This window comes from Episyrphus balteatus, chromosome 1 (assembly GCF_945859705.1).
Source record: "Episyrphus balteatus chromosome 1, idEpiBalt1.1, whole genome shotgun sequence".
NCBI classification, from domain to species: domain Eukaryota; kingdom Metazoa; phylum Arthropoda; class Insecta; order Diptera; family Syrphidae; genus Episyrphus; species Episyrphus balteatus.
Window position 1 is genome coordinate 129,518,710 of NC_079134.1, and position 144,179 is coordinate 129,662,888.

At 31.3% G+C, this 144,179-nt stretch overlaps 5 protein-coding genes and 16 non-coding genes across 25 annotated transcripts in view; 2 read left to right on the plus strand and 19 right to left on the minus strand.

Moving 5' to 3' along the window:
* Nucleotides 1-18,475: 18,475 nt before the first annotated feature.
* On the minus strand, nucleotides 18,476-30,178 carry LOC129907246 (protein PTHB1). Its single transcript, XM_055983359.1, has 10 exons — nucleotides 29,348-30,178; nucleotides 28,811-29,176; nucleotides 28,219-28,326; nucleotides 26,298-26,431; nucleotides 23,160-23,806; nucleotides 22,820-23,088; nucleotides 22,483-22,747; nucleotides 22,221-22,387; nucleotides 19,011-19,140; nucleotides 18,476-18,946 (listed from the first exon to the last, which is right to left on the minus strand). The coding sequence occupies exons 1-10, from the start codon at nucleotides 29,626-29,628 to the stop codon at nucleotides 18,488-18,490; spliced, it is 2,826 nt and encodes a 941-aa protein (XP_055839334.1). The 5' UTR covers nucleotides 29,629-30,178; the 3' UTR covers nucleotides 18,476-18,487.
* A 5,926-nt stretch (nucleotides 30,179-36,104) lies between these two features.
* LOC129907241 (helicase domino) lies at nucleotides 36,105-90,461 on the minus strand. Of its 5 annotated transcripts, none has more exons than XM_055983350.1 (19): nucleotides 90,347-90,461; nucleotides 73,116-73,971; nucleotides 72,898-73,051; nucleotides 70,817-71,045; nucleotides 66,825-67,712; nucleotides 66,272-66,615; nucleotides 66,100-66,202; nucleotides 65,915-66,036; nucleotides 56,085-56,222; nucleotides 55,571-56,010; nucleotides 55,320-55,506; nucleotides 52,142-52,278; nucleotides 51,861-52,047; nucleotides 49,583-51,799; nucleotides 47,748-47,966; nucleotides 42,940-42,975; nucleotides 40,111-42,822; nucleotides 39,572-40,045; nucleotides 36,105-36,453 (listed from the first exon to the last, which is right to left on the minus strand). In XM_055983350.1, the coding sequence occupies exons 2-19, from the start codon at nucleotides 73,958-73,960 to the stop codon at nucleotides 36,430-36,432; spliced, it is 9,456 nt and encodes a 3,151-aa protein (XP_055839325.1). In that variant the 5' UTR covers nucleotides 73,961-73,971; nucleotides 90,347-90,461; the 3' UTR covers nucleotides 36,105-36,429. The 5 variants fall into 5 exon arrangements, with proteins under 5 accessions (XP_055839325.1, XP_055839323.1, XP_055839326.1 ...); XM_055983348.1 differs by lacking the exon at nucleotides 36,105-36,453 and adding an exon at nucleotides 36,460-36,744; XM_055983351.1 differs by lacking the exon at nucleotides 36,105-36,453 and adding an exon at nucleotides 36,460-37,024.
* Nucleotides 52,867-52,972, minus strand: LOC129907920 (small nucleolar RNA Me28S-Am2589). The gene has a single exon (XR_008771206.1). It is a non-coding gene; the product is annotated as a small nucleolar RNA Me28S-Am2589 (small nucleolar RNA).
* LOC129907923 (small nucleolar RNA Me28S-Am2589) lies at nucleotides 53,772-53,877 on the minus strand. Its single transcript, XR_008771209.1, has one exon. It is a non-coding gene; the product is annotated as a small nucleolar RNA Me28S-Am2589 (small nucleolar RNA).
* Nucleotides 55,160-55,265, minus strand: LOC129907918 (small nucleolar RNA Me28S-Am2589). The gene has a single exon (XR_008771204.1). It is a non-coding gene; the product is annotated as a small nucleolar RNA Me28S-Am2589 (small nucleolar RNA).
* Nucleotides 63,116-63,221, minus strand: LOC129907919 (small nucleolar RNA Me28S-Am2589). Its single transcript, XR_008771205.1, has one exon. It is a non-coding gene; the product is annotated as a small nucleolar RNA Me28S-Am2589 (small nucleolar RNA).
* On the minus strand, nucleotides 64,179-64,284 carry LOC129907922 (small nucleolar RNA Me28S-Am2589). The gene has a single exon (XR_008771208.1). It is a non-coding gene; the product is annotated as a small nucleolar RNA Me28S-Am2589 (small nucleolar RNA).
* LOC129907924 (small nucleolar RNA Me28S-Am2589) lies at nucleotides 65,666-65,771 on the minus strand. Its single transcript, XR_008771210.1, has one exon. It is a non-coding gene; the product is annotated as a small nucleolar RNA Me28S-Am2589 (small nucleolar RNA).
* Nucleotides 66,680-66,786, minus strand: LOC129907921 (small nucleolar RNA Me28S-Am2589). Its single transcript, XR_008771207.1, has one exon. It is a non-coding gene; the product is annotated as a small nucleolar RNA Me28S-Am2589 (small nucleolar RNA).
* Nucleotides 68,166-68,272, minus strand: LOC129907927 (small nucleolar RNA Me28S-Am2589). Its single transcript, XR_008771213.1, has one exon. It is a non-coding gene; the product is annotated as a small nucleolar RNA Me28S-Am2589 (small nucleolar RNA).
* Nucleotides 72,726-72,832, minus strand: LOC129907926 (small nucleolar RNA Me28S-Am2589). The gene has a single exon (XR_008771212.1). It is a non-coding gene; the product is annotated as a small nucleolar RNA Me28S-Am2589 (small nucleolar RNA).
* On the minus strand, nucleotides 74,073-74,180 carry LOC129907928 (small nucleolar RNA Me28S-Am2589). The gene has a single exon (XR_008771214.1). It is a non-coding gene; the product is annotated as a small nucleolar RNA Me28S-Am2589 (small nucleolar RNA).
* Nucleotides 79,495-79,626, minus strand: LOC129907935 (small nucleolar RNA psi18S-841/snoR66). Its single transcript, XR_008771220.1, has one exon. It is a non-coding gene; the product is annotated as a small nucleolar RNA psi18S-841/snoR66 (small nucleolar RNA).
* On the minus strand, nucleotides 79,921-80,054 carry LOC129907932 (small nucleolar RNA psi18S-841/snoR66). Its single transcript, XR_008771217.1, has one exon. It is a non-coding gene; the product is annotated as a small nucleolar RNA psi18S-841/snoR66 (small nucleolar RNA).
* On the minus strand, nucleotides 80,370-80,500 carry LOC129907934 (small nucleolar RNA psi18S-841/snoR66). The gene has a single exon (XR_008771219.1). It is a non-coding gene; the product is annotated as a small nucleolar RNA psi18S-841/snoR66 (small nucleolar RNA).
* On the minus strand, nucleotides 80,586-80,718 carry LOC129907933 (small nucleolar RNA psi18S-841/snoR66). Its single transcript, XR_008771218.1, has one exon. It is a non-coding gene; the product is annotated as a small nucleolar RNA psi18S-841/snoR66 (small nucleolar RNA).
* LOC129907930 (small nucleolar RNA psi18S-841/snoR66) lies at nucleotides 81,104-81,236 on the minus strand. Its single transcript, XR_008771216.1, has one exon. It is a non-coding gene; the product is annotated as a small nucleolar RNA psi18S-841/snoR66 (small nucleolar RNA).
* Nucleotides 81,732-81,874, minus strand: LOC129907936 (small nucleolar RNA psi18S-841/snoR66). Its single transcript, XR_008771221.1, has one exon. It is a non-coding gene; the product is annotated as a small nucleolar RNA psi18S-841/snoR66 (small nucleolar RNA).
* A 218-nt stretch (nucleotides 90,462-90,679) lies between the features above and the next one.
* On the plus strand, nucleotides 90,680-94,053 carry LOC129907253 (uncharacterized). The gene is made up of 6 exons (XM_055983369.1): nucleotides 90,680-90,791; nucleotides 91,004-91,286; nucleotides 92,728-93,122; nucleotides 93,181-93,303; nucleotides 93,414-93,736; nucleotides 93,796-94,053. Exons 2-5 carry the CDS (start codon nucleotides 91,030-91,032, stop codon nucleotides 93,734-93,736), a joined length of 1,098 nt encoding a protein of 365 aa, XP_055839344.1. The 5' UTR covers nucleotides 90,680-90,791; nucleotides 91,004-91,029; the 3' UTR covers nucleotides 93,796-94,053.
* Nucleotides 93,318-96,900, minus strand: LOC129907255 (uncharacterized). Its single transcript, XM_055983372.1, has 3 exons — nucleotides 96,701-96,900; nucleotides 96,302-96,626; nucleotides 93,318-93,963 (listed from the first exon to the last, which is right to left on the minus strand). Exons 1-3 carry the CDS (start codon nucleotides 96,772-96,774, stop codon nucleotides 93,733-93,735), a joined length of 630 nt encoding a protein of 209 aa, XP_055839347.1. The 5' UTR covers nucleotides 96,775-96,900; the 3' UTR covers nucleotides 93,318-93,732.
* Nucleotides 96,901-143,445: 46,545 nt separating this feature from the next.
* Nucleotides 143,446-144,179, plus strand: part of LOC129910764 (piggyBac transposable element-derived protein 4-like) — a 2,087-nt gene continuing 1,353 nt past the window's right edge. The window contains exon 1 of the mRNA XM_055988304.1: nucleotides 143,446-144,179. This exon is cut by the window's right edge and continues 108 nt beyond it. Coding sequence (XP_055844279.1) covers nucleotides 143,446-144,179 — 734 coding nt within the window.

Here is a 144,179-nt window from a genome sequence, read left to right on the forward strand (position 1 = left end):
TTAATTTTTTTGCAATTTTTGATGTGAAAAAAAAAATAATTCCGTTATAATCTTAGGGCTAAGAGTGGACTAGCAAAAAAAATCTTGGGCTATCCTGGCAGGTTGGAAAAAAAAATTAGCATTTGGGGGTGCCAACTTCACGTAGCCCCTTTCTACCCTTTTCTTCCTCTTTGCCCACCGGTTTTGGACTGGAATCCTTTATAAGCTGATTCCTCGCAATTTTTTTGAATAAAGTTAAGACGTGCATTCAGCAATAAAAGTAAGATTCATAATTCTTCGCGATGGAAAGCTCAAAGCCGACACAAATGTCCTCATACTGTTCAATACTCAAAAACTGACGCATTTTGTAACAAAAAAAAAAAAATAAAATAAAGAATGGTAACCTTTGTGCACAGGCACCATATCACACGCAAAAGGCGGCTTAGTGCGACTTTTTGTTCAATGATCTTGATTGTCTTCATTGTGGAAAAACCCACTCCTATTATTTAAATTTGAAGAAAAACTTGTTGCAAATTTCTTTCGGTAGTTAAAAATTTTATTTTACACCAACTTTTTCCTTATTACCTTTTTATACAATTGAAATCTAGTAATATTTAATGAGTTTCCATATAAACCATAAGTTTGAATGTATAAAAGAACTTTTAAGACAAAATGTTTATGCTTACACAATTCCCGATTAAATGTAGTTTTGTCTTTTAACAGTTTCTAAAAACCCGGATGCTTTTTTATTATGTTGTTAACTTTTAAAATGTTTAAAATATTCACCTCTATTACGTAAGTCGTTTATAGGTACTAAAACGACATGAAAACGACTTACTCTATTGAAACTTGCAATGAACGTGTCATTAAGTACTAAATTTGCCTTATCCTTAACATAATTTTCATTAAGAGATCTAGTTAACTTAAGATTATGACATTAATGTCAAAATGTAGAAACCTTTCTTTGTCAAGAAGGCATCTTAGAACATGTGTAGTACGGTCACCGGAAAATGTATCGAAAACAATTAATCGAAAAAACAATTCATCGAACATCAATTCCTCGATTATTTATTCGATGAATAACAATTTATCGAAAAACATGCATCGAATGACAATTCATCGAATGGCAATTTTTCGAATGATAATTTGTCGAATAGCATTTTGTCGAAAACAATTAATCGAAAAACAATTCATCGAATAACAATTCTCCGAATGGCAATTCGTCGAAAACAATATGTCGAAAACAATTCTACGAATAGAAATTCTTCGAATGATAACTTTTTGCCCTCTAAAGGGATTAAAAATGTCTCGAGTCAAAAAAATCGAATTTTTTGGGTTTTTGATTGATTAAAAACTTCTTTAATTTGGTATCAAAAACATCAATTTCATGCACTCCGTGTATTAAATGGCAAGGAGATTTTTAGTTAAACGAATTGTTTTTCAAAGAATTATTGTTCATTTCATATTTTTAAATGAATTTCGATGTATTTTCCGCAAATTCTTCGAATGAAAATTCTTCGAATAACAATTTTTCGAATGACAATTCGTCGAAAACAATTTATCGAATGACAATGAATTGTGAATAAATTATTAAAAATCAACTGTTGCCATCACAGAGACGTGCCATTCATTTTTGTGAAGCTAGTAACCTTTTCTTTTAGTCTGCATTTAAATAAAAATCTTTTAGAAAATTAAAAAAAATTTCAACATTTGAAAATTTTTCTAAATGTGAAAAATTTTTCTAAGTATTGAAATATGAAAAAAAATTTCTAAGTCCCGAAATGTCAAAAAAATTTCTTAATCCAAAAATATGAAAAAAAATTTCTATTTCATATTTGACGACTAAGAAAATTTTTTTCACATATTAGGACTTAAATTTTTTTATACACTCCTGCTCAAAATTAACGCACACTTTTTTCTTCTTTAGTCATACCCCTACATCTTATTTAAAATGACTTTTAAATTATTTGTTGTATTTTTTTGTGTTTAGTTATTATTAAGCAAGTCAGAAAAATGCTAAACTGCAACAGTATTATCAACCAAAAAAAAAGATGAACCAAATTTAGCAATTTAAGGTATGAAAACTGATATTAAAATAATTTTTTTAAATGGAAGCACGTGACAGTTCTTTCCAATAATTTTATTCAATACTTGGCATTGTCTCCTCTAGCGCTTATGACAACTTGGAGTCATCTATTCATCCCACGAATTAACATTTGAAGGTTTTATTGTAACTTTTCTTTCACTCCAATTTTCTGTGGATCAAGAATGCTTGGAGGTGGATTTCGGCCGCAAATGCACTTTTTTCAACATTTCCTAGACATGTTCTATTGAATTCAAATCCGAATATCTGTGTGGTCAATTCAAGGGTGGCATATTTTAATCTTGAAGATATTTTCAAACCACTCTAGCATGCATTATCGTGCATCAGACTGAACTGTGGACCAAATCTAGGGGTGATTGGAACCGCATGGTGTTCGAGGATATCAGTCAAGTATTTTTGGGTATTTAAAGTAGGTCTAGGAGAGCTCACTAACTCCGTAGGTGTTGTAAAGCAGAGTTTACTTCATGAAAATTTATGACTCATCTCTAAAAGGTTAGCGGGTTGACAGATAGACTTCAGCATATCTCTCCAAATCTTCCCCACAAACATTTTACTCCATACCTTCAATTTAAGATCACTCCTGTCTTATTTGAGAAAATAACCACGATACTGTGAGACAAAGTAATAGTAGGAATTTTCTGTAAAATAAATATGATGTGCGTTAAATTTGAGCAGGAGTGTATTTTTGGACTTAAAATAATTTTTTATATAAATATTTTCTGAAATTTGAAAAAATTTTTTCAAGTCCTCAAATTCTTGGGAAATATTTCACATTATTAGGATGTCCTATGCAAATTACCCTGTATAAATACCTTTGTCCCGTATAAAAAAAATTGCAATTTTTTTGAAGTTTTTTGCCTACAGATTGAAAACGGTGTGTCAAATCGAAAAACCGTTAGTGTAGTAATAAAAAGATCAACAACTTTTACTACGAACTATTTGAAAAAAAAAGCTCAAATAAAAAAGATATGACAAAAATAAGAAAATCGCCCTTTGACGTGTTTCAAAAAACATAATAACTCTTTGGAAACCGGAGGGATAATCGTAAAAAGTTATTTAACATAAAATTGTAGGAAATTGATTTATCTTTAAGTTTGCCATACATTTTTTTTCTGTAGACTCAAAAATACGTGAGTTATGTGAAAAAGTCAAATTTTTATTAAAAAAACTAAATGGCGGCCAAATGACTCTAGGTCCGATTCTGCAAAATCAAAATGTGATTCTCGGCTCGTGTCTTGATACTCTTTCGAGTTTTGAAGTCAAATTACATTTTAGAATTTTTTCCCAGCAAAATTCTAACTTTCCCGTACTAGAATAATCCCGACTTAGAATAATTTCATTCATATTCTTGGACTTAGTAAAAAATTTTTACATTTAAGAAATTTTTTTTTAAATTCCCTGAAACATTTTTATATAAATGCAAACTAAAAGTGAAAGTTACTAGCTTTACAAAAAGGTATGGCACGTCATTGTGGTGGCAACCTATTACGCGTTTTGAACGCGTTTTGGGCACGTTTCGGACGCGTTTTGGACGCGTTTTGGAGGCGTTTTGGAGGCGTTTTGGGCGCGTTTCGGACGCGTTTTGGACGCGTTTTGGACGCGTTTCGGACGCGTTTCGGACGCGTTTTGGCCGCGTTTCGGACGCGTTTTGGACGCGTTTTGGACGAGTTTTGGATGCGTTTTGGACGCGTTCTGGGCGCGTTTTGGACGCGTTTTGGGCGCGTTTTGGAGGCGTTTTTGGGACGCGTTTTGGACGCGTTTTGGACGCGTTTTGGAGGCGTTTTGGGCGCGTTTCGGATGCGTTTTGGACGCGTTTTGGACGCGTTTCGGACGCGTTTTGGGCGCCTTTTGGATGCGTTTTTGAAGCGTTTCGGACGCGTTTTGGACGCGTTTCGGATGCGTTTCGGACGCGTTTCGGACGCGTTTCGGACGCGTTTTGGAGGCATTTTGGACGCGATCTGGAAGCGTTTTGGACGCGTTTTGGACGCGTTTTGGACGCGATCTGGAAGCGTTTTGGACGCGTTTTGAACGCGTTTTGGACGCGATCTGGAAGCGTTTTGGACGCGTTTGGGACGCGTTTTGGACGCGTTTTGGACGCGTTTTGGACGCGTTTTGGACGCGTTTTGGACGCGTTTTGGACGCATTTTGGACGCGTTTTGGAGGCGTTTTGGACGCGTTTTGGACGCGTTTTGGGCGCGTTTTGGAGGCGTTTTGGGCGCGTTTCGGACGCGTTTTGGGCGCGTTTCGGACGCGTTTTGGGCGCGTTTCGGACGCGTTTTGGAAGCGTTTTGGACGCGTTTTTGAGGCGTTTTGGACGCGTTTTGGACGCGTTTTGGACGAGTTTTGGACGCGTTTTGGAGGCGTTTTGGAAGCGTTTCGGACGCGTTTTGGACGCGTTTTGGACGCGTTTCGGATGCGTTTCGGACGCGTTTTGGAGGCGTTTTGGACGCGTTTTGGACGCGTTTTGGAGGCGTTTTGGAGGCATTTTGGAGGCGTTTTGGACGCGTTTTGGACGCGTTTTGGAGGCGTTTTGGAAGCGTTTCGGACGCGTTTTGGGCGCGTTTCGGACGCGTTTTGGAAGCGTTTTGGACGCGTTTTTGAGGCGTTTTGGACGCGTTTTGGACGCGTTTTGGACGCGTTTTGGACGCGTTTTGGACGAGTTTTGGACGCGTTTTGGAGGCGTTTTGGAAGCGTTTCGGACGCGTTTTGGACGCGTTTTGGACGCGTTTTGGACGCGTTTCGGATGCGTTTCGGACGCGTTTTGGAGGCGTTTTGGACGCGTTTTGGAGGCGTTTTGGAGGCATTTTGGAGGCGTTTTGGACGCGTTTTGGACGAGTTTTGGAAGCGTTTTGGACGCGTTTTGGACGCGTTTTGGAGGCGTTTTGGACGCGTTTTGGACGCGTTTTGGAGGCGTTTTGGAAGCGTTTCGGACGCGTTTTGGAGGCGTTTTGGAGGCGTTTTGGACACGTTTTGGAGGCGTTTTGGAGGCGTTTTGGACGCGTTTTGGAGGCGTTTTGGACGCGTTTTGGAGGCGTTTTGGAAGCGTTTTGGACGCGTTTTGGAGGCGTTTTGGACGCGTTTTGGACGCGTTTTGGACGCGTTTTGGAGGCGTTTTGGAGGCGTTTCGGACGCGTTTTGGACGCGTTTTGGACGCGTTTTGGACGCGTTTTGGACGCGTTTTGGACGCGTTTCGGATGCGTTTCGGACGCGTTTTGGAGGCGTTTTGGACGCGTTTTGGAGGCGTTTTGGAGGCGTTTTGGACACGTTTTGGAGGCGTTTTGGAGGCGTTCTGGACGCGTGAACAAGCGTATGGAAAAAGTTAAAAAAAAAAAACACAATTTTATTTTTTTTATGTTCGTCAAATAACCAAGGTTAACACCTTGCCGAAAAAAATGCATTTTCAAACATTTTCTCCGAATTCATCGAGCTGAAAACAAAAATTTTATTTGAGGTCTGGTTGCTTAGTTATCTGCATCTGATGCATCCAAACATTTTTTTTTTCTTACATTACAGGATAATTATGTAAAAAATTGCTGTGAATAATATTTTCCCCTCTTTCATTTCTGGTCATCTTTTGTGACCATAACGTAATGTATGATTTTATGATTCTTATCACGAGTTAGATTTTTTTTTCTATTAACGAATCCTTAACTTGTAAATTTCCATATGGCATGTCTAAAAAAGTTTGCATTGAATTATGCAAAATTTACTCTATAACTACAATAAATAAACTATAGCTTCTTCCTTCAGAGAGTTGTTTTCAAAGTCATTGTTTGATATTCAAATGCATTGTGACAATGAATCTTTTGCCAATAAAATAAATCTACAATTTCTTGCCAAATAAAAAATAATATTAAAAAAATACACCTACGTAGAAAATAGTTCATAGATTGCTTCTTTCTTATATCTCCACCATCAACAACTAGCTATCGAAGACTCTATTTGTTCCTTACAAAAGGTCAACCATTAGAAAATGAATAATAAATCACATTTTATTCATAGAAAATGTAAAATATATCTTCTCCATAAGTAGTGTCGACAACCCAAAATATCATACATTTTTCTATGCAACCAAAGCTTATTGCCGAAATACAATAAAAAAAAAAAAAAAAATATGTGTGGGATTGTGGGTTGGACAAGTCCTGTTGCCATTTGACTCATCAGCTTTGTTATGTAGATAGAATCTTATCCTTGTGCCAATAAACTATCACTGATGATGCTTTGGCAGCCATCTCCGGTCCAAATATTGTGTCCCCCAAAATAATATCATGTCACAAGCCATATAGTACAGTCTTATCCTTATCATCCTACGCACAGAAAACATATACATTCAATACCCACGATTGCTGCTGTCATCATAAGAGTGTATCATCATGAAAAGTTTGGTCATAGACAACCCGGGCTTATAGCTTCCACATACACATGACAAAAGAAGGCGAAACTGTCCGTTGTCGTCGTCGTCGATGATGTTGGTTGTCATAGTCATAGTCTGGGTATAAAAGGACCAAGGCGTTGTTGTTTCCTTTGAACATCAGGATAATTATTATCGTAATGTTGTGTTGGCGAACAATCTTCATTGCGAAAAATTATTTAATTTCAATGTCATTGTGAATAACTGTTTATGATGTGGCAAACAGCCCTGATGTGTGGACTGAGCGGAGGCTCTATAAATTTTGCCTTTCAATGGTTGTCCAAAACAACAAAGGATCCAAGACTATAACAGCAGAAGATTATGATCTTTGGAAGTATTCTTGATAATAAATTCTGAGGGCTTATTGAACTTTTGGATATGATGTCAACACAACCGCATTCCATATACCATATACCTTATTAAGTTCTTGGATAAAGCTTTTATTCAAATAAGAATGAAAAGGGTCAATTAAGATGTTTAGGCCTAACACATAAATATGCATTTTAATTCATTGAGTTGTAAGTAACGATAGTTACAATGCAAATAGAAGTTTTGTACTAAATCTATACACAGAAAAGTTGTCAATTGAATTATACTAAGAATAAAAATGAATTTAAGTCATGCACATTTTTTTTAAATCAATATCAGTGTCTAAAAGTCCCCATCCCCAGCAAATTTTGGTTATATAGACCTATAACCAAAATATAAGTCTTGTAATGGAATTTAAAAGTCAAGCTGCTTTAATTCGATGCTGTGTATGTTTTGCGAATTTTTCAATTAATGTGAGTAAGCTAAATTCACCTAAAAATTGCAGCTGTTGCCATTTTGATTTTTTAAATTTAATTGAAGATTTTTTTGAACAAAAACATTTTTTCAAAAATTTTGCTTAAATTTCATAAATTTACTAAAACCAAAAGATTGTCTAGGAGGCAATAAAAGAAAAAATAAATTGCACGACTGGGGTCGCACGTACTTGCTCTTATAGTAAGAGTTACTCTAATGTTAAAGTTTTTCATTGAACAAAATAAGGGAAAATTTAAAATTTGATATTTTCACGGAATTTCGTTAGTGGTGCAAAAAAAATAAAATCAGTTTTTATAAATAACACCGGCACACAAAATAAAAAAAGTGTCATGTACCAGGAACCAGACCTATCTTTTTATATGTTTTTGGGCACGCTGAATCCGAATTTCAAGTCCGTTTGGCCCGGTCACCCTCCAGTTTTGAGCTGTGACTGCATTTTGTTTGGATTTTTATGACTTTTTTGGAGTTTTTTGCATTTTTCTCAAAACTGAAGGGTGTTCGGGCAAAACGGACTTGAAATTCGAATTCAGCGGGTCCAAACACATATAGAAAGATATGTCTGCTTCCTGGTACATGGAACTTTTTTTTTGTGTGCCGGGGATGAAAGCGACATTTCGCGACAGTGCCAGCACACCAAAAAAAAAGTTGTATGTACCAGGAACAAGACCCATCTTTCTATATGTTTTTGGACCCGCTGAATCCGAATTTCAAGTCCGTTTTGCCCGGTCCTCCAGTTTCGAGAAAAATGAAAAAAAGACCCCAAAAAAAGGCAAAAAACTTCCTTTTTTTTAGTTTTTTGCATTTTACTCAAAACTGGAGGGTGACAGGGTCAAACGGACTTGAAATTCGGATTCAGCGTGCCCGAAAACATATAGAAAGATAGGTCTGGTTCCTGGTACATGACACTTTTTTTATTTTGTGTGCCGGTGTAATTAAATGCCGTTTTAAATGATCTTTTACAAAAAACCAAGTATGCCATTTTATTTCTAGTATAAAAAGGAATTTTTAGAAAAAAAAATTCGAAAATCGTTAGAGACATTTTTTAAAAAAATAATTTTTTTATATATAAAAATTTTCTAACATTTTTCACATTTTTTCTAACATTTTTCAAAAAAGTTGATATGCAATTTTGAATAAATAATTAATTTACACATAAAAACAAAATTTCAAAATTTTTCATCAACTCGTTTCCAAAAAATTGATTTTTCAAAAAAAAATTTTGAAATATTTTTTAGAAATCTAAAAATGTGTTTTTTGAAAAATTAAAATTTTTTTTAAATAATGATTGTTTAATCGTTTCTGTATTAAAAATTTGATCGAAATCTGTTTTGTCGTTTTTGAGAAATTCATAAATCTAAAAAACCGTTCTATGGCAGGTACCGTTAATAACGGTACAAAAAATATTTGTTTTATTATAAAAGGAGGCTCTTATCTGTAACAGTTAGCAGAAAAATTTTAATTAAAATCGTTAGAGCCGTTTTTGAAATAAATCAACTTTTCTGTTTCCGTTATATGACAGGTACCGTTAGTTTTGGTTCTAAAAAAAAAACTTCAATTTCTCCTGTAGGGAATCACCCAAAACTGTTAACCAAGTTTGAATAAAATCGCTTCAGTAGTTTAGGCTGTAGCTCGAGGTTCTTACAGACAGACAGACAGACAGACAGAATTGCCGGACCCACTTTTTTGGCATTCTCCACCATCGTAATGTCATGTAAAATTGTTATCTCGAGTTCGATTTTTTTTACGAATCCTAAACTTGCCCTATATGGGAGTGAAGGACAATCTTCCATCGTTTAGGCGATAAATGTAATTTTCTCACAAATTGACACAAAAACAAATATTTGAACACAACGGCAACACCTACAATATTTAAATATACATTTTTAAAAAGTTAGAAGCTTATTCATATTTTAAAATTAAAATTAAGTAAGTAAGTTGGGGGAAGCGTTTTTGAAAAAATGGTAATTAAACTCAGATTTTTGAAAAAAAAAATTGTGGAAAAAATTATTGCTTTTCCTTTTTAAAACTTTTTCGTAATTATAAAATGCATTTATTTTTCAAATCCTTTTGGCCACATTTATTATGATTTGAAATTATAAAAGGAAATGTCAATATGCAGTCAATATTAGAGTTATTGAAAAAAATTAAACAGTATTTCATTTTCGAAGAACATTTTTTAATAGAAAAAAATTGAAAAAAAAGTTAACGTTATTTTTTTTTTTTTAAGTTCAACATTTAAGTATAAAGTTATTTTTTCTTCATTCAATAGCCCTTATTGTTGAAAGTTAAATCGCAAAAGTTTAAAGTTATTATTAGCCAAAGTTTTTATGAAAATCAATTACACGGTGTAACACTCAAAAAATACGCGGGCGGAGACCTATCAGGTTTTGTAGAGCTAGTCGCACTGAATACGAAACGGTATTTGAAAATCCCCTAACACCCCCAAAATCTGGAGTTACGGGCAAAAAACGGTTTTTTGGACCTTCACCCATTGAAAAAATTCTAGCTTCGACAATTTTTTACCCATTTTCGATTTTTTTACAGTTTCTGATAGAAGATAAATATACCTTTTTAACAATGTATAAAACATGTAACTCGGTTAAACCACTTAGAATTTATAAGATGTCAAAGTTCAAAAATTCAATTTTTTTTGTCATTTGCCCAACTTCGGCATCAATTTAAAGTATATGTTTTCAAAACAACATGCTATTTAAAAAATATATTCTAAAACTATATCTATTTCCCAATCGATCGAGGTATTTTTTATGAAAATCACTTCAAAATTAGCTTAGAAAAAAAAATTTTTCGATTTCAACCCAGATACAGAAATTCGAACTTTTAGGTATAGAACAAAAATGTTGTTTCGGCACGTAGTAAGATAAGTTGGGCGCCAGGATTTGATTAAAGGTTTTTGTAGAGGAGCTCAATACAAACATTTTTTTTCTTTGGGAGGGGGGTCTATCTCCCCCCGTTTAGGTGGGAGGGGCATTTTTCTAAAAAAAATTATCAAAATAAAAAAAAATTATTAAAAAACAACGGCAACACTTACAGTAATAAATGATACCATTTCCAAAAGGCAAAATTGTGCATTTGGTTCTAATTTCTAAATCAATATAATATTACCAATAGTGTTTGAAATAATCGATTTCAAAGTTAAAAATAGGCGAAAAAAAATTTGTAAAAACTCATTTTATACTATTTTTGCCCAGACTGTGAATTTTAGTAAATAAATTACTTAAACAGAAAACTGCCTCAATTAATTCCTTATCGAACAGTGAAAACTATATGTTTCTATGTCTTCTAGTTTTTGAGAAAATTGAAAAATAAAAACAAATAAAAACAAAAAATATTTTGAAAAAAGAAAAATCTGATAAAATAATTTTTCAATTTTCTCAAAAACTAGAAGACATAGAAACATATAGTTTTCACTGTTCGATAAGGAATTAATTGAGGCAGTTTTCTGTTTAAGTAATTTATTTACTAAAATTCACAGTCTGGACAAAAATAGTATAAAATGAGTTTTTACAAATTTTTTTTCGCCTATTTTTAACTTTGAAATCGATTATTTCAAAAACTATTGGTAATATTATATTGATTTAGAAATTAGAACCAAATGCACAATTTTGCCTTTTGGAAATGGTATCATTTATTACTGTAAGTGTTGCCGTTGTTTTTTAATAATTTTTTTTTATTTTGATAATTTTTTTTAGAAAAATGCCCCTCCCACCTAAACGGGGGGAGATAGACCCCCCTCCCAAAGAAAAAAAATGTTTGTATTGAGCTCCTCTACAAAAACCTTTAATCAAATCCTGGCGCCCAACTTATCTTACTACGTGCCGAAACAACATTTTTGTTCTATACCTAAAAGTTCGAATTTCTGTATCTGGGTTGAAATCGAAAAATTTTTTTTTCTAAGCTAATTTTGAAGTGATTTTCATAAAAAATACCTCGATCGATTGGGAAATAGATATAGTTTTAGAATATATTTTTTAAATAGCATGTTGTTTTGAAAACATATACTTTAAATTGATGCCGAAGTTGGGCAAATGACAAAAAAAATTGAATTTTTGAACTTTGACATCTTATAAATTCTAAGTGGTTTAACCGAGTTACATGTTTTATACATTGTTAAAAAGGTATATTTATCTTCTATCAGAAACTGTAAAAAAATCGAAAATGGGTAAAAAATTGTCGAAGCTAGAATTTTTTCAATGGGTGAAGGTCCAAAAAACCGTTTTTTTGCCCGTAACTCCAGATTTTGGGGGTGTTAGGGGATTTTCAAATACCGTTTCGTATTCAGTGCGACTAGCTCTACAAAACCTGATAGGTCTCCGCCCGCGTATATTTTAAAACCTCATTTTTGTAACACCGTGTTATTTCATTGCAAAAATTCAGTTTTTATCAAAAAAAAAAAAATACAATGAAATTGAAGTAATTTTTAATTTTTTTTTTTTTCAAAACTGTAATATATACATATTACCTTTTCCTCTTCAGAATTCGACTGATAACACTGGTTAACAAAATTAAACTTTTATTTTGTTGCCAGAACAAAAAAATACTTTTCTGAAGGTTTTCGGTGTGCTGAACTCGAATCCGTAGTCAGAAAAAATTAATCAGCTCCTGTTTTTGAAATATTACCGTTAGAAAATGCAATACTTCGGGCCTTATTCTTTTATATAAGTTAAATTGTTTGAGCATATTTAGTAACGGTTTCTATAATAACTATTTTCCACCTTTTTAAATCTGTTTAAATCTTTCCGATATCTTTTTTACTTCTCGAGATATCCTTAGTTGTTTGCATATTTCATAAATTTTATAACGTTATTATCTCCTTTATGATATATGAAGCCAAAGCCACTTACTTCATTTTAAGATATCTCGGGCAATAACAAAGATATCGGAAAGATTTGAAAAGTTCTTGAAAGACGGAAAATAGTTTTTATAGAAACCGTTACTAAATATCTTCTAACAATTTTTCTTATACTAAAGAATAAGGTCCGAAGTAGTCAAAAAAACAGTTTTTTGCATTTTCTAACGGTAATATTTCAAAAATGGGAGCTGATCAATTTTTTCTGACTTCGGATTCGAATTCAGCACACCGAAAACCTTCAGAAAATTATATTTTTGTTTCGGCAACAGAACCCTTATTAACCAGTGTAATATTTATGGCCAAAAACTTTTATAAAATAAATTCATATTTTACTATGAAATAGTTTTTAAAAAAATGCAATTTAATAACGTTATTTTTCCAAAATTCTGAGTTGAGGACCATTCTTTCAAAAACTCTTGGTGAAATTTAGTAGATTAAAATTTTACAGATAGAAATGAGATTCTGGCTTTTTAAAAACGTATAATATGCAAATATTGTAGGTGCTGCCGTTGTGTTCAAAATATTTTTTTTGTGTTTGAAGTCAGTTTGTGAGAAAATTGCATCTATCGCTTAAACGATGGAAGATTGTCTTTTACTCCCATATATTTTTTTTCTTTTTTTCTTAAATTACTTAGGGAATCTTTCGATACCATTTATTTCATGAAATTTAAGCAAAAAAAAAATTGGTTCTTTTCAAAAAAAATTTAATTTTAATTAAAAAAAAAGAAACAATACGGAAACATCGGTAATTTTTAACATATAGACTTTAAAGTATTTTTAATTACCGACGTTTGAAAAAAAGATCATCAAAAGCAGAGCTGTTCGGCCGGGTTCCCTAATAATTTCCTTTAGTATAGGTACTGACCAAAACGTAAGCTTTGCTGAATAAATTGTGATTACTTACTCTTAACATCATTGCACTTGTAATGATATATAAATCTGTCATTTTCTCTTAGCATAAGGACCTCAATCTTGGCAATGGTGTGGATAGAATAGGAATAAGGTTTTTAAACTCACCATATCGACTCCACATTGGGAAGGTTTTCAATTTAAATAAACAAACACCAAACAAACAAGCAAATTAAACGGAAAGATCTCCAAAACATTGCAACTCAGCCCGTATTCCGTAGAACCGCGGTTAAATTTGTCAGAGTTTTGAATTCAAAAATATGACGCATATACATTAGGGTGGTCTTTAGGGACCAAAAATTGGAGACGCCCCCTAGATTGGTTAAAAATCAGGAAAAAAAATGCCCTAATTTTTTCAAATTTTTATTCCTAACCCTTCCTGACCCTATTTCATTAAGAAGTTTTTGCTTTTTTTTCAATTTTTCGATATTTCATCGTTTGCTTTTAAAGGAAAAAAATGACAGTTAATAGCACTTTCAAAAAAACAGTGGCGCCCTCTTTACTTGTATACCTACTTTCATACGGTATCATACGTATAATGTTACCATGTCTTTTATACGTATGAATGACCAAACATCCGCCATTTACCTAACACTGGTAAATATAATAAAAGTGTATAACGTAAATTCTCAAGAAACTCTAAGAAAAGTCGTTCTGGTATGAAAAATCGGAATTTAGCTTTTTAAAAAATTTTTTCTCATTTTTATTCCATGCGCAAGAATTTTATAGGTATAGTTAAAATGGAAAACATAAATGAAAATTACTAAATTTTGGACCGAGTTTTTATGAAAGCTAAAATGTACCTAAATATGTATTTCGAATAGGCTTTATCTAATAGATATCAAATAGCCCGTATTTTAAGGTACCTATAGGTAATTCCAAAGAACAACTTTCGGAATATTTATAGAAGAAAACTACTGCTCTTTTGTTTGTTTGTGGAAAAACAATTGTTTTTTTTTCATCCTTGCGTCATTCTTGCTTTTTCCTTTATAAATATATGGGAATTTGAATTGTCTTTACTCATTTACTCAAAACTAAAAACTAAACTATGACTTTTGCTCAACAAACTATCCGACTTATTCCCCTAACGCAACCGTTGTTACCAAAAGTTATAAGGATTAATTTTAAATTTATTTTCAAAAATCAATTTCCTGTCCCTCGTCACTCTTTCTGTGAGATTATCAAAACTTTTCTGATTGATTAAATCCAAGAATATAAAATAAACTATTTCAAGTTTTTCAACAACAACATGGGAGCAATCATAATTTAGAATTAATTAGTCCTGAATTAATCACAAACAACCTTCAAGCGTACAAAACTAACTTTCTGTCAAGTGATCTCTTTTTCTATAAGCTTCCTCAAAGTGCTATCAAATTCATTATTCTCTTTTTACAATGAACATCGAACATACATACAACAACAGTTACTAACTATGCCCAATCCTGTAGTTAAACTTTTTGGGCGGTAATAAAATCTTTAGAAACTACTATCTCATCCTTCCGCTCTTTATAGCTTTGCTATACCGCCTTCAAATGGATATGAATAACTTGCACACTGTGTGTCCTGTGTGTGTTTGTCATCGTTGTCTTCGTTACAACATGTAAAATGATAAATTGCTTTATTGCATAGTCCTTGCGTCATTTAAGGTTTCCTCCTTAAAATATTGAAATAGCTTCCTCTTCAATCTATTTGGCCTTTGGACTTAAATCCACCCACACATAAGTTTTCAACTGAGATGAGAGTTACAACTTACAACCCTTACTTATGTGTCCCCTTCCAATTGTGTCCCACACAAAAGACGACAAAGGGGATAGTGGGGTTATATTTTAGTGTTTTTCTGCGAACTAAGAATTTTATCGTTACGTCTTTTTGCATAATTTTCTTGGATTAAAGTCAACGATACCCCAAAGGCCAGGAGGAGTGTATGTAAGTTTGGAATAAAAAAGAGATGTCACTTCCTTGACACAAAGTCCTTGGGGCAGGAGAAAGGATAAAGTGGAAGCAAGCCGCACACAGATAATCGAATGGAATGGGTAAGAGCGTAGTGAGAAAAGTTAAAGCGTAAAAAGTTCTTATTATTGTTATGATATAAAGTTTGTTTTATCATGTCAATGCGCTCAGTGTGCGGAGCGGCTGGGATTCGAATGTCCTTGATGGAGGGGGTAGAACGATGTAATTTAAGAGTAGACGGAAAGAATGAATGAGTCCATTGTAAATTTGAATAAATATGAATGTAAATCTTTTGTACAGAGTTTGGGGAGTTAGATAGACATTCATCTGATAATGTACTCCAAAGAAGGGTTACAAAAAAAAAGAGTAGGTAAATAAAAAGAAGAAATCCATATTTAGCTTTTGGAGTTATGAAGAATGGCGCAAAAATAAGGGCTTTAAATTGTTTTATTTCCATTTCATGAATTACTGCCAAGTTGACAGATTTGACGTGCGGGGAAGATTTTGGTTTGAGGACGTAAAAAATTTACATAGAATTATTAAGTTTGAAAAATTATGTAGTCTGACGAACGAAGCGTATAGTGACGGCAGGGAAATGAAACATTAAACTCTTTCGGCTTGGAGAAACAAATTTGCCAGTTCGTGACGCGGAAAATGATATCTTTTAAAATTGTGTTTGTTGATTTCACGGATTTGCGGCTATAGAAAGGTTTGCAGATACTGAATGAGGTGAATGAGGATTCAGTTCAGAAGCAGTTATTTTTTTATTAGGACTTTCATTCAGTCTAAATCGCTGGCTGTTTGACGGATGAGCCATCTTAATTTATGATAACCTGACAAATTTTAAGAATTCAAAAATGAAAACTTTTTATAAAGAATAAGTAAGTAAAACGTCCATACTGACCAATTGACTGCAGGCACAAGAGCTCATACGAGCCAAGAAATCATTAGTGTACCTAATGGCATAAACCTGAACTGCCGGTCTTGAAGCTTCTGTAAGTCGAGATATTTCTAGGTTGGGCTTAAAAAAAGGAAAGTTAGTGCAATCACGAAAGTATTTAAAAAGAGATGAAGGTTTACTATTTTTGATTTTAGTTTCAGCTGGCTTATATTTTGCAGTTGAAACTGAACCCGAATGTTCCGTCAAACCGTAAAATGGCCGGCATTACAAAAAAAGAACAACACAGATACAATGAGTTGAAGTATATTTCCAAAGATATAAAACCAAATCTATTTTCTACCGGTGACAAAGCTAGAGTAATTGCAATGTTTGAAGGCAAAAAAAAAGTTTTTGTCCCTAAATCCAGATTTTGTTATTTGAAAAACAAAGTATGTCCTACAAAACTTTTAAAGTGCGTTATTATTGTTAAACAGTGTATTGAAATGTAAAAATCCGTAATTTTTCTAATAATTAAAGAAGCCAACAAACTATGTTAAATCAAAAAATTGACAGACACTTGTCAAGCTATTGGGCACGTTCAGGAAATATTAGGGACTAAATGTTTAGGTAACGTCATTTTCTGAACGGAAATTTGAGTAAATTGACTAAATTAGTTTGGATACGCCATTATTGTCAAATTTCGAAATGTACTTGAGAATTTTAGAGATCGCATGCGGCAGACACCAAATAATAATAAATAAATAATATTAATTATAACCGATAATGCACTTTTTACTCGTTTTTCACACAAATAAATTTAATTCTGCAACCGTAATTCTGTAATTAAAAACAATCAGCTCTCATATTGACAAAAAAAAAACTTTCCTAAATATTTAGGGAAGAATTTCTTGCCTAACTTTCCAGTCAGGTTTCCAATAAAATTACCTAAATTGGAAGGATTTTTTTTTTAACAGTTGACCAATCAGAGGCCCAGAAATTACCTAAATATTTAGTCCCTAACGTTTCTGAACCTGCCCATTTCGTTTTTGCCCTCTATTAACATAAACATTATTTCAAATACCTTTCGTGCTGATTTTTGTTGAATTATTTCTCAAACATCGAATTTCACGGTTTTGATTTTTAAAGTTGCAGATTTTTTACATTTTTTGTTTGAATGTGTGACTTTTATCTATTAACAATATCTATCGATTCAAGTATCAATCTTTTCCTACCACTTTTTTGTTAAGGAAATAGCTTATTGGCCTTTTTCTAAATTCACCTCAGTTTACCCTACTAAAATTTTATATTTCTAAAAATCCTGAATTTTAAAATTTAATTTTCCCTGACATATTCTTATTTTAACACCTCTAAGACTTACGATATAAGCAGGGTGGCGTCATGGCGTTGTCAAAAAACTCACAAAAAAAACTTTTGAGCGTGGCAACCCTATGCCTTGACAGGATGTCGCCAGGAAACCCATGTGCAAACTCTTTCTTTAGACATTACCTTTAAGAAAATATAGCTCCCAACTGGTATAACGATGAAAGGTTAGGTTGTCCTACGGCGGGATCTTCTACTATGATTTTCGATACAAATGAAACGTTCAAATTTAAATTAAAATAACATCTAAAAGGAAATAAGGTTTTTATATACATAGGGGAAGTAGGGGTAAGACCGCCTATGAGGGGAAGACGGTTTTTGTACTATGTTGTATGAAAAAAAGTAATATTGGCAACACTTGCAATATAAAATAGGTGCCTTTTGGTGTGATCGATCACGTCTGTAAGTTTTAGCAATTTCAGTTGAGACGCCAAAGAGTTACGGTACATTTTGTGATTTTTCATCAAATTGTTATCGTTCATGTGAAAAGTCAGTTGTATTTTTAACACTGAAAAAAATTAAAATTTTCATCTTTTCCTTTTTTTATAATAGAAAGTGAATATTCAAAAGTATTTTCTGCGAAAGAAGGAGTCATAAAGATAAATTTAAAAAAAAAATAATCCAGAACATCAGATATGATATGAAAAGTGAAAAAAGAAGATCAACGTTAAATATTCCAAAAAGCTAAGCGAAGGCTGCCAAATAATACTGTAAGTGATGATTCTGAGGAAGAGGACTTTGCAGACTGTATTTGTACCTTCTTCCTGCAACTGTTTTCTAGATCCAATCCAAAATATTGTTGGATTAAGTGCAAAATGTGTACCAAATGGTACCAAAAAGCTTGTACTGGAGTGAGAACTAATAAAAATATAGCATAAGTGCATTATTATTGCAAGTAGACTGCATTTAAAACAAAAGAAACGGTTTTCCAACAAAATTTGATAGGGCGGTCTTACCCCCATGTGGGGGCAAGACGGTTTTTTGTTAGATATTTTTGACGTTGTAGGCAAACACCAAATTATAATTATTGGAATTTCTGTATATGACTGAGGATATGTAGGCATTTATGTCAATAATTCCCTTTCTACCTAAATTTTTTTTTGAAATATAGTACAAAAATAACTTCAAAAAAATGAAAGGAGGAAAACGGATAATAAAATTAGAAAATAAAAGTAGGTACTGCAAAAACAATTTTTTTATTTAATTTACTAAAACGTTATTTTTTAACAACATATTGGCTAAAATATCACTACTTTCATTTGATCCGGTATTTAACCAGTCACTTTCAGGTCGTTTATCTAAATCGGTACCATCGTCGTCTTCTTCTTCATCATCTTCAAGTGCTTCTAATCTTTGATGCTTTCTGATTTTCATAGATGTAGCAGGTTCCTTCTGCCGTTCGGTTTCTTCTTCTTCCACAGTGAATTCATTTGACTTTTCAACTTCGATATCTTTTAACTTCTTTGTATCACTGACAGATGCCGCCAAACGACATATTCGTTCAAAAAGTGTTAAGAAATGACGTCGAAAACGATCGTATTCAAATTGTTCATGAGATATATCTGTATTAGATATTTGAGTTCCTGCTGATTTTGATCGATTTAATGGACCATAATGATGAAGCATATCAATACCGGGTGCCATTGATTGTTCCCAACTCTAACAAATTTATGTTTTTTGTATAAATTGTTTAAAAAAAGAAAATTCAAATAAATTATTTTACCAGTTCGGTCCAATCTTCCACAGGTGTTACTAGAATAGATGTTGTGAAATTGGAAATTTTGGTTCCAATCGTTAAACAAGATATCATTATTTTTGCAACAGCAAGTGCGCAAGATAGTTTACATCGGTGACTGAAATGCGAAAAAAAATTGTTGAGAAAGTAGATATGAGCCATTATATTTGACAGTGGTTTAAGTCCATGTTATAAAATCATAAAGTTTAAAATTAACCGCAACCAAACAGAAACAGTATCACTTTTCTAAACAAAGTATTGCAGCCAATGCATTGTATTAGTTACTCAAATTTAATATTTAAACAAAAAAATCCGTTAAATTTTTGTTTTTGATTGATTAACTAGGTATTTTTTTAAAAGAATGCAAAATTTATCTGTTTTTTTTGTATTACCTGAGAAAAAAAATGTAGCAACGTAGATTGCATTACAATTTTAAAACGATTTAAAAAAAGGAAAAACTTTGAGAAAAACTCAATATCTTGTCTTCTCGCAATTTTGTAAATCAGACAAACACCCAAATCAGTGAGGCTCCCTCTTTCAAAATAGGTTACAATCCAAAATTTTTGAACCTCTTGAATATCCCAAAGCTGCAAGAGAAGTAGGTATAACTTTAAAAAAGGCCTGTAAAAAAGCACGTATACGCCACAGTGTACGTATTACAACTTTGTCCTAGATGCTAACACACTGTAATCGAAATTAAATAAACACTTGCATTCATTAATTTAACAAATTGATGACCTTCTTCTCGTCAGTGCTAATAAATAAACAGAAAAACAAAATCCATTCAAATAAGAATCAAAAATTTAAAAATATTTCTTCAGTCTCGTAAATTCTGCTAATTTTTTTAAAATGCGAGCAGTGTCAAAATAAATTAAACTGATAACAAATTTAAGCTTTAAAAGTAAATGATTTAATTTGCCACTTCTTGTGGGCTTTAATTTTCGTAAAAATTTTTCAAAATATACAATATAAAAAAAGAATGTTAAAGTTTGCCGCCTCGTGTCGTGCCAAATTTTTCATTGCCAATAATCTTCTCTCAAAAGCCAAAGGAAAATAAAATGGCTATCGCTTCCGGGATATGCAAAAAGCAGCCAGGCAGGCACAGAACTCATAATTCGAGAGTCCAGTTCAGTTGTGGTTTGCGTTACAAAAAGAATAAAAACAAAAATAAATAAATGCAAACCTAACACAAAGCAAAACCAATACAAATATAATACAAAATATTGTAAAGCAATTATAGCACCACACCTATTTTATAGTGGATTTTTTTTCACTTCTATATAGAAGTACCCAATGCTAGTACTTTACACGCAGAAAAATAATGGACCTACCGAGAAATGGGTTAAAAAAATGTGTTAAAAATAACGTAGTCTCGTTGCTAAAATCAACGTAGTCGCCTGGGTTAAGTTAAATTGTTTAAAAATACCATTTAAGAAGGTTATTTTAACCGATCAATTCATTTATATTGATCAAGAAACTCGGTTAAAATTTGAGATTATAGTAAAATTTAACCGAGAAAGTGGGTAAGATTAAACAATTTTAAATAACCGAGTTGACTCGTGTAATTTTAACCGGGTAAGTTTGCAGGTGCTGTATTAACGATATTCTCTGTTAATTTTACACGAGTTTTACGTTGTTTTTAACCGATCATTTTTCTCCGTGTATAAAATAAAACCTTAAAGATGAGAATCTCATATTGAACATGAAAAAACGAAATCAATATTCCCGAAAGAGCTGTAGATCAAGTACAACTTATTTGAAAATGATGGTCTTATTTTTTTAGAGACAAAGCCGAGTAAAATCTTGATCAGGAGCTCCGGCTGAAATCGGTTTTAAATTCAATTTTCAAACGATTAAGTTCCTATTTTTTGTTTAAAAAAACATTCCCCAAGATGTATAAAACTGGGGGGGGGGGGTGGAATCGGCTAACGCGATAGTCGATACTAAAAACCATAATTTTTCTCCAAAATTCGTCGATTTTGATTATCAATTTTATCGAATATCGCGTTAGCCGATTTCACGCCTAGATTTTATAAGCTCTAGAAATTAATTTTTTTAACAATGTTTTGTTTTCGTTCCTCAATACCAACATAAATTTTTAGGGTAAATCATGCAAACATAAAAATTTAATATTTTAAATTTTTTCTGGCTGAATGCTGAAAAAAAAAACAATTTGCATAAAAAAAAATTATTGGAACTGAAAAAAATTTGCATTAGAAAAAATTTTTACTGCTACACAAAAATCTTAGCATAAGAAAAAATATTTAATAAGGTTATTGCAAAAAATATTTGCATTGAAAATAAAATTAATATTGCAAATAAAAATATTCTTGCATTAAGAAAAAATTTTATTGCAAATAAGAAATTTTCTGCATTGAAAAAGTTGATTCAATTCAAAATGCTTGCATTTAATATTTTCTTTTTAATATTCGTCGAATTTGTTACAGTTTTGGCTATTTGACCATATTATTATCAATATTATAGTTCAAATAAAATTAAAATAAAACATTTAATGCAAACATTTTGCCTTGAATTTTTTTTCTCAATGCAGAAAATTTTTAAGTTGCAATAAAACTTATTTTTAAGGCAAAATATTTTTACTGCAGTAAAAATTTAATTTTCAATGCATATATTATTCAGTTTCATTAACTTTTTTTCTTAATTCAAAACTTTTTTTTTTTGCAATACGTAAATAATTTTCTGTGGTATTAAATTTTTTTTAAGCAATTTTTTTTTTCAGTTGCATTAAAAAAATGATTTTTTCAACAATTATGAAATATGTAAATACATAATTACTTTTCGAATATCGAATAGCAAAAGAACACAAGTAGCAAGAGTCGTATTAATTTTAAATCTTTATCCAATCGTAAAAATTATAATTACTTCATAATCCTGTTACAGATTCTAATAAGGAACCTACACTCAATTTTGCTCCTTGTAATCATCCTTTATTAATTACCAAAATCATAAACCTTATCTGAAAACATTTCCATGTTTTCTTCTCCTACACACTTACTCTTATTCAAAAGGACAAGACTTTCTACTTATATATAATTTCAAAAAAAAAAAAAAAGAAAAACATTAAGAATATATTACCTTCTGATATGACAGGACATTAATGCAGTAACAAGTTTTTGCAATATTAACTTGACAAGGTCTTTCCTTGTACATACATATATAAAACAACCTATAACTTACTCCTTTTCAGCACATCTTAGCTCCACCAACTTATCACCTTCTGTAACCAAATCATCATAATTCTTTTCAATCAGCATTAATAAACCGTCTGTTGGTTCGCCCTCAACCTTCGATTGCAGCGAACGTTGGAATAATTTAAATTGATTCCAAAGTGCATCCATTAGAGCCTGCAAAATCAGTTATCTAGAATTATTGAATCTACACAGACTTGAGGGGTTTTACATTATATTCCTACCCTCACGTCACAGTCATTTATACTCACCATCTGTTTGCGAATGTCCTCCTGAATCGAATGATGAGCATCCATTCGACTTAGAATCTCTTCGAACGGGATATTGGGACCTGCTATAACTGCCTTAGTACTCCCATCATCATCTCCTCCACCACCGCCCCCAGCCAGAAGTGTCTTCTTGGCTTTTCGTCCTTTCCGAGTGATTGCATCCTCCCGTTTTACTTCCACTTCATTGATTCTATTTACAATTCGTTCCAGGACCAATGGCAGTGCCTCCATACTATCCGACTGTATCCTTAATTTACAAATAGATTGAATTTTTTTTGAAAACCCAGACAAAAACCCAAACCTACTCGTCGTAACTCACCGAATCCTTTTGGAATTCTTTGCGGTGACAATTGTCACAATCGCATTGTCATCAGATGACTCCTGCTGCTGCAGCAGACTTAATCCTAAAGCCTGGACATCATTATCGGTACTGCAGAATTCCGGAAAGAAACTAGACAATTTTGGTGCAATCGACTTGGAATTGATGTTTAGTGTGACTTTGAGGGAGGCTGTCTTCTGGGGCGGAGCACTCTTGTACAACATCGCCAATGGCAAATATCCTGTTTTAGTCAACACCCGTGGTATACCCTTTTGAATGAAGAATAAAACAATCTTCAGTGATGCGGTTGAAACCCCATCACGAATCTACATTATTTCACCTGTTTATTTATGAACGATACCAAAAGCTCAACTTTGGATGTTTCAATATGCAAATTTTCAGCCAGATAGAATTGCATTTGCAATTCTTGTTGGGTATTTGCAAGGACTTCATTATACGTCATCGTATCGAGAGAACAACGTATAGCTTCAGGTGTTGAGATAGCAATTTGAATTTCTTCGAGTGCGGCAGTCGATTTGAATTTAAGATATCCTGAGCACATGGGAATGCTGGTGAGCTCTTGGGGTATTTCGAAATTGCATTCGTTTAGTTCGGGACCAATTCGAAATTCGAGAGCTAGATCATTTTCTGCCATTTGATTAATCACATCGATGTCACCCAAATCGATAGCTTGTTTTATTTCGTCCTCGAGTTGAAGGAGTTCTTTGTGGGCACGTTCGAAATTTATCTCTTCGGTATTTAGAGGTGGAACTTGGAAAACGTGCTGTTCGGATCCGAGGTAGGAGACTTTTAGTAAGCCCGTGGGACCGAGGGTTACTATGCCACCGGGTAGATTGTGTAGGTTGGAACGTTGCAGGGCAACAGGGATGTCTTCTAATTGAGCTGCCCATGCTAAATTAGTGTCCTGATAGATGAATAGTTTGGAGTTCTCGGAGACAATTGCAGTTAATAAACGAGTGTCGGGTTCTGTTGACGAACACAAAAATAACAATTTATTTCTTATGAATGACGAGTTTAATTGTGTGAATGGGAATTGTCCTGCTGAGCTGACAAGGCGACATGGCGACAAGGTGACGTGGCGACAAGGCGACCTTGTATGGGAGAGTGGAAAAAACTCCGTAAAATCTAAACTACTGGACCGTTTTTGATGAAATTTTCAGGAATAATAGGAAATAAGAAGATAAATCAACACCAGTATCCAAATCCGCCCACTCCCCCGCCCACTGCCCCACCCGCTAAAGTGAAAAATGGCTATTTAAGTTGAAAAAAGTCGAAAACTAGTACTTTTGTATGAAATTTAACGAAGACAACTTGACTTGCAGTAACCAAAATATACTTTTCTGAAGGTTTTCGATCTTCTGAACTTGAATCCGAAGTCATAAAATTCATTAATCAGCTCCTGTTTTTGAAATATTACCGTTAGAAAATGCAAAAAAAGTTTTTTTTTAAACTATTTCGGACCTAATTCTTTTATAGAAGTAAAATTGTCTAAACATATTTAGTAACGGTTTTTATAATAACTGATTTCCTTCTTTCAAGACCTGTTTAAATCTTTTCGATATCTTTTTTACTGCCTGAGATATCTTGAGTTGTTTGGCATGGTCCATATAAATTATACCGTCATTATCTCCTTTATGATATATGAAGCCGAACCCACTTACTACATTTTAAGATATCTCGGGAAATAAAAAAGACATCGAAAAGATTTAAACAAGTCTTGACAGAAAGAAAATAGTTCTAATAGAAACCGTTATTCACGTTGTATGGGGAACTGGAAAAAAAACTCAGTTAAACCTTAACCACTGAACCGATTTTAATGAAATTTTCAGGCAAGATTATTAAAAGCAAGGGGAACCAACTCCAGAAATTACCGCCCACTGTCACGCCAACAAAAAGAGAAAATAGGTTTGAACCCTAATTATGTTTTTTTTTTTTCATAAATCCAACTTTAAAAATGGTAAACACAATAGTGTTGAAAATTATTCAAATTTGTTTTGAAATTTATTTGTTAATTTGTTGCTTGTTGGAATATCTGAAAATAAAAAAAAATAAAAGGTAGGTATTCTCTTTTTTATTGAATTGAAAACAAAACAGACATTTTTATAAACCAATGTTCACGCTGAATTCAATCGAAACTTTGAATAATCATCACCATTGACTAGAAAGATAACAGTTGTTAATTTGCATCAACTTAAAAAAGCTTGTTAAACAAAGAAAAATCATTCGATCAAAATTCTAACGGTTTGGGTTTGAGATATAATATAGAGATAAGTATATGAAAAATTAGACTGAATTGTACTCAGAAATGAGTATAATTTACTAACCCCTCTCTTTCTCATAAAGTTTCAGAAAATAAGATTTTCTTGCAAGCTTAATTATTGTTTAAGACTTAGGAAGACATTTAAGAAACAATTTGTAGGTTTTAATTTTAGTCATATCTTTATTTTAGTTTTTTTGTGCTCTGAGGGCCATTTGCTGAAACGAAACTTAGGTAAATAATTTAAGTTGAACATAAGCTCCTATTCTCTACTTTTTCCTCTGCGTAAACTGTCACATAACATAAATGCTTAAGTTTCGATCCAGCAAACGGCTGTGAATCTAATATTCGTAAACCCCAGAAAATTTTAAATAAATTGCACAAAACGTTAAAAACCGTCCATTTTGTATGTATTTTTCGATTTTTTTTTAATATGTAGGTATTTTCAAACTAACGTTAGATTTGAATTCATCGGATCAAAATACATATTAAAACATATGATTTTTTAAAAAAATCTTTCCATTTTTTATTATAATCTGCTTTTTTAGAAAATACGTTTTTCACATTTGCTTAGTTTCAAATTGCTCTAAAAAGTTTATTAGGACGAACTAGGATCAGATTTTTGGTGCCAAATGTTGCTGAGATTCAACACAATCATATGATATGAGTCCGCCCACAGAGGCAAACAGAGGAAGTAGTTAAAACAATTTTTGAACTCAAAATTCCGGAAAATTATAAGTATTCTTAAAATGAAAAGTCGAAAAAATTTTTTTCCGCTAAACTTGTAACTGATATTGTTAAACTATTTATTTTTAATGTATTTACAAAAAAAAAATTTTTTTTGAAAAGTCAAAATTTAACTGATTTTATACCATTTAAAAAATACTCGTATTTACATTAGTTTTCATAATTTTTCAACTTTGAATACAAATTTCTAAATCTAGAAATTTTTTTTGAAAGAAATGCTTTCACATGCTGATTCTACAACATAATTACTGTAAGAAAAACTTCCAACATATAAAAAAAACCCGCTTTCACACCAATGAGTTTTTTCAACAACAAGGCCTTTAATTGAATTTTTAAGGATATGGTTATTCTAATATGCAATGTATTTTACCTGAACAATTTGATGAAATTCAATACAACATTTATTCGACAACTACTAACAGTTTTATTAATATAAATATCAATTATACTCACCCCAATAATATCCAACAACAAAAGAACAAAAACACTTTGGAGAAAATTCCAATTTCAAAATGAACTCCACATCCCCATGATCATTAACAGCTATAAGGTTTCTTTCTCCAAGTATCATAATCGATGTGGATGCTCTTCAAAAAAAAGACAAAAGAACAAAAAAAATTCCAAAGGAGATGGCACATTTTTCTATGGAGCTTGGGCCCAGTGTGTTCACTAACGAAATTGGTATCAAATGAAAGGTGACGGTGAGCACATTACGTGGGTAAAATATTTTCAAATTCGTACGTGGGGTTTTGGAGATATTTGAGTTTGAAGTTTCGGATTTCAGAATCAAGATTTCAGCAATTTTTTCGAACAATTAATCGTAGAATGCGTAATTATGGATGCACAGAAATAATATTGTTATCAAATGAAAGGTATTTCTCTTGTCTATAAATCTGTATCAAAAGTTTTTGTTCTTTGTTTAAAAAAATAATACATATTAGATATTTACTTCTCAAAAGGTGATTTTTTTTAAGCGATGCATTTGGCGCATCGAAATATCGAAATATTCAGTGGTGACATGTACTTTTTTTGCAATTTTTGGATAGCTTAATGTGTTACCTTTAATTCAATATACAAAAAAGTTCTATAAATCATACAAAAACCTTATAATAAGCAAAATACACAAAAACGCGCTGAAATATGCATATTAATTAAAAGAATAGAAACTATAGTTCAGTCAATGGGGGAAAAATCCGAAAAAAGTTGTCACTTCAGCTAAGTTTGAATGCAGTATTGAAGAGGGGTTTATCCCAAGTAAAAATCTCAGATTGCGTATTGTTTGGTCTTGTGGGGCGACCGCCATTTTGAAAAACGCATTTGTCTCAATATCTCGAGAACGACTGGTCGGACAAAAAACTAGACAGGACTTTTTAGATTGGAAATTAATTAATCTTTCTTTTTCTAGTACATCATTTTTCTCTAAGAGTTATACTTTCCGAGTAAAGTATCTCATTCTCAGTAATCCCGCACTTAACTCTAAGGGTTGTTTAAAATATTCAAAATATCAAAAAACACACAATTTGCGGTACTGTTACTCTGAAATTATAACTCGTAGAGAAAAATGATGTACTAGAAAAAGAAAGATTAATTAATTTCCAATCTAAAAAGTCCTGTCTAGTTTTTTGTCCGACCAGTCGTTCTCGAGATATTGAGACAAATGCGTTTTTCAAAATGGCGGTCGCCCCACAAGACCAAACAATACGCAATCTGAGATTTTTACTTGGGATAAACCCCTCTTCAATACTGCATTCAAACTTAGCTGACGTGACAACTTTTTTCGGATTTTTCCCCCATTGACTGAACTATAGTTTCTATTCTTTTAATTAATATGCATATTTCAGCGCGTTTTTGTGTATTTTGCTTATTATAAGGTTTTTGTATGATTTATAGAACTTTTTTATATATTGAATTAAAGGTAACACATTAAGCTATCCAAAAATTGCAAAAAAAGTACATGTCACCACTGAATATTTCGATGCGCCAAATGCATCGCTTAAAAAAAATCACCTTTTGAGAAGTAAATACCTAATATGTATTATTTTTTTAAACAAAGAAAAAAAACTTTTGATACAGATTTATAGACAAGAGAAATACCTTTCATTTGATACCAATATTATTTCTGTGCATCCATAATTACGCATTCTACGATTAATTGTTCGAAAAATTGCTGAAATCTTGATTCTGAAATCCGAAACTTCAAACTCAAATATCTCCAAAACCCCACGTACGAATTTGAAAATATTTTACCCACGTAATGTGCTTACCGTCACCTTTCATTTGATACCAATTTCGTTAGTGAACACACTGGGCCCAAAAATGTGCCATCTCCTTTCATAATAATCCAAAAACTTCTTCACCTCATTAAAATACTCACTCCTTAACTTGTACGGGAATTATATCCAAAACCCCTTCGCCCAAACAAAAGGACCAAACTGGAGATATATCCGACTTATTGATGGCCGAGTGTGATAAATCCTGATAACTGAATTAAGAGAGATATAGAGCTTCAAAAACTACATACACATTGTTGAAAAGTATAAAATTGCTAAATATTTCATTTTTACTTTCTCGCTCGCAATAACACAATGACACACTCTTTTCTCTCCAATTTAATAAAAAGAATGGCCAAAATATAAATCTAACAAATTGCCATTCTAATTCCGTTTGCTCTCAGAACTGCTCTATAATAATCAAGTGAATTAATTAAGCAGGATTCCCGCCAAACGACAAAGTAGCACAATTTCCCAATGAATGGTCTTCTTTTGTTGATAAAGAGGGTAACAAGAGAAGAATGCGACAAGAGAGAAAAACTTTTCCGTTTTGGCCATCCTTCCGGTCCGGTAGAGAATAAACAGAGCAAAACGACGACCAACTTCTGGCAAAAAGCCAAAAGTTTTTCATCCTGTTATTTTATTTTCTCCCCAAAAAGAAAAAAAAAGAAGAACGACAAATTAATTAAAATTCACCTAAAACTCTCCAAATGCCAGGACGAGTTGATACGCAGAAATGAGTCGGTCCGTTCCACATAAACTAACGGACTAGGCAATGGCCTTGGTCCTGGCAAATTGCATTCGTATGAGATCCCTTCTTGCTCGTAAAATGTCAGACTTCCGTCCAAATGTCCAATGCATAAAAACTCACGCCCTTTTACTTGACCAAAATGTCCTTTGCACAAAGAGAATGCAGTTCGCGCGAACGTATGCTCAACCACCGTCTGCAGTTGGGAATGGTTTCCATGGTCGGCGACTCCGTCCACAGTTGTCAGGTTGTAAATTGCCAAATTGTTCGGATGCAAAATTGCAAGTTGATTTGTATTCTCACTGGAGAAGGTCCTGTGGTCAAGAGAGAGGGAGAGGATTATGTTCATGTTGGGGTGACATCCCCAAAACGTGGAGTATTTATTAAGTTTAATTTTATTTTATTTTTGGTAAGGAAGAGATAAGGTTACGAAAGATTACTTTTTGGCAATCGGACAAAAGGGAGTCATGAATACTTATGCTTACCCAGAGAAACGTCCGGAAAGAACAGCTAAAATTTGTGCCTTCATCTGACACTCGAGTAATAAATCCGTAGCATGGAATTGCTCAAAGTTGTGGTTTGCATCGAATTGGGGCGGATTAGGATAGAAGATACTTAAAAGACCATTTTGTGATCCGACCACAATGTAGTCCTTTTCGGTGTCTTCAAGGCCGAAACGGGTGCATAAGAGACTTGCAATGTCGTAGTTTTCTTCAATATCGGTGCATTGTGCTGTCCACCAAGTTCTTACTTTGAAAAGTGACATTTTTATTTCAAAGAAATTACTTTACTTCAATAAAAACTTCTTTCTCGAAACAAATTGTGATTTAAAAATATTCAACTAATTGTTTGCCCATTTGGTTGCTAACGGCGAAAATATCGTGCGCATAGTTGAACTGAATGTTTGTTTGATTACTTTGAATGCATGCGGGCAAAAGCAATTTCCTAGGAACATTTTTTTTTTATTAAATAGCGTTTTCTGCTCGTTTCGGTCGTTCCGAAGTATTTTCAATATTAGGTACTAACAACGTTCTTTTGGCGCTATTTGCAAATTGTTAAATTATTTAATTATTTTTTGATTAACTCGATGTTTATCTCAAATAACAAATTAATGTTTTTCTGTTCATCGAGTTGAATTAAGTAAATATTTTACGCAATGGCAACGTTATTCCAAACTTCCGTGTCAAAATTCTGTATACAGGGTGTCCGGTAAAAAATGGATAAACCTAAAATGGCTGATAGCTAAACTTATGACTGTACTAAAACCAAATAGAAAAAATTTCTATCGGAACCAGTTTAGAAAATATTAGCCACGAATGAATGAATTCTTTAAATTTCTTTTTTTTTATAATTTTCTACAATAATTGAATTAAACCATAAGCACTTAAAAATTTTTAAAGCGGTTGCACTTTTTCTTTGAAAAAATATTGAAATTCGTTTTTCGATGCAAAATTAAAAAAAAAAAAAATTTTATGAAAATTTTTAAACACATGTGGTATAAAAAAATCTATAGGAATGTAGGTGGCCAACTTTTTTCAAAATATGCGCGTCCAAAGGGGATTGCAGAATGGTAAGAGTTTTTTTTATCAAATCTAGAGTTACTAGGGAGTTATTGGTACCAAAGTGCAAAAAAAAAAGCCTTTTAATTTAGTAAATTATTTTAACTGTATAATCTTCAGTTTTTTTCACATTGCTGTGACAAATGCATGGATTCCATCAGTTTTTTGATCAGTCACATCACATTTACAAAATTCTTCTAATACATTACCTACAAAAATAAAATGCACGACTGGGGTCGCACGTACTTGCTCTTGCAGTTCAAAGCAATTTTATGTTAGTCTACTTGTAGATTTTAAAAGCTGACACTAAAATAAAACAAAATTAATATTTGGGGAAGAGCCGACATTTGGGGCAAAATTTTGTTGAATAATGAAAAAAAAATGTTTTGTTATTTGACTTTTTTGAGAAAAAATAAAAATGCAGTTTTATTGCCACTGCTTTAAATATTACGTATACAAATTTTAATCAAAATCGTTAGAGCCGTTTTCGAGAAATTCACAATATCGTATTTTTTTGTATGGGTGGTATACGTTCTAAACGAGATAAAAAACAAAAAAAAACCAACTTTCAGAATTCCATAAAAATCATCTGTACCAAATTTGAAGAAAATCCGTCCACCCGTTTAGGCTGTGGAAATGTGTACAGATGGACGCACAGACGTACAAACGCACGGACGGAATTGCGAGACCCACTTTTTCGGAATTCTCCATCATCGTAATATTGGTTTTGATTAAAACCTCAATTTTTTTTTCGACACGAAACCAATACTTGCCCTATAGAGCAAGTAAAAATTTATAACCGTTGAATAGTGGCTAGTGGCTATAAAAAAGTAATTTAGCTTTTTTTTAATGCCCCCAAAATTTATTGATATCGGCAATAAATTTTCCAGATCCTTATAAGCAGGGATAGGATGTTGTGGAATTTGCCTTTTTTTCTTGCTTAATCCTACGACATTATAGATTAAAAACAAACACGTTTCACGTCCCCCTCGTGCCAAATATATGTGTTTTGTTTTGCCTTTTTTTGCCTTTTCTTTCGTTATTGCCTTTTTTTGCCTTTTCTCCTGTTATTGCCTTTTTTTTGCCTTTTCCTATATTTTTTATCTTTTTAGCGTCTTTAAAGTAATGCCTACACACAAAACACTCAAATATACAAACAAAAAGATAATTTACTCAATATATTACTTTCTCAATATAATCAGCCCTATCGAGGTATCCGTTCGGAGAAATTTTCTATCGAGGTATCCGTTCCGATTGACATATTGGAGAATCTTCCGATGAAACTAGGCGCCTATCAACGCATTGCGATGAAGTGTGTTCAACAAAGATTTTTTGACAGTTGTGCTTTGAATTTCATCGGAAATTCTCCGAAATGAAATAGTTGCGGAATATTAAAAAAAAAAGTGGAATTTCACAGAAAGAAATATAAAAATGGAAATAGCAAGAGAGGTTGGTTGAAATTAAGAAGACTTGAGCATCCAAGGATTTTTATTTATTGAATAAATCGCGCTGACACATGTGTCAAATGAATGCGATTGTATACTTTATTTTTTTGTTCAGAAATGGATACCTTGAAAGATATGTAAGTTCCGATCGGAACGGGCCATCGTTTCTCCGAACGGATACCTCGATAGGCCTGAATATCCATATTTAGTATTCACTAATTATCCCACACAAACAAATTCGAGTGAAAAGATCTACCTATGCAAATTGTTTGTCTGCTATTGCTACCATTTATTGCCTTCTACGTTCTATTGCGCGGCCGGCAACCGACACGTTCAAAAGCTAACTACTCAAGCTAACTTACGCCTATTACGCAGCTGAAGCGAAACGAAAAATTTTGAAGTCTCCAAAGTCAATAGCGAACATATTAAAGAAAAAATACCACAAATAAAAAAATTCAAGAAAAAACATCAGAAAATAAGTCTTAAAGCAAAAACAAAACAAATTTAATTTCGTTCAAAATTTGGTGAAAATTTCGTATGGAAAATTTTGTATGGAAAATTTCGTTTCGCTTCAGCTGCGTACTAGGATTTACTCAATTTACAATATTCATGTATGCATATCGTCGCCCTAGTATTTGAGTGCCGTATACGGCATTTTTTGATTTTTAGTTAATATATACATAGTTAAAATTTATCTTTTCTACATACATGTAATTGGACATCTGAAATTCGTTTAGTATTCAAAATATTTAAATTTTTGTCCAAAATGCGTCTGCCGTATACGCCATGAAAATCAGAAGATTCTTTTGTTCATACACGTTTGTACGTAAAAAAATACATCGTCGTTTGTACGTCAAAAAAAACATCGACATATGTATGTCAAAACAATTCTCAAAATTTTCATAAATTGCAATAAAAATTTTGACGTAAATGCTAAAATTTGGTGTTAACGTCAAACAATACGTGAATATCTCAGCAACGAAAAAAGATAGAAAAAAAGAATAACTGATTTGAAAACAGCACCCTCGAAAAAAAAGTGCTTTAATTCGGCTCAACTCGTTTCTACAGATGTAGACAATTCTTTTAGCCCCTTTAAAGTACTCTTAAGGGACAATCACAGGCGCTTGTTACCTGAAATTTTTAAAAAAATCATGATTGTTTAAATTACTTCAATTAATTTTTATATTTTATTTTTTCTCTCAATAAATGCCTTTTTATGCCTTTTTGGGAGTTTTATTTTGCCTTTTTTTAAGTTTTTAGGTCTACAAGATCCTATCCCTGCTTATAAGCTTCAAGCTTTACCATTTTACCTTTCTTTCGTAGAATACCACCAAATTCAATGATGGAAGTATAGGTCGTTTCAAATCAAAAGTCCCATGGTAATACAGTCAAATAAGGAGAAAAAAGGGGTAAATCTCGGAATGAATGTTAGTAGAAATTTTTTTTGCTCAATATCTTCCTTTTGCCATTCTATAACATATCTCAAAAGTCTAGAAAAATCTAATGTCCGCTTGTCGCGATTTCAAGGTCAAATCGCGAAATGGAGATTTTCAAAATTAGCAAAAATAGGCTATGGTATTATATACACATATGATACATGATTTCAAGGTATATTTTAATGCTGATTCCAAAAAATCTAAAATTAAGACAATCTGATGTCTCTGGAAAAAGTTATACCTGTTTTTCATCTGTCAACTCATATTATTATAACAGTTGCAAACTTACTGCCGAAAAACCCTTAAAAGTTATGATAGACGAACCAAATTTTGCATGAAGATTTAAGAATCCATCATTATTAAAAATCAAAAAAATCCCTTACAAAAAATATATACACCTACGAAATAATGGTATTTTTTGATGGAGGGGCAAATTCTAGGATATGCACTAAAGAAGATTCTTGTTCATCTTAGGAATAAGTGCAAATAGGCTAATTTTTTCATTTTAATCTTTTTTTGGATATTCTTTAATTACCCTCAAAAATCTAAAAAAAATCTCATGTCCGCAAGACCTAATTTTCTTGGTTTGAAAATAAGGTGCAGATTTTAAAAAATTAATAAGAAAAGTTTAAATTTTTATATGTATACCAACATAAGCGACATGATTTAAAGGTATTTTTTAACACTAATTCCAACAAAACTCACAAACAAGTCAACCTGACCATCCCTGAAAAGTAATGCACCTTATTCATGTTGATCTGACACAAAAATCTGAAGTGTAGTTTTCCAATTTTTTTAAAATCTGCACCTTACTTTCAAACCAAGAAAATTAGGACTTGCGGACATGAGATTTTTTTAGATTTTTGAGGGTAATTAAAGAATATCCAAAAAAAGATTAAAATGAAAAAATTAGCCTATTTGCACTTATTCCTAAGATGAACAAGAATCTTCTTTAGTGCATATCCTAAATTTTGCCCCTCCATCAAAAAATACCATTATTTCGTAGGCATATACATTTTTTGTAATGGATTGTTTTGATTTTTAATAATGATGGATTCTAAAATCTTTATGCAAAATTTAGTTCATCTACCATAACTTTTAAGGGTTTTTCGGCAGTAAGTTTGCAACTGTTATAATAATATGAGTTGACAGATGAAAAACAGGTATAACTTTTTCCAGAGACGTCAGATTGTCTTGATTTTAGATTTTTTGGAATCAGTATTAAAAAATACCTTGAAATCATGTATCATATGTGTATATAATACCATAGCCTATTATTGCTAATTTTGAAAATCTCCATTTCGCGATTTGACCTTGGAATCGCGACAAGCGGACATGAGATTTTTCTAGACTTTTGAGATATGTTATAGAATGGCAAAAGGAAGATATTGAGCAAAAAAAATTTCTACTAACATTCATTCCGAGGTTAAACCCTTATTTGACTGGATTATGGAAAATTGAGCAAAAATAAAAAGAACTCATTCGCTTACTGGAAGGAAGCATTTATGAGGCAGCTGAACTTTTTCTAAAGTTACTATAAAATAATGAAGAACAGTTTTAATTTTATTAATTGATCCGTCTGTGAGATTCACTGGGTTAGTTTCAGAATGCGGAGGCAAGTCTCCCGGGTTTGCATCACTCCATATTCGCGGGCAATAGAAAAAACATACAATTATTTAATTATTTATCATTTGAAGGCAGTTGGGATAACTTTTCCGAAGATATTTTTATAAGACTAGGTGAAGATGGACCAGAAATTTCCAGTTTATATGATAGCAATTCATAACTTATAATTCTATTCACATCTTTTCATTTGTATAATTGGGCAGTAAATATCTTATTTTTATTCTTCAAATATTTTGGAGTCGTCACCATAGAAATCATTAATAAACAAATTCAGATTTTTCGTTTGTTTATTTTTTTCTCTAGCATTTCTTTCATTCAAACAAGCATGATTTGTTGTTATTTTTAAGTTGATTTGTCGCAATTAGCCAATAAAATTGAGTTTTTTTGTTTATTTGTTCTTAATTTTATTGGAAGGGAGAAAATAAACTCAGAGTCAGGACTTTTGATTTGAAACGACCTATAGTCCATATAATATTTTAAAACATTTTCCAGTGGTGGGAACCATACCCCTAAGTAGAACATCTTTGATTTTTTTATTTTTGTCTGCTTTAATTTGCAAGAGTATACCTACTTTCTAAATGAAGTTTCCTTAACTGAAAAATGTAAAGTACGAGCAGATCAATAAACAAAGAAATTGCAATGTTTTTTTTTCCATTTTTAATCACATTTATTTGTATTTACTATGTTTTTTCTTTAAATATAAGTTTGTTTAATTTTTTTTTTTATTTTAATTATTTAATTATAAGATATATACATACATTTAGTGTACAAAAATTAAATTTAAATTCTTAAAAAGATAAAATTATAAAACAATTTAAAAAAAAAACTTAAAAAAAGTACATATATGTTCTTTTGTTCATTACAATGTTTTCCAACATTTTACATACAAAACAATATTATCATATTAATTTGTTTTCTTCTTAAACAACACTACTTAATTTATTTATGTAATTTACACTTCTCTTGACAAAAAGAAATAGCATCAATTTAAAGAAAACAATTAACAATTTTCCCACTATATTTTTTGTATTTAAAAGAATTCATTTTAGCCATTTATAATATTTTTCATATACATACATATAAAAAAAATAAAAATAAAATTATTTGTTTCTGTATTTTGTATTATTTTGGTAACAAAAAATTTAAATAGCTTACAAAAATTACCCGTTTTGGTTGTTTTATGTACTTATAAATTATTTTCATTTAACCGTGTAGTTGTTTTTATTGAATTTTATATAATATATAAATATTGTTGGATTATTACTTTTTTTTTTTTTTTTGGAATAGTAGAAATAATGAAATAGTTATTTTGTATTTTCTTGTTTTGTGTTTTTTACATATTTAATAATTTTATTTGTTCTAATTTTAACTTTTATATTCTAGTAATACTTACTTTTTCCATTTTTAATAATTTTAAGATCAAATTAAATTTACTTAACACTCTTGCGTTGTTCAAAATTTTTATCGATAAGCCCGTGCTTTTTTTTGTATAAACAATTTTTTAACAAAGTGAATTCTGACTTATCTAAAAAAAATTCCACATTATTTTTGTTTTTAAGTTGTAAGTTTAAATTAAAATTAAAAATCCCTTGTTTTTTTTTATTAAAAGATAGCATATATCATTTGTTAGTAGATTAATCCAGCCCTCATCCATATTAGGCGAGGTTACATTTGTTTGTTAATTTTATTATACATAATATTTATGCTTTTAATTTTTAAAAAATAACACTTTATATATTTATTATTTATATTAAATATTTTATATTATTTTAAATTATTTTTTTAAGTACTTGTTGAATGTCCTGTGTTGGGTGTTCTTTTCATTTGCAAACGCATATAATTAAACAAATTATATAATTATGATTTTTTGTTATTCATATAGTTGACGAAGATTTTTTATATTTAGTTTTAATTCATTTTTTTTTTTTGTTTTCATTTTGTTTTTTATCCATATAGTTAGTGGAGAGAAAGAGTGGGAGGAGAGAGTGTATAATATTTGGGAAGAGATTAAAACTTAGAAGAGATTCGTTTTGTTTTTATATTTATTTTTTTTATTTTGGTTTGCAATTAGTTTTGGCATTTTATTTTTATGTAGGCTGAAAACCAACCAAAAAGAAATTTAAAAGAAAGCATAAGATTTAAATTAGTTTTAATTGAATTTTGTTTTTAAATTTTGTTTAAACTTAAATAAAAATTAATATTTTTTTTTTTGTTTTAATTACAAAACACTTAATGTACACTATTAAGCTTGGATTATGTTTTTGTTTTATTTTTTTTTTACATTTAACATAATAATGGTTCTAGATTTTAGATTTTGTGATGAGTGGTTGGAATTTTTGGTATTATGTTAGTTACACCTATTATTTATTATTTTTTTACCATCATAATGTAAAGGAAATATATTAAAAAAAAATGATATTCAACCGGCTCCGAGCATTTTCAAAATTATGAGAATGATTCTATATGCGGTGCAGATTACATAATTTTTAAGTGCAGAAATACAATAAAGTTTTTTGTTTGTGATTTATGTTCGTTTTTAAATCGTTTTACATAAATGTAATATGAATTTTTACATCATATAACTCATATTTTTTTTTCAAGTTCGTCTGTGGGTGATCTTTAAAGAACGAATAATAAATTTTAAAACAAACTAAATGAACAAATTCGAGCTATATAACATGTTTATGTAGCAAAAATGTCCGTTTTGCTATTTTTCAGGCAAAATTGATCGTTCCAAACTTAATTAAAGAAAAAGTTATAGGTAATTGATGATGCAACTACATAAATCATTTACTTTGTAGAGAATCGCTTTTACGCAATACGTCTTTAACACACCGGTACATAAAAAAAAGTTGCGTGTATAACGAACCAGAACCACTTAGGGCTATGTACTTCGATGCAGATTTGGAGTTAAGTTTAAAAAACTTGATGGATGAACGCAACCAATTTGGTTGGGTACGTTATTGCTGGTCATTGTCAAATTTTGTTAGACGTTACACAGCAAACATTTTCATTTTTCAACTCGCTTTCTCAATAAAATCCAAAAGATATCGTTTATTCGTTTACTTTCAGAAGAAAAAAAAAAGGTTCATACGAAATTTTTTTCTTCTGCTTGAATCTGCTTCGTGGTAGATATTGCAGGAATAAAGAATTAATGTTTCAAATAATTGAAGTCAACTTTATTTAATATAAATGATGAATGAAAAGTGTAGTCGAAGGTAAATTGAACCACTTCCTTCTTTGCAAACTTTGATATAAAAAAAGAGCTTAACGACACGCCAAGTTTTTCTAGATTAAATTTTGATTTAAATTTCGAATTCGAAATAGTTTTAAGCAACTAACTGAATTTTTCTTCAAGTGCAAATGTAAAGGTAAATTGCCGTATTATAGTTGCGTTAAAGTTCATAAGTCAACCAAAAAAATCTTTAAAACACACTGATAACAAGGATACCTATCATTAAAAGTTGAGACAACCACAACCACTTCTTTGAACTACATCCTGCACTAAACGCTTTGATATTTATTTTTACCCTAACCAAATATACAAAGCAGAAATCTTATTAAGAGAAGAGAGTCCTCAAAATATCTAATATCACCTCGAAAGTACCTTTTTTTAATTTATTTGTTTAAAGCGATTTGAATAATAAGTTAAATATGAAAGGATATAAATTTCTCTTTAAGAACAGCGAGTCCAAACTTAACTAAATAAGAGTAAAAAGGCGATTATTAGCTAAATTTATGATTTATAAAGTTTTTTTTTAAGATTAAATTAAAAAAAAAGGCAAAAAACAGTGCAAAGTTATCGAATTCGAGATTTTTATTTCGATTCGGTTTCATTTTCTTTTATTTTACTTGATTGAATTTTTTGAATTCTTTTATGTTCTTTGAATTTTGTTTTTTTTTTTTTTTAAAGACATTCACATTCCTCCGCTTTCTATTTTCTTCACAATTCAACGATAATTATTTTATTTAAACTTCAACTAGACTTATACCATATTTCTCATGTTTCTTATATGTAATTTGTTATTTAATTTGAAATCTTGCCAAAAAAGATCATTAATGATTTTTTTTAATAACTGATACCCCAAAAATGCCTTGAAAATGTCATTTTCGAATTTGCAAAAAAAATCCAACCATCCCACCACTTTATTCATTTCATCATCTCATCTTTCAATTAAATTTCTTAAAAAAAAAAATCAGCCAATTAATTTTCCAAAAGTTTTGTTTTTTTTTTGTTCTTTAAATTTTGTTTAAATTTTGTGAATTTAAAAAATTTCGTTTTCTCTCGACACTAGAACCATTGTTTTTTTTTGTGCGTTATTAATTATATTGATACACAAATTATTGAAACACAGAATAAAAAATGAAATAAAAAAAAAAATTACTTAAAAAAATAAATGTTTACCCTGCATTTGCAACTAAAAAGAAAAATAAAAAAAAAACTAAAATGCGCAACATTTACGAAAAATTAAAGCAACAATTTTTTAAACATGAAACACATGAACAAAGTAAGATAAAAATGAGCCAAACAAAATGGAGAAAAGAATAAAAAAAAATGATTTCAACAAAAAATGATAAAAATGCATTCCTTATTCTTTTTCATTACGAATTTGCATAATTTTCTTTTTGACTAATGTGCGTACCTGTTGTTGTGTTGTTTGTTGTTGTTGCTGGGCTTGTTGCTGCTGCTGTTGTTGTTGTTGTTGCTGAACAGATTGCATGTTCTGGGATTGGGTTTGTTGTTGCTGTGTAGTGATGGTAATAGATCCAACTTCTGTTGTTTGTCCTCCAGATGAGGATGCATTTGTATTGATTCCTTGCACATTGCCACCCATTTGACTCATTGAAGAAACATTTACTTGTTGTTGTTGCATGCCTTGTGATTGTTGCACAGTTACTGCAACAAGATTGCCACCAGAGGTGGTTTGGAGGCGAGCTGGACTGGCATTCTGGCGTTGGCCTTGTTGGTTTTGTATAGCATTGATTAGAGCTTGTTGAGTTTGAGCTTGAGTTGCTCCTTGAGCTACTTTAATGGTTCCTGCGATATTTTGACCTGAGGTTACATGTGCTCGAATATTTCCTGCAGTCAATGCTTGTGCAGAGGACGCCGAGACAACCTAAAACAATAATAACAGCAAACATAAATAAAATGAAATTTAGACTAGGATATTTAAAAACTCACCTGAATAGTTTGCCTTGCATTTGCTTGTGACGCCACCGAAACTGGAATCACTCGCCCAACACTTGTCTTTCCTAGAACCAAGCCAGCAGCTGATAGAGTTCCCTGCTGTCCTTGACGCATTACCTGTTGAATTTGTTGCACAGTCACTGACCCAGGTAAAGTTTTGGTATTCTGAATATGTACCAATTGCGTTTGAACACCAGGTTTCTGACCAACTTGTCCACCTTGTGCAATCTGAGTCATTTTACTCAATTTTCTTGGCTGCGCTATGGCCAGATGTTGTTGCATATGCAATTGTCTCATTTGTGATTGATTGGCCATAGTCACTTTGATTTGACCTCCCGGCTTGACATGTGACAAAGCCATGTTGATGGTACCACCTTGAGCTGTTGTGGTCATTTGGCCAGATGACGTCTTGACCAAAGTTGCAATTTGCTGCTGACCAGATGTACCAGGTTGTTGTTGAATTTGAACATTAGCGGGGGTCAAAATTTGACCTTGTTGCAAGACTTGAGTCTTTGGTTGTGCTATAACCTGCCGCTTGACCAGCAACATTTCATTATCATTCACCTGACGAGCAATTGTTTGTTTGCCTCCAACTTGTTTGATAAATTGCGTGCGACCCTGATTGTGAGCCACTTGAACAGTTGCTACTGAGGTGACAACACCAGGAGCACCTCCAGGGGTCACATTGGCAGCGCTGACAGTAGCTACAGATACCTTTTGACCTTGCACTTGAACTGGACCAGTTTGAACGACACCACCTTGTATGAGTGTTCCAGCTGCATTCACTAAAGTTGTTTGTCCACCAGATGTTTGGACAACCTGCCCACCTTGACCGGGTGTTTGTAAGACCTTAAGCTGTTGTCGCTGACGATAGAGCTGAATCTGAGCAGGCTGATTGGTGATTTTACCAGTTTGCTGCAATGAACTCACCGGAATGCCCTTGGTGACAACTTGCTGTGATCCTGGCATGGAGAGACGCAATTGAGCTCCCTGGAATTGCGCTTGTGTCACAGTCTGCCCAAGACTATTCATAGAAACAATTGTGGGGCTTTGAGAGTTTGGCCGTTGTTGCAGAACTACATCCTGTAAGCATCCAGGAGCAGCGACAATTCTTTGGGCCCTCAGAGCAGATGTATTCAATGTAGTCACTGTTGCATTTGGTTGCATGTTTGCCGATGTGGTAAGTACTGTGCCGACTGTTGCCAATTGCGATACCGATACTACCTGTGGCATGCTCTGTGATGGCAAAGTTTGAACGAGAGTTGCCATTTGTGACTGCGACGACACCAAAGATGCCGAAGAAACTATGTTCTGAGGTTGAATTGAAACAATCTGCGCCGATTGAGTGCCTTGGTGTTGGACATTGGAGATAGTCGAAACAGGAGTTGTAAGAACCACAGACACCGATGATGGGGTGACCATGTTTCCAGATTGCTGAAGCTGAATCTGTTGTGCTCCCGACTGTGTTAGTTGCTGAATTTGCCCATGGAGCAAACCAGATTGGGGAGTCACGATGGCTTTCATAATTTGCGTTGTTTGTTGGTGAACTGCTCTGGTCTGCATTATTTGTCCGCCTTGTTGTTGAATTACATTTGGCATTTGCTGTTGGCTTTGTTGAAGAACAATTGCCGTCTGCTGACCGCTGGTACCCTGCTGAACTTGAATCTGCTGAGGAATTTGTTGTGGTGCTTGTTGCTGCGTTTGCTGTTGTTGTTGTTGTGAAGCATGGCTTACAATCTCTTGATTGGGAGTTGCTACAGGAACTCCTCGACTTTGTGCTGGCAATTGCATGGTTGTCCGTTGTTTTTCCCTCATCTTATTTGCCTTTAACATTGCAATATTACGCGGACTCAATGGATTATCATAGTTGGCAATACCGAATTCTTTCAAAACCTCAGCATGTTTGGGATTCATTGGACTTGGTGCACTAAAGTGCCTCTTCGGGGGAGGTGCTTTCTTTAGGAAAGCTGTTTTGATACTATCAAATTTGGATTTCATTAGCTTGCTAAATGAACTATTATTATCGGCAATAAAGTTTTGCGATGTACGCAGTGACTTGACACCTCCCTTAATACATGCCTTCATTGCTGATTTTATTTTCTTTTGTTTCTTGGGACTTTCAAGGAGTTTACCCTCTTCACGGGGTACAATAACAGCCTCGTAACGCCAACGGCAATGCTTTGGCGAGCGATATGTTTTAGAATACATATTCACAATTTCAGCTACTAAATCCCAGTTGGGAGTGTGTCCGGGCGATAAGAGCATCAAATTAATTGGCAAACCTTGTAAATTTGATAGAACATGCACAATGGCTATATCCTCATAGATACTCCATTCAACCATTCCTTCAGGCTCGACAAGACTTTTAGTTGTTGTTTGTGGCTTCAAACCAGGTATTTGGACATTGGGTTTGAATATACCACGATAACGTTGCAGCTTGAGATCACGACGAATTTTGGCAACAGCACCCGATGGTCGATCGAATAACGAGCGAGGTGCAATGAAATTGTCATCTTTGCGGATTTTCGGTGGCCGGCGGCCATCGAGAAGAAAACCAGCATCGGTACGAGAACGTTTGTATTCTTTTTTAACATAAACTGGTGGCAAATGCGATTCGGTGAGAACTTCTGTATCATACATAAAACCCAATGAATGATCGATGTAGATATCATTGTCATTTTGTGGTGGAGTTGGTGGGCACCACATCTAAAGAGAAGAATTTAATACAAAATGAAATGCATTGCATTTATTATTCAACATATTCAACAAACACAATGGAGTGGTGAATGGTTTTCATGTATAACATTTTTTTTTTTTACTTACCGGCATTTGTTCCATTGTATTGTCAGAAATCCAAATCTAAAAACAAGAAAAATCGTAGGGAAAAAGGAACTCATTAAATATCTCCTCATTGATTAAGTAATTAAAATATCTGTTTTGGTTTTTTTTTTTTCATTACAAATATAGGTAATCTAATTTTAAAGGATGACATTTAGTTTCTAAACATTTTACCAGATACTTTAGTTTATTTCAGAAAGAGACCTCACTTTTTAGATAATCATAAATATGAATTTATATTTTTGTGAGAGTTTATTCCTGCTTTTTTCTAGAAGAGGAAGTTTCTAATTCTTAAGACTTGTTATAAGTATTGCGCCCGATTCGTGTTTACGAGTAAAGACCAATTTATTCACTCTCCATTATATTTAAAGTCGCCATTAAAATATAAAAATCTGTCAAATTACATACAAATTAATGGAGACTTTAAATTAAATGGAGTGTGAATAAATTGGGCCTAAATGCTCATTTGAGCAAATGTTAAACAAATGTTAACCACTTCGCTCTCAATTGCATCATTATCAAAAAATGAGGCGTTCAGAATAATCAGCATTATCACGAATTCCATTCGTATCGGGAATTTTTTACGATTCCCGAAAATTATCCACAAAATCCGATCGTAGAGACGATTTATATGCAAATTTCCGATACGAATGGAATTCGTGATAATGCCAAAATGGAATAAATTGAACGTTCGAAAATTGGTCATCGGTTATGACTCAAAAAATAATGATGCCAATTTGATGCATTTGTGATGTTTTACGGGGCGATTGAGGATCACGCCTAAAAAGATGAGATATTGCAGGAGAACAATTGACAGCCAAATTATGCTATTAAAAAACATATGCATCTTCATGAAGTATAATTTCGAAATATCATGTCTGTTAATTTTATTTTAAAAATCTTTTGAAAATTCAGTGATATAAAAATTCTTAACAAAGCCGATTCGAAATGCAGTTAAATTTTTTCACTCTAGATCGACTGTAAGAACCGTTAAAATTAGAACCTTTAACGGGATTTTTGTTAGCATACTAATTATACTTCTGAATTTAAAATTAAAACATTGGGTAATATGTAAAAAAAATTAACTCTTTCGTACCGATTTTTCATTAAAAAAAAAATTACCGAGTTGATTATTACTACACATACCGCAGGTTAATGTTTAAAATATAAATGTCAGCCTTTTACTTGATAAATAATATGGACTGTCCTTATGAACAGCGAATCGACATATCAATTGTAGTCAAATATTTAAGAAAGTTAAATTTGATATCCATAACATCGAATAGCAGTTGAATTTATAATTTTCTTTTATTCGATTCGCTATACACAATAAGTTCAATAATTTGTGATTTTCATCAAACAAAACTACTTTCCATGCGCCTGTGTTTATTTGAAAAAACTTCAAGTTGTGTTATATAAATTTTACTTTTTTTTTCTCTAAATTATATCATTTTTTTATGAATTGATTTTTTTTTAGTTTTGTTTTTATTATTTTTAAAAAGTCGAAAATCTTGAAAGAACTTAAATTAAAATAATAAAACAAAGACAAAATTATATGTGGCCGTTTGGATAATGGCAAATATTTTTCATTCTATTGATAAATATTTAGATAGAAAAAGAATAAGGCTGTTTTGGTGCCCCAACAATAATATTAAAATTATTAATTATGAATAAAAAAGTGCCCGCCGTTTAAGAAAACCCAAGAAACATTTGCCATTTTTTTTTTTTTTTTAATAGGAACCAAACTTGACAAATTGCTTTTAAAACAAATGACGACTTTTCATTTTTTTTTTTAAATTGTATTTTCAAAATAAATAAATGAAAAAAATAAAAATAAATTCTAAACACAGTAGCTGGAAATGTAGTTTTCTTTTTTCGTTTTTTTTTTTTTCTTTAATAAAATTTTCTTCTTTATAATAGTTGTCATTATTTTTTGTAAAAAAAAAAAAAAATATTTAAAATTTTATATATGAGACACCAAAACAGATATTTTAATACTCAATTCTCTTGCCGAAGGTAAACATTTCTTTGTTATGGAGAAGGAGAATTTGTAACGCGCCAGATATTGTGTCGTATTACTGCAGAGACAATCGACAATTTTAAAAACAAACAAAAAATCAATCAATCGATATAGAGAGAGGAAAAAAAATGTAAAATAAAACAACACAACTTCAATTTTCTCTTTTGTTTGATTTTTTTTTACAGAGGAAATATATTTTTTGTTATATATTTTGTTTTGTATTTTATATTATTTCCATACATATTAACTTATTAAACATCTATTTATGATGTTTTTGTTTAGTTTAAATAACGGCGATTTATTTTGTTTTTTTTATTTTTTAGATTAAGCTTAATACTAATAATTTTTTTGCTTCTTTCATCATTTTCTTACTCAACGGTTTTATGTGGTTATGATATTAATATTTTAATGTTTTTTTTTAATTTAGTCAGTTTAAAAAATAATTTATAATTAAATAACAAATAAAGAACTATAATTAGTTTTCGCGGTTTTTTTTTAATATTGTTTTTTTTTTTTTTGTTTTGTCTAATTTCTAGGTCACAGTTTAGTTTTGTACAGAGATGATCATTCTAAATTTAACTTTTTTTAAAAAATAGGTTTTTGAAGAAGCCATGATGCCTAAATATATATTTCAAACGTCTGTGTGTGGATTTTTTTTTAATGAAATAATAATAGAATTCCTATTGCTAACTACCAACTGAATAAATGTATAAAAAAAAAACTATTTATACTCTAAGAAACTAAAAATCCATAGGAATTAAATCATTATTATTAATTACGAACAACTTATGTGTGTGTATGTGTGGATTTATGTACAAAATTTGCTTAATTGTATTAGTTTGATTTTCAGAGGAGAAGTAGAGAGAGAGTGAGAGAGAAGTTTTATATTACATGTCAGCGGCACTGACAGTCTGGAGACGAGAGATGCAGCAAGCAAGAGAGCACTTTAAACCCAAACATTATCGCGAGCCTTTGCTAATTTTCCATGTCTGTTACAAGACCCAGCGACTTTAGATCAGGACGGACCGTTAGAGCTTTGTCTTGTTTTCGTGGGCGTTGGCTCTGTATCCATATCCATATCGTCTTTTTGCTGATTGCTCACTTTCTTATCGATGTCAATTTGTTTGAGTATTACTTTTGGACTTTTTTTAAGTACCCAATGATCGAGTGTAGATCTGGAATTTAATTTAGTAGATCCAGTTCCACTACCACCACCACCGCCACCTTGGGATGGCCTTTTAAATGCTACTCGAGCTTTAGGTGTATTTGTTTGTTGTTGATCATTGAACAGTTTAAGGGTTTTATTGGATTTTGTTGGAGTTTCGTTGTTCTGCGATGTTGTTGTTGATGATGATGGTGGTAGTGGTGGTGGTGGAGGTGGTGTTGATGGAGGAGGCAGTGAGGAATTATTATCATTTGAATCATTGTTTGTATTCTCTTTGAGACGACTTGTTTTATTTGTTGGTTTTACCCCTGGCAAAATGGGACTGACATCAAGTGTCCAAAGATTAATTTTCACTGAACCTCTGGATCGAGTCCTAGGACTATTAACATCAACATGGTTTTCTTCAAACACAGTGGGCTTTTTCCTAATTGTCGACATAGCATTAGCCTTGTCATCGTCTTGAGAATCTTCATCTGTATCTGATTCATCTGAAACATTATAATAGGTGGAGTTCGTCGTAGTTGTATCTTGATTGATAGCATCGATAGTCCATTCTTCCACATCCATGGAAGTGCTATGATTAGCTTTTTCACTCTCGCTATCAATATCTTCTTCCAAGTCATCATCATTCTCGTCTTCTTCATCCTCGTCAGCCTCTTGACTACTTTCTTTATCATTTTCAGTATTTTCTTCATCAAGATCTTGAGGAACTAATGTGTGTTCAAGTTCGTTTACGGATTCCACATCTGATACATCGGATTTTTCATCTTTGTCACTTGATTCATTTGATTCATCATCTTCATCATCGTCATCATCGACGGCATTGTCAATTGCTTTGCCACTTCGCAAACGTTTTCTGTTTATGTTTATATTTTTTGGACGACCGACAGTTTTTTTGGGTTTTGTTGGTTCGACTTTTCGTCTTTTATTGGCAGGACCATTCATTGATGTGGCCGCTCGAAGTTTTCTTGATCTCAAAGCTTTTGCTCTGAGTAGCACCTTTTGGTTACGGTTATTGGTTTTGATTCTGAGCGGCTTTTTCTTTGTAGGCGTAGCTTTTATTTCTTCAATATCATCTACGTCATCTTTGTCATCATCTTCTTCTTCATTATCATCATCATCGTCTTGGTGTTCTTTTTCTTCATCACTTTTCTGTTCACTCTTCTCCTCTTCGTCTTCTTCGTCTTTATCACTATCCTCTTCACTCTTCTCTTCATCATCACTCTCCTCATCTTCACTCTTCTCTTTTTCATCACTTTCTTCGGCTTGTTTTCGTTTCTTTGCAGATTTAGATCCAGCCTTCGTCGTCGTCGTCTTTTTGTCATTTAAAGACCTACTACTATTCCTAACTGATATTCTTCTTGCACTAATACTATTTTCATCTGCTTTAGCAGCCCTATTATATGCATTTCTATTACGTAAAGTTCTATTTCTATTATTTATTCTATTCTTTTGAAGTTCTCTGCCACGTCGGGCATTATTAATTGTTCTCTTGTTCTTGTTTATTATCGGCTTCTTGTTCTTCTTCTGATTTTTAGTTTGAAGGGATTTCTTATTTTTATTATTTCTACTACTATTTCTATTGTTTTTATTATTACGATTATTAACCTGATTCTTGGCATCCTTCCGACTGTATGTGAGGACTTCATCAGCTTCAGCTTCGGCTTTAAGCATTTCTTCTTCTTTTTGTAAAGCAGCCAATCGATTGGCTTCCCATTCGCGTTTTTGGGCTTCGATTTCAGCTTCGGCAGCACGTAATTGTTCAGCTGTCCATGCTCCGCCAGTTGCTTCGACAAAACGCATAGCATATCGTTCAATTGGACTTAACTGAAAATAGATAAAGAAACGAACAAAAATTAAGTAAGTTAATTTTATATATAAAATTTTGGTTTTAGAAATAAATTTTAAAAATAATTTGTTTGACGATGAGTGATATAATCCAACTATGGAACACATTGAACTATGTCTGAACGTCATAATTTTTTTTCTTGGCCCTAAAATTCTTGGCAATGCTGCAATTGAAAAGCATTACTCAAGAACTTTAAGACCGAATTAACAATTTCATAACGAAAGTGACTAATACTACTTGTTTGTAGGGGAACGTTTATGATGAAGTTGCGAAAAATAAATAAAACAACACTATTTAAAGTGTGAAACTTAAAATTGATGTTGTGATCATTTATTGCCGCTCCAACAAATCCTACCTTAAATGATAATTTTTATTTGTTTGACGATGAGTGATATAATCCAACTAGAGAAACACATTGAACTATGTCTGAACGTCATATTTGATATAGGCCCTAGAACTCTTAGCAATGCTACAATTGAAAAGCACTGCTCAAGAATTTTAGGACCGAACAAGGAATTTGATTAAAATTTTAGGGAAAGGAAATCAATTAGATTTATTTATTTTCATTTGATATATGTATTATTGTTTGACGATGAGTGATATAATCCAATTAGAGAGCACATTGAACTATGTCTGAACGTCATATTTTTATATAGGCCTTAAAACTCTTGGAAAAGCTACAATTGAAAAGCATTACTCAAGAATTTTAAGACCGAATCTACACTTTATTAAAAAATAAGTCGACCGTAACGACTTCGCACGGCGATATTATCTAGAGACAATTAATAAGCAGAAAACTTAAATGAGGGTGTTAAATAGTAGGAACTATGAACTTTCTAAAGATCAGATAAAGAGAAAACTCAATATATAGCAGGATTTAATCAATCTAAAAAATTCTTTAAAAATGTTTCAGTAGTTTTAATAATTAACAATCTTAAAGATTCCAATATAAGCTGTGTTGTGCGAGATAAACATGTCCAATTAAATTCTGAATGAAAATTCCCGGTGGAATGTGTTAGAGAGGTAGGTTTCCAATCGAAAAATTCTTAGAATATCGTTCGCCTTCCGTTTTTATTTTCTTCCCTTTTTGATTGAGAGCCCCAACATCCTCAAAATTTTGAATAAATTGCAAAAATAAACATGAAAATCGCATTTAAATTGCGGATTTTTTCAATTTACTCATAATTTTGAGGGTATTTGGAAGAAACTGACTTCAGATTCGGATTCAGCACCTCAAAACACAAAAACATTGAAAAACGGTTTTTTGACGATAACTTGAAATTTTGAGGGTCTATCAAGAGTTGCAAGTGCCATAATATGATGTACTTATTCATACCTACAACCTCTGATAGTTCAATTCAAAAGTAATTAATATGTTTTTAATTTTGTAACACACTGTTATTATTTATATAAATATTGTCAGGCGATGAGTGATATAATCCAAAAATTAATAAAATTGAACTATGTCTGAACGCCTGATTTTTTTCTTGGAACTGAATACCATCAAAACTAAAATATAAATAGCTTTGTCAAAATTAACCAGTACCGAAATGTTTAAATTAATAACAAAACACAACAAACAACAGAAACTCACCTGCTTAACAAGATTCTGAACTTCCAGATCGGCTTTACTCATCTCTGGTCCCGGCTGCTTATCCGTTTCTTCCAAAGGTATATTTTCATCAAATTCTTCCAGATCTGCATCGGCCTCTGCAGTCGCGATCTTTGTCGCCTCCACATCCAAATCATCTTCAACATTAGCCAAAGCAGTCTCGAATGCGCGCAATGATTGTTTTTCCTTATCGGATTGAATTGGCATCGCAACAACAGCTTGACCATCAGTGACTTGTTTGGATGAGGATGGCTGTGGTTCACTGGTTGAAGTACCCTCCGCCGGATCAAGATCAAACAAATCTTTGATCGTGGTACTTTTAAAGAATGTTGTCGTAAAGTTACCACCTTCGATTGCCATATCACTAAGCATACGCTTTTGATTGGCCTTCTTGAGGATATTCACTTCGATAGTCTTTTCACTGACCAGACGGTAGATATGCACATCTCGTGTTTGTCCAATGCGATGGCAACGATCTTGCGCTTGAGCGTCCATTGTTGGATTCCAGTCCGAATCGTAAAATATCACAGTATCAGCGCCGGTCAAGTTGATGCCAACACCACCGCTACGAGTTGAAAGAATGAACACAAATATTCTCTTATCGCCATTGAAACGCTCCATCAGAATTTGCCGCTGTTCGACACGCGTCGAACCATCCAATCGCAAATAAATGTGTCCATGATGCGTCAAGAAGGCTTCCAAAACATCAAGCATCTTAGTCATTTGTGTGAATATGAGCACACGATGTTGACCAGATTTAAGAGTACGCAGGAGACGGTCCAGAGTTTGTAATTTTCCACAATCGTACTGAATCAGTCGTGGATCAGGGAACTGTGTGTTCATTGCCGAGATAATTGGATGCAGGAGTGACAATTTGGGGGAAATTTCATTCACAATACACTGCTCTCGAATTCGATCGGCATTGATCGATGAAGGATGCATATGATGGACATGCAATTGGGGCAGCGGAGACGACACTGGCGGCACAAATATCACAAAGTTATTGAACGTAGTCAATAGCTCTTGTGTTCTGTCCACATAAGACTTGATAATCTTGGTGAGAGTCCAACTGTCACGTCGACTCATTGCGGTCTGGCAATTTGCAAAGCTACTCGTTTGCCAAGTGCTAAAGTCCATTTTTCTAATGGGTTGCCTTGCACTTGATATCGTCTCTCTGCAATCTTCTCCGTAAATAGGAGTTGCATCACAACGACGGTGATTAATACGAGCCATCAAATTCAAACGACTCTGTCGCCGTTCCTTGAGGATCTGCTTTATTGCTGACATGTCGAATGCTGGATCATTTTCTTCGCCATCGTCTTCATCTACTTCCATTTTTTCAATTCCCGCAGCAGCCGCACTTTTCAACAATGCAGACTGGGCTGTAGATTTGACTTGCTGCGCCAGCGCTTTAACCAGTCCTGAGTCAACTGCCCCGCTCACCGAACTTGAGGTCGCCGTCGTCGTTGTTGTGGACATTTTTGAGACCACACTGGTAGCTGCGATAGCTGATCGCGCCCCCAAATTGTTCGTTGTTACTGCACTTACTGCTGTTGTCAGTGGTTTCCCACATGATATCACATTACCCGTCGTCACCAGGTTGTTTCCTGTCTTACACACTAGCGTAATTCTATGTCCACTGCCACCAACGGCTGGTGTCAACACAAAATGCTGCTTTCCGCCCTTCATTTGAACGATTTTAGCTATTTGCGTTGGTCCTGTCCCAGTTGCCGCAGTTGTAGTGGCACTTCCATTCACCGGACGAAGCAATGGATTGACCAATCTGCCGCCCGTTGATGATGTCACAACTGTTGTTGCCATTGTCTGATTACTTTCGGACGTTAACAATTTTATCGGATTTGTTGGATTAATACTATTGGTTTTCTTTAATTTATTTTCTAAATTACAAACTGGTACCAGTTTGTTTCCTTCAGTCTTCATGGCTGGACTTGTGCCCACTTTAACTGAACCACTACTACTGCTGTGCGTTGTTATACTCTGTTGCACATTAGTATCACGTATTCGAATGTGGAATTTATATTTGCCTGTTGGACAACGCGGTGGTGGTTCGGGTAATTGATCGACTTCTTCGATTAACTTCCTTTGCGGTGCAAGTAGTCGAACTTTATGTGACACATATGCAGTAAGTGTTATCTCCAAATTGATTAACATAAGATTTATGGAATTTAAATCAATTTGCTAGAAAAAATAGAATTTCGTTAGTAATTCTTTTTTTTCAATAAAATTTTTGTAAACTTACAGTAAATGGATCATAGTCCATAATACCATATGCAAGATTTGGCGCTGCATACGATATTCCTTCCATATGAAAGGGTGATATCGTTGGCCTCACTTCAAACAAATTGGGATGATTGCACACTTTTCGCAGTTGCATTAGGACATTGATCACACTAAGGAAATTACCCGTCGATAGGGTTTCACGTGTTCTGAAAATTAGTTAAATTTAAAAAATATTATTATTTATTTTTGGTTGAAATTGCTTTCAATTAAAAAAAATGAATAACAAAATTACAAACTCACTTTGCGCGACTCATAAAGTCTTCATACAAATACCGCTGTCTATTGGATAATCTACACATTACAACATGTTCGTATTTCTTGGGCATTTGCTTTTCGACTTCTTTTTTCAGCCGACGAAGAAGGAATGGACGAATTACCTGGAAGAAAAATTAAAATTTTATTAATTAGAAGTATTTTTTAGTCAGAAATGCTAGAAATCAATAATATGTTCTAGTCAAAAATATGAAGACAAAGTTAAATATATTGGTTAGGATTTTAATTGTTCTCACAGACTTGGTCAGAATTAAGAGATTGCCTAATAATAACTTTGAGCTTTTTCTAGGAATATGACATTAGAACAAAAATTAAGAGTTGTTAGAGTTACTTTGTTTAATCTTTGATTGTATGTGTTATCTCTCAACCCGGTGAAAATTTATCCTGGTGGTTTGTTCTTATATTGGGAATCGGGTCATCAAAAACACCCTGCTATTGGTTTCAATAAAAGGAACGTTATAATGTTGTATCGTATGACATTAAAACCACTATGGTTTTTAGAATAGCGTATGTTAAATTGAGTTAAGTTCGAATAGTAAAGAATATTTTGTATTTTTTTTATTTTTATTGGAATATCCTAACAGAAAATTAAGTGTTTAGCAAAGATTTTTCAAATATCTCGAATAATTAACGAAATAAACAAAACTCTTTAAGGTTTGAAAAAATGATTTCAATTGTTTCTTTTCTTTCCATCATGCATCAGACAAATGCCTCGCAAAAGCGAACATCCTTCTTAGTCGAACCCTCTCAAAAATAGATTGAGTTCAACATTCAGTGACATTTTATCATCATGTGCACAGCAATTCAAATTATTCAGTTTTCCATAAAAAGGACACACAAAATTTGAAAATGCATAGTACGTAGAAACAATTTGACTTTTTTATCATTTTAAAAACTTTAATTAGAATTTGTAATCAACGATCTAGAATGAGTAAGTTTCTTGATTGTAAACACTCATTTGGCATTCATCGAAATTAATTTTTCTAGCACAAATAAATAAGAATCTTCTATGACATGGTTCATCAAAGAAGATTTTGGATAAGTGCATAAATAACGATAGATTTTAATTGTAAAAGTTGATTGTTTATTAACAGCGTTACAAATCCGCGACAAGAAAGCGCACATTCAATAGATTTGCCATTAAGAAATATCTCGAGGACTATTTTTATCAGCACCCAAGCGTAGTAATTATTCTATTGAATGAGAATAACAACTGATTTTAGTGCGTTTTGGGGAAACATATAATCTAATCAGAATGATATTTCTATTATTTTTTGATAAAGATTGATTTGAATGATTTTTCAACCAAAAATCTTGATTATGATTCTTAAGCAACATAGAGTATGATTTTGTTCACTTTTTCCGAACAATAAGCTTGTCGTTCAGGGAATGGCTTAATTTTTGAGCCAAAAAAGAATACGCAACTACAAAAATTAATGGTAACGAAGAAGTTTTATACATACAAAAAATTAATGTTTGGACATAATGTTATCATTCGAAAGACAACGAATAAAAAAAATTTAATGACCTGAGCAAACATTGTGCAACCTTTCTTTTTTGTGTTTCTTCAAAAACTTATGTTTTTTGTTCTTTCTCATCATACATCAGGCAAATGCCTCGCAACAGCGAACATCCTTCTTAGTCGAACTGTCTCAAAAATAGATTAAGTCCAACATTCAGTGACATTTTATCATCATGTGCACTATAATAATTACAACAACAATTAATATTCTTCAGAAAAACAAATTAAAAAAAAAAGAACGAAATTCGAAACTGCCAGAAAAAATTGTGCTCCAGGCCTAGTTTATAGTCAGCGTACAAAAACAAAGTCAAAGCATAAGTTTGTGTTTTATGTGTACTACTTTGTTTGAAGTAACTTATCATAAATAATACGTAATTCATGTTTCTTTTCAATATAAAGTAGAGCAGGGGTTAAAAATGCATCTATTTTTGCATGCAAGTATATGTTTATCATATACATAAAACATAACAATTCAATAGCATTTCAAGTCCGTTTGCTTTATTTGGTTTGAAAATAAGTAATCTTAAGTGTTAGCTCTGATAAAGTCAAAGAATTTCATTACCAGGTGTAATAAAAAAAGAATAGAAATTTTAGAAAATTGTTTTGCAAACTGAACAATAAACTTTGCGTAAATTATAATTGTTTTTCTTAAATATTCTTAAGAATTCGTAAGAATATGGCTTGTAATCAACGATCTAGAATGAGTAGGTTTCTTGATTGTAAACACTCATTTGGCATTCATTGAAATAAATTAATTTAGCACTCTTTAAGAAGAATCTTCCATGAAACGGTTTGTCAGAGAAAATTATGGAAAAGTGCAAGAGTTAAAGATTTACGTTTCTGATTTGATTTGCTAAACTCATATTTGACATAATTTCTCAAATAAAATTCGAATGGAATCCTCAGTCGACAGACCTAACCTAAAACTAAAAAAAAAGTATCTCTGCAAATTTAAAAACCTTCAGCTTTATAGGTCTATGTGACAGAATCGCCTACTGCGGGTATACCAACAACCTTTTTTCATAATTCCTACCTACGAGCATATCGGAAAAGAAATGTTGACTGGCAACTACGCCAATTCAACCATTCTGCGATTTGTCTTTTAACAAATTTATAGAGAAAATACAAGAGGGGTTCTGAAAATAAAGTATAAAATAGCTCAAATGATATACAAATTAGAAATTTCAATCAATTGTTTACCATGTTACTCTAACTCGTTCTTCTACTTTGGATAGCTTGTTTCCTTTAACAAACGTAAACGCTCTTCTTGTTTATTGTCTGGGGTAGACTTAAAGATTCTAGTTAAACGAAAAACACTTCCATCGTGTCTTTTCCACTGATTCAGTATATTAAACCTCACCTGATATGATACCTCAACACCAAATTCAAAACTCCTGGTTTTGTGGAAAACTTTTAACCATGTCGCAGAACAATTATAATTATACATATTTCGTACCTAACTTGTATACATCAGACAAATGCCTCGCAAAAGCGAACATCCTTTAAAGTCGAACTCTTTCAAAAATAGATTGAGTTCAACATTCAGTGACATTTTATCATCATTTGTACAAAAATCCACCTCTTTCAAAATAATAATTTGGAAAACATTCGCATTATTCTTACCTTATGCAAACGACTTATTAAAGTCTCGTTGTATTCACAATTTCCTTCTATCATTCCTGTCATGGGATTAGAAAACCATTCTTTGAATTCTCGATGTGATTGAAAAACATATGGCATTAAAAAATGCATTAATGACCATAATTCCATCAAATCATTCTGTAATGGTGTTCCAGTTAGTAAGAGGCGCCTATAAAGAAATAAATAATTAAATAAACATCATAAACATTATTTAGAAAAAATAAAAAACCTACCGTTCTGTGGAAAAATTCAACAGCAATTGCCATCTTTGTGACTTGAAATTCTTAATATTTTGTGCCTCATCCAAAATTAAATATTTCCACTTTTTCCTACGAAAACTTTGTTGATCTTGCACAACCAACTTATACGATGTGATGCACACATGAAACGCATTTGGTTTTGTCCAACCAACTCGTTTCAATTTGCGTTCTTTCTGTGCACCATAGTAGGTTAAAATTTTGAATCCTGGGCACCATTTTTTGAATTCCATTTCCCAATTTAACATCACAGATGAGGGTACAACAATTAAATGTGGTCCCCAATTACCTTTGACACATGCTAAATGGGCAAGCAAAGCTATGGTTTGTATTGTCTTGCCAAGACCCATTTCATCGGCAAGAATGCCATTCAATTTGCGATCATGCATTGTCACTAACCAATCTAGGCCAATGTGCTATTGTAAGAAAGAAGAAAAAAAAACATAAATATAATTTCCATTCACTCACAAAGTCGAAATTTCAAACTTACTTGATACTCTCGCAGGGAATGCTTTAAAAGGAACGGCACCGGTGTCACAACATTTGTGGAAGACAAAGTATTACCTTTCGGTTGTATACTCTCAGCCAGAGCTGCTGCATCTTTGAAAATGTCATCTTTGTTTTCAGTCTGCAAATTGAAAAAAAAAAAAAAAATATATATATAAATAAATTAATTAATTAACTAATTTAATTTATGAAACAGATATAAACAAATGTGAAATTGAAGGGTCACTGTGAAAATAATAAGAATTCTTTGAATTACGTTTGTCTCTTAACGACGTTACAAATCCGCAAAATGATTTTGCACATTCATTGAATTAGCCATTAAGACAAAAAGTATTTTTATCAGCACCCAAGCGTAGTTATCATTCTATTGAATGAGAATGACAACTGATTTTAGTGCGATTCAAAAGACAGCAAGGAGTTTTCATATTTTTAAGCCGAACAGTAGGATTGTTTGCTTTGAGACTAGGAATGGACTGTAAATGGTGATTCTGAGCAGAGAAATTCGCTTCTCGATTTTAACTGGTTGAACAGAATAAAAATTCGCTTGTAGCAAAGAAAAACGTCGTGGTACAAGATGTCAAATAAATTCGCTCAAAATGTAGAAAAGATGAACAGAATTATGTGGCGTACAAAAATGTCAATTGCCTTGAAAAAAAATAATTTTAACTGAGTAACCACATTAGAAACGTCAAAAGTCATTCAGCTTGTAGCTTGAAGTAAAAGTCGACTCGACTTGTACCACAGCGAATTTCCTTGCCACAGCCACAGCTACGTATTCTGGCACCAATATACTAATTTCATACTTTTTAACTTTGACAGCGACACAAGACACAAGCCACAGCTACATCATTCTGGTCTACCAGTAAGTCGGAATCCACACAAAAGCAACAAAACAAAAAAACAAATTTTATATCAAACTTCAAGTTTTTTTCAAGTGGTAAATGATTTGTATGTCTTTATTCACCAAACGGAAATAAAAATTCAAAGTTAAGTAGAAGCGAGTTGAAATGTTCAAATAAAATAATCAAATAATATAATTTGTAATTGGCACTACGAATTTGGTTTAAAGTTTGAATATTTATGTATTAAAGCTTCTGACAACTTCAAAAATGCACATTATTCATTTTAAACTTGTTGAATTAAGTAATTAATGCCACCTCTGAGCGTACGTTAATTTTTGTTGTTAAAAACAATGCTCATTTTTAACAAAAAAAAAAAAAACTAAACTTGTTATCAATGATCTAGAATGAGTAGGTTTCTTGATTGTAAACACTCATTTGGCATTCACCGAAATAAATTATTCTGGCACATTTTAGGAAGAATCTTTATTGACACGGTTCGCCAAGAAAAATTTTGGAAAGTGCATTGTAAAAGTAAAATATTTATATTTCAGTTATGAATTTGAATGATTATGGTACCTAAAAGATATAAAACATTATCAGCATGAAAGCTAACAAGTGTTAAATAAATGATACTAGCTTACCCGTGCGAGACTTCTCGCATGCTTAAATAAAAAGAAAGTATAGGTAGGTAGGTACAAATGTAAATGCAGAGTGTGTTTTTTAAAAAGTCGAGAATTACTAAAAAACTCCTGTTTATCCCATTTAAAATACATTGGATTAGCCCCAGTTTAAGTTAAACAGCTATGCATCATTCTTCGTTTTCAAATTTTTTTCAAAGCAAATAAGAGATCGAATTTTTTTTTAACAACTATAAATTCTTTGCTTCCGGCTACAAAGAGGTTAAGTCACAAAATTGCACTTTCGGGTTTTGATGAAAAGAGAATAAGCTCTTTTATTTGGTATCAAAAACATACATTTAGAGTAACTCTTTCTTATAAAAATAAGAGGATCAATGCTCAAAAATTCATCGATTTTCAACTTCAATCGGATTTTCTGGTAAACTATCATTTATGTAAGTCCTTTTTACCCAGGGGCAAAGAATTGATAGTTGACAATCGTAATAGGGGTGCAACACTTACGCCCCTATAGCACGCAAAGAGCAAATGAAGGGTCCAGGGAAAAACGGCACATGTCCACTTTTTGTCAAAAATAAACGAATGATGAGGTCTTTGTAGTATTTACTGACCACTATCTGATGGCATCCTTACTTTTATAAAACAAATTTAAGCCTTGCTGAAAAAATAAATAAATTTTGTGCTTTAAGTACTAAGTTGTATGGAGAACAAAATTTAAAAATGCATTTTTCTCGAAATGAGTTGGAATGGACTTGCTGTTTTTCCCCTGGAGCCTTCAAATATTCCGGCCTTTTTCTTATGTACATTATGTATATACTATATATGTACATACATAGGTACACTTCCCAGACTTTTCCTGGCAAATGGAAGATAAATGTTCCTACGGAATATGTTCATACATATATGTACTTACAAAAAATCTTGAAAAAAACCATAGGTGTGTTTTTTCGTTTATCTTTGATTTTTGAAATCCATGCAAATATTTGGCACCACTGTACATAAACTTTGGCAGCTGTCTGTCAGAAAAGTCGCTTTTGTTTTTTTAATAGGTCTGTTTGGGTACTGCCTAAAACAGAAATATTTCTACTTTTTTCAACATTTTTAACCCAATTCCTGTTTGGGTACTCTGAAATTGTGCATTTTTTCACAAAAAAGATGGCCGCGAGAGAGAAAAAAATTTCCCCTTGCGAATTTCTGCCCAGAAAATTTCATCGGACAAAAATCTGAAATCTGTCAAAGGTAGTGCTTTCTCTGTTTTTCTTAATTTTTCTTGTCGCACAACATAAACAAACTACAAACATGGCGGCGTGGCTTTTTTCTTGTTTTTTTTTTTATTTATTTCGTTTTAGTGGTGTAATACTCAAAATAAATTAATATTTTATAACAAAATAATAAAAAAAGTGTTTAAAAAACAATACAAACAATACAAAGTGTTTTTAATATTTGTCATTTCTTGTTTTGTTTTTCAATTTGTGTTTACATTTTTAATAAACAAAACAAAGTAAAAACATGGCGATGTGGCTATGTTTTGTGTTTTATTTTTATTTATTGTGTTTTAATGGTTAAGTGCTAAATTTTATAAATGATTTATAAAAAAATAAATAAAAAATGTGTTTGTTAAACAAAACAAAATGTTTTTATATTTTTCGTTTCTTAATTTTTGTTTTCAATTGGTGTTATTGTTTACATTTTTGTTGTTGTAGAAAAAGTAGCAGAAAATTTTGTGCCAAAAGCGTTTGGGTACTTTTACACAATTTTTCTTTCTCTGAGAGGATTTCATCCCCACTCCTTAAACTTTGACAGGTTTCATATTTTTGTCCAAAAAGAACCCAAACAGACCTAATATTAACTCCGCAGTGGAAGGCCATTACATGATGGATGCAAACAATTTTTTTCACATCCATTTTGGATTCAAAAAATTTCACAAAAAACCAAAAATCCAAACTGACAGTTCTGATTCTGAAAAAAAACAGAATTTCTCTTCTGGTTTTAAAAACAGAATCAGAAGCAGAATCACTCACACATTCATAGATTTAAATGTTAGCAGTACAAAATGTTTGCAGCACAAAAACAAATGAAGTTTGGCGCGATTACACATATATGTGGCACATGTTAAACTTCAGATTCTTCGGAATAAAAAAAACTGTTCAATTGGGATTCTGAATCGAAGAACAATTCCGGATTGCCAATTAAAAACGCCATTAAACGTTTGTTATTGTTTTGTTTCTGGCGGTGTTTTTTTTTCATAAAGGGAAATTCCAAAAACTATCTTTGTCTTTTCCTTTTCTAATTTGACATATCTCGGCAGGGAAAATGTAAACAAAAAACATATTGTCACACACACTTACAACAAACACTGTGTGTTCGAAATCATTTAACCACAAAAACTTTTATATTTCGCGATTGTTTTCAAATTTAAAGTTTTTATTTCCGATTAATTAAAAAAAATAATTAATTTTACATATTTATTTTGGAAAACACGAACTAAATTCACAAAACTCTATCACAATTCTCGCCTCCTTTTGTTTGTTTATGTCTTCACCATCCCAGCTATAGCTGTAAATTTTTTTTTTTCTTTTTTTTCTGTTTTCTTTTGACTATTTTCTTATACTGACAATCGTTGGAAGTTCCCCACTGAACTTATTCCAAAGATCCTGTCAAAAGCGATGAACACTTCCACTTTCCAATCATTTTGGAAACATCTTATGTAGAAGTGTTCAATGATCTGAAAGAATAATTAAAATAAAGGTAGGACCGCACTTGATGTTGAAGGAACTACGCAAAGTACACCAAAGTAAAAAATAAGCAAAATATTTTGTATCTTTCATTGATTATCGGAACTACACTATGTGGAATATACAGTTGTGTTCAAAATAATAGTAGTGCCTGCAACAAAATAACACTTGTTATATTTACGGTGCTTCTATGGTTAAAAATTTAATTTCTTTGATGTCAAAGTTTGTAACGGTCAATTACTAATAAATGTATCGTAATTTTAAAGTGGAAAAGAATAAGTCCGACGTCCACCCAATACGGAATATGTTCCAAAGTATACGACGGAAACAGTTAAACATGGAGGGTCGAAAATTTAAGAATTTAAACATATTTCTTTGTTAACAGCGGAACTTTTCGTGGACTTCAAGCGTACAAATTAGTGTCTAACATTCGCCTCCGAATTTTCACTGCACTGTAATCCAGGCTTAAAGCCTTCTGGATGTGAAACAACGATGCAGAAAGCTCAACTTTGCTCGTCTGGACATTACTCCTGTCATCTACGGCGGTCTTTTTTCTTCTTCTACCGCGCGTTTCGGGTTTTTCGTTGACTTTATTGCATTGGCTACCATTGTAGGGGAGCATCCTAATATAAACTTGAATTTCCAAGTAGGTTTTCCCTTCTTCAAGCAGCTTTCGTATAAGTTTCCGTTATCCGAACTGCAGTGTTTTGCTCTTCGAACTTTAAATAGATTAAAACCGAAACAAATCGTTTTTTGTTGAAAAATTATTCAAATTATATGAGTACTTACTTTTAAACCAAAAATAAATATTCTAAGTTATAAAGCGCTTTTAAATTCTTAAAAAATAACTTTAACTACTATTATTTTGAACAGGTCAAATTCGAAAGAACAACCAAAAATCATTGAAAAATTATTTGGCACCTTCTTTTCCACTTTAAAATTACGATACATTTATTAGTAATTGACCGTTACAAACTTTGACATCAAAGAAATTAAATTTTTAACCATAGAAGCACCGTAAATATAACAAATGTTATTTTGTTGCAGGCACTACTATTATTTTGAACACAGCTGTAATTATTCCCATCAAAATATCGTATTATGTGATAAATGAATAAAATAAATCAATTATTTGTATTTGACGAATTCGACGGAAGAAATAGCCCAACTTTCTACTTTTTCATCTGTCGTATCCTTTGACATTGGTTGTCAACAATAGATCGGTTCGATTTTCTGTTTCGGAGTACACACCGGGGAATTTCAGAACTAAGAACTGTGTTCTTTTCTTTTCTGATTTTATGAATTGTGAACTTTAGTTGTTTATTTGTGAAGAAAATGTAATAAAAGTAACATTTAATGATATATCTAATAAATTATATCAATTAAATACTAAAATTCTGTTGTAGAGTTCAATTTTACTATGCCAAAGTCATATCTACAAATGATAATCTGTTATTAAAAATTGTTTTTAACTGAAGAGCAAGTACATACATAAAGTCTAGTAGCGTATTTTATTTTATTAAAAAAAAAGAACAACGATAATAGTTAACAATTTCTTGCATCAGAACTTCCTTAGTGCACATTCATCAAGAAAATATCGAACACACCTTGGAATTTAAAGTGAGCTGTCAAATAGCAATCCGTCATGCAACGTATTCTTTGGGTCACCCCTTTCTGTCCCATCCTTCAATTTCAACGGATTGATTGACACAACGGGTGGAACGGATTCTATGGGTTGGGGTCTTTAATTTCAAATTAATCTTTCGATCCATTTTACCTCGATGAGGATTAGCAATTTACCATTAACCATTTGACATTCAAAATGAAATAGTTTACGAAAATATCTTTTGGATTTTAGTGAAAACATGATATAAGGCACTTAAATACAAAATAAAACTTTTGAGTGATCTTTTTTTTACGGAGGTTGACTACCCAGAACCTCAAAAGTTGGCATTTTCAATTTGTGTGCCAAAAATGAAATAAAAATGTATAACTAATGTTACATGTAACAGGGCTGTTTAGGTACTGCCTAAAACAGAAATAATTCTCCTTTTTTCAACTTTTTTAACCCAATTCCTGTTTGATTAGACTGAAACTGTGTAGTTTTTTTTTTTTTTACAAAAAAGAGAGCCCCTCTTCTTGCAAATTTCTGCCCAAAAATTTCTTCGGACAAAAGTCTGAAATCTTTCAAAAGCTAGTGCCTTCTTCTTTTCTTTTAATAAATGATAATTTTGTCCTAAAAGAGTTTGCGTACTTTAGCACAATTTTTTCTTTCTCTGAGAGCATTTCATCCCCACTTCTAAAATTTGACAGGTTTCATATTTTTGTCCAAACTTATCTGCAATTTGTTTGTACATAATAATGCTTAAAATGTTAACCATCAGAATTTTTAAGCAAATCGGAGAATTTACTCGCCTAATGAACGCCCCTGATGATACGAACTAATGATATACGAACACCCCTAATGTGAACAGGAACACGCCATGTCAAACATTTCCAGATTCATTGGAAAGTGGTAAAAAGTCATTTTAAAATTCATTTTGGCTGGAATATTATTTTTTAAACAAATTAAGATTTCTTAAAAATTATAAACATTTATATATTTATATTTTGCCAGATTCTGGTGGCAGAAATTCGCCTTTTTTTAAGATATAATTTATTAAAATCTGTTCGGTGTAAGTCCCGGAAAAGGGTGTTCGACAACCGTAATAATATATATGATGAGCAATTATGCTATTTGTATCTACTATAATTTGTTTGATAAGTGTTTAAAAATGATTTAAATTATTTTTTTTGTTCATATCATACATCAGACAAATGCCTCGCAAAAGCGAACATCCTTTAAAGTCGAACTCTTTCAAAAATAGATTAAGTTCAACATTCAGTGACATTTTATCATCATGTGCACCATAGTTACATCAACAACTTAAATTATTCAGAAACACAGATTTTTTTAAATTATATGAAATTGCTGTAAACTTTCTATGAAAATGTCAGAAAAATTGTTATGCGTTTGTGACAATTGGGGTTTTCAACATATTCTTCTGATAATTTTTAATGGCTTGTAATCAACGATCTAGAATGAGTAGGTTTCTTGATTGTAAACACTCATTTGGCATTCATCGAATTAAATTTTTCTAGCACAACTTAAAAAGAATCTTCCATGATATGATTTATCGTGGAACATTTTGGAAAAGTGCATAAATAGCAATTAGCTTTATTCAAGCTGAGAACAATACTGATGGCTTGTTTCTTAACAGCGTTGCAAATCCGCGATAGAAAATCACACATTCAATAAATTTGCTATTAAGATATATTACAAGGAATATTTTTTTCAGCACCCAAGCGTAGTTATTATTCTATTGAATGAGAATAACAACTGATTATAGTGCGTTTTCGAGAAAAACAAAGTTATCAAAATGAACTATTTCCAAATTTATAAAATTTAAATACCATTTGAAAGTGAAGAGTTTATAATGGGAAGATGTAAAACGACATTATCTAAAAAATGTGGTTCAGGACCATGAAGTAATTTTTTTTATGTTTTGAGTTAATAAAGTTCTTGACTCTCTTTACTTAAGTATTTAAAAAGTCATTATTGATTAATTGAGAAAATGGGAGCACAACTAACAAGCCAATGAAAACGAAAAAGTGTTGTACGGTATTGTGTTGTATCCTGAATTTTTCACCGGAAAAAACAATTCAATTAACTACTGATAAGGATAACATAATTGATATATGTATTTTAAAAAGGGAGGTAAAATCTCAGCATCAATAGTATTATTAAAATAAATCAAAAAATTCACACCATTCAAGCATTTTTTTTTTTTTAAATTTATGTTTCTTCTTTTTTGTACTTGCTTATCCATACATCAGACAAATGCCTCGCAAAAGCGACCATCCTTTTTAGTCGAACTCTCTCAAAAATAGATTGGGTCCAACATTCAGTGACATTTTATCATCATATGCACGATAATAATTACAATAATCAAAATTATAAAAAAAGAAAACACATTTAAATAAAATTGAATGAATGGCAGTAAACTTTCTACCAAGTATTTCCGGTCTTTTTGCCAAAATATTAAACAACACGTGAACTACATATTTTTTTACGTATCAAGTAGAGCAAAAGGGTATACTTGCAATTTCATTTTTTTCTTTGCATGCAAATAAATTCTTGCAAGCAAACAATAATTCAATTGCATTTTAAATCTTAGCTTCAATTGATGCTGATGGTAATGAAAATAGTGTTAAGTGTGACGTGATATAATTAAAAAAAAATATAGACAGACATGTCAGAAAATTTAATTTTTTAAACTTCGAACTGTAAAATAGGTTTTAATGGCAATACTTTTCTAACATATTCTTAAGAGTTCTTAAGAATGTGAGAAACTTTAAAAAAAAATTGTAGTCAACGATCTAGAATGAGTAGGTTTCTTGATTGTAAACACTCATTTGGCATTCATCGAAATAAGTTATTTTAGCACAATTTTGTAATATGTAAGTTTCAATGACTTGGATTGTCTTAGAAAATTATGGAAATGTGCATGCGTTATGAATATATTTTTAATCTTTTGATTATTATGATTAAGAAAGCTGTAAAAAGTTACTTGTAATCAACGATCTAGAATGAGTAGGTTTCTTGATTGTAAACACTCATTTGGCATTCATCGAAATAAATTATTTTAGCACAACTTATTAAAGAATTCTCAAAGCCAGAATTCGACAGAGAAAATTTTTGAAAAGTGCAAGTATGCATTGTAGCTAACTATATTAAGAGTAATTAATTGTCTTTTGTAACATACATTACCATGGAAATAAACAGAAAATTTAAACTTTCCTCAGAATTCATGAAAACATTCTTAACAATGCTGTTTCTTTTTAACGAAAAGAATTCTTGGGTCAAGCCAATATTATAATATGTATGAGCTTTTTTTCGCCAATTTAACGTTTGAGTAAAAAAAACTTTAATTTTGGACAACATTTTACAAATAGAAATAAATATTTACTTAATTTTAAAGTACTTGCTTCAAAAAACATACAAATTGAAATCAAAATAAGGCTTAGAACCAAAAGTAATAGAGATTTCCTGTATTCTCTGTTTTCGCTTACGATAGAAAAAAATGGCGGAAAAAGGTCGATATATTAATTGTTGGGGGCAAACCCGTAATTCGTTAATAAGCAAGACTATTGTTGCGATCTTAAAAAAAAATATTCCGGGTGATAAAGTGAATATTTATCATTTCGATAATTAATACAAAATTATTAATAACAACCATCTTTTATATCTATTTTTATACAAAATTTCTTCAAGGTTCAAAAATAACTCCAGTTGTTTTTTATTTGTTTTAATCATACATCAGCCAAATGCCTCGCAAAAGCGAACATCCTTCTTAGTTGAACCTTCTCAAAAATAGATTCAGTTCAACATTCAGTGACATTTTATCATCATTTGCACAATTATTATAACAACCAACAAACAATATGAAATATTGAAAAATCAACTGCTCAACTCTACTAGATTTGGAGTGAAACTTAAACCAGTATGTAATATTATGGTTTCTTACAATGTATACTTTTTGTAATATGATAATTACTTACATCTTCAATTAAGCTTTTCAAGCCGTCCTGTTCGTTATCTTCGGACGCTGAAGATTCTGCTGTTTCATCGACCATAGTTTCGTCTTCCGATTCTTCTGTTTCGACATCATCTGAATCAGCAGCTAAGTAAGGAAAAAAAATTGTCAAAAAATAAGTTATCTCATTTACTCAAAAAATAAACATACTTTGTTCATCGTCATCAGAATCCAATTCCATTTTTGACGTTGAATCCATTTTACCAGATTTGTATTTTTCCAAAAGCTTTTCTACGCTCATTTCGTTGTCAGCCTTTAATATACAAAATCAATCGTAAGTAAGTGCTATTTTATTTTTTTTTTTTTGGTAAAACAAACTTACTTCTAATTCATCCAATTCCTTTTTATGGTCGACGTCTGCCTCGTCAGCCTCCTGCTTACTTATGGTATTCTCATCGTCTTCACTGGGTTCATCTTGAGCTTGGAATTCTTGGTCATCCTCGTCATCTTCACCCTCTTCATCGTCTTTTTTGTTCTCTTCAAGAACAATTTTATCACGATTCTCAAGATAATCCTTGGGTAGACCTTTCAAGAAATCATCCAAATCCATTTGGGATTCTTTCTCCAAAGCTGCCACTTCTTCATTAACATCCGCAGCTTCTTCTTCTGCCTTGGCAATGGTCTCTTCGTCATCCTCAGATCCTTCTTCGCTTGGTCGAAATTCATCTATAAGAAAAAACATTATTGTTATAAAACCATACTAAAAGTTACTTTTATAAGAACAAGCAAATTTTAAGTCAGACAAATGCCTCGCAAAAGCGAACATCCTTATACAGTCAGGTTTTCTCAAAAATAGATCCAACCAACCGATCAGTGACGTTTTATCATCATTCTTATTCAATACAAACAACATATTTATTGAATCTACAACTCACCGTCCGAAGCAGTCTCTCTTTTTGGTGACGATATACGACTGGAATTGATACTGGGTGCCGCGCTGGTTTCCATTACACTTTTGTTCATACCAACTGCCAGCTGCTGTGAGAACTTTTCAGTTTGATCGACAATAAAACTCAAATGCTGATCGAGAGCCTTTTTTCGTTTTTCTTCGAGTTTTGTATGATGCTTGTACTCCACAAGCTTCTCAACATTCGACCAGAACATCTTGACCTCTTTGGATATAAAAGCAGCCACTCGCTTCAGATGTAATTCGTGGGCTTTTTCGGCCTTTTGCGCTGCATTCGCCTTATCTTGGAAGTACTTCTGCACCATTTTGGCACATTTTTTAGCCGCATTCTTTTTCCATTTACGCTCCTGAGCGAAATCAGCGGCCAGCCATACCATTTCTTCCAGCAAGTAATCCCAGTGAGCTTTGGGCCGACTGGGTTCTTGAAGTTTTGGCAAGCGTTTTTCAGTCCATAGTCCCTCTCTCTGTAGTTCAGATATTCGCTGCATCACGTACACCTCTTGCTTAGCTTTGAAGGAGAATTCTTGACCAGCTCCATTGCCCGACGATGCATTGGGTGTTGTTGGCGCGGGTGAGTTTTGTGCATGCGATACTCCTGCCGCACCTGTTGCAGCGGATGTTGTTGCACCATTGTTTGTGGTTGTATAGATCGCAGCAGCAGCTGCTGCTGCTGCGGCGGCAGCAACAACCGATGTTGATGGTGCGGATGGTAGTGTTAAAGTTGCAGATGCGGGTGTTGTTGCGGTTGTTGTTTGCGATGGAGTGGCAGCTGTGACAGGGCCAGCATTTGATATTGATCTACGTTTGTCGGATACACTAGAACTACCAGATACACTAGGTACTAGTGGGGTTCCACCTTTTGATAAATAAAAATAAAAACAAAAAACAATATAAATTAAAAAGTTTGAAAGCGTTTAGAGTTTCTAAAAAAAAAATCAAGGCAGTATTATATTTTATATTTTATCACAACAACGACAATCATGCGATATTTATTTGTTTTTTTTTAGCTAAAATCCTGACAGTTTTTCATTTAAGAAAATAAGTTTATATAAATGAAGAAGCATTCCTTTAATTTTTTTTCAACATAATTTGAACTGAACAAAAAAAAAATAAATCAAAAATAAACTTATCAGGCAAATATAAAAAAATTTGATGATATGATATAATTTCTTATTCAATTTCGACGATGTAGTTTTTTTTTCCTTATTTTATTTTTTTTTTTGGTAATAAAACTATAGTCTGTGGCAATGCTTAAAACCAACAGTTCTACATAACCTCACTTCTTTGTAATTGTTTGAATTATTTTTAATCATTCATCAGACAAATGCCTCGCAAGCAGCGAACATCCTTTTAAGTCGATCCCTCTCAAAAATAGATTGAGTCCAACTTTCAGTGACATTTTATCATCATTTGTTTGATTTATTTAAAATTCAAAAACTTACAAAAAGTTGTAGTTAAGAGCTAAAACCGCTATTTGACTCTGAGATCGAGTCATTATTTTAGGTGATGGGTACATTGCAGTTACAGTTCCTCTCTTTCAATTAAGGAATCAAAAAAAAAATCTGACAAAAAAAACTTAGAAAAGACGATTTAATCAATTAATGGTTTAAGGGTTTCAAAATGATTTTTCTTTAAAATAATTGAACACCCTAGAAGAGGGCCTCCTCTCAACCTTTAATCAAAGTAAATTTGATTGCCAAATAATCGTCATTGTTAGTCTAGCTAAGCAGCTGAAACTTAAACCTATTGATTTTTTAGAAATTGTCCATTGCACAAATGATGTCGAAAATTGCAGTTTTCATGAGGGCCAATAGGATAAAAATGAATGGGAAAAAAGATTTTTGTTATTTTAAGAGTTTGAAAATATTTTAACGGTATTTTTACCAAAATTTTAACGGATTAGAACCAAAATTGAGAGTAACTCATTATTTTTTTTTTAGCCATTCTCCTCGGAAATCATTTGACAGCGAAAGAAAGTGCAATTATTCCAACACATAAGGAACGTGGTTTACCAACCCTTTCAGTTGTAAAGAAATCCAAACCTTCGTTATGCAAAAATAACGAAAATACGCATTCCCAGCAGGCCAGAAATTACATGGTATGGATCAGAAAGTTGAAAGCCATTATCTTTCGTACCAACAAAATATATTCAATCTAGACGGCCTTGATGGTTTTAAATTTTGCTGCAGTGGCAAAATATAAGTAGAGATGAAAAATCACTTCATTTCACACGCCACCTTTTTTGTGTGAATTTTGGTGATTCATTTGTACTGCTATTTCGTCTCTCAAATCACCCCAGGTGACAATGAGATTGCCTCTCAATCCTACTGATCTAGGCTCGTATCCTAGTAGATAAATTTTAAAATTAAAAATGATTTAACAGTCTAGACTTGTAGACTACAGCGATGTTCCTGAACAACGAAATTATTTGAAGAGTCCAGAAAAATCCCTCAAACTTATTCCGGAAAAAAATATACATTCTCTTAAAACCTACACACAAATTTTTTTTATTTATAATAACAAAATGTGCGTAAGTTTTGGAAAAAACAAAATTGATTTTCACAAAGAAATATAGCAAACATCAGATAGTACTCAAGCACATGGTTCGAAAAACCTATTTTTTTTTTTAATAGTCACCCAAGCGTTCACCGGCTATGAATGCACGCAAATACAAGGTATTTCTTAATTTTCCAATGAATTGCATTACTTCATTTTTAATAACACTTTCAGATACACACGTAAAATTTACTTCTCAAGGGTGAATTAATTTTTAATTAATTCAATCAACCTATCATCATTACATTCACATGCATACTCTATAATATTTTGTATGTAAAATCAAACATTCCTAAAAAAAATGGCAACCTCTACAAATAATAAAAAAAAAAGAGAGAAAAAAGCTTCTGCGTACTAAAAAATTGTACGTTTTCCAACTGCAAATTATAATCTCAACTAATAAGTAAATAATTGCAAAATAAAACAAAAATGTTTTTCAGAAATAAAAAAAAACTCATTAAAAATGGAGGACAAAATTAAAACTTTGTTTTTTATTTTTGTTTTGCATATCCAATTAAATAAATTTGTTTTTTGCTTATTTTATCGACTCTAATTAAAAAAAAGATTGAAAACGAATTAACTAAGAAGAAAAATCAAAAACTTAAAGAAAAAATTCAAATGACAAAAAAAAGAGAATGAGCGTTTGATTAGGCACCTGGTACAAGAGGTACGGAAGAGTTTCCTACAGCAGGTGGGATGTGAATTTGACCAAAGACCATCCCGTGACGACCTCCTAAAGGTCTACCGGGTATGTGACCTATGGGAAAAATATGGAATCCAATAACAATTTTGTTTGTAGTTTTGTTTTGTTTTTTGTTTGATGTTGTTGTTGTTGTTCTTGTTTTGTTGTGGTTTATAAAAAAAATTATACGTTGGTCGTAGGATTTGTATATAAAATGATTTTAAAAATAAAAAACATAAAACAAATTCTGGAATTTTTATTCTTCCTATGCTAATTTTGAAACCAATTTTCATTTTTTTTTTTTTTGTGGGAGGGGTATGAAATTAAACTGAATTTATTATTATTATTTTATTTAAATGCACTGAGATTATTATGAGATGGATATAGACTTAGCTATCTTTAACTAGTAGATTATTTAAATATACAAGTACAAAGAAGTTTTTTTGAATTAATATTTACAGCCAAACGAGGATTATATAAAAAAAAAATAAAACCCATAAAAATATTAGAAAATAAAAAACATAAAAACATTTAAAATTCAGTGCAGTTTAGATATAACACATTACATAATATGTATGTTCGTTCATACGTATTTTATTGGTTTCGTTAAGAATAAAAAAAAAAAACGTTGTTTTGTTTAGTTCTTAAAAAAATAATAAATAATAATTATAACAATAAATTAAGAATTACAGATGTAAACGGGGTGAATAAAACAACATTACCTTGCTGTGTCAACTGAACCACCGCTGCTGGTAGTTGGGTTGAAACCGCCACAGGTGTTGCTCCAACAGCTGGAATTTTTATTTCGGCTCCTTGTGGGAAACTACTTGCTACTGTTGATACTACGGATGTTGATTGCGAGGATGCGGTGGATGGTGTTATCAACGATGGAAGTGTAGTTGATGAAGCAGCGCCCTGCTGACCTATGTTCTGAGATTGCGTATTCTGAAGCTAAAAAAAAATAAGAAAAAAGAAAACCCAAATAAATAAATTGTCTAGTATTTTTGGTTAACATTAAAATAGTGAGAAAGATAATAAATAAAGATATTGGTGGCTATAAGTAATCTCCAAGAATTGTTTCCTGAGAATTTATTTTGTTTTCGTACATTTTCCCTAACAAAAATGGAATGCTAGATAAAATCATTTGAAAAATTATCTCCGACAACCGAAAAATACTATAAAAAGCAGTTTCAATCATAGTTTCGTCGGTTTATGATGAGAAGAGGTTTATGATGAGAAGAGGGGATATTTTTTTAAACCATTTTGAAATAAAACGAAACGAGCTTGCAATTATAAAAGTCCCCTCAAAAGTATTGTTAGTGAAATAACTGAAGCTGTTAGGATATCTGAAGGATTTGAAATATCTTGCTCAAGAACAGAAGACATGGTAAGGCTCGCAAAGTGGGTGCCGCATTTGATTAATATTGATACAAAAAACAAACTCGCTTTTTCAAAGGAATGTTTGGAAGGGGACATTGATTTACTCCAATGTTTTTGGTCACCTGGACAGTCATAAAGAGAGGCCTGGTTTCAATAAGAACAAAAATCATTTTCAGCCAGTTCGCAAGTTCTTTGGCTGTGGAAAATCTTCGGAATTAGGAAAACGATGTAGCACCATCAGGCTTTCATCTGTTCCCGAATATAGAAAAAATTATATCTTGGAAGCGATTCTGGTCCAATGAAGAAGTGGAAAGGGCCGTAAGTGAACATTTTGAAAGTTTTCCAGACTCTCACTAAGGCGAAGGAATTCAACCAGTTGGATAAACACTGGAAATAATATCATTATTTAACTGAAAATCACATTCGATCATTGTCAGGCCGAGAACTTTTCATCTTGATGAACATTCTGTTTTCTAGACTTGCTTGATTAAATTTTAGTTCCTCGGTTTACTCTGAAAACTAAGCTTTCTGACACTCACCAAACATAGATTACATGGGCATCTAGTTAGTTTAGGCCCATGAAAGTTGTATTTTTGGTAGCCCCCTTATTTATAAACTTTGTATAACTTTATACAACTGTTTAAATTTGGAAAATGTAATCAAAAACCATGTTCATTGTTGTCTTATAGCTGTCAAACTTATACAAAAGAGTAGATTGTGTTAACCGCGAATAATGTGATTATTATTTTTATTAAATTAATATTTCCAACAATCTGAAAAAAGTTATGTAGTGTATAAGTAGACAAAAATCTAATAAATACGACTGTTCAAGAAAATTTAAATGCTTGAAAAATAGTTCACAGATGTTAAAATCTGCCTAAAACACTATAACATAGCACCTGCAACAATAAGACAACGAAGTCATTATATGCGTATAATGTTCTGTCAATTGCTAATTAGAGCCAAACGTTCTACAGTACATGTTTTTGTTATAGCAAATGAGGTGCGTAGTACACCACCACCATACGTGTGGTTGTTGTTGCAGAGAGACATGCGTAACTAATGCGTATCAAATGCAATGCAACACATTTTGCTAACTCAAAAAAAACCTATAATAATTATTGTTGCCTCCCATTTGATTGCTGTACTTTGTATGACTACTTTTAATCAATCGATGAATTAGTTGATTTAAAAATTGCATTAAAATTAATCCTAATAAATAAAACAAGAGAATTTCAATTTTAGAAATTGTTATCCATCAGACAAATGCCTCGCAAATGCGAACATCCTTTTTAAAGCCGATTGAAACAAAAATAGTTTCAAAAGGCCTTTCAGTGACATTTTATCATCAATTGAATAATTAGTTTCAAAACCAAAAAATAGAAAAAAAATAAATGCATAAATAAAACAAAATAAAACTTACCGATTTAGTCTCCTCACTGACTAATTGATCTAACCGATATGCATTGCTAAAGCTAATAAACTGCGGGCTTGGTGGTTTCTTTCTCCACGTGGGATAGTCCATCATATTACCACCGCTTTGTAGATAAAATAATTCGGCAACATTTTCAGAGTATCTATTTGATTAAAGAAAAATGAATATTCAATTTAAAGCTAAAAATAAGAAATGTCAAAGCATACTTTTCTTTTAAGCTTCTTATACGTGAATATTTGTGTTCCAAAATTCGTTTCTTCAGCGCGTTGAAATCACTTGGAATAGAGGGAACGGCAATGGTAGGCAGGGACGTTGACCCCGCACTACTGCCGTCCGGTAGCTCTAGCTTGATGCGTTTACTTAACGGCGATTGATTTGGTGACTGCGCCGTTGGACTGTTACTATATGCTGCCAATGAAGAGCCAGTCGGTGTTGGTGTCAGATTAACGTTGCTGCTAGCAGGAAATCCTGCTGATCTACCTCCTGGACTGTTACTACTACTCACTGAACTGTTATTATTATTATTGTAGGAACTATTTAACGCCGTTGTTTGTTGTTGTTGTTGTATTTGTTGAATACGTTGATGTTGCTGTTGTTGTTGTTGATTATTATTATTAGAAGTGTTGCTTGATGCAGTTGCAAATCTCAATGTTTGCATATGCTGTTGTTGTTGATGATGTTGTTGTTGTTGTTGTTGTAATTGATGTTGTGACAAATTAGAATTAGTTGATAATGATGACGATACCGCAGATCCACTACTTGTTGCTGCTGCTGCTGATGTTGTTAGATTTTGTATGCCAAGTTGTTGATTAAAGACTTGTTGAAAACTAGATGATATTGCAGTTGTGTTATCAACAATTGTTGAATTTTTTTGAGATGATAAAGAGATCAATGAAGATGATGATGATGATGTGGACAAAGAAGACGAAGAGGGTTGTAAAGATGCTATTGAAACTGTTGTTGTTGGTATAGTTGATCTGCGGTCTGGCACAGCAGGAGGGGCCGGGCTATGCCCTTGCTGCCCCCCTCCTGCTGAATCACCTTCATTCATGTTTGATGCATCTGCAAAAAAAAAAAGAATACACAATTCAAACTTTGGTATTTGTAAATGAGAAGTCTATAGCATCAACTTTATGTTTTCTTCATTCTATAATTAATAACGTCTTTCAATCAGACAAATGCCTCGCAATTGCGAACATCCTTACAACAGGCAATTATTTCAAAAATAGAAATAAAAGCCATAATCAGTGACATTTCATCATCATTTTAAAAGTTTAACTTATTGGGATTAACTTATTTCTGTTGATAAGCTTTCTATAAATGATTTGAATTCATTGATCAAATAGAGCAAGATCCCAGGGCCGCCAGACATTACTTATTTTCTCAAGAAAAAAATGTATGGAATTACGTAGTGCTAGGACATACTATTAGTGAATGGATACTGGCTATCTTGTGCCGACGGCCATTTTACCACTAACAGGTGCTAAAGGTACGAAAAATACGTAGTTAGATTTCTTATTTTCTCAAGGCTGATTTTTATATATGATACTCAGGGAACTAATACATTAATTTTTGTAAGCTGCCAGACCTGTCGGATGGGCCTAACACCTTGCCAGACACGCATTTTAGTATACGGGAAAGTTAGATTTTGTTATATGGAGGTCTGGGAAAAAATTTATAACACATTTTGACTTCAGGACTCGAAAGAGTATCAAGACACGAGTCGAAAACCACATTTTGAACAATCGCATCTAGAGTCATTTGGCCGCCATTTTGTTTTTTTTTTTTTAATTTCAATTTTTCACATAACTCATGTATTTTTGAATCTACAGAAAAAAAATGTATTGCAAACTTGAAGATAATTTAATTTACTACAATATATGTTAAATTACTTTTTTCGATTATACCTTCGGTTTAAGAGTTAGGGTGGTTTTTTTTTGAAGCCATATTTTCGTCATATCTCATTTATTTGAGCTTTTTTGAAAATTAACTTGAAGTAAAAGTTGTAGATCTTTTTATTACCTTCAATTATTACATTAACGGTTTTTCGATTTGACAGTCCGTTTTTGATCTGTAGGAAAAAAACTTCAAAAAGGTTGCAATTTTTATATATAGGAAAAATGTTCTAGTACAGGGTAATTTGCATTAGATATAACAACAACCTAGGCGTGTAGGTTGCACTCAGACAAGAACAAAATCGTATAACTAACACTGCCAGACCCATTCCGACAGCCATTTTTTTTGCCAGACACCTTAAAGCTTTGAAAAAATAGTTTAACTTTACTTATTTTCTCAAGCTTCATTTTTATATATGATACTCAGGGAACTAATTCAATAAATGTTTGTAAGCTGCCAGACCATCGGATGGGCCTGACACCTTGCCAGACACGCACAAATGCTCGCTATGTGTATCAGCGCCAGCGCAGCGTGAGCATGTTTGTAAAGGAGTTTTATAACAAAGCTTCTTTAGATTTGTTATTAATAATCTAATGGGTCTTCCGTAGTATTGAAGTAAAATGTTTATTCTTAATAATACCAATAATTACCACAATATTAAATATATATAATTATAGATAGTTAGATTTCTTAAATATATATAATTTAATATTGTGGTAATTATTGGTATTATTAAGAATAAACATTTTACTTCAATACTACGGAAGACCCATTAGATTATTAATAACAAATCTAACGAAGCTTTGTTATAAAACTCCTTTACAAACATGCTCACGCTGCGCTGGCGCTGATACACATAGCGAGCATTTGTGCGTGTCTGGCAAGGTGTCAGGCCCATCCGATGGTCTGGCAGCTTACAAAAATTTATTGAATTAGTTCCCTGAGTATCATATATAAAAATGAAGCTTGAGAAAATAAGTAAAGTTAAACTATTTTTTCAAAGCTTTAAGGTGTCTGGCAAAAAAAATGGCTGTCGGAATGGGTCTGGCAGTGTTAGTTATACGATTTTGTTCTTGTCTGAGTGCAACCTACACGCCTAGGTTGTTGTTATATCTAATGCAAATTACCCTGTACTAGAACATTTTTCCTATATATAAAAATTGCAACCTTTTTGAAGTTTTTTTCCTACAGATCAAAAACGGACTGTCAAATCGAAAAACCGTTAATGTAATAATTGAAGGTAATAAAAAGATCTACAACTTTTACTTCAAGTTAATTTTCAAAAAAGCTCAAATAAATGAGATATGACGAAAATATGGCTTCAAAAAAAAACCACCCTAACTCTTAAACCGAAGGTATAATCGAAAAAAGTAATTTAACATATATTGTAGTAAATTAAATTATCTTCAAGTTTGCAATACATTTTTTTTCTGTAGATTCAAAAATACATGAGTTATGTGAAAAATTGAAATTAAAAAAAAAAAAACAAAATGGCGGCCAAATGACTCTAGATGCGACTGTTCAAAATGTGGTTTTCGACTCGTGTCTTGATACTCTTTCGAGTCCTGAAGTCAAAACGTGTTATAAATTTTTTCCCAGACCTCCATATAACAAAATCTAACTTTCCCGTATACTAAAATGCGTGTCTGGCAAAGTGTTAGGCCCATCCGACGGGTCTGGCAGCTTACAAAAATTAATGTATTAGTTCCCTGAGTATCATATATAAAAATCAGCCTTGAGAAAATAAGAAATCTAACTACGTATTTTTCGTACCTTTAGCACCTGTTAGTGGTAAAATGGCCGTCGGCACAAGATAGCCAGTATCCATTCACTAATAGTATGTCCTAGCACTACGTAATTCCATACATTTTTTTCTTGAGAAAATAAGTAATGTCTGGCGGCCCTGGGATCTTGGACTAAAAGTGAATTCATCGCTGTTTTATTTTTTTCTAGATTTCAAAAATAATCTAATATAAACTTGCTTAGTTAACGAGTTCAATTAATTTAAGAAAAAAAACAAAAAAAAAATACACTAACAATACATATCTATAAAGATAAGGTTATCTAAGAAATTTCGAGTTAAGTTTGCTTTATGACACATTAATAATAAATAATTTTGTATTTGTTTCCAAATAAATTAAAAAAGTAGGGATGTATATCTGTTGTTGCTATTTTGTTTTATCATACAATTAACGAATGTAATACGTCATTGGTGTCTGGTTTTTTTTAAATTGCTAAAACAAAAACAAAAAATAAGACTGGAAAATCATGTTTCCATTTTTATGAATTAATATAGATGCGAAGTATCTTCTTGAGCTTTTATTTCTTTTTAAGTATGATTTCTGCCACATCAAAAACAAGTAAGTTACAGGGTGAATCACAATAAACTTCTTTGTATGTATTAGTAATCTATTTCAAATTTATTGATAGTTTAATTTTATGTTATCGTAGAATAATGTTTTCCATAGAAAAACATCATAAAACGCTTATGTTTTGCTAATCAATATTATATTTGTTGTTCTTACAGTTTTTTATTAAAAAAAAATATCGTAAAATGAGCAAAAATCGTCGCTACTTACAATAAAAGTTTTTGAAATCAGCCCGTGCAGGGACGAATTAAGAACATACAACCAGTGATCCGACCAAGGGATAAATCACATCTAGATAAATAAAACCAAGGTGACAATAGTGACACCCAACAACATTGCGTACTGTGGTGGTTTTGTATACGGATCAAGAAATTTTTCAAATTAAGACATTCGGAGAAGCCAGAGCCCTTTGATGACAAAGCCATCATAAGAGGAGACGCAAGACCTGACAAGGCACACTATGGCTGGATGAGTTCAAGAAAAATAGTCACAGTTAAGGAGGAAATATCCTTACTGCTCATTTTTCTGATCCGAACAGGTATAACCTGGACATTTATTTGAATTAAAAAAAAAAAAACTTCAACAGTGCACAAAGTTAAAATATTTTGGATTTATGATCAATGGCGAACCATTTAATGTTGACAACATTAACCAACCATCAATAACACGAAGTGATGAAAATATTCAGACATTTTGTGCAATTGAAGGCAGAAAGAAAGATGAGAGAAGACTACAACTCATGTGTTAAATTTGTGGAATAAGAAAGCTAAAAAATCCGAGGCTCACTTCATGTCTGAAAAAAACCGTCTTGAAAACCATGCAACGCCGCCGGACAAGCTGATAATGTATTTTAAAAATAATTCTTATGAAAATTCAGTTCGTAATGCTGTAGCAAACTACGTTGCAATAGAACCAAATGCAACTACATGTATGCACTTTAGTTTTAGACATGCAACAATCAAAAACAGGAAGGTTTGTCAACTTTTTAGGAAATTGGTGTCATGAACCCTTTAGACAGATCAAAACCACAACAAAACAGTCAACGTGTCTTCACAATACCAAGCCATTTCCGCCAATATATCGTTAGCACAAGAAAATCGTGAATTGCAGATAGCATTCGATTGTATGTACATTAGGGCGTTCGTTATTTTTGAATCAAGTTCCTAAGTAAAAAAAAACTGTTTCTAAATAATAAAAACAAAATCCTCTAATTTTTTCAGATTTTTATTTTGACACTAGATGGCGCCCCAAGAGGGTTAAAGTTTTTTATCATTTGAAATAGGTATGTGTTGACTTATAAGGCCATTTTCTTAGATATAGCCTTCAATCAAAATTCTTCATCAGTGGTTAAAACGTCTGGCACTAATTTTTTAATCAATGGGTAGTGGTGATTTTTTAAGAGCTACCACCAGACGGTTATACATCTTGAAAAAAATAACTTTCTGACTTTTGTCAGAAAATCTTGAAAATCGCTGTTTCGCAAATCTTCAAGGACGTCTGGCAAGGGTAATGCCGCGAATAAAACGTCTGGGACCGAACTTTTTGCAATCAAGTTATCGCCCTTTATCGGCTCTATATGAATTTAAGTGGTTATATACCCGACACAAAAATCGGAAAAAATGCACTTTTCAACTCCCCATAAACCATAGAATGCCGTGCAATAAACCTGCCAGACTTTCGAATTCTTCATCAGGACGCTATTACCTACACATACATATGACCCATTTTCGGTTATCCAAAAACTCCCAAAATCTGCTTTGGGCTCTCGGTCTATTATGGTCGCATGTTTCGAAATGATAAGGAAATAGATTTTTAAAAAATCACAATGTAATAATAACATAAATGACGCACAAGTGAGTTACATACTCAATTTTATAAGACAACCTGACCTTTTCGTTCTCTTTTCTAATGAAAATGTTCCCTTTATTATGTATTTGTTAAAACAAACTTGTTTAGAAATATTATACAAGCAATACTTTCATTTGAAAATGTATCGCAATGACTCTATTCTCTATTCAAAGGATTTCTTATTTTGATAGGCTTATGGCAAATTTACGTTTAAAAAATTAATAATAGAGTTTAAAACACTCAGTTGAAATCTCTATACAAAATCAAGACAATCATAAGTCATATTGCACATTATAGAATAGTTAGCTCCTGTTAAATAATGCCACATTTATAATGTTTTTTAATTTCATAAATAAGATGTAAAATTTAAATCAATGTTAAGTTTAAACAAATTTTACAAATGCAAACTCTTAAAATCCTTTTAACTTTTTTATGTGAAAACTCATTTAATAAAGCATACAAATAAAAACTAAATATGTTTCACTAATTTTTGCTTGATTCCTTATGAAACAGGAGACAAATTCAAAGTTTGTGAGTTTCGTCTAGCAAGGTTACAAATTGTTTTACAATATTTTTTTTTCTTGTAACACAGAGTGCCCTTGCGGAAGTCTATAAACATTAAGAAACTTTAACTTCTCCAATAATAAATATGTAAATAAATTCGTGGCACGACACTCCATGAAGGAGTAAAGCCTACCACGGGGTACTACAGTGCTCATACTCCAATTGGTATAGTAAAATCGACGAAGTAAAATCATCTATAGTGTGTCAAAGTCGTAATCGACTTTTATACTTTAGAATGCTTCCTATCACTTCAGCAGTGTACCTTGTTTTTATGTGAGGCTGAATGTTTTTTCTAAAAAATGTTTCTTTTATTATTGTCAACGAACGAAAAATAAAAATGTTTCACTACTCTTCGATTGACTTCTTGAAAAACAGGAGACAAATTCAAATTTTGTGAGTTTCGTCTAGCAAGGTTACAAATTGTGTTACAATATTTTTTTTTTTCTTGTAACACAGAGTGCCCTTGCGGAAGTCTATTTACATTAAGAAACTTCAACTATTCCAATAATAAACATGTAAATAAATTCATTGCACGACGAGTCCTAACGGCTAAACAAAAATGCACTTTTCCATAGAAATGATACCCTTGAAGCTTTCTAGATTCCTCGCAAGACCACTGCGTCAAGGGGCACTATAGTACTGATACTAAGAATGATATATTAAAATCGAAGGAATAAAATCATCTAACGTGTTTCAACTTCATATCACTTCAGCTATCACTTCACTAGTTTTTTGTTCTCATGTGAAGCTGAATGTATTTCTTTTATTCTTCTCAACGAACAAAAAATGTTTCACTACTCTTCGATTGACTTCTTGAGAAACAAGAGACAAATTCAAATTTTGTGAGTTTCGTCTAGCAAGGTTACAAATTGTTTTACAATACTTTTTTTCTTGTAACACAGAGTGCCCTTGCGGAGTGCATATATTGAATGTTATAAGAAATTTTATAAACTTGATAACTACTCTAATTGCAAATAAATAAAAAACAAAAATTAAATTAAAATGTTTCACTACTTTCTGATTGATTCCTTGAGAAACAGAAAACTAATTCAAATTTTGTGATAATTCTTCTAGCAAGGTTACAAATTGTTTTACAATACAATTTTTTCTTGTAACACAGAGTGCCCTTGCAGAAATCTTATTTTAATCTTATTAAAAAACCAAAATTGATCAACTTTGTTACTTTGTTGTTCATTAGTCAATTCGGAAACATAACAGAACAAAAAAAAGAAGTTCAATGGCAAAATATTATGTTCTAAAATTGTATTAACAGAAGATAATCAGCTCTATTCTCAATGAAAACTTTCGGGGAAACGTGTTTGGGAGAAGGGCTCCCAATCGAAAAATTCCCAGTATATTGTTCCTTTTCCTTTTTAATTTGGAGCCCTAATCCGAACATATTTCCCCGGGGGTTTTCATTCAGAATAGGGCTGATTTATTTATTAATTTTTTTTTTTGAGTTAACACTTTTCTTGAGTTCATAAATGTAAATTTTCAAGATGACTTGAGATCAGCAAAGAATGTTTCACTACTTTCTGTTTGACTTCTTAAGAAAATGTAGCCAAATCAAATTTTGTGATATTTCTTCTTGCAAGGTTACAAATTGTTTTACAATATTAATATTTTCTTGTAACACAGAGTGCCCCTGCAGAGAACGTATTTTAAATATTGATAGCATTTCAATTCTAGAAATAAAATAAATTCCCTATTCTGAATAATAACTCTCGCGGAAATGCGTTTGGAAGAAGGCCTCCCAATCAAATAGTAAAGGGAAACTGCGCTTTTTTTACTTTTTCATCAGTATTAACAGCAAAGGAACAAAATTAAAAAAGAAAAGGAATAATATTCTTTGAATTTTTCGATTCCTTTTTCCCCACCACATTTCCCCGGGAGTGTTCATTCGTAAAAGGACTGATGTGTGATGTGATTTGTGATCTTAAAAAAAAAAAACTATTTTTCACCATACCTACTTAAATTGTTTTACATTATTTTTTTTTTTTTCTTAAATTTTTAATCAACTTCTTATCTTTAAGATGCTTCTGCAATTTTCTTAATTTCGAACTCTTTTAGAACTTGAATGTCTTTCACTGTAATTACGATGTCAATTGAAATACAATTTAAATGAATTAATTAAGATATCTGGTAAGAAATCAAATTGATTGTTTCACTACTTTCTGTTTGATTCCTTTAAAAACGGGATACAAATTCAAATTTTGTGATTTTTCTTCTAGCAAGGTTACAAATTGGATTACAATAAAATTTTTCTTGTAACACAGAGTGCCCTTGCAAAAAAATGATTTTGTTAAATATTAATTATATTTAATTTATTAATTTAATAAGTAGGTAATTGAAGTTTAATGTGATGCCTGATTTACAATATTGCGAGATAACAACTCGAGAGCGTTGCGCTAATTTTAAATAACTCCGAAGGCATTACTTAAAAACGCTATTAATTTATTATAAGCTCTTGAAGAATATCAACCGAATTTTTAATTAAAGCTGTGTTTTTTCAGGTAGCACAGTACTTAGTTGAATAAACATTTTATTCTGTAAACCACAACAAACTATTGCTTTTATTTATAAAATTAATCATTTGTAAGTAGTTGTAGTTTGTAAGTAGTAGAAAACCTCGTAACTCCCAAAATCAAAATTTTACAGGAGATACGAAAGAGTAAACAAACAACAGAGTAGTTGGGAAGAAACGCACTGTGCAAAATTTGAATTTAAATCTATTTAGAGTTTTCGGAATGACCCCAAAATGGCATTCAAAAGTCATTTTTGAAAAAAATGGAGTTACGACGTTTTCTTATGAGACCGACGATATACCAATCTAATTGTACTAAAATTTTGAATATTTAAAAATCTACCAGTTTTTGGTGAGGATTATTTTAAGGGACTCACACAACCGATTTTTGAAAATCGAGTTCTTCCGGTCACCTAATTTTCGGTATTTTTTGATACTGGATCTCACGAAACTAAAAAAGGCCCAGACACTACACATGCGTACATATGCAATATAGTTATTGCGCATGCAAACTGAGGGTGTTGAATGGTATTGATTGTGTGGTTGCGCATGCGGAATTAGCAAATTCAAAATATGCTTATATTTTTTCTGATTGTTCATGCAAAAATGTTTGGTGTGTGTTAGAGATTGCACAATCACACGAGACAATTGTATGAATATAGGTGAGTTGTCGTAAGAAAAGGTGAACCTTCCCAACTGAAGAAACCAGTTTAAATGAATTTTGCTCAGTTTGCATGTACAATCAGTGGAAGAAACTGATTTTCAAGATTTTTAGTTGGGCATGCAAGATAGTGTATGGTTTGGGTCCTAAAAGACAATCTGATATTCCAGAAAATAATTTTACATAATTTAGAAAAACACTTTCGAATATGTTATTCTCAAGACTTAGAATCGTCATAGCAAGCTCCGGGTATGCCTTTTTTTTGCTATCTACGGTTGATGTCCTTTCAAACCATATACACAGCAGGCCAAAAGTTTGAGTCCAACATAAACAATTAACTTAATTCATGTCTGGTGGTTGACTTTATGAATTTGAACAATAGGTAGGTATATGGTGATTGAGGAGCAATGTGCCACAGCTGGGATCCATGGAGAATGCCTTAATGGTGTACTTTAGAGCGATGAATCTAACTTCTGTCGAATTGAATCGGGCGCTAAAATACATTTGTGGCGTCCACAAAACAAGAAACATGATCTTAAGTACACTATTAAGGCAGTTAAGCAAGGTGGTGAAAACGCGATGGTGTAGGCTGCCTTTTTTTGTCAGGGTGTTGGTCCAATAGTGAAGATAAACCCCAAAATGGACCAGAATTTGTACAAAGATATTATCCTGTACCATTTCACGTTAGCGTTACATATGCCGAAGAAAATTCGCCGCTTTTATCGCGCTTTATGCAGGAAAATGACCCTGAGGACACTTCAAAATTAGCGAAAAGGGCCTTAGAGGTCAATATAGTAAATGTTTTAAAGTCGACTGCTCAATCACCCGATCTAAACCCAATAAAAAATTTATGGAATGACGTGGAGGAACGCATTGAAAAACAAAAACCGAACATTTTAACAGATTTGAGGCAAGAGATACAGAATGCTTGCTATTCAATACCTGAGCAACACTGTGAGGCCTAAGTCGAGATCTTGCCAAGAAAACTCAATTCGGTTTCAAAGAATAAAGGATTTCCAACAAATTATTTAAAAAAAATATAGTTTTAGTAACGCTAAGTATCATATTAGATCTGTTGTACCCTTACTAAGACACCTTATTTTGGTCGATGTTTACCGACACTATATTATTTTTGTTATTTTTTTCTTCGTTATTATATAAACCTGGCCACGGGCATATATTTTCTAAGTGTCTGAATTTAAACAAATTCCCTTAGAATATTATATTTCACAGTATATTCATGCTGAGTTTTATATAGTGTCAGTAAACATCGACCAAAATAAGGCTAAGTATCATAAACAAGCAATTTTATTGAAATGTGCTAATTGCATGTCCACACAAAAATGGATGTTTTTAGTATTTTTTTTCATATATTTCTTTCAGAAATTAAAATTATAAGATTGTTTTTTTGGGAAAATATACTTACATGTGTAAGTAATGTTATTAATAGAAAAATGAACATATGGAAATAGAAACAAGTTTTCTAAATATAATTGAATTTTTACTTCTATGAGTGTGCTAATTGTCCAACACTGTATGTAAAATTTTGAAAAATATTAGTTTGAATTTTTTTTTTTAATTTTGATTTTGAAAATTAAAGGCTTGGCCACACCGGAGGGTATGCGGTAACGATATTTGTACTAAAAAAATTCCACACCTGAACGTTGATGTGTCAGTTTGGAATTTTTTTCATACAAGTACCCTCACCGCTATACCGCTACCGCATACCCTCCAGTGTGGCCAAGCCTTAAATTTTCACAAAAACTGTGCCATAAAATAGGTAGCTTTTTTTTAATTTTTGTAAAAGACTAGAGTTTTAGCTTTACAAAAAATATAGCACGTTATTGTATAGTGTAGGTAACCGTTGATTTTAAATATTTTTTTTTCCAAATAGGTAGTGAATTTTTTAAAATTGCCCCTCCCCGCTAAACGACCCAACCTACACGCTCTAGCTTTTTGGCGCATGGCTCCTGAATCACCCTGTATACAGATAGTAAAAGTCGGATTTTTGATTAAATTTTTTTTTAAACGCTCAAATGTTCTAGAACGGCTTATATGGTTTTTTCATCATTATACTCATCATAACATAAGAGTAGCAGAGGACCCAAAAAGGGAGTTAAAAACATGAGAATCCGTAATGAGGATAGGATTGAAAAGTTTTTGACATAACCTTAACTTATACCTTGAGCCGAGGATCCGAAAAAGGAGTTTAAATCGTGAAAACTGAGACTCTCGGTAGATTTAGTTTCTAGGGACTTATTTCAATGAAGACGCACAAATGTCTTAACTAACTTTATGTATTAAATCTTTGCCCCCGGATACAAAGGGGTTAAGTCAAAAAATTGCACTTTTCGGGTTTTGATGAAATAATAATAAATAAGTTCTTTTTGCTCTTCAATTTGGTATCAAAAACATAAATTTAGAGCAACTATGCTCAAAAATGCATCGATTTTCATACATTAGCTCAACTTCAATCGCATTTTCTGGCAAACTATCATTTATGACACCTTTGTACCCGGCGGCAAAGAAATATCGATAACCAGCTATGCCAAATTTATCGAAAACAGCAGTAAAAAAAACATGATAAAAAAGTGGTTTTGCAATTTTAGCTTCATGGCTAGACCTAGACCCTGTAAAGAATCGACTGTTCTATGTAGGATTGCCAACTTTTTTAAGAAGGAATAGAGTATATTTGATTTCAGAGACGAAAAAAAAAGAGTACATTTGAAAAAAGAAGAGTACCTACCATTTATTTCAAGTCTTGGAAATGTATTTTTTGGTGCTTCTTGCAGTATATAACAATAATTTTGTTATTTTTAAAATAACGTTCGAATTAAAAATTCATATAAATTAAGAGCTCATTTTTGATCAATTTGATGAAGCCCTATTCCTCTCATCTCACCACTTCATATTCATGACCCAAAATATTCTCTCAGTGAATGCTGAAGTTGCAAGAACAGATAGTGAATAGCTCACAAATTTCGCAGTTACCAATATCATTCATCGAAATAAAAAGAAATAGGTAAGAAGCTTCAATTTTTAGAAGAAAAAAAATTTAATGTTTTGAGGTCTTAAACAAAACAAAGTAAACAAAACAAAGTAAGAGGTATACCATTTTTGAGACTACCATTCATTTAGCTACCCTGAAAACATGAGAATGTTTGTTTAAATACTGAACCTTGAAAATATAAAGAACTACCCCAATATTGGTCATGAAATTTAACTCAACTGCCATTATTTCTGATAGGACCCGGCCTTTTTGGCGAAACCTGACTTTTTTTTGAAATTGTTAGGTATTACAAAAACAGACTTTATGCCGGTATTCTTCTTCTTTGAGACTATACATAAGTAGACCTCGGATTTTGCATATTTCCATATTTTTAAAGGATTAAGATAGGTAAATTCTGATGACACAACAATTCGTTTCATCGAAAATAAAGTTGAAAGCGATATGCATAGGTATTTAAATTTTTTTTTTTTTGCATATTTGCATGAAATGCATATGCATAATATATGCAAAATATGTATATGCCAAATATGCAAAAATGTATGCAAAAATTTCCTATGTTAAACAAATCAAAAAATTATATTTAAGTGATTCAGAAGTTAATAAGCGTTATTATGAATTCCATTCGTATCGCAAATTTGCTACGATTCCCGAAAAAATAATCACGGAATCCGTCCGTAGTCGAAAATTCCATACAAATCGTCACCACAACCGGATTTTGTGATTATTTAATTCGGGAATCGTAGAAATTTTCCGATACGATGGAATACGTGATAAGGCCGAATATACATATATTCAAATTTTATTAATTATTTTCACCAATTAAAGTAGACCAAATGAATACATAATTGTACCAATAGGTGGTCAAAATAATTTGTGTGACAATACACAACCATAATTTTTCCTAAATTATTGATTAAGAGGCGCTGACGCTTCTCCCCAAAAACATCAAGTTAGCACGGCAAAGTGAGCTGAATATAAATTTTATTAGTGCATCGTTTAGCCGTAATTAAGAGCTGATTTAAGGTTAGCAGAGAAATTTCCAGAAAATGCCCAAAACTCAACCTAAAGTTTTCGTTATTTTCGAAAAAATTATTTGAAAATTATGTTGAATTATTAAATCCTTTAATAATTTTAATTTACTACCACAATTCTCTACGAGTTTTCCAATAAAAAGAAGCTCATTTTTCCCAATATTTTGTTTTTTACAAAATCTCAGAAAATGGTTTATTTTATTTAAATTATTCGAGTACTTAATTATTCAAGACAAATACAGAATATTTGTTCTGTAAGGAAATAGGAAAAATCTTTTTTGGTTAGAAAATTCGTCAGAAAACAGGGTACTTAATAAAAATTAATGCAATAATGTAGTATTCAAAATAATTTCCAAAAAATGTTTTTTTTTTTTTTCAAAAATGACAAAAAAAAAAAAGATTTTTTATTTTAATTATTAATTGAAAACTATTATATTAATTATTAATTGAAAACTATTATATTAGAGCAGTTAATTTAACTTTGGGATACTTAACTATCAGTTAATTTGACTAAAAGATGGAATAACAAACTTATTTTCTGCTCACTTTGCTCTGCTTATTTGAGGGACATGCAGAAAAGATTCTTTCAACGTCACAGGAAGTAAAAAATGTGAACTTCTATGTATGTATAGTTTGATATCACTGGTCTGCAAAATTTAACTTTTTTTTTCTCCTTCAAATAATTTTTTGATACTATGAAAGATTAGACTTTCCTGAATCTAAGTCTGGTTTCAGAAAAATTCTATCAGGTACCATTTTTGTAAAATGTGGGTAGTTTCTAAAAAATCACCCTTTTAGATTCATTTGAACTTGTATAAAATTAAAACTATTTGTCGCATTGAGCTCAAATTTAGATGACTTATTCTTCATAGTATGACCTATCGATTGACACCAGTTACATTAATGTTTACTCATTTTTAAAAATACTGATTGACAAAAAAGCAGACATTTCGAAATCCTTCACTTTTTAGTAAATCCAACATGAACAAAAGCACCTTGATTAAGGAAAATGTAAGATATCAATGCCCTTTATGTATATTTAAAAAGTCAAATATGTAAAGAAAACCATAATAAAATACATTAAACAAAATTTGTACGTGTTTTGTAATTTTATATACCATTTTTCTATTTAGAAATATCTTATTTGTAATAAACCATTTGATAAACTGCCTTGTAAAGCTTCAGATTTGTTTCTCCTAGAAACAATAGTACACTTTTCTTATAGTTTTTGATGTGCTGAGTAAGAATCCGAAGTCAAAAAATTCTATCACGTCAGGATTTTAAGATATTCGCATTAAAGTATCACAAAATCAAGTTTTTTTTCTTAGAAAATCTCAAAAAAAAACTACTATATCTCAAAAACCATAGCTGACCGAAATTTTTTGAGTTCGGATTCAAAATCAGCACACTAAAGTCCATTAGAAAAGTATACATTTGTTCTAGGGAGAAAGATATATTAATTTTTAGAGATCAGTTTCTTTATGGTAAGATATGCCAAACCTACTAAACTTACTTAAATTAAGATATCTCGGAGAAGAAAAGAGATATTGAGATAATTGAAACTGAATTTGAAAGAAAAAAATAATTTTTTTCATAAACCGTTACAGTTTTAATTGAAAAAGATTACATTAGGCCAAAATATTTCTTCGAAAACAGCAAAAAAATGGATTTTTGAGATTTCGTAACGGGAATATCTAACTAACGTGACGTGCTAGGTCAATTCTGACTTCGGATTCGGAATCAGCTTACAAAAATCCTTTAGAAAAGTATAGTTTTATTTAAAGGAGGATTTCCTTGCAGACCAGTGTATTTTCATTTGTGACAGGTTCCAGCTCAGACGCAAATCTTCAGCATTGCGATTTAACTTTTTATTATCTCAACAGTGTATTTTCTATAAACAACGTGTTAGCATTTAATTTAAATAAGCACTTATTTTATAAAAATCAATTAAATTTTTTGATGAAATTTTGCATACATTTTGCATATATTTTGCATATTTTTGTGCATATATTTTGCATATTTTCGATATGCATTAAAATTGGTTATATTTGAATCATAAAACGTCTAAATACAAAGTTTGGTATAAATACGATGTAAAATAAGAAAGTATGCAAAATCCGAGGTCTATTCATATGTTGTATTAATAGTGTGTTAAAAACCTACTTTAACAGAGTTCTCAAGTTATGCCGGTTTTCTTTAGCGATAGAAGAATACCGACCTAAGCGACAACTACGGACTATCTTTTTTCTGAATGAGAAGCGAAGGTTCACCAAAACATGAATAATTTCAAAACCTATCCCTATTACTAAGGACAAAAGTTCGCGCCGTTTTTTTTTTTTTTCTAGCAGCGTTACAGATTGTTTTACAATTTCATGATTTTTGTTGTAACAGAAATGTTACATCATTTACTGGCTGAATACAATGGTGTAGCTGTGGCTGTAGCTTGTAGTACTGTCAAAATTTTACTGAGGGAAACATCAACAAAAGTTGACGGCAGCTGAGCAAAAAGTTGAGAATTCTTCAACTTGCAGTGCAAGCTACAGCCACAGCTACACCATTGTATTCAGCCAGTTAAAGCTAAGAAACTAACATTGTTATAAATATTTTAGTTTCGCAAGTTTAAAAATTGTTTCAACAGACAAATTTCTAGTAGTCATAAAGTGACTTTGCTTATTATAATTATAAGGAAACCAAGTTCAACTAAAATTTGGGAATGATCAACAAAATAGGTATATTAACTTTACCAAAAGTTGACAACTTAATTTAAAAACAATGTGCTTGTGATGAACATAGTTAACCTCAAAATTTCATTAAAACCACGTATGTTAGTACAAAGATAAACGGAAACCGGCAAAATGAATAAAAAGTCGCAAAAATACCTACAAGAAAGCGCGAATGTGGTGAGTTTGAGGTGACTTCGACTTGAAAAATACTGGCAGATCGCAGATGAAAGAAAAAAAAAAAAACAGGCACTTTTGCGAAACTACAACTGCTGCCACTGCCGCCGCCGCCCTACACACAAAAACCAAATAGTCATCCAGAATCTACATCCCGTCTTCTGTTCAACTCTAACCAACAAAACAGAAAAAAAAAAGACAATTTTTGTTCCTCCTTTGGAATAAAGAATTACCAATTGGTTGGTTGCCTTCGCAATTAAAAATATAAAAATAAAAAAAAAACATTCAATTTTGAAAAACTCATTTAAATTATCGCATCCTTCGGTCTCATTTCACGGCTTTAAAAATAGAAATTATTTAATTTTTCCAAATTAAATTCAGAACCAAGGCAAAGTGAGTGAGTACAAAAGAAAAAAAAAACTTCACACGGAAAACGATTTTTTTTTTTTCTAAACACACAAATGAACTATCTCTATCCACTGATTTTGATAATATAGTTATCTTCCTCACTCTCACACTATTTCACCACTTTGTTTCATTTTGCGAAATTACCATGAAGGGGTATCATTTTTTTTTTTTTTTTCATTTTTCACCAAGCCGCCATTTGGCCACCATATTGGATTTTCTTGCTACGTACCTCAGACAAGAAAAAATTTTCAATCACAAATTTTCCGCCTCTAAATAAGCCATCGATAATTAAAATAGTGAAAATAATTTAATTTAAGGTTTTAATAATAATTTACGCGTAAAAGTTTTCATTAATATTTACTATAAAACACACAAAATCGTTTTAACATTATTTGGAAAATTCACTCAATCGTGTTTTCTGGTGTTCGGGAGCAAATAAAAAAATAAAAATTTCCGTTGTATTAAATGAAATTTCTCATGTGTGTGAATGCGACGCGCCTTGTTGAAAAACTGTGCACGATTTTCAAGTTGAACCACTACCGACGAGAACAAGGCGGAAACTGAAACTGTGGTGTAAAAATTATTTTCATGTACCGTCGTCGCCGTGGCTGTCGCTGTGGGATCTTCGAAAAAAGTGATACCTATAAGCAGTGCTGCCAAGTGACTTTTTTATGGTAAAATTTTAATTTTTGTTAAAACTTTTTTTAAATTTTTAAAACTATTAAATAGTTTTAAATAAATTTTATTCCTTGTATAAAATAAATAAGCTTGGCTTAAACTTGGACAGTTTTAAATGTGTTTGGGACATCCAATGCAGTTTTTGTTGTTTTCTTTTCAAAATGTATTTTTAATTTTTTTTTAAAGGTTGTTATTTTAAATATTTCAGTTTATTTTTCTACGCAATTTCTCAAAATGTCTCAACTAAAACCAATCGATGGAACTGAACTCAACGAATATGTTATAAATTTGTTGCATAAAAATAATATTAGCACCGGAAGTGATTTTCTTCGACTAGAGGATGTAAAATTGAGCAAAATAACAAATTTGCCAGAAACACAAATTGCAGCAATTAAAATAAAATTGCGTCGTGTTTTTGGTCCCCAAGTTGTCGATGCGTTGTATTACTGCAGTCCAGCGTGGAAAATTAAATATACTACTGGAATTGAAAGGTATTTTTGTATAGAAAGTGTACTTTTTTTTTGCTTTTATTTGCTTGCTTTTTTTTAGTAATTTTCATAGATGTTTCCTTGCATCTTTGAAAGAAAAAGATAATTGCTTGCTAGTTTTGAGAACTACAAAATTGTAAAAAGTTGTTTGCAAAAAAAAAAAAAAAATTGCTTGCAACTTTGAACGATAAAATTGCTTGAATTGCTAAATTTTGATAATTAAAAATTGTTTGCCGCTGTTTAAAAAAGTTGCTTGCTACTTTTACCTGAAATTGTTAATTTACACGACCTTAGCATTTTGTTTACCATTCATAACTGCATTAACATATTGCTGCAAATTGTATTTATTAAAAAAAATTCATGCAACTTTGGATAGCAAACAAATTGCTTGCAACTTTTAATGTCTAACAAATCGCTGGCTAAGAATAATAGGGTTGTATGTCTGCAGTGGTTTCCATTAAACATAAAGCCCTATAATTCTCACCCAGCCAAATTAATTAAAAAATTGACTGACGCTTTGGAAGACAAGAAACTGTTTACTGTTAACAACTTTCAACTTTAACAACTGAAAAATCGGTTACAACTTTGAACGACATTTTGGTTTGCAATTTATCGCTACACTAAAAAATTGCTTCAAAGTTTTAACGGCTAAAAAAATAAAAAATATTTTTAACAAAAAATACCTTCGAAATCGATTCAAACTTAAACCGACTTTTTACGAGTCGAATATAGCCGCACAATATGTCACACTGGGACTGGGATTTGTCACTTTAGTCAGCTGTGGCTTACGTTCACACGAGTCGACTTACGCCGAAAAGCTTCGCAGCACGGCAAAAATCGACTCGTGAAAAGTGGGCTTTACTAACAACTTTTAACCACTAAAAAAATTGCTAATAACTTTGAATGGTAAACAAATTCCTGGAAACTTTTAACGGCTAAAAATTTGCTTCCAACAAAGTTCATTGTGACTTAAAAGCTGCTCGTGACTTTTAACCACCAACAAATGAAAAATTGCTTGCGACTTAAAACGATTTAAAAATTGCTTCCAACTTATGATTCAAAAATTAGTTGCAAATTTTAGTTATTTACAAATTGCTTGGAATTTTTTAGAACTAAAACATTGTTTGGAACTTTTAAAGACTAAAAAAAATTATTTGCAACTTACAGCGAATTAAAATGTTTTTACAATTTTTAATAGATTAGAAATTGCATGCAACTTTTAACGACTCTGAATGTGTTTCAACTTTTAAATATTGCCTGACACTTTCAAGAACTTAAAACTTGCTTGCAACTGTTAACGACATTAAATGCTTTCAAATTTTAATTGCAAACGCAAACAAATTGCTAGCTTTTTTTATCGACATTGCTTGCAATTTTTAGAGCATAAAATTTTTTGTAGAATTTTCAACATCTAAAAAAATTGCTTGCAACTTTCCTTTCACAGTTTGGATTCCCTCATTGGCAATGAATTTCGTCCAGGAAGAATTTACGAAATTTGTGGGTACTCAGCGACTGGTAAAAGTATATTCTGCACAACAATTGCATTAAATTTTGTACAAAATCATTCTGCCGACGTTATCTATTTGGATACAAAAAGAGACTTCTCCGGGACTCGAATGCATCGAATGTTGCAGGCAAGAAAGTTATCAAAAGATGAAATCGGTCGAATAATGCAAAAGATTATTGTCCAACGATGTTATAATCTACGAGAGCTAATTAATGTTTTAGAGAATTTGTTAGAAGGTTTAAAAAATAAGAAACTTACAGCTAAATTGGTTATAGTTGATTCATTGCCTTCCGTTTGGTATCTTTTTCATGGAGAAGATGGATCTAAAAAAGGTATAAAATGAGTACAAAGCATAATTCTGTAGTTTTTTTTTTTGTTTCTTTTGGTCAGGCAAATCCCTTTTAACCCAATGTGCCAATCTCTTAAAACAAATTGCCAAAGAACATCAACTCCTTGTAATCTGTGTCAACGTCATGGTTCGAAATATCTCCGAACAAGAACCCATGACAGCAAGTATTGAAACAATATTTATTCCTTATTTGCTTCTAAAACTAAATTCATCTTTTTTTTATTTTATTGCAATTCTCTTAAACTTGTATCAAAAAATAATGACAATGAACTAGTGGACATGGAAGATAGACTCGACTTGGCCGGAAATCAGCTGCAACAGCATCAAAGGCAACTTGAACAGCCACTGCATTCATTAACGAAGCCATCGCTGGGCAAGTGCTGGGATGCTGTGCCCACAATACGCTTTACTATTGAAGATCCATTCTACGAAGCTATGCTAAATGAGGTGTCTACCACGAATCGAACTGCCGAACAAGCTCGGACATCGGCTGAAGCAATTGACAAGAACCAACGCATCGTCAGGGTGGCAAAGAGTTGTTTCACTTCAACTGGATCCGAGTGTACAGTTCGTGTGGGTGACATTGGGATGCATTAGGTGAGTTTTCTTTGGCTATAATTGACAGAGTTCTGTTTCTGATGAGAATATGCTTTCAGAACTCGCTTGCTTGGCACAACAGTCTCTGAGAGACCAGGACGATTACGTTTCTTGGCGGAAATTGTTGTCGTTGACTCTTCGGGGGGAGTGTTAAAGCTTTCGTTTATGGGTTGAATGCCTCCGTAGAGGCGTTGTGGTATTTTTGTAGCTGCTGGCAAGGTTTTATCCTGAAATCGAGGAGATCTCAATAAATATTAAATATTCCTACTTGCGTAAGCTTTTTTAGTCAAATAAATTCTACCTTTTTGTGGGCTATAGTATAGGTCTTTTCTTATTTTCCTACTTGTATCAGTCGACGTTTCAGGTATGAATATACCTTTCTTTAGGATTCTATAAATAAAATGTCTTAAAAATAACAAATAAATACTAACTATTGACAAATTTTAAAACAAGTTTTATATCAAAACATGTTTTGTGACTGCTTAAATTTGGAATACCTCGACCAACTGGCAATTAAATCGAAATTTTATTTAAGATTTTGTCTTCTAGATGCCAAATCTCTCGATGGTAGTGAAAAGTTTGGGAAAATTCACAACTTCTAACATTCACTAAACATGTTTTGAGATAAAATAAGTTTTGAAATTAGTCAATAATATGGGCGTAAATATCCCCTCCTTTTTATATTGTAAAATATTTTAAAAATCAATAATAGAAGTCTTGAAAAAGACGTTTCGTATCATCGATATTTCAAAATATTGATGTTTAATTCTTTTATTTAATAAGAAATTGAAAAATTTGTTTGAATTAGACCCGATTTTTCAATCGTCAGTTAACTGTCTGACGAATAAAGATATTAGGCTCATAAAAAATCAGATAAAAATATTGATATATATATTCTACGAAATAACAAAACAAAAATGTCAAATTCAAAAATATTAAAAATTAAACCTCATTTTTATTCATAATTGTTTTTGTTTCCTTGTGTTCCGCTGTATTCTTTTCAAAATTTCTTTTAAAACAGCTTTGACTATTGAGATTATTCTTTAGAATTAATTTTATTCGTCTCTGAAAGAAACAGATATGTAGTTTTATTCGGGATCCTGTCAAAATTCTGGCTTCAAAATTCTGCTTTTCAAAATTCTGCTTTTTTAACGAAAATTCTGGGGTCGAATTACCGCACACGATTACGATCATACGTTAACGTTTTGTTTATTGCTCTCTCTATTTAATTTGTAGAAGAAGATAGGGGCACATAGCAACCATACGTTAACGAACGTATGCCGTAGTTCGACCCCAGAATTTTGTAAAGCAGAATTTTGACAAAAGAATTTTGACCCCGGCAGAATTTTGACCCCAACCCGTTTTATTCCTCTATTAAATGTTTTATTCTAGGAATAAGTTATATCTGACTGTTGAAAAATTGATTTTTACTCTTTTTGGGGAATAAGAATTTACTGACTGTTTAACTGACTATTGAAAAATTGGCCCTTACACAAACAAATCTTATCTAAAGTCTATTACTCAGCTGAAGCGAAACGAAAAAAATTTGAAGTCCCCAAAGTCCAACAGCGAACATGTTAACGAAAAAATAACATCGGGTGTTATAGCAAAAAATAATAAAAACACAAACAAGAAATTCAAGAAAAAACATCAAAAAATAAGTTTTAAAGCAAAAACAAAACAAATTTAATTTCGTTCAGGATTTCGTTATCGAATTTTTGTATTAGTACAGGTAAAATAGTACATAAAATCAAAAAAAAAAAAATAAAATTTGTTACACTCATGAAACTTGGCAAAAAGTTTGCTTTTGGGATAAAAACCAAGTACAAAAAAAGTCTATAGAAAAAAGTTGGGTGGAAGGGTGTTTTTTCGTGGACAAGAGGGAGGGGGTGAAGGTCAAAAATATACTGAAAAAAAATTGTTTGTCGAATATCATCATATGACACATGTTTTCAAGGTATTTCTTGATGCTGAATCTAATGACATAAAAATAAAGTCAATACGATTGCTCTAAGAGAAGTTATAGCCGATTGAAAACAAGGGTGCTTGTTTTTTGACTTCAACAGGTAAAATATAACCAAAACCCATGGGAAAAACATGCTACACTGATGAAATTCGGGATGAAGGTTTTAGATAAAGCAGGTACAAGGGATTCACAAAGTTCTTAAAATTATTTTTGGTGAAAGGGTGTGTTTTTGATGTATCGCTTATGCGATACAGAATGTCACCCCAGGCCTATGAATTCAGGTTCAAAAATTACCTACAAATCTATTTTTGGAGGATTTTCGACAAAAATCCAAGGTTAGCTCCTTGCCGAAAAAAATGTTTTTTTTCAAAAATTTTCCTCCAAATCCATTCTTGATTTTTTTATTTAGTTTTAAAATATTTTACCATATAAAAAGAGACAAGCAGATTTAACGATTGTAAAGAAATTTTAAGAGGATTTTTATTGAAACGTCGACTGATACAAGTAGGAAAATAAGAAAAGATCTATAGCCCACAAAAAAAATTAGAATTTATTTTAATAAATATTAAGTTTTTTTATTTTAAACTTATTGACCTTACCTGTTTCCCTCCTGCATCTTTTATAGCCTCTTTGTTATTTTCACCACCCAAAGTTGGACTCTCATTTAAATCAGAGTCATGAGCAAAGGAACAATTACTACCAAACCTGCATCTACCTTTGCGATAATTCCAACAGATTTTCTTGCCATTCTTCATCTTTAAATGCTCGTCTGAGTTGACCATTTTAACATGTCGTTCTAAGAGTGCGATTTTAGCTTGTTCAGCTTGTTTATATGGATTGCTAAAGACTTCTCCAGGTTTACCACCAGCAGAACTTTCAAATAGTAAATTGGCACTTGGAAGTTTTGGTTTTTCTGCAGGTTCTCTGTTAGAAAATTAAATGCGAAGAAAAATTTAATTAGATAATTGGAGGAGGTGAATAGGTGCAAGTATACTCACGTTGATTGTGGAGAAATAGTTTCTTCTGTGCTTTCATCACTATCTGAGCTGTAGTCGGCAACAAGAGACAACATTTAGAATTTTTGGAGGAATGTTAAATAACTTAATTTTATTTGTTAAAAATAAATAAATTTAATAAAGTCACGATAAAATTTTTGTAAACAAATTTTTTATTTTGACGTAAAATTTTTTGGCAAAGTCTGCAAGTGATGCCAGTATACAAGTTAAATGAAAATTCTGTTTTCGAAATTTCGTGGTGAGTTTGTAAGTTTTGTTCGAAATTTTAAGGTTGTAACACAATTTGGATACTTTTATAGCCAAGCGACAATTCAATTTCCTACAAAAAAGTTCTGAAAAATGTTTAATTGCGATATACCTAGGTACTATAGCTGCGTTCCGTTGGAAATATTTATCAACTGCTTAAGGCTAGAAGCAGATCGCGCTAAATAAATTTTATCTCCAAAATTTGTATCACGCGTTCGCTAAAAGCCAAGATAAATTTAGAAAATATGAGGGAAACATAGAAATGCTAACAATAACTGTGTGATGGTAGTTTCATTTACACCTATATTTAATTTTTTAGAACATACAAAAAATGCCCGCATCTCTATGCAAGCGTATGTACCTTCTTACATAAATAATTTTTTTTTTGTTTTTCTTTTCTGAATATTTTTTTTTTCTTGCAACAACAACAATGAGCACAAAAAATGTCAAATTAATCTGTGAAAAAATGCGCTGAGCATTAAAGCAGAAACACAATCACACTTTGCCGTCGATTTTGACAACTGCCAAAAGTTCAACCATACGAAATCTGTGTAACCTCACACAATGACGCTTTTTCTACGTACGCTTTTTTGACAAACGTAAGGAAACGTAAGAAAGCGAGCAAAAGTTCAACCTGACTGAACTTTTGCTAGCTTTCTGACATTTATCGGACATAGTTAGAGTCACCCACATAATTATTGGGCCAAATGTGAATAAAAAAAAATAAATTATTACAAAACTAGGTGTGTTTTTTTGTTTCTCTATATAGATTTTGCACAAAAAAACGACATCGAGATATTTTAAATAAAAACAATTTACGTATTAAAAACAACAGTAATTTAATGATGTTGTAGACTGAGTTTTATTGTTTGTTCTGTTTAAAAAAACAATTTATTTTGATTGGTTTTGTTTTTATAACTATAGGATTAAAGAATAAACAAATTTCTATGCATTTTTTAAACACATTAATATCCTTCTTCATTTTTCCACATTTAAATCAAGATAAAGACTTGGCCCAACAATTTTGTAAGTGACTGTGTTTTTTTTTTATTTGACAGCAGATTTTATGTTTCAATCAGCTGTTCGAAGTCAAAGTGACAGAAGCGCGCTTTGAGGATTTCTCAACGTAACGCGATGACGCGTCTGGCATAGCGTGACAGGGTTGAAAATCGTCTTTGAGCATTGTATCGAAAGTGAAATAAAAAGTGTATCGAATTGTACTTTTTGAATTGAAAAATTTATTTTAAATGAACGAAAAACTTTAAGATAAACCAAAAACTAAATTATTTTTTTTTTTAATTCAGAAAAACATTTGAGGCTATTTTTGATTTTGTTCTTTGTTACTGTGATAAGCAGGGATTGGATCTTGTGGACCTAAAAACGTAAAAAAAGGCAAAATAAAACTCCGATAAAAAGGCATTTATTGAGAGAAAAAATGAAATATAAAATTAATTGTATTAATTTCTAACAACCATGAGTTTTTTTTTTTTAATTTAAGGTAACAAACGCATTCGATTTTCTCTTAAGAGTGCTTTAAAGGAGCTAAAAGATGTCTCTACATCTGTAGACATCTGCAACATTCGCCTGGAGCTCTAGATTTGTGTCCCCATTCATTTTTCAATTTATTTGTTCAACTCTCTCGAGTCCCTTATTTGGCAAAAAAAAACTGATTTGCACTTCTCAACAACATCTTTTGCGACTGCCCCTTTCCCGGCTTCCAAATCTCTCTTGATTTTGTCCAAAATCTGGAGAACTTCTCCAATCGTATTTTCTTGATTAAAAAAAATTTTAAAATGTTGGATCTTTCTCGGTTCATTTGCATTTCCAAATATAATGACTGGACTTTAGGTAGATCTTTTCACTCGAATTTGTTAGTGTCAGTGTGGGGTAATTAGTGAATCCTTTATTGAGTTTGTAATATAGCTATATTGAGTAAGTTTCCTATTTGTTTGTATATTTGAGTGTTTTGTGTGTAGGCATTACTTTAAAGACGCTAAAAAGATAAAAAACATAGGAAAAGGCAAAAAAAGGCAATAACAAGAGAAAAGGCAAAAAAGACAATAACAAAAGAAAAAGCAAAAAGGCACGAGGGGGACGTGGAACGTTTTTGTTTTGAATCTATAATGTCGTACGATTAAGCAAGAAAAAAAAGGCAAATTCCACAACATCCTATCCCTGGCGATAAGGAATAGGTCATTTACAACTGCAAAACATTGATGTTTCATTACAACTTAAAACTTTGGTCTTATCAAATAGAACCTTTCGTGATTAAATATGTAAATTTGCAGAATTATTGCAGGTGTATTAACTTCAAAATATAGGCTTTAATCTATTCGTCAATGGCTATGAAAATTGAAGTAAATTTTCAAAAAAAAAAAAATTAAAAAACCTAACCTGTGCCAATTTTTTTAAAATAAATCTCACATGCAAACAAAAACTTAATGTTCTGAAAACCAAATTTTATTTCTTTGAAGGAAATTAAATAAAGACTTTTAATTCACCCTTGACCATTTAATGTTCTATTCAAATCAAAAGTGTATTTGACTAATATTGCAGTTTTAACAATATCTTAGAAGAATCGAAAAGAAAATATTGATCCAGAATACCTTTAACATTAATATAAGCGGAAGGACAAAATTGTATCGAATTTAGTAAAAGTGTATTTGTGTACTTTAGCCGAACCAAGTGTATCGAAAAAAGTACAATCGTATCGACTTTTGCAACCCAGTAGCGTGATTGTGTTTCTGCTTTGACGCTTTTTCTACGTACGCTTTTTTGACAAACGTAAGGAAACGTAAGAAAGCGAGCAAAAGTTCAACCAGACTGAACTTTTGCTGGCTTTCTGACATTTATCAGACATAGTTATAGTCACCCACATAATTATTGGGCCAAATCTGAATAAAAAAAAAAATTATTACAAAACTAGGTGTGTTTTTTTGTTTCTCTATATATAAAAAAACGACATCGAGATATTTTAAATAAAAACAATTTACGTATTAAAAATAACAATAATTTAATGATGTTGTAGACTGAGTTTTATTGTTTGTTCTGTTTAAAAAACAATGTATTTTGATTGCATATGCATTTTTTAAACACATTAATATCCTTCTTCATTTTTCCACATTTAAATCAAAAACTTGGCCCAATAATTTTGTAAGTGGCTGTGTTTTTTTTTTATTTGACAGCAGATTTTATGTTTGAATCAGCTGTTCGAAGTCAAAGTGACAGAAGCGCACTTTGAGGATTTTTCAACGTAACTGGTAGACCAGAATGTGTGTCTGTGGCTTGTGTCTTGTGTCGCTGTCAAAGTTAAAAAGTATGAAATTAGTATATTGGTGCCAGAATACGTAGCTGTGGCTGTGGCAAGGAAATTCGCTGTGGTACAAGTCGAGTCGACTTTTACTTCAAGCTACAAGCGCAATGACTTTTGACGTTTCTAATGTGGTTGCTCAGTTAATATTATTTTTTTTTTTTCAAGGCAATTGACATTTTAGTGCGCCACATAATTCTGTTCATCTTTTCTACATTTTGAGCGATTTTATTTGACATCTTGTACCACGGCGTTTTTCTTTGCCACAAGCGAATTTCCATTCTGTTCAGCCAGTAAAGCCTAGTACGCAGATCGCGCTAAAATTTATCTTTCATACAAATTTCCTCCAAAGATAAATTTAAGCCAGGATTTTTAGCCAGGTAGTACGCAGATCACGCGCTAAATTCGAATTCTCATCTACTACTTTTGCAAAAAGTCTCCACTCAATTTAGCTCGCGAAATAATGCTCAGCGCATTTTTTCACAGATAAATTTAAACATTTTTGTGGTTGTTGTTGCTGCAAGGAATAAGAGGCAAAAATAACCTTGGAATATATAAAAGAAGAGGAACAAAATAAAATGAGAGCGTAAAAAAGGTATTCTGCAGGTAAAAAAAATATGTAATGTTATATTGAATGTAAGCTGGTACAAGTAAATGAAACTGTGATTCAGGCGTTATTTTTAAATTTAAATTTATCTTGGCTTTTAGCGAACGCGTGTAGAGATAAAAATTGTCGAGATAAAATTTGGTTTAGCGCGATCTGCGTACTGGACTTAACGCGATGACGCCTCTGGCAAAGCGTGATTGTGTTTCTGCTTTTATTTCGCGAACTTATTTGAGTGGAGACTTTTTACAAAATTAGTAGATGAAAACTCAAATTAAAGCCTATTACGCTGCTGGATGCGAAACGAAAAATTTTCAAGTCTCCAAAGTCGACAACGAAAATGCTAACGAAAAAATATCACCGAGTATTCCGTCAAAGTCAAAATAAAAAAAAATTCAAAACTAATTTAAAATCAAGAAAAATCAACAGAAAATAATTTTAAAAACAAGAAATAAATGAATTAAAAGTGAAAAAACCATCAACACTGCTCTTGGAGTCAAGAAAAATGCACAAATGTAAGTGAAAAATGAGTGAAAACTCTCCAATTTTTCGCTAGAAATGCGTACTGAAAAAACGAAAAGCAAAACGAAAATGGAAAAAAATGTATGGAAAATTTCTTTTCTCTTTTCAGCAGCGTACTCAGCTTAAATCACTTTCATAAAAGTGTTTTGAGCAAATACGGGTTGGGGTCTAAATTCTGTATGTGCCAAAATTCGGATTCAAAATTCTGTGTTTTAAAATTCTGTAAATTCAAAATTCTGTATTCTAAAATTCTGTAAATACAAAATTCTGTATTTCAAAATTCTGTATTCCTAAATTCTGCAAATGATAAAAAATATTGTTTTGATAATGAAATGAAATGCTTTTCATCAGGATCACGAATCGTGATCCTGATCAAAACCAAGTTCCAATGTAGTAGTTGTAATATACGAGTTAAATAATGATCTATATGGATCAAGTGGGATAATAAAAAACGGCTATTATTAAAGAATTCACTCCCCAAAAAGAGTGCTCTATTCCTAGCTAGGGCAGGACATTAGTCTAGAAAATGGAAGACCGTTCCTTTTTCTTGCTGGTCCAAACAGCTACGACAATAAGTATTGTGTGGTATACCTACGGTGACCATATTTCTGGAAGCGAGACTCGGGACAGATAAAAAATTCGTTGGATCGTTTTGAAAATATTGATTTTTCAAAAAAAAATCTTAATTTTTTTAAATGAGTTTTCATAAATTTTCCCTATTTTGTTTGTTTGTCAAGTTTTACTAAACGATTTAATGGGAGCGTTTTTGTTGAAATCATTTAAGTCGTTTACGAAATCAGAAATCAAGAAAATGGTTTTATAATAATGTCTGTTAATAACTTCTAAAAAAGTATTTTTTTTAATCAAAATCGGTAGAGCTATTTTTTAACATTTTAATAGAATTTGAAAAGATTTTGAAATTGTATGATCTTTAACACAACTTTTAACATGTTCTTAAAAGTTTTGAAACTTATCTAGGTTCTTTACTCTTCCATATGTTGTTCTTTATTTGAAAACATTTTAACTGGTGTAGCAACCTAACAAACAGAGGCTGGAACTAAATAATTGAAGAACATTAAAAAAAAAACTAAAGCCTAATCTATAGAGGCGAAACGAAAATTTTAATACAAAACAACACAACCTGTGCTAGAATATATGGAGAATTTTCAATCGTTTGTCACTCCCATTTATTTGTCCTGGCAATTTTTCTTGCAGCAACAGTTTTTTGACTTTGGAGCGTTTTGCTTCAGCAGCGGGACAGTCCCGGGTAAACCGGGACGGATGGTCACCGTAGGTATACTCAACTTTGCTGCATGTTCCCCTAGCGCCCTACAAACAATATCACTTCTATAAAGCTTTATAGGAGCAATATTAACACCTGTAAAGCTTTATAGGAGCAAATATGTTAGTCGGGCGGCCAATGTCCTGTGCACACCGCAACGATTCCGCTAATGTCTTTTCTAGGTCTGGAGATCATATCATTGGTTTTGGATTTATTATAGGTGGACCAGATTTTCCTCAATATGGTGCAGAGCTAGTCAAACTGTGCCACTTATTATTAGCTTTCATTAAATAGTTAGAGAAGATATTGCCCTTCATGACTTTTATTGGAATTTTATAAAGTGTACTCACTTGTAACAGGAAAGGGGTTCTGAATGGTTATAAAAATAGCTTTTGCATAATTTTACACAGCAATTCATTACTGTTTTTTTTTTTTGTTTTTCAATACCTAAGACTTATTTTCTCACTTTTAAATTTTTAATAGTTTTTGCAATTCTTTTAAAAAATGATTTTAAAGGGTTTTTGAATTTGAATTAAGGCTTGGCCACACCGGAGGGTATGCGGTAGCGGTACGGGTAGAGGTAACGGTACTTGTATGAAAAAAAATTCCAAACTGACATATCAACGTTCAGATGTGGAATTTTTTTCATACAAATATCGTTACCGCTACCCGTACCTCTACCGCATACCCTCCGGTGTGGCCAAGCCTTTATACTTTGGTTTTAATTCTATCACACACCACAATGACTCGAATGACAGTTTTGGTTTTATTTTTGACAGTTTTTATGCCACCCTATCCTACACTTTAAATGTGGTATATACCCATTCTTGTACTTCTTATTCTTAGGCGTCAAAAATTTCGCTAACAAAAATCTTGAATGAAATATAATTTGTTTTGTTTTTGCTTTTAAACTTGTTTTTTCTTGAATTTTTTGATTTGTACTTTTATTATTTTACTTTTCTTTAATACCTGATGGTATTTTTTGGTTAACATGTCCGCTGTTGACTTTGAAGACTTCAAAATTTTTCGTTTTGCATCATCAGCGTACACTCTAGGCTTTAAAGTTGCAGTTTTAGCACTATTTCAAGAGGTTCATATTATGTTAAAAAATCTAAAGTCATGCTTGAACCAAATACTTGATCCACACCCAACTAACAATTTTGCTTCTATAAAGCTTTATTGAAGCAAAAGAAGCATGTATAAAGCTTTACAGAAGAAAAATTGTTAGTAGGGCAGCTAATCCGCCGAAATCGGAGTGTTAATTTCCTGAAACGAGGCTGACCCACGCGTGGCTGGCCCTTAGTTCCTTGTTTTGTTTTTTTTTTTTTTTTCGACATAATCAATAACCTATAATACTGTTGGCCAGTTGTACAAACGTGGTTCAGCCTCGGGTCAGGAATTTAACTCGCCGATTTCGGTGGATTAGCAGTGGATCAACTCTGGTTCAGGGATGGATTTAGCTATTTCAACCTATAGGGACCTAGAACCAGTGCTAAAACTCAATATTTTCAGCGAATTCAGAAGATAAAAGTTCTCATTCCCAAAAATAGCTGCGTTCCTTTGGAAATATTTATCTACTTTTTAGTACTTAAAACTACTTTGATCTACTTTGCTATACTGAAAAAGTAGTTCAAAGCAGCTTTATAGCCTTTTCACACCAAGCCAAAAACGCGGTTTTTGCGAAAAAACCCAAAAACCTATATCAAAAACACAAGTTTTTCCATACATTTTCCATAAACCACAAGTGTTCGTAAAACACAAGTTTTTGATTAAACTCGCCAAAAACCTGAAAATGAAAACATTCAACTCCAAACGAAATAACCAAACAAACCTTTTGAAGAATTCAGCACAAATTCAGCAGACAAAAAAAAAATGAGAGCAGACAAAAAAAAAAAGAACTGACAGAATCAGCTGTTTTACAAATGCAGTTTGTTGATTTTTGCAACTGGTAAGAAATATTTTTGTATTCATTAACAAAATATTCTGTATAATTAATCAAATTTCTTTTCACTAATTGTAGAAAATGGCAGAGCAGAAAAAAAAACAAAAAAAAAGATGTCCAAACGATCTTCTTCATCAAAAATCTCTTCTCAACTTTACTAATTAAGCTATCTGGATGCTACTTCGAAGTCGTTTTTTTTTCCTTGTATTTGGTGTCTCAAAGAGGAAGAAACTTTGCAAAACTTTTATATATTCCTCTGTTTTATGTTAATGAATTAAAATTATTTATTTAAATTGTCAGAGTTCCTTTTATTTGATTAAATTTGTGAGCTCAAGCTGATTTAAGCAATAAAAATTAAATCCCATCGAAAACTTGACATTTGGATGTCAAAATATTTTAAACGTCAAACAAAAACCTGTAAACTTGTAGTGTGAACGCTTTTCAGGTTTTTGACAACTTTTTGCCATAAACCGCGTTTTTGGGTTTGGTGTGAAAAGGCTATTAAGTACTAAAAAGTAGATAAATATTTCCAAAGGAATGCAGCTAATAAAATCAAAATAAAATGCCAAGTTTTTTTGTTGTCTGAATACAGCCATAACAAGAAACCAAACATACCCACAAATATCTTCTTCCCATCCGCAGCGCCACCTACCTTCAAGGTGAAAATAATCTACCAACAAAAAAACACATGTTATTTATTTCCCCACCGTTATTTTCTTGTGCACTGTTTTTTTTTTTTTTGTTGTCTTCTCCTTTAATACACTCTTCTTATCAGAACAAAAAATTCTTGTTTCTCTTGTGTGCTTGATTTGCTGCGCTGTCTCGCTTTTCTTGTCACTTTTGTTCATTCATCGGCCACAGCAAGTTATCCGGCGACTGTCTGCAGTAAAATTGTTCTTTCTCGCCATTGTGCACCCTATTTAACACAGTTATAATATTGTGAATATATATCCAAAAAAGAAAAAAATTCAAAACTCGAATTTATATTTATGATTTTCATCTTAATCCAAAGTGCAATACAACTAAAATATTGTGCATGTGTTTTGTTAAAAAATATAACAAAATAAAGTGGATTTCCTCTTTTTACTTTTTCATTCAAATCGAGAAAAAAAGGAATAAAATCCCCTCCCATTATCTGCATTTTTCTTTCGCATCCTGTCACCATTCTTCTGTGTGCTGGTGCAGGAAAATTCAACTCAACGCTACTTAAAGCACCACACCACCCCACCTTACTTTTTTTTTTTATTAGTGTGCTGTGCTGTAATAATTTATATCGGTTTTTACTTTATTTTTTTTTTTTATAGAAAGCTCTTTGCATCCTTTGCGCGCCTGTGTATTAAGTGCGTATACGACGGTGTCGCTGTCCCTTGCGTACACCCATTGATTTTTCCCTCGAGTTCTCCTCCTCATCATCAACTCTCTCTCGCGGAGTGGTAAACATAAACAAAAAATATTGACTGTGTATTTTGTTGAAAATTGGGAAGTTTAACTGTTTTCATAGTTCTCCATCTCTTCTCCACTATCTGTTTGACTACTTTTTTTTTTTTTTTTTTGTAAAATTCGGGAATTCCTTTAATTCTTGTTATGTTGTCATTTGTCCTTAACAACGGTTAAAAGTTCGGTTTTTTGAAGTAAAGAAGATAGTATAAATACACTACAGTGAATGTAGACTGTTAAACAAAATAATTGTCAATCTATTTACAACCTTTTTTTAACGGCAAAACGATTTACTTCTTAATTTTACAATGTGATTGATTACATTTTTTTGTAAATCCATTTTCGCTTCATCCCATTTATTTATATTTTTACTTCGAATTACATTTTTTTTGGGTTGTTTGGTTTTCCAACTCTGTTATTGGAATATCGGAACTGATAAGAATTATATTCAAAAAAAGGTAAGTTGAGTTAACATAAAAGAGGTATATTCATGAAAGGGTAATAATTCTGGTAAAGTGGTAAATGTGTCAAAATTGTATATGGGGTAGACCTGTTTGTTTACTACATATTTACCATTTTACCAGGTTTACACCGTTGCAGGTGTTTTACAAATATTTGCATTTATTTATCTGAATTGTTGAGGTAGTTCTCCTTGATTATTTTTAGATTTTCTTGATTAATTAAATATTTTTTTCTGGGAGATGATGACATTCCAAGGTAGGTACATTGGTCTCTTGGTCACCTCACCTCAACTCAACATTCTGCCCTCTCAATGATCATTTCTCATTTAAAACTGTCTGTGATGCTATTTTTGGTCGTAGTGTAGACCAAAAGTTATTTATAGATTTTTTTTTTGTTTTGAAAATTTTCCATTGCGTGCGTATATAATGTATATACGACGACGAATGTGCAAACCTTTGGCACACATGTAATATTTTTTTTTTTTTTCATTTCTGTGTCAAAGTGTTTCAAATTATAGTTGGATGGGAATAGATTCATGGGAAATTGAAATTTTTGATAAGAAAATTAAATTTTACCGAAATGTTGTCGGTGATTCTATGAACTAGAACAAATAACTAATTAGAATGTTTTGTGTAAAAGTCAAGTTGGAATTTTCTGTTTGCTTGGAAATTTGTATTTTTACGCATGATAAAACTTCTGAAATACATTAAATGCGATTATTAACAAAAAGAAAATAATTACATATTAGATAAGCTGAATGCCTTAGCTTAAATGATGAGGATGATGTACCTACGGGCAATTCCATGGTAACTCACATTACATTCACAAAAATTTCCAACACATAAATAATTTTTATTTTTTCAATTTTAATGTAAATTGATACGAAATTACTATCCATGAATGGAGCATAACTATTACTTTCATAATTAACTAAAAAAATTGTCTTTATTTTTGACATTTGCTTGGGAAAAATGAAAGTTTGATGGTAACTCACGTTACAAAAATCGGGCACGAATTTTAAGAGTCCGACAGTATGAAGTTTTTATTTTAAATTAAGAATCTCAATTTGTTTTCAATGGAGATTCCAAACATACAAAACTACAAGCTTTTAATATGAGTGACAAAACCAAACCTTTTTCCAATATTTCGAGGAAAAATTTTAAAATATTTAGGTAACTCACGTTACATCTTACATTATTTTGGTAACTCATGTTACCTGCGATTTGTGGTTCCAAAAGTAAAGAAAAGATGCATTTTCACTCAAGTTTTTTTTTAATCGAATAGTGTGTAACGAAGCTTGCTTAAATGTTAACTTATTTTAGCACTCACGAGGGGATATTTTCATCGTCACTATTAGACTCATCATATTTTCAGTTTGCTTGTTTTTCCGTCATTTTCATGTGAAATTCTTCTGTTGTTGGCAAGCTTATGCTATAAAAATGCTTTTAGATTATTAAACTCCCTGAATTTTATGTCTATCCATAAGGGAATACAACAAAGAATCTTTTCTTGCAACTTGCATAAAGAGTTGCCGTTTGTAAATAGTAATTTGCTAATAAAAAAGTAAAAAAGACTGCATAATTTGTTTAAAATTCGTGTCCACTTTTTCATGGAATTACCCCTACAAAGTTTTAGTGTTCGTTTTTCTTACTAAGCACTTTGTTGCTAACCTTATCGTCGTACATACTTTATATATGTAAATAAGTTCTTTTATGAAGTTGAACCTAGAAGAAATTAATTAAAAATTGATAAATGTGTAGTTTCGATTAATCAATAAAAAATTATTCGTACCCAATTGTCGTCAATATACACTTTTAACCAAAAGACAATGCAGTGGAAGATGAGTAAATCTTTTTGTTAAAGAGCTTAATTCATTATCTTAAAATCAAAGCTAAAACCAAAACAATCACTTCAGGACATTCGTAAGAGATATAAACAAAATTAATTGCAATTCTTTGTATTGTATTTTAAAAACAAAGTGAAATATCAGTTACTCAACCAAAAATATAAGTCGTTATATTTGAAAGTGTAAATGTAAAAAAAAACGACTTAATTTACTTTCAAACTAAACGCACTTGAACCTTATATCTTTTTTTAAATAAAGTATTGCGTCCATTAGATGTGTAAGCTACCCCACTTTATATTTTTTTTTTTTTACAAAAAATCAGTTAAATTGTTGTGTTTGATTAAAAAAAAAATGAAATTTTTTGAAAAGCATAAATGGAACATGCAAAAGGGCACAAAATGCTTCAATTATCACGACGAACATAAAAAAGAATGGGCAATGGAATTCATTTTGAAACTTGTGTATATCATTCAACAAGAGGGGCAGGACATTATGCATCTATAGAAGCTCAGGAGAAAGAAGAAAACACGAGATCTAAAGGTATTTTCGCAATGATCTTGAACTTGATGTGGATTAACCAAAACAAGGATTTAGAAATAATAATGATGGAAGCATTTCAACGAGTTTTGCTGTCCAATCAGATGCAACCGCTCGAATAACTGAGAGGTAGGTAATGATGCGGCTTTAAATAATACTTGATATTTTTGAACTGCAAGGAAGTAGTGAATGCAGTTAAATTTGGAGAGTATTCGAAGAAAACGCCAGAATTGTTAAAACAAAAGTTTTCTACAAAAATACGCACAGCTACTCTGCATAAAATATTGATTCATAATCCAAATATTATAAAATAGTTTCCATTGTCACTTGGAAATTAGTAAAAAAAAAGTCCAGAAGTGCAAAAATACAGAATACAAGAAATACAGATATAAAAAATGCGTGGAAGGTTTCAAGGATTTTATGTAGACCTATTTAACATGTTTGCAACCTAATCGGATCCAATTATTCCTTGCTTATGGCATGTCACAAACCGAAAAGATCAGAAAGAAGTATATTTTGCAGAAATGTTGAGTTTATTACACCTTACCCCGGACTTAGATGATTTTTTCCAATAAATTAATGTTCTTATACTAAAACATGAGGTCTTGTCTATTCAAAATATAAAAATATCACATAAAAACGAAAAAAAAAAAGATTTATAATAGTGGAAAATTAAAAAGTACAATCACCTTATCTAAAACTTCTTACTAACACCAATTTCTGAGACACCCTGTTAATTAAAATCACTACTCTCATTGCCTTATCTTGAAGATAAAAAAGAATTATGAGAAAAGAGTCAAAACTGGTCAGTGTGTAATAGTTCCTTTTACTGAGATTTTTTTGTTGATAATGCAAGCCAGTAAAAGGACTATTTTGAAGAGAAGTCACTACGACAAATCTGTCATTGATCTCAGTTGTGCACTGCGGATGTAATGTTCTTGGTCAACGCCAGGCTCTCCAGTATCCCTGAACCGTCTGTAAATTTTAAATAAACTGCACGTTCGCAGATTATTTTGTTTGAACTGTATGACTATTTGAGTTACTTCTACTGGCATGATATTCCTTTCATTGAAGATCAGTAGACCTCATTCATCGAAATATGTATGTTAAAATTTACTTTTAACGGCCAACAAATAAAAAAACCAACCAACGCTTTTATTGCGTTTTAAATTATCCTTCTATAAATTTTTCAAGTACATTTTTGAATTTTTGTAAAAACGATGGAAAGTGTGAAGCTTCGCAGAACATTTTTCTTTTGTCCTCAATTTAAAGTTTGAAAAAAAGTTTTTCAGAAGAAGTACAATTACCAATGCAAAAAAAAAAAAAAAAAAAAACACGAAGTGATTTCATATTTTTACTCACAAGTGTGACGTGTAGAAAAGAAAAAAGAAAACACTAAAGACAACAAAGTAATGACGTCGAATAAGTTTTGTTTAAACAGATGCATTTGGGTCATTACACAGATAAACATTTTTGTATGTACTTTCAATTAAAAGGTGAAACAAAAATTTAAAGAATGATCACAAAATGTGTTACAGATAAAAAGGTCAATGACAAGCAGTAATGGGTAGTAACATTTTAGGCTCTTGTAGATGTTAGTTTATTTCGTTTTTAACTGTGTTAAAGCCTGTTTTCACTACAGTCTAATTTCGTAAATTATCTCATTTCGAATGTCAAATCGTATAGGAAATTATTCGACTTGACGTTCGAAATGAGATAATTTGCGGAATTACCTCATTTGGGCTCTAGTGAAAACAGGATATAAAATTCAATTTTCTTAATTCCATGGGAATGCAGTTTATCAAATTTAGGGAAAAGTTATAAAACAATGTATGGGAGAAATTAGATGAATCAAAGTTCCTCTCTCTTTCTTCCTTATCTTCAAATTTCTTCTAACTTTTTACTAGCGTCAAAAGATAAACACTTGCAGCGCCTAATGAAATAATATGTGTTTAGCACATTTATTCCATATTACATGTTATTATAATTTTCACTTGAAGGAGCAATAAATACATTCAGCCAAAGTTAAAGTCATTTCAGTAAAAAAAAACATACAGTAGATCTTAAATAAACCAAGATTCGTTGGATACTCGAAATTATTTCAGAAAAGAAGCTTATTTCAAATTATTGATTTGATCAATAAACTTAAACTGTTGAAACCTCCATTCACTTCGAGTTAAAAGTTGCACTCTTAAGAAACAAGATGATATTATTCTGTTCTCAATAACTAAATTCTCAATTAAAAGTACTTTTTTTTATCATCTGAAATTGAAAATATTCCATCACAGCCCCATAACAATACATAATAGTAATTTCCATTTGAATTCACAAATAGAAATAAAAAAAAAAAAAATAATAAACATGAGTATGTACACGGTTCTTCTTATTTGATTAATTCAAGTTTTTTTTTTTTTTTTTTACAAATTGCGATGCATCATGCGAAAATGATTAGCACAAATCTGATAACCATTTGATTTCGCTTAGTTTCTCTCAATATTCGAGTGCTACCTGAGTTTAATCATCGTCATTAACATTTTTTAATTAACTTAAATGCAAATGATAAATTTGTAAGAATTTTTAATAACCTATTTGGATAGAAAAAAAAAACTTTAGTTTAGGGTTATCTTAAGCTTTTATAGTATCCAAGAATTAAATTAAAAACTTTACTAGGTAGTCCTAGTAAAGTTTTTAATTTAATTCATGGATACTTAATTAGCATTTTAATAACAACACCCTTGCTCTGATCACATCCCTCAACAAACTAAAGGACAAACAGAAATCTTTCGGGTGGAATATTTTCCGGATGTAACTTATAAGACGGATTACATAAGTTTTTTTTACATTTACATTTAATACGTAAAATAATTATCAGAAATCATTTTAAAAAAAGCAAACAATTTGATTTATTAAGAAATAGAAAGTATTAAACTTTATTTCATCATGTGCTATGAATTTCTTTAAATAGTAGTCCCTTCAATATAAAATCATTTAGTTCAATGGCCAGACCCAAACAAAACAATGATACATACCTTTATTTACATATTCACTTTACATGGAGTGCTATTTGAAAGGTAGGTCTATTATAATGAGAAACAGCAAAGAGGTTCATAAAAACCAATTTCTATGAGTCGTACGTGCCTTATGATTATTTAATTTTAATTTATCCATTGACATTTTGCTTAGGTCGATGAAAAAGTAAACCCAAAGACTACCTACCAAACATTCGAAACACCCATACAAATGGAGTATTTTTATTGTTGGATTTTTATGTGATGGACTAATGGTACTATTTTATAAATAAATAATAAGACTTAAAAAAAAAAGTCTTTATAAATGTTTCAACTTTTTTTTAAAGATATGTATTTGGGATTCTTTAAGATGAAATGTGCGATGCGAAGGGTAGTCAAAATATAAACATGAGACTGAAAATGTAGAGGTTTTACATTATAGGAAATAGTACATATAAGCATTAAGGTGGGTCGTTTTTGGGTTTTTTTTCGAATTTCAAATCGTAATAGCGAGGAAAAGTTGTGAATGGTGAAGACTAAGAAGGGGTTAAAATATAACAAAATCAGTTATGTCTTCTACCCGCGCATCGGCTCTAAAGGTTGAAAAATATGTTAAGAAATAGTGTTTTTACAAAAAAAAAACTAACCACCCTAACTTTTTTTTTTTTTTAATAAAATAGCTTTGGACAACTCTAAATATTATGTAGAAAAAAAAATTGTTCAAATTGGGTAAGGACTTCCGGTCGCACAGCGTTTTGAAATTATTTGTCGAAATATGGCAAAATTCCTATTTTTACGATTTTTTTTTTTTTTGAATTGTACTACTTGGTTAACCCATTTCCGGCGGCTACCAGTTCCAGTTGACTTAGAAACTTGAAATTTTACACACTTATTGTTTTTGATCTAATTAGAAGGATTTTTGGAAAAGCTTCTGGTTTTCCGGAAAATTCATGTTGCGTTTTTGCAACGCTTGCCGAAATGGACCTTATCAAAATTATTTTTAAAAAATTTCTTACATAGAATATAAGTCAGTTTTATTTGAATATTTTTATGAAGAAATGAACTTGATATAAATACACTAAGTATTAAAAAATTGTTGAAAACAAGATGAATTTTTTAAGAGCTCGAATTTTAAAAGTCCTAAAAAAGCACGAAAAATTTTTTTCACAAAAAATCCAAAAACAGGTCGATTAGATAAATGAACTATCTTTCAAAACCTATTTTTAGTTTATTTTAAATTATAATAAGTTAGGTTTCAGAAGTCTTCAAACATGACGTTGCGAAAACCCAACGTTAGCCGGAAATGGGTTAATTACCAAATTTGAAGTAAAAATGAAGTTTACACAATCAGTGAATGCTATGAACTCGTTAAAGATTTAAAAATGTGTCGGCCAAGAAGAATTTGACTATTTATCATTCTCCTCGCCGGACAGTGGTACATTTGGTGCTTTATGGCGTCAAAAATCACTTACACGGCCGTTTCTTGACGAAAAGTCATGAAACACTGAAGCATATTAGTATGAGAATTACGAAAAATCTTCCAACTTTTATTTTTTCAAAATGGTGGTTCCAAAATGGCGGGCGAATAATTGTTAATAGAATTTTCTTTTTCAAAACTCTACATAACCTAGAAATTTTACTAAATGAATGTCAAATAGACGTTTGCTCTTGGATTTATGTAGAACTGTTCGAAAGTATGCTTAACTTATAGTTTGCAATTAAATTAAAATAGAAAATCTAAGACTGTGTCTAAAAAATTAAAAAAAAAAATCTGAAAAGGGTTTTTAATATAATAATAAATAGTTTTTCCACGTCTATGCACTAATTTTTATTATACACGCTTCAACAAGAAAATTATATCTGAAAAAAAAACAACGAAAAATCGTCTTGTCCCCTTCAATACCGAATATAAAACATATATTAATGCATAAATAGCCCGAAAACGAGACCTATTTAGCTATAATAAAAAGCAAAAAGAAAAAAAAGTCGGGAGTAAGCAAAACTATTTTCAAGTTTGTTCTACATTTATCGCGATTTGCGCTATAAGGCCTCAAAAACTAATTTTAAATTGAGTTCTTTTTGATGTTTAATCAGAAATATTTATTATTCCGTAATAGGTTGTTTCTTATTTTCTTAATCCAAATCAGAAGTCTTAAACTGGAATTAATTGTGATACGTACGAAGATTTTGAGATATCATAAATTACTTTTTCCAATATTTGAGAAAAAAAACGCGTTTTTGACCTTTTAATATTCAAGTATTTCAAAAACAAGACGTGCCAGTAAAATTTTGTCTTTGTATACAGACTAAACCCATAAAATTTTTTTAGAAAAGTATGGCTAGGATCTAGCTCTACTTTCATTGCTGACCAGTGTTATCGAATTACAGAATGACTTCTAGGACCCCTTTTTTTTCTATCATCGCAATGTTATACCTGATTGTTATATGGAATTCTATTTTTTACGAGCCCTTAACTTGTCCTATAGTACTCGTAGGTGTATATGTATCTCGCAAGTAATAAATATTCTTTGGGTATGGTAGAAAACATTTAAGTTTGGGGTTCAAAATGTATTTTTCGAAAATATCCCTAACGGATGATTTTTGGTGTATCTACCTACGTGAGCTCTAGATGATTTAACGAATTCAATGGGTTTGATAAGTTAATTGCTAAATTTGAGGGTTTTTAAAGATTCATTCAGTTTAAAAATAAAAATGTTCCTTTCAAAATAAAAATGTTAACAAATCTGGGCCAACAAATCATTGGGAGAGATGAAAAAACGTCACACAAATCACCGCTATGCAAAGAAATAATATATTTTTGGTACACCATTAAGCTATTTGACAAGAAAAAGTTTCAGTTTTTTTTTTATTAAACAAATGAATGTGTTTCGAAATAGATAATTTGAACACTTATCGAACATGATTTCTGTTTTCGAAACTTGCTGCGATGTAATACCTCCAGTTTTTCAATTCTTAAAATATAAATTTCTAAAATCAAATCTACTGCAGCAGTCTTTCAGGGTTTATCATTCTCACATAATGTGTATTTTATTATTCATCAAATTATGTTTGTTCAGTAAATTTTTATAATTCTACATACTTTAGGTCCAATTTATTCACTCTCTATTAAATTTATAGTCGCCATTTAAAATGGGAAATTTTAAAATTTGTATGCGATTTGACAGATTTTAAATTTTTAATGGCGACATTAAATATAATGGAGACTGAATAAATTGGACCTTAGTGTATTTTTTATGATACCACATTGCGCGCAGATAAGCCATAATTTTATTTCAACATTATACGAAAAATTAATAAAAAAAAACTCTCCCAAATCTTCTTATTTGAATATCTTTTTAGCTCATTTGGGGATTTCAGGGGCTTGCGACTCACATAAATCGTTAAAATATATATTTTTATTTTCATCAAAATGCGATGATAAATAAACATACAGAAAGTACCTACGCAAATTAAAATAAACACTGCACGACAGAAACGAAAATAGAATTGAACCTTGGGATATGTTGTATTTTGTTATCTCCCATCACTGATGGGTACAAGTGAGTATAAATTCATGCCACTTCACAAAAATAAAATACAATTACATAGTTATTTCAAATTGGTGTAACACACGAAGTTCATTTACTCAAACCCTTTAAAAGTTTCTGTCAAAGAAGAGGTAAGTTTTTTTCCAAGGTTACCCTATAGAAAAAAAATTTCTACGTAAGCGACAAGTGAATAGTTTTTTTTCTTTCATCACTTTCACCTGTAAAATTTTTAATTCCTTAATCGGGAACCAGCATTTATGGGCAATCTTAAAAAGTCTTCAAAACGTGTTTTCCTCTTTTTTTTTTTTAAACACACATCTCGTTATCCCCCGCAAGTAATGACCACCATTAAACTTCCATACCCTCTTGTCGTATGGACAATAAAAGGTCGTGACTTTTGATGGATTACCATCAATGTGCAGGTCGTAGTCCTGCGCGTTATCCTGCCATTAGAAAAAAAGGATAAAAGGCATAAATAAGACTTACTATACGTAGTGGACTTTCAAACAATGTTTTCATGGGTGGATTCAATTTTAAAGGAGAGAGGCACGTTTTTGATTAATTTATAACGACATGAACCCAATAATGCGGTATAATTGAAGGATTTAAATGTCAATTTACCAACTCAAATGAATATATATAAAAATCTTAAGGCAATACCAGCTGACCACATTTAGCGCTAGTATGTTCACAGTTTGTGAAATTTAATTAGCGATTTCTTGGATGAAATGGTTACTCATTAATTCCCTGATTAAAATTTAAGGAAGCGAACACTTATTTATATTGCAAAAATGTATATTCTTGATGTTAACAAATTGACACCCAGTATCTGCTTAAATAGGTCAGGATAGGATCTTCAATTTGAACATACCAGAAATCAAGCGATTTTCTCTTTCTTTCTTGAATAACAAAATACCATAAGCCAAGCAGCTAGTATAATTTTTTTTTAGTAAATGTTAACGATCACAGCTGAAATTTCTACAAAATTATAACGCTTTACGGGGCGTTACAATCATTCATTTAGAATACCTACCTATTTATTTTCTCAATATTCACAAAATGTGAATTCGGATAAAGAGTTAGGGAAAGTACATTACATTTAATTCCTATAAGGATATTTGTATCGTTTTCGTTATCCTTGAAACTAAACACATTTTGACAAAGCTTATTAAATTACAAGCATTAAAAAAGTTTAGTCTTGCACAGAGTTTGGGACTTAGGCCCCTTTTATTGCTTGCGATTCGAACGTTCTACCCAATTAAAACGCAGTAACGCAGTCAAAATGAAAATAATGTGCCGATATCACGCTGGATCACTTACTTAAAGCTCAAAAACTTTGATTCGTCAAATTTGTTTAAGCGGTTCGCAAGAGCTCCGTGAAGCCAGAACTGTGACCTCAAAATTTTTGAACCAAACTTTTCTGATTCGTTTGTCCACCGTTTTTCCATGTTTGTCCACCTAAAATTTTAGAGCAAATTTTTTTTTTTTTATGAAGCCTTCAAAATGAAAAATCGTCTAAAACGCTTAAATTTTGAGATAGACGAAGTATAAACTGCAATCGTTTGTTCACCTCGAGTTCTATATATGAACATTATACGTACAATACTATTTTTATCGTTTTTCAACGCTCCGTTAAAGAGATATTCAAAAAACAAATTTTGCACTGAAAAATTAAAATTCCCCTAAAATCCCCAAAAATCAATCAACGAACAGATGTTGTTTTTCCACCTCGAGTTCCTTACGTATACCAAAAATCATCGTTTGTCCACCCTCCGTTTAGGAGATATTCCAAAAAGAATCTCATACAAAATATGTATCATTTTTTCTCAAATCCCCCAAAAATATCTTTTTTTTCTAAATTCAGACGGCCATCGTTTGTCCACCTCGAGAAATGGATATAAACCAAAAAATCATCGCTTGCCCACCATAAGTTTAAGAAATACTCAAAAAACAATTAAAAAATTAAAAAAAAAGTTACGCATACACCACAGTGTCCCTACTGAAAATTACAAAGTCTCTAAAATCCCAAAAATTACTTTTTTTTTTCAAAACTTCAAACGGCATTCGTTATACATTTTTGTAAAGCCAAAACTTTAAAACAATTGTTTTAAATTAGTAAAGGCATCTTTTTGAATGGTTTGATCTCGAAACAAAGTATGGCATGTAGTTTCTTGTACAAAAGAAAATCCTTATATCTGTTTTACTTAAAAAAAAAAGAAAAAAAAAACACAAATTTCCAAAAAATTCATTTCTGTTTTCAAAAAAATTTTACTCCATTAACCCTTGTTATTGTAACGCTTATAAATACAATGATCTGATCTTTATCACAAGGAAAATAAAACACGGCTATTCATTTTTTTTACGACTATAAAAATGGTGTAAAAGTTTTTATTCAGTCTAAAAATTGTCACTTTGAGCATTTTTATTTCTTTTTGTTTTTTTTTTTTCCTTTTTTGACAGGATTTTTTTTTACAATAACAGCAAAGTATAAAAGCAAAAGCCTTAACCAAAAAATGATACATACTGAAGTTTGCAGAATTTTTCACCACATTTTTCGATTGAAAATTAGACCATATTCGAAAAAAATCAAAAGTTAATCATTTGCTTAGAAATAAGAAATGAGTTCCTGACATTTTTTTTTCAATATTTTTGAGGTTATGTAAAATAAATAAAAGTTTTGAATTTTTTTTTAACTATCCACAATTTTTGCATATAATTTGTTTCGAAAGAGAAAAATACTTAATGCTAGAAATTGTTAAAATTTCCTCACCTTTTTACACCAATCATCCTAAATTTCCTCATCAATTATTTTTTGCTAATATAATTCGTCCAATTTATGACCTTTGGATTTTTTTTTTCTAATAAAAAGAATTCCGTTTAGGGGGCGTTGTTTCCAAAATTCCGATGCGACAATTTTTTTTATAGCGCCATCTATCTACAAAAAAAAAATCAAGAGACTTTCGATTCTAAGCTTATATTAACATTTTAGTTCTTTCACTATAAATTAACCACGAATTCACAATAAAACATTAGAATCATTGTTTTTTTTTTTTTTGTTTTTGAAATTCGAAACTTGAAAGATATCAGATTATTCAAATATCCTCACGATAACCTTCTACATAAATCCTTCCCTGTCTGTATGTAGTATATAAAAGTTTAATACCACTTGTCCGAACGACCCAAAGCAGCATTATGGACGTAAAAACGAGAGTGTTTTCTCTTGAAATAAAACCACACACACAAAAACAAAAAAAAAAATACAGCTATTAAACGTGCGAACTTTTTTCAACTTATGAAAAATGTTAAGGTTTTTCACAGGATATTTAAAGTGGGTTGGCAAAACCGAGTACTTTCATTGAGCAATATATTATAATCATGCAAATTTAATCACAGCCAATATGGACGAGAGAAAGTAGGATTGTGATGAACGATTTAATAAATTTTTGCGAATTCATCAAATATGCAAATATCCTTTTGTATACCAAAATGAAATATTATACAAAAAAAAAAACAAAAAAAAAATACTGATTTTTTTTTTTTTTTGAATAAATAAAATAAATATCAATTCATTTTTTTTTTCTGTTGGGTTTATACTGTTACTTTGGTATAATTCACGTGACCACTTGACCTTTTGTCTGCAAAAAAAAAAAAAAAAGAATAAACTTTGTCGATTCACGTTAAGTCAACATACTATGTGGATGAAAAATGTAGGTGGGTTTAAAATTGGTATGCAAAAAAAAACTCCTAAACAAAGCCGTTGTACTGCGAATTAAAATAACCTGATGCGAGTAACCTTTTTTTTTATTATTTGAAGTTTGTCCAGCTGCACAAGCTACCAGCACTTTAGCTTGTTAAATATTCAAAATAAAAATGTTTGCAAATTGTTTTTATTTTTTTCAGTTTATTACTTTGAAACCTTATTTGTCATGCTGTTTAATGGTCTCAGCGAGGTTTTTGTTTGCGGGAATATTTATTGACTTAAACAAACGAGAGATCGTTACTTTTTTTGAAAAAAAAAAAAAAAATAAAATAAAAATATTGTTACATTATTTGTGACATCATGGGGGCACATAAAATTGTAAATTCAAGGTTTTAATCAGAGTATTTGAATTAAGTTCTAAAGCAAATTAAAGTTTTTTAACAGTAGCATTTCGTTACGCATGATGCTTCACCTCAAATTTAAAAAACAGTGGATATTGTATTTCCTGAAAAACCAAAATATAAAAAATATCGGTGTAAAGGTGCAGTTTTTTGTGAATCCATTAAAATAAAAAAGACTTTTTAAGACTTTTTAAGACTTTTACCACAAATCATAATGTTAAAAAAAGTGTGTATATGACGAATTAAAAATAAAAACCAATAAAACGTAGACAAAAAAAAAAAAATAGACAACTGAAACTTAGTATCTGTTCAAGCAAACAAAAATAATAATTAACAAAGCAAGGTGTTGCAGGGTAGAAGATTAGGGAAGTATACATACAAAAGTTATGTATGTTTAAATAAACAAAAAATAATGAACTATAAAATGTATTGCTTGTTATTTGCTCAAAATTATTTGACCTTCAGTTATTTTTTTTTTGTTTTATTTTGTTTCTATTGAAAATTTATCAATATTTTTTAAGCGTGTACCTTTCGAAATTTTTTTAAAGCAAATGTGAACGTGCAAATGTGCAAAGCTGTTGTTGTCGTAAAGTTGTCTTTGAATTTATTTGATTTATTGGGAGCTTAATTTTGAAGTTTGAAAATAATTAGGTATATTTTGAAATGTCTGTAAAAGAATTTTTTTAAAAATAGTTGTGTGACAAAAAAAAAAGGGGTACAAAAAATATACGCAGGTGGGGACCTATCACGTTTTGTAGAGCTTTTTGACTGATTATACAAAACAGTATAACAGATTCCGTGACAACTTTTTTAAGGCCTTTTCAACTATTTATGTATGTATGTATAAATTAAAACACGTAGTTTGTTTGTTTCCCAACGTAGGGCAATTTGGTTTTATAGCGAGCAATTCAAAATGATGCAGTTACACCTTTTTCGAAAAATATGTAATTCTTCTGTTTCCATACTTAAAGATATATTTGTATACCAATCTGGGATCTGTCATTCATTGTGTCGTATGTCAATTATTTAATTTCATTCATCAGTTTCGTTTAATATACTAATTTTGTAAAAAAAGTAAAAGTTTTCAAAGAACTTTGTTCATCAAAGCGTATTTATTAGGGTTTAAACTAGAGATGCCGCGAACATTGGTTTGGCCGAATACCGAATATTCGGCCACGCTCCTCGGCCGAATACCGAATATTCGGCCACGCTCCTCGGCCGAATACCGAATATTCGGCCAAGGACACTCAGAAAAAAACGTTGGTAATTTCAAAAATTTTATAATTTATTTCAAGAATAGATGTAGCTTAAAAAATTCCCAACAACATTGTATTGTAACGATGAATAACTGAACTACTTTTAAGGTAAATGTCTGAACACACAACCTAGTACTGCAAAGGTAGACATCTAAAATCGAATTATATATGAGGACTGTTCGCCAAGATCCAACGGCGGACCCATACAAGTGGTGGTCAACACATACTACAAAATTTCATATTTTGACAACATTTGAGGAGCTGATTTCCAGCTATCGGAAAAAAATTGGAAAATGAGATATGCATGTCATTTTTTAGGTCTTTTTAACGCGCGTCTGATTCAATCAAAAATAATTTTCTTAACAGCACACAGAGATAGTTATTCAATGTCAAAAAACGACTTTATTTCCAAAACAGCCTATTGAACACCAAATATTTTTTCCAAAATGGCCTACGCAAAATGTTCTTTCCAATAAGGCCTCTTCAGTAAAAAAAATATCAATTTGACGCATAGCCGTATTTAGGGGGGGGGGGGGTTTTGGGGGTTTAATCCCCCCCGAAATTTTTTTTTTCAGAAAATCAAAAGATATAGTATAAAAAAATACCTATAAGTCTAATATTTGCAGTACTAAATGGTTTGTTTTTGTATTTTAGTAATTTAATTACCTATCAGAAAATCTCGGGTTGGGGTCAAAATTCTGCCGGAGTCAAAACCCTGCTTTCAAAATTCTGCTTTACAAAATTCTGCTTTCAAAATTCTGCTTTTCAAAATTCTGTTTTTCAAAATTCTGCTTTTCATAATTCTGTTTTTCAAAATTCTGCAAAAAATTAAAAAAGGGTTTGGAAAATGTTAAAAAGCGCGCGCTTTTTAACATTTTCCAAACCGTTCTTTAATTTTTTGCAGACTTCTGTAAAATCATCTTCTTGAAAAACTATCTGCTTATTTGATAACTTACCTACATAATTTGTTATTCTTTGAATGTATATTAATTTTCTTTTTATAAATAAATAAATTTGAAAAAATTAAGAACAGGTTTTTAATACTAAACATTTCCGAAAATAATTCAAAATTTTTTAAAAGGAATATTTTGTATCAAACAACCGATGGGTTCCAATAAGTTATAGATTTTATTTGAAAAATATTTGCGACACTCAAATAAAAAAATTTGGGAAAGTACCAATGTTGAATTACATTAATGAGGTGTATTTTTCTTTAGTCAGCGCATATGCTATGAAAAAAACAGAATTGGCAGAATTTTTTGTTCAAGAATAATGCTGGCAGAATTTTGAAAAGCAGAATTTTGAAGCCAGAATTTTGACCCGATCCCGAAAATCTCCCCAAAAGTCTCTACCAATTTCGTATCGTTTAAGAAGCTGTCGATGAAGTTTTTATAAGGAAAAACAACAATTTTGTGGTCCATTACAACGTTTGGTAAGGGATTTTCAAAAAACTAGTTTTTACCTCTTTGATCATTTCCTAAAGCACTATGTAAACACCTTAAAATGTTTTTTTTTAAGAACCCTTTAAATAACACAAGTATTTATCTACAAGGTTTTTGATGTCGAGGCTAAACTATACTTTTTCAAAGGGTTGCTGAACTCGAATCCGAAGATAAAAATATTCGATCACATCTCGTTTTTGAAATATTACCGTTAAATCTATTTAAGTCTTTCCGACATCTTATCCTTTTATTTCAGAGAGTACCTACGTAAAATTTTTCGTTATATTTTTAGCTTTCTATTTATCAAATTGTTTCAAATTAGAAAATTAGCTCATGCCAAGCAACTTGGATTATTTAAAATTTTTAATTTTAAGTATTCCCGATTTAATTTAGAACTAAATTGATACAATAGAATATTTCATTTTTTTGCTACAAAATTTTAGTGGGAGAAAAATTTCATTTTTCAATGTTTTTATATATAAAATTGTGCGAAATAATTTTTTGTATAAAGCCTAATAATGGTTCAAATTTATTTCTTCAAAAAAATTTTCTTGCTCGCTAACGCTCGCAATTTATATCAAACATCTTATTACTCCTTGTACCAATTTAAACTAGAGATGCCGCCGAATATTCGGCCATTTTATATTCGGTACATTCTTAAATTCTTCTACGGTAAGCAGAGCTATTTTAAACTTTTAACTATGAATTTCTCTCCTAAAAAATACTTAAAAAGGATATTGACAAGTTTTTCGCTCTGACACAGTTCTAATGACTATTTGCTTTAGCGGAATTAAGAATCGACTGCAGTTACATATAAGGCGTGTTTTTTCTTCAACTCAGTAGCTACTGATTTTTTTATTTTATTCGAAAAACAATAAAAACAAATACTTACTTGTGTAATTTTTATTATTGTTTTGCGAATCAAATCAAAAATGAGTAGCAACTGAGTAATAGAAAAAACACGCCTATAGTTGATAAAAAAGTTTTGTGAATCTTAAAAAAAAAATTTTTTCAGTCTGAGGTAACCCCCCCCGAAATGAAATCCTAGCTACGGCTATGATTTGACGTATGATAAAATGCCTCATTACGATAATGGAGGAGTTACAAAAGTAGTTTTCGTCATCACTTAGTTCCGTTCGTCCATCTGTACAGCGTGCTAGGACCTAAACGGTCTAACGATTTTAACTAAATTTTGTGTACTTACCTAAGGGTTTTAGTAAATAATATTAAGAATCTGTGTTTTTAGTTTTTCTCAAAAATTTGGATAATGCTTGTGGTTTTTTGCGAAAATTGACTTATTTTTTAGCTTATTTCGTACCAATTTTTTTCAAAATTTAGACTGTTATTTCTTATCATTTAAAAAAATTAAATATAGAGCTATTCAAATAACCAAAATAGACACTCCAAATTACAAGAGCAAGTACGTGCGATCCAGAAACGCATTTTAATTCAATTTCATTTATAAAAATGTATTTTTGTTTCTTGTTATAAACTAAAATACTGATATTGATAAAGGTTTATTTACAAAAAATTTAAAAAAAAATCGTGATTTTACCTGCAAAAGAAGAATTTTTTAATAGTTTTACTTCCAAAAGAAGACATAACGCAATTATACTCGTACTTCCAAAAGCAGATATACCGACTTTTTAATAAGGAATTTTCAATATAAAGACTTGAGATATATTTATTTTGAAAACTTTAATTTTATTAAAATTTCGTAAAGAATAAATTTGTAGAAGATTATTTTGCTCTACATTAGGTACGAAGTATATTACGAAGTAAAGGTTTTTGGCATTTTACTCAAAACTTCCTTCAGGTCAGATAGCTGGTTTCAGAAATCACCTCCTCATTTCCTAAAGTCTACCTTTCTTCTTCTGGGACAAGTGTTTACAGTGAAAGACTATTTTTCGAAGCAGGAATAGTCTACGAAGATAAACGTAATCGTTTACTACCAACAAATGCGGAACAAATAGTTTTCACAACACCACAACTTGCCTTTAGTAGATTTTAAGTGCTAAAATTAAAATTTTTTAATAAAACACACATTTTGGTATAATAATTTATGTCTTTTTTCTTCTCCATTTGGTATTCGGTATTCGGCCGAATAGTTAAACTATTCGGCCGAATACCGAATACCAGAAAAATAGGCCGAATAGGCCGAATACCGAATAGTGGCCGAATGTTCGCGGCATCTCTAGTTTAAACATTGTTTAATTACCCTGTCCCTGTTAATTACTAAAGGCACTTTTCGTCAAATATTAATAATTGTTTTTGTTGTCTTCCAAAGTTAACGCAATAAGCGTACTTGTTTTCTTTAAGATTTAATTTTTTTTTTGGATTTTCAAAATTTCTGGTGTTAATTTTTTTTAGTCACAAAATGTTCGAGGGGCATTCGAAATTTGAGAAGGTAGATACTGGTGGGACATATCACAAAAAAGGTTTGAAAACACTGACTTAGCCGAACAGTTTCAAAAATTCAATTTTTTTTATGATAGTCGGTTGAAATTTGGTATACAAAAAAAATTTGAACGATTTCAACCCAGGCAGAAATTTCGTTAAACACCCAATTGAGTTGTAGTTCAATTATTTCTTTCTCAATTAATTCTCAACTGATTTTTATAAAAAAAAATACCTTGTTTGGTGTGGAAATAAATATGTATGTTTTTAGAAAAAAAATTTTAAAATTCCAAAGCACGTTGCCATGGCACAGAGGAAAAAGGTAGTTGACTGCAGAGCCGTCATCGTGGGCGTGGGATCGAGCCCAAGGGTCGGCTCAGAAGTTTTTCTAAAAAATCGCCAACTTAACTGAAGCCACCTGTGCGATAACTTGAGACAATTCTCCCCTCTGTCTCAAATTACACGGTGTAACACTCAAAATATACGCGGGCGGAGACCTATCAGGTTTTGTAGAGCTAGTCGCACTGAATACGAAACGGTATTTGAAAATCCCCTAACACCCCCAAAATCTGGAGTTACGGGCAAAAAACGGTTTTTTGGACCTTCACCAATTGAAAAAATTCTAGCTTCGACAATTTTTTACCCATTTTCGATTTAATTACAGTTTCTGATAGAAGATAAATATACCTTTTCAACAATGTATAAAACATGTAACTCGGTTAAACCACTTAGAATTTATAAGCTGTCAAAGTTCAAAAATTCCATTTTTTTCGTCATTTGCCCAACTTCGGCATCAATTTAAAGTATATGTTTTCAAAACAACATGCTGTTTAAAAAATATATTCATAAACTATATCTATTTTCCAATCAATCGAGGTATTTTTTATGAAAATCACTTCAAAATTGGCTTAGAATGAAAATTCGTTTTTCATACACACCTAAAATTGCAAAGCTTTAAGGATGAATGTAGCTCAGGTTGCTGAGAAGTGAGAACTCTGAACGATTTGAAACTTGAGCCTCAAAATATGAGTGATCTTCAATTTAGGTTGAAAAATTTAATTAAAGTTTGGCAACGATGATCAATGAATTAAAAAATCTCTGAGATATTTGGGTTTGAACATGGAAAACCGGGAAAAGCAAGATAAAAAAGATATATTAATATTTTCAATTTTGTATGCAAAATGGATATTTTTTCCTAATAAATCATCATTTATAACACCAAAAATTTATTTTTCACACCATAACTAGTTCAGCAACGTCAACATTCAGAGAACGAATGGACACATTTTGTTTACATAGGCATAAAAACTTAGTAATTTCTTAAGGAGGTAAATTTTTTAAATTTTACTAAAAGACATCAATGTTTTTCTTTTTGAAATCATTAGATTCAAGAACACCGTAAGTTAATTCCTAAATAAGAAATAAATCTTGGTTGTGAGGTTAAAACAAGGGTGTGCTTTCAAATATGTATTTAAAGAGGTTTTAAGGATAATTTTAAACTAATCTTTAAAAAGGTCTTTCACCAAAAAAACTAGTATTTTTCTTACTATCTACTTACTTACAAAAAAAAACATACTTTTTTTCAATCCCAAATAATGTTTGTTGAACTCTATTAAAATGTCAAATCAAGATAAAAAATTATATTAGTACAAAAATTGCCAATACAACTATCAAACTTTCCCCTTGAACCATCATCGTCAACATTTTTTTATACATATATTATTGACTTCAGCTTTACGATCTATCACTAAACTTTATTTCCACAGTTCTAGTTGAAGGTTTCTTAATTACATTATACACATAAAAGGGAAACATTATCATGTTCAAGGCAGCATAATCTACAAAGTTTATCAGTAATATATTTGGTTACGAAAAAAATTGACAAAAAGGTTTTTTGAAAATAAATCAAAAAGAAAACGACATAGAACGAAAGTTATGCAATGTTTATTACTTATATGGTTTACAACGTATATACACACATTTTGACTGATAAAACCTGACCAATAAACGCAGAATAAAAAGTTGTTGTCAACGCATCAGTAATTTAATTCATCCCAGACAAATAAAATAAAACCCTCCCAAGGACGTCTCATCCTATATCCTACTTTCCAAATGAAACAATAAAAAAAAATAAAAAAAAAAAAAAAATACATTTTACCGAACAAAGGAAAGCAAAAAGCAATATAAAAAGAGAGAAACAAAAACAAAAAATGAATATAACTTTTGTAGCAGAGTGGAAAATTAGCATAAAACTTTAATTGATAAGCTTGATACACGCTCAACGCGCTGACTGGACAACTTCAAATTTGAATAAAGCCCATTGTTGAAGAGATACTCATATAAAAACACATTTTTTTTTTTTACTTTGGGACTTGGATTAATTTAGCGTTCGATTGAATTTCATTACACCAGCGTGATAGGGCAGTATAATAAAAAAAAAAGCTGAATCTGTAGTTTATTGTTTTTATTTCTTTTTTGTTGTCTTTGTCGTAGTCCATGCTCGTTCAGTGCTCACTCCTCCTCTCAGCTGTTTTTTGTTTGTATTTTTTTTTCATCATACACACCAGTGCCACCCGTACATTTTCATATGAAATCGATATAGGACAACACGTTTTTGAGGTCAACGTTTTGTGTGTTATCGCACTGCAATTTCACACGAATGGAAGAAAAACATTAATTCCGACAGTGCGTCGCGTTGTCGCACAGTGGCATAATTTATAATAAATTATGACATTATTTGACAATACAGAATATGTTTTATTAAAATTTAACTATAATTATGGATTTATTTGCAAAAATCTTACTTCATTGGTATTATAAAATTCTTTTCGGAAAAATTGTGGTGAAGCTTCAACCTTAACTTGGTTTCAACAAAAAATTAAATTTGATTAAATACCTACTTAGGCTACGACAACGTCCTGGAGCGGCTGAGCGGCAATCCTGAGCGGCAATTTCAAAACCCTACAATTCGATGAGTATTCGGCTCACACGCGGGAGTCCCAAATTCGATTCCTATAAGTGCCAATTTTTTTTATTTATTTTATAATTCTTAATAAAATAAAGTTGGTATGCCATATTGTAGTTGTTTTGGAAAAAATCAACATTTTTTCAAAAATTAAAAAATGCATTTTTTTCAAAATTTTACTTTTGAATTACCTATACTAAGACTACATATAAATATAAATGCTTTTGTATAAAAAAAGTTGATAAAATTTAAAAAGTCGTTTGAGAAAAATTCAGAGTTTAAAAAAACGAGTACCGTTAATAATGACTTTCAAAAAAAGATAGGCCTTATCCAAAAACCCAAACTTAATTTTGTTTTTTCTTAATAGTTAAAAGAGTTTTTGAGAAAATTATATTTTTCTAGGATTGGTGCATCACAGGTATCGTTAGATAAGGTTCTAAAAAAACATAATTCCATACAATCATCTGCACAATCTCCAAAAACTGCTACCAAGTTTGAAGAGAATTGATCCATAGGTTAAGGCTGTAATTAGTTTCTGTCGTAAATGAAGCATTTTTACCAGTTTTCGTTTAGGTATAATTTTTGTCACAGTATTTTTCGGTAGTAATTAGTGTGCTGGGAACCAATTACCCTTAAAGAGCTAAAAGCTATCACTCTTAAAACCTAATATAAACTCAGTTTAATAGAAAGAACATCCTTTGATACGCTTAGCTTATGGTTCTATTTTATTCTTGATGCCAATGAACATCGAACAATTTTAACCATTGTTTTACAATCTACCATTATTTTAAAGGGGTGTTTTGGTACTTGTTGTTTTGTCTTTCTCCTTTAAAAAAAAAAAAAACATCTTTTCACCCAAAATATTTCAATGTTTTCTTTTGGAAATTTATCCCTGTACCATCATGAGAAGTGAGCTTTCTGAAAATATGTACCTGTTGCACTGAAAATTTAGTAAAAATGTTAATTAAAAGGACCACTTTTATAGTCAATTGGAGTAGTCGTATAAATTTGGTTCAAATTTTGTTAGAATCAGCTTACAAATAAGCTTGTTTTGGCTTTTAACTGACCTCTAAAGAACGAATAGCTGAAAAGATGTAGTTCAACCTAAAACTGAATTATTGATGCTTTTTTTTTGACCATGGTGGCCGAACCACAAATGGGACTTTGGGTGTGTGAGTTGGGTATTGCTGCCCACAATTGTCACCAATAAAAATGCTATATATTACCTATATAGTTTTGTCCGGCTCAGACCTCTTTTATGTCTAAATTCCCTTGACTATAAAGACAACAAAAAACTTTAATTTGGGTAAAAAAAAAAGGTTTTGAAAATTACAAAAAGAGTAGTAAGTTAGGTTTTGCTTTAACCTGCCTGGGAATATAAATTTTAAAAAATAGTTTTCACTTAAAATCAGTTCAATTTATTTGAAAGATGCAATAAAATTAAAAATTTAATCACAAAAAAGTTTATACTTTTTAACTGTTGGAATAAATGAGTTTTGGAAGCGACTTCTTCGTTTTGTAGAGAAAAAAAGAGTTTTGGAGCAATTTTTTTTTTTTTTTGTGAATAGAAATAACCGAGTTTTGATTTGAACGACTGAGTGGAGTTTTAAAAAACTCTGTAGGAAATAATGGGTTTTTGATATTTTTTTTGTAAATACAATTTTGATAATAAATTAACGTTTCTCATACATAACTCATTTTTGTAAAAAAGAGGAAAATAATTATTTTTTGATATGAAAAAAGGGGACTGCTTTTCTTAAGAGGGGCGTCTGGTAACCCTTTGTTAAAACGAATACTCTTTTCAGAAGAAGAAGAGAATCTCATTTCAATAATACATATGAAACTTAAGGCATTATTATTTTGTTATATAAGGCAAACAAAAGTTTTCCAAAAGTGACATCCAAAGCATCTGTTACAACACCATGGAATTTTTATGAATTAAAATTATCGTACCTAACATGCGTGTTTACCTATCATTTTTTTAAATCACATTCCTATGTCATTGTGGAATCTACATTTTTGGCATTTTTTGCCTTATAAAACTATGACAAAGAAATACAGTTCTTAGAAATGCAAAGTGGTACTTTGTCGTTGCAAAACAAAATGATTCTTCATTTCAAAAGGGTTGCCACATTTATAACCCTACAAATAGCAAAGTATTTTAATATATTAAATATTTTGGTCTAGTTCAAAAGGAAGTAACTCATATAAGAAAAATATAAAAACTAACAATGGTTTTTTACACAGGGATCAAAATATCAGAACGCAACTCTACCGGGATCTGTTTGGATTAAATCAACTGTCACTTTGATGGGTATGACAGATTTTATTCCTTCCCACTTAATGTCATATTATAAAATCGTTAACCCCACTGTCTATTACTGTTGGGGTTAAAAAGCTTGTCATCTTGTCTGTGTCCGCTGTTATGGTGGTTGGGTTTAAAGACATGATTCAGCTTCAGACAAATGTAATTGCACTCAAGTGAAACGCGACACGAAATTAAATTGTTTACAAGTGTCAGTAGTCGTACATTTACTTGTTTACTTTTTTTTTTTTTCTTTCTTTAATTTTTGTGGTATTAACATTTCAAAACAAAAACGAGTGGGAAGTGGGAACTATAGGAATTAATTGATCAAAGCCACCTATTGCAACAATTTTGTGGTATGTTCGACGTGACGTTTCTACATGACCAACAAAAGTGAGATTAATGGAAATTTTCACAGCCAATAGCATATGTGTAATAATCATTGAGCCATTCAATTCCGGTTGAGTAAGTAAGTTTGTACGTCAGCTAAAAGGGCATAACAATTAAAATGTTTGGGTTTAGAAAATTTGTTTGCAATAAATCTGCATTTATATGATTAATTTATAGAATTTCCTTCTTGAAAAACTTTCTTGTTATTCATGAAAATTTTTAATATTGTAATTTTAACGATGGAATTTTCCAAAAATATAAGGCCTTTCAAGCTGCCAGTTAATTTATTTTATTATTTCATTTTTTTTTTAATTTCGGACGATGTTTTGATTCCACCAATTTGCTTCCTTCATTTTATGCATAAACGTTAATGGAAATCCAATTTTTAGTCTTGTTTCTTTATGAATGTCATTAAAAAAAACTTAATACGGTTTAGGTTTGAAAGTAAGTGTTATTAGTAACTAGAACTAGTGTGGACTTTGATTAATTTTTTTTTATTTAAGGGGTGATTTTTGGGTACCTATATTGTAAAAAAAATCATGTGTGCAATTCACACGTGGTTGTGGTTGAAGTGAAACCTTAAAAATCATTTAAAAAAAATCGAAAAAATATAACTTTTTTTTATTCCATCACTTTTTTTATATGACAACCTACAATAAATTTTATACCATCTGAAAGCTTATTGTTTCAGCTCAAAATATTTATATCGACCATGTCTATACAACATCTACAAAAAGAGTTAGAATTTTTTTAACCCAATTAGTTTTCATAAAAAAAGCAAAACAATCAATCTCTTTTCTCTTCTAACGCCATTAAATCCATTTTTTAAAAGACAACCTATAATAAATTTTATATAATGATTATTTCATTTATATGACGCTTCAATCATATTTCTACCATGCCTACAAAAAAAGTAAGAATTTTTTAAAGCCTACCATGTCGAAATTTCAAACTGAGATTCCGGTACTTCCTCTACTTCTGGCTGGTCATCGGCAACAAATCTTCACAGGAGTTTTTAGGTATTTTTCAAGTTTTTCAATTAAAGATTATATAACTTGTAGAGCACGTACCGTTATGTGTTATATATTAAATGAAAGGTATTATTATCAGCATGCGTATTAAAGTTAGATAAATTTGTTATGTGCTCTAGATCAAAAGATATAACGTATTTAGAAAAAGAACATTTTTTCACCGTTATCTCAGAATTTTGAATTGTGAAATTAATTTTGCACAATCATAATTTATTTAATTATCTATCTACTGTATAAATTTCATTCATCTATCTATTAAAACAAAAAAGTTATGATTAATTGATTTTTCGTGTCGCTTTTTCGTTTCATCTTGTTTCAAATCACTACGATACTAAAGAAGTTTTCACTTCAAAAAAATTGTTCTCCCTTAACACTCTATCTGCAAAGTTGATACCACTTAGCAATGATGTTATACCTTTATTCAAGTCAATGATAATTTCTCTGTTGAAACTAATGATTAAAACATCATTAACTCATTTTTAGAAGAAATTTTAATTTTTGTAACTACGTTTAAAAAATATTGATATCTTTTTCGGTTGCTCAGATATAAGTTTTTGAACGCTGTTCAATTTTCTTTAAAAAATGTGTGATAAACATAGTATTTTAATAATTTATTTCTATGAAAAAAAAAACAATTATTTACAAAAAAGTCATTAACAAGTTTAGTGAAACACTCATACATTTTATGATACTTGGTAAAACCTGCCTCAGGCTGAAAAAACTAAGAATACAAAATTATATTTGTTTAATATTTTTATTTCGAATGCATCTAGAACAGATTTTTAAAATACCCTTCTTGTTTTTGATACATACCAAATAATTGCACTTATGTATAAATAAAGCTACAAACTGAAAAAAGTCCGAAAATTTCTCAGAATTTTTGGAAAGGATTTAAATTTGATATTTCATTTAATATTTTCTTTGTCCCAAAAATGTGGTGTTTGGCCGCCATTTTGAAAAATGCGTTTTTGTGATTTTCTCTGCTCTTGTTTATCGTATAATAGTTTTTTTTGTTTTTGTTTTGTAGAAAAATATATTTTCTAATTTTTTTATGAAATCATTTTTTTTTTTGTAATGTATGTATCTGTATAAAAAGTTATTGACAAAATAAAATTTTCGGAGATGATCGTGAGTTTTACCTTTTTTTTTTGGTTTAGGTTCATCTGATCGAAAAAGTTATCACAATAAACAGGAGCCGAGAAAATTACAAAAACGTATTTTTCAAAATGGCGGACAAGCCACACATTTTTGGGACAAAAAATTATTTTTGTATGTTCGTCTCAATGTGCCTCATTAAATGAAATATCAAATTCAAATCCCTTCCAAAAATTCTCAGATGATTCCCTAATGCCTGTAGTAATTCAGCAATACAAATTTTTGAACGAATTTGTTCCATTTTTGCTCTGAAGCTCCGGTCTATTTAATAGACTACAAAATGAGTGTTTATTTTTTAACTTTGTGACATTTAAGCTACAAAATACAAATAGTTTAACTTTCGTGGGTGCACTTAGACAGCAGATTTCGACAGATTCAATTTTTTTGCTAATACAAAGAACAAATATGAACCTTTTTTTACCATGACACACATGCAATTATTTTTTTCAAAATGGCTGAAATGTATTGAATTAATGTTTTTTATCATGTAAAATTGCTTGCAAGAATGAAAAAACTTTCTGTTCACCCCGGGTAGTAAGTCAGTGTTGCGTAAAATGAGATTGAAATTGAGTTTTTTTTAAATTATTGAAACAAGATAATCTCAATTGGAAAAACTGTTTTTTTTTATCCTAAAATATACCGCGAAGTTGCTCAAAAAAGTATTTTTTTTTTTTTCATTTGAGAAAAGAAAAAATTATCAAAAAAATCTTGCAAATACATGTTTCAATTTATAATAGTCAAAATTAATTATGGTAAATTATTAATTCACATTCACATGTGTATCCAATATTTTCTATTTTTATCCACTGTCCCATCAATGTATGCAAGTTTCTATATAAAAAGTATAGTAATCAAAGCAATCGAGTAAAATACTATAAACAAAAAAAAAAAAAAGAAACCATCCACCAATGTGAAGGAACCAGACCTATCTATAAATTGATATATACTCGTAGATATACATACGTGCACCCATTCCATCAAAAAAGCAATAAAAACACAGACGAATTAACAAGAAACGCCGCAGTCTGGTAATTTTCCATTCGTCGTTTGCTGCTGTTGCCACTACCACCAAACCGTTGAAGAATTATTACATCAGCACAAAGAGATTCAACTCCTGTTTGTCCTCGTATTTAACATAGTATAGTTGGTAGACTGACTACATTTTGCAATAGATTGTTGACTCTTTCTGTACTCTTTTCAGAGGTAAACCGTCAGGTAAGCCAAAGCCAGCTGCCAGATATCCACCTCTGTGTGCCGAATGTATGCCGTATGGCATTGGTATGATGATGGCTGACAATGGCATGCTGATGTGGCAATCATGTAATCAGCTGGTTCTCGTGTAGGTTAGGTATAGTTGGCTTGTGTAAACATTCAACGAACAGCAAATAAATTTTATTATCTCTGTGGGACTTGTTCGTGCGGATTGTAAATCTATTGCAATCTATTTAGGCCAAAAAAATTCAACTAGTAACCAAATTGTTGGCGAAATAAAAATATATTTTAATGTAATGTAGTGGCTGGGAATGAAAGTAGAAACAAATTTGTTTTATTAATGTTTTTTTTTTTCTTAGCAATTTATTTTCCTTAATTTTAATATTCTTACACATAATTTTAAAGATATAATTATTTAAAAAAGAAAAACACGTACGATTGCAAGTTAAATCTATTTATTTTTTTTAATACCTAAGTTATGTTTTATGGTCTGGTTTAAGATGTAATTTTTTAATATAAATATAACGTCAAGGGTGAAAAAATGCGATCCATTAATATGTTGGTACCAGATTTCTTTGAGCATGTCAAACAAATAGCTCTAAATCTGACTCTTAAGGTTTCTACTCCTTACTAGTCTTGTGCAAGTTGCACCGTCTTACATTGAAGTTATTTTCCATAATTTTTTTTAATGTGATAACTACTTCCACATCATTTCGATGAAATGAGTTCGAAAATGAAGTGGCCTATTCACAATAATATATTGGATACGTTCGTCGACAATTTTTTCATTTCCTAACTCATTTCGCCCAAATGAAATAAAAATAACAACTATCAAGTTTTTATGCTGTTAATTCATAATGGCGAACTGAAAATTGCACATTCCAAGTTAAAAAAATTACAGATTTCATAAGAAGCCAAACAAAAAATGTATAAGAAAATTGAATTTTCAAATTTGAATTTTTCACTTAAAAAATCCACTGGAAATGGAACCACTACATTTCTTCTGTTTATGCAAGTATGTGTTGTAGTAAATAAAAATAAACTCATCAAGGAATTTTCTGTTATGTATTACAAAAAAACACATTTTTTCGAACTGTTGTTTGTTTAACACAAATACACTTTTACTTAATTGGATACAGTTTTGTCCCTCCGCTTAATCAATGTACTGTACATAATAGGTGCTCTGCATAATTTGTTTTATTCGATTCTTCTAACATTTAGTTAAAACAGCAATAAGTCAACCATACTCTTGACTTATTTATTTATTTATTCATCAAACAGAGATATAGTACTCTTTTTAGACTAAAAACTAAAACAACAATAGTAAAATTTAATTATAAAAATAAATAAAAAAAATACATAAAAATACACTTGTACAGAATATTAAAGGGTGAATTGAAAATCTTTATTTAATTTACTTCGAAGAAAATGAATTTGCTTTTAAGGACAAGACGCCCTTCCGTGAATCTCCAGGGGAGTTTGTTTCCCTCGCAATATTTCTTTCTCTCAGAATCTATTTTTTTGTGGTGAATCTCCTATATTCCAGGGAATCTATTATATTCTAGGGAAGGAAAAATCATTAAAAAAATAAGTTGTTTGAATTACCCTTGAATAAAAGTTGAAAGAATAAAAAATCTTCCACGAAAAAAAATTCCCCTGGAAGTTTATTGCCGATACCAATAAATTGGAGGCAAACTTTTCATCATTTTCGTTCCCATGTTTGAAACCAAAGAAATATTCCCAGAGAATTGTTTATTCACGAAAGACCCCATTTTTTTTCTTGCAGGTGATACATGATACATTTTAGGCTTTTTCATTTTATTTTCATTTTTTGAAAAATTTACCTCTGTTTAACAGCGTTTAACGATTAGATTATAGTTTGAATTTTGGAATTTGCAATAAATCTCCAAATTAACAGATTAACTCACCAAGCGCTTTTTCTCTTCGGTAAGATCAAACCATTGATTTTAAATAAGACATCAGTGTTTTTAAGTTGTAAACAATCTACTTCTTTTCGCTGTATTACGCAAGAATAAAATCAAAAATGCCCTCAAAAATGTTTCTTCCGAACTTTTTGAAAACAAATTTTTTTTTTTTCGTTAGGTAATTATAAAGTTATTCGTTCATTAAAAATTATATTTTTTTTTAATAATTTTTTTTATAAAAGTTGAAACTTGAAAGAATCAAAAAATACAATTCGATACACTTTTTATTTCAATTTTGATACAATGTTGAAAGACGATTTTTCATCCCTGGTATGAAATAAAAACTATTTTGATAATTAATTGTTCCCATTATTAGGCAATGTTTTAGTGAAAGAGAATTGTTAAAAACAAAAATTAATTATGGGCGGAGGATGCAAAATATAAGTAGGGAGTTTTCGAAATTTCACAAGAACTGCATTTAATCGAAAACCATAAGGATTTGAATTGAACAAGTTACCAAATTCTAAGAGCCCTCAAGTTGGCCTACCAGCATATTTTGTTTGAACCATTACTTTTGGGACACCCTGTATGTTTTTAACTAACTTACTGCAATTCTTTTTGGTTCGTTTTAAAGAGTTAAAAGTTTTTTTTTACTGGGATTTGGTTGGACTTTTTTCTCAATAAATGTTTACACTTAATTGAGTCTGTCTTTTTATTTTTAAGACTTTTGATCTGAATAATTTGGGCTAAGATTCAATGTTGTGTTAAATATTTATAGTTTCTTCACTGATAATAAAACATCTAGTATATAAAAGTAAATTAAAACAAGTTGATGTCAGTTTTACCTGATAAGATCAGAAAACAACTACTGCAGTTAATGAACTTTAAGCCAATTAATATAGGTATTATAAACTTATAAGAATTAGTAACTCTTTAGTTACTCTCTTCTTCTTAGTAATGTTTTTAATTATTTAAATATAAAAAACACATCTAAATAATAAATCTTTTAATAATTCTATTTATTTTTCTTTCAGCACATTCAAAGGTAAGACAAATTATTCTATGTGTCTGCAACAACTGGTCACGAAATATGTCACCTATTGCCGTTGGTAATAACAGCATTTTAGACCTTAGTTTTTGACTTTGTTTTATAAATCCCGAGTGTGAACACAAATCATATTATTGGAATAAAACCATTTTGGATATTTGAAACGGAATGTCTGGTTATCCAAATGGTATTAACTATCCTCAAACTACTCGAGTGTAATGCTGGCATTCACTTGCCAATGAATTCCTTATACGTCTTGTCCATAAAATAAGCCATCTTTGTTTCGTCTTTATTATCGTCTCATTATGTCATAACTCATAAAATTATTGTTATCTCTCGGTTTTGCAAATAATATGTATGCCGAAAAAAAAGAAAATATTTTGTACTTTCTCACAAAGCAAAAAAAAAAATAAATACAAAACCTATTTCTTCAAAAGAATTCTAATAAAGCTTCATATCTCAACAAAAATTTGTTGCCATCATGTATATTTGTATTTTTATCTGTGTTGCTGTGCCTAATCGCAATGGCTGGCCTGCTTAATGTGACGACAAAATGTGCTTTTGAGGCCTTTTGTGTCGCCTTTGTGTTGTTGATGTTGAAGGATTGAACGACGAAGAAAACAATAATTTTTATTTATGAAACTTCCACAAATTCTTTTTTTTTTTTTCGGTCTATCGTTCTCTTTTCGTATACAACCCATGTTTCTTGTCGTTGTTTTTTTTTTTTTTTTTTACATAACAAGATTATTTTTTGCGTTCAAAGCCCAGAAGCTTTTTCTTTTGTGTTTGTAGTTTTTTGCATATCTTTGTTTTGTTTTTGAATGTAGGTACTCAAAAAAAAATTAGCTCGTGCTGTGCAGACAAAAATAAATAAATATTTTTACTCACTGTTGTAGGATTTGGTTTGAATGTCAACACAGAAAAATTGTGAGTAACGTTATAATTGATGATGCTCATTCGTATGCCTGTGGCATATAAATCAAATTCCACATTTGATCTAAAAAAATTGTAAATATAAACATTGAAACAAACGGCGACTGGCACGCCGAAAGCATTCAAATCAATTCGAAAATAAGTTATGTAAAAATAAATTAAAACAAAATAAACTTAATGTCAACAATGGGATTAGCAATGTTATACTTTAGTCATTATATTAATAACCTCATCAACTAGAAATGTCGGTCTTACGTTGCTTCGTTTTTTTTTTCTCATGCGCACCTGACACACCATCAGCGTTGCCACTTAGCTGCAATTGCAGTAGATCTACTGCATTTCTTGCAAAAAATAAATATACTGCCACTTAATCAAATCTGTCTTAATACTGCACTTCTTCAAATCAAATTCCAAGCGTTTTAAGGAAATAATAAACCAATTCCTTTGTTACACTGAGCCAAAAAACAACGTAAAATCAATCTAAACCACTTTGAATCAATGGAAAATCACTACATTTTTAGCCTAAAGTGGAAAATGATTGAATCAAAGTAGCACACTTTAAATCAAAGTTGTTCACACATTAAATCAAAGTTGTTCACACATTAAATCAAAGTTGTTCACACATTAAAAAAATAAAAAAAGTTAAACTGGCATCCGCTGGGGATCGAACCTGCTATACCTGGGTTGACAAGCTTGTGCTTTACCACTGTGCCATCTCACTTATAAAAATTGATGTGACAAACTGTAAGTTAAGCATAGGACGACTTTTTAGAAAATTAATGAATATATTTTTCACCATTGATTCAATGTAGAACGGATTAAAAATTACTATGCGTTTTTTCTCTGGGTGTATAAATAGTATTGGAATGAAATCTGCTCAAAACCAAAACCAGCTCTAAAATAGCTGCAAAACACCAAGATTAACACTGTTTAAAGTGTTTTTGGCCCAACAGAATAGAGTCTGGATTTGTGAAAAAAATCTAAATGTAAGTACAAATGCTTAATTTAAATTCTGTACATGAGTTTGGTTGTAAAAAAAAAGGTATTTTGACTGTTAGTTCAACATACGGGTATTTTGCTTGTTAAATAAAAAATCTACTGCGAATTTTTTTAATCTACTGCATTTTTTTTATGGAACTACTGAATTTCTTACTTTTAAAACAAAAATCACATTTTTTGAACCGTTATTAACGTTAATGAACATTTTAACATGAAGCCTCAATAAATTTGAACAATAGTTGTGAAAATAGCAATTAAATAACAAAATTCATTTGAAATAAAAAAAAAAAAAATATTTAATAAAAAAAAATTTAATTGAAAATGAAAAAAATTTACAGTAAAAAAATTAGTTAAATGAAAAATATTTGAAAAAAAAAACAATGCAAAATATGAATAATAATATTAATAATTAATATTCGTCGATTTTTTTTACAATTCTGACTATTTGAAATATCTAATGTAGATATGGTCCATTAGCCAAAATTGTAAGAAATTCGACGAATAATGAAAAAAAAAATATTTATGCACACATTTTGGATTGATTTTTTTTTTCAATGCAGAATTTTTTTTATGCAAAAGATTTTTATTTGCAATAAAAAATTTATTTTCAAAGCAAATAGTTTTTAGTTGCAATAACATTTTTTTTATTGCAAATATTTTTCAGTAGTAGTAAAATTGTTTTTTAATATTTTTGCATTAAATATGTTTTTTTTTTTTAAATTTTTTACTTGCTCTATAGGGCAAGTATTAGTTTCGTGTAAAAAAACCAACATTACGATCATGGCGAAGATCAAAAAAGTGATTTTCGTCATGCCGTCGGTCTGTGCGTCTGTGCGTCCATCTGTACATCGAGCAGATGCTTTTTAGGTTATTCCCTAGGACCGTTTTTTTTATTTTCTTAATATCTCCTTTTTAACGCATATCTCCCATATAACGTTTTCGAGGTATTGCAATTTTCTCGAAAACGGCTCTAACGATTTTGATTAAATTTGGTATACGTAATAGACTTATTGATTCTTACAAAACTGCGTTTTTAGTTTTTCTCAAAAAATGCGGAGAACGGAAATATGGCGTTGCCGTTTTTCAAAAATTTACATGTTTTTTAAGTTCATATATTTCATCAAAGCATAAGTCAATTTTATTCATCATAGGTATTGAAGTGTAAAATGTAAAAAAAAATTAAAAAAAAAAGTTTTTCAAAAAATATTTTAAAAATTGAATTTTTTTAACTTTCGATTTTTTTTTTTGTTTTTATTTTTTTTTCTCCACAAAATCTTAAATTTCCAGTAGATATTTAAGATAAAGATACTTTGAACTACAAGAGCAAGTACGTGCGACCCAGTCGTGCATTTTATTTTATTTGCATTAATTTTTTTTTTTTAATTTTTAATGGAAAGCAAATTCATTAAAAAAATAATGATTTTTTACAAACTGATTAAAAAGCAATTTAAAATATTAAAATATTATAAATTTTCTATAATACATGGGTATTATTTTTGTTGTTGTGAAAAATCAATGTTTTGAAAAACCAAACTCTTTCCAAGTAAAGTTACATAGCGTAAATGCAGTAACTCTTAAAGACCTTCGTAGAAGTTTTGAAATAAACAAAGCAGTGTTTCGAATGGTTTTAAGTCTTAAAATATAAGATTTATGAAGTACCCCGCACATTTACCGAATTGTAATCCAAACAGAAATCTTTGAAGAACCATTGGAAATATAGTTTGGAAAGATTGCGCTCCCCCAACTTAAAAAAAAATTGAAGCCTTATTAAAATTCTTAACAACTTTTGACATAATATGTAAGTTTTCCCCACATTGCATTAACAAAATTAATTTGACTTTAGGTAATGAAACGTCAAAATACCCAGAGAAATAGGAATACTTTAGATAGAATGAAATTCGCTTACTAGCATATTTTGTGAAATCATAAAAGTTCTTCAAATAAAGATCTTTAATTGAACACCGTTCCTTAAAATTCTGGAACTTCTATAATTCTATTACTTTTCTAACCATGACATATTTCTAAATCAGGGTTTCATAAGCCGTGTGTTATTGGTAGGTACGCAGTATTTTACTGAGTTCCTAAACATTTTATGTTGTAAACAACAACAATTGGTTACTTTTATTTATTTATAAATAACCCTTATTGTTGAAGGGTCAAAAATGTATAAAATTAGAAAAAAAATGTTTGTGTAAACCAACAAATAAAACAAATAAGCAATCATTTGTTGTTGTTTAACGTGCAAAATTTTACTGAGCTAAATACTGAGTTAGCAATAAAACACGGCTATAGTATCTTAACCGTATAATTTATTCACTATTATCCACCCTAATTGAGTCAACCTGTCAACTAGTGTTACACATAATTTTTCCTTTGAAAAAAAAAAAAAAAAAAAAAACGAGCCTATTATCTCCAGAAACCATTGTTGTTCTGTCAACACATAATTCACATTCCTTTGTTTGCCCAAAATCTTTCTCCCAATTATTAATTATCCAATTACCACTTCTGCACCATTATTATCCTTTTTTTTTTTGTAAATGTCATTGGGCGCCAAAAGTCCCTTAATAAGCTTATGCTACAAATCACTTTTCCAACAATTTATTTAAATGACCAAGAAATAAAAAATGAAACTGCGAGAGAAGAAAAAAAAAAAAACATAATAATTAAATAACGAGCCAAAACTTTAGCCGCCACTGCCACTACCCTTAACGCCGCCAAATTGTCGTTGAAGCACTCGAGCCTCTTTCTATATTTAAAGGACATTTCTTCCATCGGCATCGCAGCCACTCGACCCGGCCCAACGCCAAAATGTCTCTCATTCGTTTCCTCTGATTTCAGAAAAATAAAATATAATGTCTCTCCACGGAAATCGATAAGGACCAGAGAACCATTCCCTACCTCTAGCTTTTCTTTTTCATAAAATATTTTGTGAAAAAATAAAACAAAACAAAAAAATTACGCGAAAGTGTTGGGACATTTTTGTCAAAACCAATTTACTGGAAGTTGGTATATTTTTTTTTTTTTTGTTTTCTTTCCGTTTCGTTGTGACTGGGGAATAAGAATAAAATATGATATCCATACAAGCTCAAGGCCGCCTAAAGCTTGTCGTTCGTTAATGTCAACATAGAAACAATCCTTCATTGTGTTTTTCGAGGACAAACAATTTACTACCCAAAAGCGAGACAAGGATTTTAGTTGTTTGTGGCAGGACACAATCCGACATTATTCTGTGTTGTGTCCTGATTTGGGTTAAAATTCCTGCGAGAACAGTCGCAGCAGAATCATATTCGTTTTAAAAAAAAGCTAATAATTTATTATAATGACGATAATAATAGGAAAAGTGACATAAACCATCACAGAATTGTTACACATTTGACAGTGCTGATAGGTGAAATTATACACATTTATGATTAACAGACGATATATTTTATTTTTATTTGTTTTTGTTTCAGAAAAAAAGGACATTAATGTTGTTTGTATGTGCGTGACGGGGAAAAAACGTTTTCTATGTGCTAAAAAAAAACTTCATTTAATGAATTAATCAATGAGAATCGTTAGACAAATCATTTAAGTCGATTAAGCGTGTATACGCCTTCAAGGCTATTTAGAGAAGATCTTTATATGGAAGCCCTCAATCATGTTGTTTGCCTTGATTTTCTTTTTTATATTATCAAGGATTCTTTGTTTCTCAAAAAATCACGATACCTAAGTGATGATTAAACATTATCAACTGATAAATTATATACGTCATGTCATCATGACCCAAAAGGGGTTTTATAATATCTTTTTTCTTTATCGGCAGATGATTTTATATTTTGTACTGATATGAGAACATTAGATTATGACCTTCCATCAAGTATGACTGACAAGATATTATGGCGTAGATATTAACCCTAGACCCGTGTACTGGGCACTCAGTGCCCAATTCATTTTTCAAATCCAATTGGAAAGTATTTCTTACACTTTTCTATTCCAAATAGATTTACACATAGTTAGTTTAGTATGTTTAGGTCTACAAAAATTTACTTTTTAATAGTTTGAGTGAGTATTGGTGACACAATAAGAATTAAAGAAAAATATGTCAAAACTGCGTACTTGGGCACTCAGTGCCCAGAGTTTTTTTGTATGGAAATCATGGTCTTGTATTGATTTATTTGCTGATCTTCAACGGTATTTTGATATGAATTTGATTTACAGTCGAATACCTCTTAGCCTTTTTTGTTTCTACCCAAAAACTGAAAAATCATATGACATTTTAGCCAAATTGAGGATATATAATAAGTGTAGGTTTGGGAATCATTGTTAGAAAGAAAAACTGGGAGCCATTTGAAAAATTTCGAATAAGGGACAATTTATTTCTTTTACTTGTTCCGGGACATCGACTGTTTTTACATTTTTCACCGTAGCAATCACTTCAGCAATCGATTTTTACAGTCAAAGTCCTCTAGTCACACTTTCAAAAATAAATACAAAATTGAAGAGATTGGTGCATGGATGAAAATAATATTATTCTGAAGAATGGTCACTTTCTTTCAGGAAAAGCATTACAAAATTTAGAAAAAAAAAAAAATATAGAAATAGAGAGATTCTATTTACAAAGCTTTCGTATTAGAGAATTTTTACTGTTTTGCTAGGTAATACAGTAATTTTTTTTTTGATTTTACACCGGTTGAAATTTGTTTGCGTAAACAAGTGATTTTAGTGCGATTTCTCTGTGATCAAGTGCTTTTTTTCTGAAAAATATTTTTTTATCTACTAAAGTAAGTACCTAAATTTTTTAAATTTACGCCTATTATTTATGAGATCCTATAATAATAGAGAATCATGGATGCTACAATGGATCGTGTTCTGTATCTCCTGAATGCATCTTCCAACCGGGATTTGACTGCGGCGGAGCAAGAGTTCTTTGATGAGAATTACTCCAGGTTCCTAGATGCAGAAGAGGAGGAAGTTCGACGCATTGACACTGAGGAGGATAGTGATACTGATAACGATGGAGATTTATCAGATGCCGATGATCCAAACTATGAACCAGATACTGCTTTGTTGGATACACGGGTTTCGCAGGCTGGTTTAGATATGGAAGAAGAAGAGGAGGCAGAAAGACAACAGCAAGGAAGCCGGAATGGACAGGAAGATGAAGACCCTATTGCACCAAACAGAGGAATGCGGTATGTTGCAAGAAATGCCAAATTCGATGACATTTGGTGGTCAATGCCGGACGAAAGCGAAAGACAAAGAACAATAAGAAATCGAAATGAACGAATGAGACATGTTCCAAAATGCACCAACTTGTTTTCGAGAAAGGCTGAGGTTTTCAAGTCCTTAGTTACTCCAAATATTGTTGGAAATATTGTGCTGGAGACAAACAGAAAGGCAAAGAGAACTTACGAAGAGAATCGTTTGTCTCTCAACCCAAAGCAAATGCGTAGATGGTATGACACATTTGAAGAGGAAATATATGCATATATTTTAATTTTGTTGTATGCTGGAGCTGAAAAAGCCTATGGGGTGGAAGCGAAGGATCTTTTTCATCCAACAAGTGTACCATTCTACCA

Bases quoted from the DNA above. Each gene is read 5' to 3' on its own strand.
- LOC129907246 (XM_055983359.1), bottom strand. From the start codon at position 29,628: ATGTCACTTTTCAAAGTAAGAACTTGGTGGACAGCACAATGCACCGAT. The intron at 28,327-28,810 runs GTGAATTTTAAT...CTCTTAATTCAG, and splicing joins TGGCATTTGGAGAGTTTTAG to TTATCAGGATTTATCACACT. The intron at 23,089-23,159 runs GTGAAATAATGT...TTCATTCAAAAG, and splicing joins TATCGTTCATAAATAAACAG to GGTATACCACGGGTGTTGAC.
- LOC129907241 (XM_055983347.1), bottom strand. From the start codon at position 73,960: ATGAATGAAGGTGATTCAGCAGGAGGGGGGCAGCAAGGGCATAGCCCG. The intron at 55,507-55,570 runs GTAGGTTTTTTA...ATTTCTTTATAG, and splicing joins TTGAATTTTTCCACAGAACG to GCGCCTCTTACTAACTGGAA. The intron at 52,048-52,141 runs GTGAGTTTGTAA...ACTAATTTTCAG, and splicing joins GACTTTATGAGTCGCGCAAA to AACACGTGAAACCCTATCGA.
- LOC129907253 (XM_055983369.1), top strand. From the start codon at position 91,030: ATGTCTCAACTAAAACCAATCGATGGAACTGAACTCAACGAATATGTT. The intron at 93,123-93,180 runs GTATAAAATGAG...TCTTTTGGTCAG, and splicing joins AGAAGATGGATCTAAAAAAG to GCAAATCCCTTTTAACCCAA. The intron at 93,304-93,413 runs GTATTGAAACAA...ACAATGAACTAG, and splicing joins ACAAGAACCCATGACAGCAA to TGGACATGGAAGATAGACTC.
- LOC129907255 (XM_055983372.1), bottom strand. From the start codon at position 96,774: ATGTTGTCTCTTGTTGCCGACTACAGCTCAGATAGTGATGAAAGCACA. The intron at 96,627-96,700 runs GTGAGTATACTT...ATTTTCTAACAG, and splicing joins ACTATTTCTCCACAATCAAC to AGAACCTGCAGAAAAACCAA. The intron at 93,964-96,301 runs GTAAGGTCAATA...CCTCGATTTCAG, and splicing joins AAGATGCAGGAGGGAAACAG to GATAAAACCTTGCCAGCAGC.